The 139,676-nt window shown below is 47.3% G+C and overlaps 1 protein-coding gene and 2 long non-coding RNA genes across 6 annotated transcripts; 2 read left to right on the top strand and 1 right to left on the bottom strand.

Moving 5' to 3' along the window:
* Positions 1-18,203: 18,203 nt before the first annotated feature.
* On the top strand, positions 18,204-125,052 carry DCAF5 (DDB1 and CUL4 associated factor 5). Of its 4 annotated transcripts, none has more exons than XM_008271825.4 (9): positions 18,204-18,629; positions 51,424-51,567; positions 54,056-54,092; positions 55,012-55,151; positions 56,160-56,289; positions 79,312-79,525; positions 98,181-98,247; positions 113,102-113,229; positions 121,330-125,052. In XM_008271825.4, exons 1-9 carry the CDS (start codon positions 18,416-18,418, stop codon positions 123,094-123,096), a joined length of 2,841 nt encoding a protein of 946 aa, XP_008270047.1. In that variant the 5' UTR covers positions 18,204-18,415; the 3' UTR covers positions 123,097-125,052. The 4 variants fall into 4 exon arrangements, with proteins under 4 accessions (XP_008270047.1, XP_051682282.1, XP_069921246.1 ...); XM_051826322.2 differs by having other exon boundaries at positions 18,359-18,450; XM_070065145.1 differs by having other exon boundaries at positions 18,364-18,450; positions 55,015-55,151.
* On the top strand, positions 79,532-96,312 carry LOC127484648 (uncharacterized). Its single transcript, XR_007911780.2, has 2 exons — positions 79,532-86,780; positions 87,128-96,312. It is a non-coding gene; the product is annotated as an uncharacterized lncRNA (long non-coding RNA).
* Positions 104,807-119,211, bottom strand: LOC138847203 (uncharacterized). The gene is made up of 3 exons (XR_011384880.1): positions 119,059-119,211; positions 106,924-107,180; positions 104,807-105,459 (listed from the first exon to the last, which is right to left on the bottom strand). It is a non-coding gene; the product is annotated as an uncharacterized lncRNA (long non-coding RNA).
* Positions 125,053-139,676: the final 14,624 nt, after the last annotated feature.

Below are 139,676 nucleotides of genomic sequence, written 5' to 3'. Positions count from 1 at the left end.
CATATGGCTGCGGGGCTGGAACCGGTCCCACCTGCTTCTCTTCTGATGCAGCTCTCTGCCACGTGGGAGACCTGGAAGAAGCTCCTGGCTCCTGGCTCCTGGCTTTGGATTGACCCAGCTCCAGCCGTTGTGGCTATTTGGGGAGTGAACCAGTGGATGGAAGGCCTCTATGTCTTTCCCTCTCACTTTACCTCTCAAATAAATAAATACAATTAAAAATAAAAGAGCAGCTAGGTCTTGAACTGACACCTACAAGCGATGCCGGTGTTGCAGGCGCAGGCTTAACATACTACAGCACAGTGCCAGCCCCCATTCTTTTTCTTTAATTTTAAAACATTTTTGTGATTTTAAAAGTGTACATAATAAACTAGGACTTATATGAACATAATGTACAAATAATATGGGATGTATGTTTAAAAATGTTTCAAGAAGGGCTTCTGATAAAATGACCTAAAGAGTATTGACCAAACAGAAGTTCTTCAACTTGAACACCATTGACGTGTTGGGAGGCACAGGGCTTTGTTGCAGAGCTGTTGGGCAGCTTCCCAGGCCTCAGCCGCTAGATGCCAAAGCAGGGCCCTGCCCTTCCACACACAGTGTGACAATCAAAAAACCTCCACAGGCGGGCATTTGGCCCAACTGCATCCCGTATCAGAGTGCCTGGGTTTGCGTACTGGCTCTGCTTATGTTTCCAGCTTCCTCCAAATGTGCACCCTGGGAGGCAGCAGGTAAGGCTTAAATTTCTGGACCTGTACCACCCACATGGAAGACCTGGATTGAGTTCCTGGCTCCTGGCTTTGGCCTGGTCCAACTCTGGCTGTTGCAGGTATTTGGGGAGTGAACCAGCAGATGGGAGTTATCTGTTTTTTAAAATTAAAAAAAAAAAAAAAAAGGCTTTGGTAGAAAAATCCTTTTCAGTTTATAGTTCATTCTATATGTGAATGATTCGTGAATTTACCTTTAAGACTCTTTCCTTTAAGAGTAGAGTTTGTTACTTCACCTTCCACTGCTGTTTCAGACTGTTTTCTTTGACTTGTACTGAAAAGAGGGGAGGTTGAGCCTACAGCTAAGCTGCTGATTAAGATGCCCGCCTCCCACATCGGAGCGCCTGGTGAGTCCCAACTCCAGCTCCTGACTCCAGACCCTTAGGAGGCAGCAGGTGATGGCAAAAGTGATTGGGCCTCTGTCACACCTGTGGAGGACCTGGACTGCCTTCCCAAGCCCCCAGCTTTGGCCAGCTCCATCTGTTGTGGGCATTTAGGGAGTGAGCCAGTTGATGGGATCTCTTCCTCAAGTAAATAATGATAGAAAAGACAGAGAAGGGAAAGAGTAAGAAAAAGCCATGTTCTTTGTGATCCATGCCACTTACTCATCCTGCTCTTTTGCTCATCTCATCTGTATCTGTCACGTCATGTATATCACTTCTGTCACCCGCCCTGTTCAGTCCATTACTTCTCTCCACGAAAGTCCTGCCATCATCCTGGGTAAGAGTGACAGTGAAAAGATGACCCATGCATGAGTGGCCTCAGGGCTCATTTCCCTGACCCCCTAGACCCCTCTCCCTAATTCCATCTAAGGAGTCCACCCCTAGGCACCCCCTCTCCCTAAGCCCATCTAAGCAGTCCACCCCTAGGCACCCCCTCTCCCTAAGCCCATCTAAGCAGTCCACCCCTAGGCACCCCCTCTCCCTAACCCCATCTAAGCAGTCCACCCCAGCACTCCTTGGGCCCTGGCATCACCTGTAACTACCACCTCTAGAACCTCTCATCCACTTTTTTTTGGGGGGGGGGGGGGCTGCAAACTTCTCTCCTTCCAACTTGCTTGTGATGGCGTCTGGGAGGCTCTACCCCAAAATGTAGCACCTCTGGGTGTTGAATATAGTCAACGGAAGGAATTTGAGAGGATGACAAATCAGGGAGGTCACTTTAAAAAAAAGATTTATTTATTTGAAAGGCATAGTTGTTACAGAGAGGCAGGCAGAGAGAGAGAGAAAAGAGATGTCTTCTATCTGCTGGTTCGCTCCCCAGATGGCTACAATGGCTGGAGCTGCACTGATCTGAAGCCGGAAGCCAGGAGCTTCTTCCGGGTCTCCCATGTGGGTGCAGGGGCCCAAGGATGTGGGCCATCTTCTGCTGCTTTCCCAGGCCATAGCAGAGAGCTGGATCAGAAGTGGAGCAGCCAGGACTTGAACAGGCACCCATATTGGATGGTGTGCCGGCACTGCAGGTGGTGGCTTTTACCCACTACGCCACAGCACCAGCCTGCGGGAGGTCACTCTTAACTTTCTCCTGCTCTCTCCCCCAAGGCAAGTCCTTAAACCTAGAAAAGATTTCCTAACCTTCCCCTGAAGCAGGTCACCAGACCCTTATTAGAGAGGTGCCCTCCCCAATCCCAAGGAAATAAGCACCCTCAACTCTGAAGACCAAGGACACAGAGAGGAACCTGGATACACAGGTCTGGCTAAGCACCCTCTGGCCTTTTTTTATTTTAAAGATTTATTTTATTTTATTTTATTTGAAAGACAGAATTACAGAGAGAGAGGTCTTCCATCCACTGGTTCACTCCCCAGATGGCCGCAACAACCGGAGCTGAGCTGATCAGAAGCCAGGAGCCAGGAGCTTCTTCTGGGTCTCCCACATGGATGCAGGGGCCCAAGGATTTGGGCCATCCTCCACTGCTTTCCCAAGCCATAGCAGAGAGCTGGATCAGAAGAGGAGCAGCCGGGACTAGAACCAGCGCCCATATGGGATGCTGGCACTGCAGGCCAGGGCTTTAACCCACTGCGCCACAGTGCCACCATACCACTCCTCCCCCCGCCCCCCAGGCCTTGTGACTGTAAGATCACACTGCTTTTCCCGTTCGATGTGTCCACTACTATCCACTATTCACCAAACACAAAAGTAATCCAGTTTTATTGTGTCTTTGGGTCTTCATTTCCCTGTGTGTGCTTTTCTCTAATTAACCTGTTTTTTTGTTGTGGGCTTCAGCTTTGAACCAGGTAGTGGTGAGGAAAAGACATTTTTCCTCCCCTACATCCGTGACTTTCCTGGCCTCATCAGGACTGTCCTGCACTGACGCTCAGCAGCTTTCTCTCACTTCCTTTCTGATTTTCCTTCCGGATCTACTGAGACTGCATGGGCTAGGAGTTCACTATTTTGCCCACACCCTAAACTTCATTGTTGCTCAGAAGTTTTTTTTTTCCAACTTTATTCACCTAGAAACCTTCCAAACTAATGAACCTAATTATCTGTGTGACCCTGGTTATGGGTAGCTTATGTACTGTTCTAGAAAGCCACACAATAGGGCAGATTGGTTTCAAAGAAATTCCAAATGAACCCTGGCATTACCCACGTCAGATTATCCCACATTCCTGGTTTTCACTGTTACTCAAATCTTCCTGCTTTCGTCAGCCCCCCCCCCCAATCCCCACCTCCCATTTGCATCACACCCTAAGTTGGATGAACTTGCTCTCAGTCTTAACAGAGGAAATAGGAGCAACCACAGCACGTGCCCCATGCTCTCATCACCAGACATGCCGCCTCCTCTCCTCCTGCACCCGCCCGTCCTCCTTCACTCCTGCTTCAGTAGAGGGGCCATGCTCCCTCCAAAGCAGTGCCGTTGGATCCCGTCAGCCTGGCTTCTTAGAACTCCTCCCTGCAGATGCTAAGGTCTGCTCTCCTCTCCACTGTTTCAACTCTCTCCGCTGAATGCGGTTCCTTCTCACAGATTTTTGTTTATTTATTTCTTTATTTGGCGTAAATACAGAGAGAGAGATAGAGAGAGAGGAATAGACAAAGAGGTCTTCCACCCACAGATTTACTCCCCAGATGACCATAACAACCAGGGCTGGGCCAGCTGAAGCCAGGAGCCAGGACCTTCTTCCAAGTTTCCCAAGTAGGTGCAGGGGCTCATGCACTTGGTCCATCCTCCACTGCTTTCCCAGGTGCATGAGCAGGGAGCTGAATTGGAAGAGGAGCAGCGGGGACTCAAACTGGTGCCCACAGGGGATGCCAGTGCTGCGGTCAGCTGCTTGACCCACTGCACCACAGCACCGGCTCCTTTCAGTTTTTTCCTATCACCCCCCCCCCCCAGGCATCCTGTGCCTCTCCTCATTTGACTATCTGTGTTTCCTTCCATTCACTGTGCAATGGATTCCTCTCTGGGGTCCTTTGAGGAGCCTTGATTGAGCTCACCGATGCCTCATGGTGAGATTTTGGTGTCAACAAACATTTTGTTTGCTTATCTATTGGCGGAGGGGGGGGGGCATCCTACCCACTGTCCCACTCCCTAAGTGTCCACAGTGACCGGGGCTAGACCAGGCTGAAACCAGGAGCCAGGTAGAGCCAGGAGCTGGGAACTCAATCGGGGTCTCCAATGGGAGTGGCAGGACCCACATCCTTGGGCCATCATTTTTCTCCAGGGGTTGCATTAGCAGGAAGCTGGAGTCAGAGAGCCAGAGCTGGGAATCTGACTCATGCACTCCCCATGTGAGACGAGGGCATCCCAACCATCACCTGAATAGGTGGGCTAATTGCCCCTAAATCCAACACGTTTCAGTCATCATATTGACACTTCAGTCACAGTGGACACAACTGACCACTTCCTCGTGGAAGTATCCGTTTGCCTCAGCTTCCAGGACACAGCACTCTCTTGATTTTTTTTCTTGAACTTTTGGCCACTCCTGATGTCTTAGTGAGTGTATCCTCTTCTACCTAGACACTAGCCCTAGAGTACCCCCCAGAGCTCAGTCCTGGGCTTTCTGCTCACTTGATCCTTGCCCTGAATAGCCACATTCACGCCTGAGACCTCACCGACCACCTCCACATCCAAGACTCCAGCCTTGATCACGCATCTGCACTCAGGCTCCCTGGTAACTCTTCCCGGGCACAGCAGAGGCACCTGAAATTCAGCAGTATGTACAAAATGAGGCTTTTCCAAGAGTCCCAGTTTAGTGCAAATCAAAAACAGGCATTGCCCTGACATCTTGTTGTCTTGTCCCTCATCATCCACCCTCTCTAATCGATCACAAAATCTTCTTTTTTTTTTTTTCCCCATCTTAATTCTATCTGCTCTCCTACTCAACTGCTGGTCTTATCTAAGCTACTTCTCCCTGTGTTGCCACGAAAGCTTCCTGGTCACCTGCTCAAATCCACTCTTAGCGCTCTCCAATTCTGTCTTCTCAGTAGCCAAAATCATCCCATAAAATGTTTATCTGATCAAATAAGCTTCCCGTTAGAAACCTTTCACCGAATCCTAAGACTAAAATCCTTAACACAGCCAGACCCCTGCAGAATCGAGCAGTTCTCTAACTGTGTTCTCATCTGATGTCATGCGCCTGGTGGCTTTCTGTTAGCTTTCTTCCCCCAACAGGGCCTTTGCATGTGCTACTCCCTTTGAGAGCTGCACACCCTCCCCCTCCTCTCTCCATGCACTTTTCCTTGTTCATGCCTACTACTCTTTCAGATCACAACACCTTAATGTATCTAACAGGATTCTGTCTCTTTAATTTCTCATCATCACAGCTAATACTCAAGTCTAAGAGAGAACTTTAAAAAGGACATGAAAAAATGGAATTAAAAATATTAGCTTGGGGATGGTGCTGTGGCAAAGCAGATAAATCTGCCTCCTGCAGTGCCGGCATCTCATATGGGCGCCAGTTTGAGTCCTGGCTGCTCCACTTCTAATCTAGCTCTCTGTTATGGCCTGGGAAAGCAGTAGAAGATGGCCCAAGTCCTTGGGCCCCTGCACCCATGTGGGAGACCCAGAAGAAGCTCCTGGCTCCTGGCTTTGGATTGGCCCAGCTCTGGCCATTACAGCCATTTGAGAAGTGAACCGTAGATAGAAGACCTCTCTCTCTCTACCTCAGCCTCTCTGTAACTCTGCCTTTCAAATAAATTAATAAATCTTTAAAAAATATTAGCTTGACTTTATGCAAAATTGTTTTTCATAATACATGGAAATTATGCATTATGAAAAAACGGAACATTTAAAATTTTTAAAAAGATTTATTATTTATTTGAAAGGCAGAGTGACAGAGAGAAAAGGAGAGGTCTTCTATCCACTGATTCACTCCCGAAATGCCTACAACAGTCAGGGCTGGGCCAGGCAGAAACCGGGAGCCAGGAACTCCAACCAGGACTCCCCTGAGGGTGGCAGGTACACAAGTTCTTGGGCTGTCTTCTGCTGTGCATAGCCAGGATACAAATCAGCACTTTATGGGTTGTGAGCATCCCAAGTGGCAGCTTTGCACACTGTGCCGTGGTGCTTGCCCCTCAAAATTTTTTTGCACCAAAATAAACTCACAATTTAACTCCATTTTCTATGAACTTTTTAAAGGACACTCATACAAGCCAGGCACGGATCTAAGGGTTCTACCAAAAAGAATCACCTATTGGGCTGGTGCTGAGGGTTAAGCTGTGACACTGGCATCCCCTATCAGAGTGCAGGTTCAAGTCCTAGGTGTTCCACTTCCAAACCAGCTCCCTGCTAATGGCCTGGACAAAGCAGTGGAAGGTGGCCCAAGTGTTTGGATCCCTGCCACCTGCGTGAGAGACCTGGATGAAGCTCCTGGCTCCTGGCTTTGGCCTAGCTCAGCCCTGGGCATTGCTGCCACTTGGGGAGTACATCAGGAGTGGAAGATTCTCTCTCGCTGCCACTTGGGGAGTACATCAGGAGTGGAAGATTCTCTCTCTCTCTCTCTCTCTCTCTGTGTGTGTGTGTTGATGTGTGTGTCTCCCTCTCTTTCTGTAACTCTGCCTTTTAAATAAATAAATAAATCGTTAAAAATTTCATTTATTTGTGTCTGGCCTTTGTTCTAGTAGTTGAGATGCTGCCTGGGGTATCCGCATCTTCTGTCAGAGTGTCTAGTTCGAGTCCTGGTTCTGCACCCGATTCCAGCTTCCTGCCAAAGTGCACTCAGCGAGGCTCAAGTGCCGGGGTCCCTGGCATCCACCTGGGAGATCCAGATGGAATTCCCAATTCCCAGCTCCACTGGCTACTGCGGGCATTTGGGGAGCTTCCAGCGTTTGAAAACTTTCTGTCTACCTCTCATAATAAATAAATAAGCGTGTAAGTACATTTTTAGAAAAGCATTCATCATGGCAATCTTATTTAATGCAAAAACTGAAGCATCATGTATTTTTCTGTACCGCAACTGTTATTTTCCTTATCTGCAAAGTGGGATAATAACACTTTTTAGTTTCTTCATAGACAATATCTGTAAAGGACTTGGAATAGTGCCAGCCACATAGTAAGTGCTCCATGAATGTGAGCCATTGTATTATTGTGATCTGATATTTACTTATCTGACTCCTTTGATTAAAATCTGTCTCTGTCACTGTCCTATAATACCAAGAACACTGGTATTGCTCACTATTATGTCCTGTTGTTTCTCTTGCATAATTGCACATAGTATGTGTTTAGTAAATATTTCTTGTGGCCAGTGTTATTGTGTAGTGGGTTAAGCACCATATGGGCACTAGTTCGAGTCCTGGCTGCTCCACTTCTGATTCAGCTCCCTGCTAATACACCTAGGAAAGCAGCAGAAGATGGCCTAAGTACTTGGACCCCTGGTTTTGCTGGCTGCTGGCTTTGCCTCGCCCAGCCCTGGTCATTATGGTCATTTGGGGAGTGAACCAGTGGATGGAAGAGCTCTCTCTCTCTCTCTCTCTGTAACTCTTTTTTTCAAATAAATTTAAAACAATCAACACTTATTGAATGAATAAATGATAATTCATGTCTGCAGTATAATATGACATCTATTTGGTCTTTGTCTCTGGTTGCTAGCACTGAGCTCCTAAAGCCTTTACAAATTCTTTTTTTTTTTTTTAATATTTCTTTATTTGAACAGCAGAGTTACAGAGAGAAGGGGAGAGAAGAGAGAGGGATCTTCCATCTGCCAATTCACTCCACCAATGGTCAAAATGGCTGGAGCCGGGCTAGCAGAAGCCAAGAACCTGGAGCTCCATTCTGGTCTCCCAAGTGGGTGCAGAGGCCCAAGAACTTGAGCCATTTTCAGCTGCTTTCCCAGGCCATTACTAGGGAGCTGGTTCAGAAGTGGAGCAGGGGTTGGCATTGCGGTGTAATGGGTAAAGCTGCTGCCTGCGGTGCTGGAACCCATATGGGTGCTGGTTTGAGTCCAGCTGCTTTTTTTAAAGATTTATTTATTTGAGAGGCAAAGTTGCAGACAGAGAGAGGGAGAGACAGAGAGAGAGGTCCTCAATTCACTGGTTCACTCCTCAAAAGGCCACAAGGGCTGTAGCTGGGCCTGTCTGGAGCCAGGAGCCAGGAGCCAGGAACTTCTTCCAGGTCTCCCACACAGGTGCAGAGGCCTAAACATTTGGGCCATCTTCCACTGCTTTCCCAGGCCATTAGCAGGGGGCTGGATCAGAAGTAGAGCAGCAGGGACTTGAACCGGTACCCATATGAAATGCCAGCACCACAGGCCGAGGCTTAATCTACTGTGCCACAGCACTGGCCCGAAAAAATAAGTCTTTAAACAAAAAAAGTGGTGCTTATGACCTGGAACAGCACCCTATATGGAGTGCCAGTGTCATAGGCAATGCTTAACCTACTGTGGCACAATGCTAGCCCCAACATTTACAAATTACTGATTACTAAGTGTGTCCTCTGGCAGGGGCTGGGCCAGGCCAAAGCCAGAAGCGGGGAAGTCGGTTCAGGTCTCCCAGGTGGGTGGAAGGAACTCAATTATTTGACTCCATAACCTGTTGCCTCCCATAGGGTCTGCATTAACAGGAAGTTGGATTCAGGAGCTGGAGCTGGGACTCGCACCCAGCAGTGCAGAATGGGACACAGGCATCCTAACCAGCACCTTAACTGTTAGGCCAAACCCCTGCCCAGGAACATTAGCATTTTTAGTGATCAAGTATGGTGCTAGCTGTAAGCACAACAGGGTTTTCAGGAAAGGAAAGCTAATATGGCCTAGGTTTACTGGAGAAGGGGTTCACAAAGAGGAGGTCCTCAAAGGACGTGTAGGATTTGGATAGGTGAAGAGAAGGTGAAGACGGTGACGAGCAGGGTAAGCACAGAGGTACAGGGGGAAGACTGGGCCACCACCCCTCTTGGTGGGTGCATGGTGAAGAGTCAGGGGAAAGTTAATTCTAGGCAGACTTGAGCAAGGGTATTTCAGGAAGACTCATTCGCTCGGCAGCTAGAACCCAGTCACCTAACAACTGGAGCCACATAACGTGTGCCAGGAACTCTGCTTGATGCCCCAGGTTCAGTTGAGATCAAAACAGGTCATGAATGGTGAGCGGATATGACCAGCTGGTTTCTGAGATCCCGTGGGCTTTCCCACTTTGTGATTTAAATAATGATTAGCTCCTAGCAAGCTCACAGAGAGCCAGGTACACCCACTTAAGGGGCATCTGTAGTCAAGCATGCTGCTTCTATTTCCACTGGGAGCTCAGCACTGCACTCACAACCACATTTACAAATATATGCTGTGGTCAGTTCACATTTCAGGAGCTTCTCTTTGGTCATCACTGACCTATAAAAATAGTAGAAATTTACCTGTGTATTATAGAATATTTTTTATTTTCCTGGTGTGGCATCACCCATTTTTATTTTTTGAATGGTGTGTAGGATACTGAAGAGGGTCTATAAACGTTGTATATCTGGGGATTATCACTGGAAAGGAAATCTGCTTAAAGGACCTCATAACTGGTGCACTAAGTGCCCCTTCCTTCCTCCCTTCCTCCCTCCCTCCCTCTGTCCTCTTTCTCTCCTTTTATTTCTTCCTTTCCTTTCTCTTTTCCTTCCTTCCTTTTTTTCTTTTTAAAGATTTATTTATTTGAAAGTCCGAGTTACACAGAGAGAAGGAGAGGCAGAGAGAGAGAGAGAGAGTCTTCCATCCACTTGTTCACTCCCCAGTTGGCCACAATGGCCAGAGCTGCGAAGCCAAAAGCCCGCTGTGCCACAGTGCCGGCCCCCTTCCTTTTTTTCTTTCTCTCTCTCTCTCTCGTCTTCCCTCCCTCCTCCCTCTTTCTTTTTCCCTCACTCACTCTTTCTCTTTCTTTCTTCCTTTCTCTTTCTTTTCTTTATCTCTCACTTCCTCCCTCCCTCCCTCTCTTCCTTCCTCCCTCCCTTCCTTTTCTATGGCAGAAAACCAGAGAGAGACACGGAGATACCTCCCATCTGTTGATTCACTCCCCAAAGGTCTGCAAGAGCCAGGACTGGGCCAGGCCAAAGTGGGCGTTGCGAATTCAATTCAGATCTCCCACATGAGTGGTAGGGACCCAACTGCTTGAGGCATTACCTGCTGTATATTAGTAAGAAGCTGGAATAGGGAGCCACTCTGGGACTCAAATCCAGGAACACTGATAAGGGATGCAGGTATTCCAAGTGGTGTCTTAACTACTGTGCCAAATGCATGCCCCACTAACTCTTTTCAGTAGTTCCTTGTGGGGCTGGTGTTGTGGCCTAGTGGTAAGGCAGCCACGTTTGAGGCCAGCATCCCATGTGGGAACTGGTTGGGGTCCCTGCTGCTCCACTTCTGATGTAGCTCCCTGTTAATGTGCCTGGGAAAGAGGATGCCCCAAGTATTTGGGCCTCTGCACCCACATGGGAGACCCAGAAGATCCTGGCTCCTGACTTCAGATCGGCTCAGCTCCAACTGTTGTGGCCATTTGGGGAGGGAACAAGCAGATGGAAGGTATCTATCCCTGTCCCTCTCACTCTACAACTCTGCTTTCAAACAAATAATTTTAAAAAAAGATTTATTTATTTATTTGAAAGGCAGATTTACAGAGAGGCAGAGGCAGAGGTAGAGAGAGAGGGAGATCTTCTATCTGTTGGTTCACTTCCCAGATGGCTGCAACGGCTGGAGCTGCATCAATCCGAAGCCAGGAGCCAGGAGCTTCTTCCTGGTCTCCCATGCAGGTGCAGGGGCCCAAGGATCTGGGCCACATTCTACTGCTTTCCCAGGCCATAGTACAGAGCTGGATCGGAGGTGGAGCAGCTGGGACTCAAACTGGCACCCATATAGAATGCCGGCACTGCAGACGGTGGCTTTGTCCAATACGCCATGGCACCGGTCCCACAAATAAGTAAATCTTAAAAAAAAAAATAGCAATGACTAAATATCTAAAAGCTTTCCCTCTGATATTAGGAATAAGGCAAAATGCCTACTCTTACCACTTCCACTTGACCTTGTACTAGAGGTTCTAGCCAAGGCTTTAGGCAGAAAAAGAAATAGAAGGCATCCAGATTGAAAAAGGTAGAAGCAAAATTATTCCTATTAGTATGTGACATGATCTTGTTGGAGTATACAGAACATTTCAGGAATCCATAAAAAAAGATTAAGACTCGGCTCACTAGGCAAATCCTCCACCTGTGGCACTGGCACCCCGGGTTCTAATCCCAGTTGGGGCGCCGGATTCTGTCCCGGTTGCCCCTCTTCCAGGCCAGCTCTCTGCTGTGGCCAGGGAGTGCAGTGGAGGATGGCCCAGGTGCTTGGGCCCTGCACCCCATGGGAGACCAGGAGAAGCACCTGGCTCCTGCCATCAGATTGGCTCAATGCACCGGCCTCAACACGCTGGCCGTAGCAGCCACTTGAGGAGTGAACCAACGGAAAAAGGAAGACCTTTCTCTCTGTCTCTCTCTCTCTCACTAACTCTGCCTGTAAAAAAAAAAAAAAAAAAAAACAACAAAAAAAAACACTAATAAATGGGTTAAGCAGTTTTGTATGACGCAAGGTTAATATACAAAAAATATTGTATTTCTGGGGCTGACACTGTGGCGTAGGGGCTAAAGCCGCCATCTGCAGTGCTAGCATCCCACATGGGTGCTGGTTTGAGTCCCAGCTGCTCCACTTCTGATCCAGCTCTCTGCTATGGCCTGGGAAAGCAGCAGAAGATGGCCCAGGTCCTTGGACCCTTGCACCTGCATGGGAGACCCGAAGAGGCTCCTTGGCTCCTAGCTTTGGATCAGCACAGCACTAGCAATTGTAGTCATTTGAGGAGTAAACCAGTGGATGGAAGCCCTCTCTCTCTCTGCCTCTCTGTAACTCTGACTTTTAAATCAATCTATCTATCTATCTATCTATCTATCTATCTATCTATCTATCTATTGTATTTCTAAACTAGCAATTCAGTGGAGGAAAGAATCAGACTTTAAACAAATACTGTTGGGACAACTGGATGTCTGTGTACAAGAGTGAAACTGGACTTCCTACCTCACACTGTATGCAAAGATTAGCTCAAAATGGATCACAGACCTAAATGTAAGAGCTAAAATTAGGAATTGCTTAGGAATAAATCTTTGTGACCTTGGATTAGGCAGTGGTTTCTTAGATATGACCCCAAAAGCACAAGTGACAAAAGCAAAAAAATAGATAACTGGAGCTCATAAAAAATTAACAATACTTGGCCGGCGCCGCGGCTCACTAGGCTAATCCTCCGCCTTGCAGCGCCGGCACACCGGGTTCTAGTCCCGGTTGGGGCGCCGGATTCTGTCCCTGTTGCCCCTCTTCCAGGCCAGCTCTCTGCTATGGCCAGGGAGCGCAGTGGAGGATGGCCCAAGTACCTGGGCCCTGCACCCCATGGGAGACCAGGATAAGTACCTGGCTCCTGCCATCAGATCAGCGTGGTGCGCTGGCCGCAGCGCGCCGGCCGTGGCAGCCATTGGAGGGTGAACCAACGGAAAAGGAAGACCTTTCTCTCTGTCTCTCTCTCTCTCTCTCACACTGTCCACTCTGCCTATCAAAAAATAATAAAAAAAAATTAACAATACTTGTGCTTCAAAGACTGTAAACAAGAAAGTAAAAAGACAACCCACAGAATGAAGAAAAATATTTACGAATCATACTTCTGGTAATGAACTTGTATCTAGAATATGTCAAGAACTCTTACAACTCAGCAACAGAAAGACAAACAGCTCAATTCAAAATAGGCAAAGCATCTGGATAGACATTTTTCCAAATAAGAGATACAAATGGCTGGCAAGTGCAGGTAAAGATACTCAATACCACCAGCCACCAGGGAATTGCAAATCAAAACCATGATGAGAAACCACTTCCCCTACTAGTATGGCTATAATCAAAAGATGGAAAATAATAAGCATCAGTGTGGAAAAACTGGAACTCTCTTACATTGTCCATGGGAAAATAAAATGGCTAACTCCTATAAGAAACAGTTTGGCACTTTCTGGCAAAGTCAAACATGGAGTTACCATCTTACCCAGAAATCACCGTACTAAGAATATACCCAAGAGAAATAAAAACTTATGTCAGCACCAACACTTGTATACAAACGTCAACAGTGGGATTATTCACAGTAGCCAAAAAGTACAGACATCCCCAATGTTCATTGACTAATGAACAGATATACAAAATGTGATACATTCATAAAATGGTATATTACTTGTCTTAAAAAATGGAGTGCAGAGACATGTTGCATCATAGATGAACCTCAAAAACATTATGCTAAATGAAAGAAGCCATATACAAAGGACAGGTATTATATGATTCCATTCACATGAAATATCCAAATAAACAAGACTTTGGGCAAATTAATATTCACATGGAGCTCTTAATATACTAAAATTTAGTAAATGTTTGAGAAGGGGTTTCAGATTTTGAAAAAAATGACATTTCTAATGTTTGTGTATTTCCTCCGCATCTGGTCAGCTTTCAGAGACTTTTTACCCTGGAGCCAGCAGGGCACAGCAGGTTAAGTCGCTATTTGCAATGCCAGCATCCCATAGTAGGGCATGGGTCCTGCTCTGCTTCCCAAACAGCTCCCTGCTAATGCACCTGGGAAGCAGTGGAAGATGGCTTAAGTACTTGGGCCCCTGCTACCCAGGTGGGAGACCAGGTTGGAGTTCCTGGCTCCTGGCTTCATCCTGGTCCAGGCCTGGTTGTTGCAGCCATTAGGGAAGGTGAACCAACAGATAGAGGATCTCTCTTGTCTCTCCCTCCGACTTTCAAATAAATAAATAAATCTGTAAAAAATGCAAAGCTCATATTATCATTGAAGTTGATTAAATATTTGTGTTACACAGGCCTGCACAATATTAGCTTTTTGTTTCTATCATAAAATACCCAAGTCAGGCTAACTTTATTTAAAAAAAAAAAGTGGTTTATTTTGGCTTCTGGTTCTGGATTGCAATGTGCAAGGTCTAGAGGCCACACTGGACCGCGGTCTTCATGCTGGCAGGGTCCCAAGGCAGTGCAGAGCACCACACGGCAGGAGACAGAGTTCGTGTTAGCCTGCACCTCTGCAGTCTCCCCTCCCCTCCCTATACAGCCGCCAGGATTCAGTCATGGGGGGCTCCACCCTAATGACCCAATCTAACCATTCTCCAAAGGCCCCACTTCTGACACCATAGTCAGCTCATACCACTCACATAAGGCTGTGAGGTTTCAACTCCTGCCTGAGTTCAAGGGAACAAATCCTATTGCAACCACTGCAAATGTTCGTTCGCAAAAAACCACACATGGAAACTGCACTAAATTCTTAATAAAGGCAAATAGACTCCACAGGACCTGATCTTCTCAAGTAAGTTACCTTGTAGGCAGGGCTGCCAGACTCAGCAAGCAAAAATACAGAATGCTCAGTTCAATCTGAATTTCAGATAAACAACGGATATTTTAGTATAAGTATATCCCAAATACTACATAGAAACACTATACTAAAACACAGTTCATTGTTTATCTACGATTCACACGGAACTGGTGTGCTGTCTTTTTATCTGACAACTCTAATTACAAGAAAAGGTAGAGGCCGGCACCATGGCTCACTAGGCTAATCCTCAGCCTGCGGCGCCGGCACCCCAGGTTCTAGTCCCAGTTGGGGCGCCGGATTCTGTCCCAGTTGCTCCTCTTCCAGTCCAGCTCTCTGCTGTGGCCTGGGAGTGCAGTGGAGGATGGCCCAAGTGCTTGGGCCCTGCACACACATGGGAGACCAGGAGAAGCACCTGGCTCCTGGTTTCATATCGGCGCAGTGCGCCAGCCATAACGGCCATTTGGGAGGTGAACCAACGGAAAAGGAAGATCTCTCTGTCTCTCTCTCTAACTCTGTCAAAAAAAAAAAAAAAAAAAAAAAAAAAAAAAAAAAAGAATAGGTAGAGAGAGATTTTATTAATATCCCCCTACCCATTTAGAAAAAGCTGTCCAGACTAGGCGTAGGATACAAACAGGCCTGGTGGTCCCTATTTCTGCCCTGGTTGGTCACTGAACAGTTAAGGAAGTTCCCAGCAAAGCTGGCACATGACCAGATGTTGTCTATTTTTAGGCTGAGGTAAATGGGACAGTTTTTCCAGGGACTGGGGAAAAAAAGAGTCATATCTGAGGTTGTGGAGAGGTGTGCGTTTAAAAGGGGTGAAAAAGGCGTGTCCTGTATTTCGCGTGGTAACGGCCACTTCCAACATGTCATTACTGTGCTCATCTTCAACATCACAAGCAAATAAAGGTGGCTCTTCACTGGAAGGAGGCAGAGGGTCCCCTGTTCTTGAGTGTGTGGGTTGTGTATGCCAAGCGAAGGGACAGTGAGATGGGAGGCTGGGCGCACTGGAAGGAAGCAGAGATACTTCAATCTCAACACATCCAAAACTCAAATCCTTACCTTTGCCTCCAAATTCCTCCTCATTTCCCAAGGTCACTCCTGTATGCAGCAAGCAGTAAAGACACCACTAAGTGCCAGCACGCGCCATCTCTGGATACACCTGTGAGCAGAAGTGACATGGTCTCTGATCTCAGCAGAGTGGGGTCATCAAAATGATTATGTATTACGATATTGATGTTTGGTGCTATACATCTCTAATTAAACTGGCATACTACTGATTGTTATGGGGAGATTGCAATGAAAAAACATGACAAATTATTATTATTATAAAGTATCTATAGAATAAAAGTTTTTTTAAGAAAACAGTACACTTTTCTCTTACTTAGGAGAACAATATTCTGCTAAAACTCAATTTCTGGAGTTTGGTGAATTTTAAAGTTTAGCAATAGTTGTTACAACTCACATTTTCAAATTAAACATTTGAATACTTGTTAAGATTCATCTTATTAGGCCGGCGCCGCGGCTCACTAGGCTAATCCTCCGCCTAGCGGCGCCGGCACACCGGGTTCTAGTCCCGGTCGGGGCGCCGGATTCTGTCCCGGTTGCCCCTCTTCCAGGCCAGCCCTCTGCTGTGGCCCGGGAGTGCAGTGGAGGATGGCCCAGGTGCTTGGGCCCTGCATCCCATGGGAGACCAGACAAAGCACCTGGCTCCTGGCTCCTGCCATCGGATCAGCGCGGTGCGCCGGCCGCAGCGCGCCGGCCGCGGCGGCCATTGGAGGGTGAACCAACGGCAAAGGAAGACCTTTCTCTCTGTCTCTCTCTCTCTCACTGTCCACTCTGCCTGTCAAAAAAAAAAAAAAAAAAAAAAAAAAAGATTATTTAAAAAAAAAAAAAAGATTCATCTTATTGCTGGCGCTGTGGTATAGCCTGCAGTGCCAGCATCCCATATGGGCGCCGGTTCGAGTCCCAGTTGCTCCACTTCTGATCCAGCTCTCTGCCATGGCCTGAGAAAGCAGTAGATGGCCCAAGTCCTTGGGCCCCTGCACCCACGTGGGAGACCCAGAAGCTCCTGGCTGCTGGCTTCAGATTGGCCCAGCTCTGGCTGTTGTGGCCATCTGAGGAGTGAACCAGCAGATGGAAGACCTCTTTGTCTCTGACTCTCCTTCTCTCTCTGTGTAACTTTTTCAAATAAATAAATAATTTTTTAAAAAGTTTATATAAAAAAAATCATCTTATTACTGTTGTTTTACAAAAAAAAAAAAAAAAACCACAGCTGATCATTCTGCTTGACAGGTGACCCTCTTCCACGTGCAGCCCATCTCTCAGTGGTGGTTGTGCCCAGCTTGCTCCTGTGCGGCTCTGATCCATAGGGGACAGACTTCCTGCCACCCTGAATGGGCCAGACTGACCACCTGCCTGTTTCAGCAGCTTACTGCTATTTAATGACAGGCGACAGCGTCTCGAAAAAGTACTACCACGTATTAGGGCGCTTTCAACTGTGTCTGGTAGAATTCCAAAGCACCCGACACCCAGCTTCCTCAGCGGCATCAACTCTGTGACCCCCATCCTATGGGGGTGCAGCCACCTTGGGCCCCGGAAGCACTCATTGCTCCAACAGCCGGCGGCGCATTCAAGCCCTCTAGGCGCCTCCCGCCCTCGGGTTCACTCCACACATGCCCACAACAGCCCGCCATTTGGACCAGGCCAAAGCCAGCAGTTGAACCCCGACTAGGAGTCTCCCACGTGGCTGGCGGGGAGCCAACGACGGGAGCCGCCCCACTGCCGCCTCAGCTGTGAAGCCCTGGACGAAGCCCAGTCGGACCTCGCACCCAAGCCCAGGCCCTCGCTGCGGGGTGCGGCTGCACGAGTCTCTAGGCCGGAGCCTGCTTCATCGTTATCTCCCAGTGACGCGTCTTGGGTTACAAACGCGTCTGGAAGTACTTTCCGCTTCTCAGCACTTTCCTAACTCGGTTTTGGCACTTTTTTGGGTCACTTACGAACCCTCTCTTTCCCTCTTGTACTGCTCTGTTGTCACCCTAATAGTTTAGCCGCCCCACCCCTATTTTTTTTTTTTTTTTACGTGAAGGGACAATTAGAGAACTGAATTGGGGGGAAGAGGAGGGTGGCGCTAACAAGATTCCCAGGCCACGTCCCTCCGAGTGTCCAGTCCGAGGTCCGGGTTCTCGTTCCAGGGTGGCCTCCGGGGTGGGGGGCTTGGCTGAAGGAGGCGGCCCGGGCGCCCAGTGCCCGCAGCCCTGCCTCCACCCCCGTCCGCCCGGGCGCCGGGCCCGCAGGCAGCTCCTCACCCGCCGGCCGCGTGAGGGAGGGGAGCGGGCCCCGCAGCCCGGCGGCCACTCTGATTGTTACGCGCGAGCAACTTCCCGGAGCGCGGGGGCTGCGGGTGCCGCGGGGCCTCCGCCCAGCGCCACTCAGGTCCCGGCGCGGGAAGCAGCTGCGAAGGGACAGGCACAGCCGCCGCCCGCGGTCTCCAAGCAGCCGCCCGCGTTCTTCCGGCCGGCCCTCCGCCGCGGGGGCGGGACCGCCGCCCGCCGCCCGCCGCCCGCCGCCCGCGTTCTCCGGGTCCCCGCCGCCGGCGCCAGGGCCGCGCAGCGCACAAGCGCGACCGCAGCTGAGGATCAGCTGCTGGAGGAGGCGGGGAAGCGGAGGGAGGAGCTTCGGCGGGAAGGGGAGGGAGGCAGGCCGGCGGCTGTGAGGAAGCCGCGAACGCCACCGAGTGTAGTCTGCACACCTCGCTCGGGCTGCCATGGCTGGTTAAAGAACCATCCGGATCGCAGCGCGGGGGGAGGGCCGGGCGGGGGGAGAGCGGCGGCCGCGCGGGAGGCCGAGGGAGGGGCGGCGGCGCGAGCGGCGGCGGCGGCGGCGGCGGTTCCAGCATGAAGAGGAGAGCTGGCCTGGGGGGCAGCATGAGGTCAGTGGTGGGCTTCTTGTCCCAGCGGGGCTTGCATGGGGACCCCCTGCTCACTCAGGACTTTCAGAGGAGACGCCTGCGGGGCTGCAGAAACCTCTACAAGAAGGACCTCCTGGGCCACTTCGGCTGTGTCAATGCCATTGAATTCTCCAACAATGGAGGCCAGTGGCTGGTCTCAGGTAAATCAACCCCCTTCCCCTCCCCGCGCCTCCCGGCCCCCTCCCAACCTTCCCCCCTCCGCCCTCCCTCGCCACCCCCCTCCTGCCCTCCGCCCCCAGCCCCTCCCTTGTCAACCCCCACCCCTTCTGCGGTGGGGAGGTTTGGTGTCAAATTAAGACCATTGCAGGGGGAGGGCGGGCGGGCGGGAGGGGAAGGAGAGGATGTCTTCTATAAAAAAAGACCTAAAATGGTTGACAGGTCCCTAATTCGCTGCATCCCAAGTGCAAAGTGCTCTCTCCCGAGCCCTGCCCCCGAAAGTGTGGGTCGGGGAGGGGGCGAGGTTACCGCTCCACAAAGTTTGATGGCAAACTCTTCCTCCGCGTACTCGGAAAGGTGTGGAGGACACATTTTTGGGATCCGGAGCGGGAGGAGGCCGAGGCACGCCTGAGGCAAGCGCGGAGCTGGAGTCTCCGCCGCCGGTGTCAGGGAGAAGGGGGCTGCGGGGCCGGGCGGTGACAGGGCCGGACGCCGAGCGGCCGGGGGGCTGCGACCCCGGGGCTGGCGGGGTCGGCGGAGGGGAGGGAGGGGGCCGGCCGGCGGGTCGCTGGCTAGCCGCCCCCCTCGGCGCTGTTAGGGGCCCAGCTCCTTCCGTACTGGTGTGGCCTCTTCCGCGTCTTGTTTTTATTTTGGGTTCGGGAGTGGCGAGGGCTTGGAGGCTGGCGTCTGCCAGCGTGAACTTGAATGCGCAACTTGCGAGGCAGGGGGTAGGTGGGCGACCCCCGGGGGACTTCGTGGCTGGAGCTCGGCGCCCGCACCCGTTTCCCCTGCGGCTGCCGTTGCAGGTGGTCTCCGCGTCTCCCCCCTCCCGCCCAGCCGGGTCTGCTTGCCCCCGGGCTTCCCCTCCGGTGTGGGGAAAGTGGCGAAATCGAGGCCGGGGCTCCGGCCGGGCGGTGTAGGCCTCGCTCTCCCGGGGCTCCTAGCGACAGGCCGCTGAATCGATAGCCTATTGCTCCCGGGGAGGCCCCGGCCGGGCGGCGGCGACAGCTGCCCCGGGGGAGGTGCTCCTGCTGCGGGGGGGAGCGCTCGGCGCCGGCCCCCTGCTCCCTGGGGTCGCGGACCTGAGGCAAAGGGCAGGGGCGGCGGCTCCCCGAAACCCGGCCCGGGGGCGGAGGGCGAAGGCGGGTGGTCTGGCGTTCCCGCTCGCGGTGTGGCCTCCTCGGTCCCTCCCCCCAAATTGGGAGGGCTGGAGCGGGGGAGCCCGGGGCTGGACGTGGCGCCTGGCTTCACCCAGGTCGGCCCTCGGATGGCTTTCTAATTTGCGTCAGTGGGCAGCTGGCCAGAAACTTCTGGGATCATGGCATAGCATCCGTCTTCTTGGCGAGTTACAGTCGGAAGTGACACGGGGTGTACGGTCCAGTTTGGGGGTAGCAGAGACAGGCTCTGTGTGATCATTTCGTGATAAAGCTCCCGGGGTTTCTTCAGAACTGACCTGAGGGATTCCACCCTGGGCCGTTTTCTCTTCGGTTAGGTAGATTTTGGCCCTAGAAGGTCATCATTCCCTGGAGGGAATACCCGGCTTCAAGGCGGATCCCAAACAAAAGCTTCCTCCCCCGCGGTGCCACCGCAGGAAGTTTTTTATCCAATGAATTTCAAGGGCAGAAGTGGGAGAAGACCTCTTTAAAGAGTTCGCAGTTTTTCCCCTTAATACTTCTTGTGTACTCAGAATACTCCTGACTTCCTCCCGGAAGGATGGATTCCAAGAGAGGTGTTCCCAGACACAGGTAAAACCCACTGTTGGGAGGCAGGGAATGTGAGGGCCCCTACAGACAGCGGAACATCGTAAATAACCTACACATCGCCCAGTTTCACACACTTTAAAAACAGCTTTATTGAGATAAGATTTCCGTACCATAGGACTCGCCTCCTTAAAGTGAATACATGTTTGGAAAGCACTTAAAAAGCTCCCTCCACTCTCTACCAGTTACTGCTTCCTTGTGCAGGACCTACCCCATACCTTCAGTCAACTCCATTTTCCCTTGGTCTGGGTCGGTGGTCGGTTTCCTTGTGGAGAGGAGGGTCCTTCCCACAGGGCCGGTTCTGGCCAGCCTCCTCCCCTCCCAGGCCTGAGTTGCCCATCTCCATCAGTACTTCCTGGGTTTCAGCCTTTTTTGCCCCTTGCTCCTCCTCCCTGCCCCCACACTCCCAGTTCAGTTCTTCCTGTTTCCTTTTTATCTACTCCTGGCCTTGTTCTGAGCTCTCCAGGTTGGCTCACACAGACCTACTTGTTCTGGTTCCCTTCGCACTGAGTTTTGGGTAGAAGCCTTCCATTGTGAGTACAGCCTGCGTTAAGGGAAAGTTCCTCCTGTTTGCTTCAGATAAGGAAGCCTGCTTTGGGAGTCATAATACACCTTAACTTGTTAAGGTTAATTAATTTTTTTCTGGGAAATCCTTCAATAATCTTATCTGTCATTGTCCCTCATTAGCATTACATCTGAGGGAGGGGCACATTCGTGTTTTGAGGCTAATGCTGTCTGTCCTTAATAATTCACAGTAATCTCCTCAGACTCTGGCATGGTGGTGAGATTCCTTCCAGGCATTTGGTGTTGTTTTTGTGTCTTGTCTGGATTGGTTAAAGCCCTCAGAGAGCGGTGATTTAAATGATAGATTGTTCATAGTTTATTCATTACTTTCATTTCATAATTGTTCGGGCAGGCTCACATTTCTTGTAACTGACACATACCATTTGATAAAATTAACTTAGACCCAGGGTGCAAGTAATATTTCCATAACTCCTATGGCTGTATTACTTTAACCTTTTTCCAGAGCGCAGCGAGCCAGTCCATGTTAAGGGTAAACCAGAGAAAATCAGGCAGGAGAAAAGGCACTCTGCTGAGATTATGACAGCAACAAGTGGGACAAAGGTTGCTTGCCATTTTAAACCACTGAAATATTTTTACCTGAAAGGCGCTTTCCTTAGGCCTCACTGTGTTGTACAAGTGTGACCTTAGTCAAGTTAGGAAGCCTCGTGGGTTCTTGAGGAGCGCGTTGGGAATCTCACTGCCCACCTGAAGGGCTGTTGTGAGAAGTGCTTTAGGGAAAGTATAGGTTGGGTGCTGAACAGAGTAGGAGGCCTCTCTGAGAAAATGCTGACTTTGTGGTTTTCTTTCCCTTTTGTACATCCGACACCTGGTGTCATTAATAGCTGACATTTGTTCCTGCAGTTTGGGGAATGGGCTGTGCCAGTTGGGAAGAGGAGGCTCACTGGGTGTGGAAGGCCCGGGTACAGGGCCTTGACTTCACTGGAGCTGGAGGCTGCACCAGTCACAGGCTGTAGAATTTGGGTAAATCTCATCATTCATCTGTGAAATGAGCAGAACAGATTGCCCGACTTGCCTAACAGGGTGGCTGATGAGATGGTGTATGTGAGAGTGCTTTATAAACCACGTGGCTCTGAGTGGTCATTACATACAAGGAGCAGCCCAGGCTTAGTGATGATGGACTTATTGAAGGATATTCCAGTGTGTGACTCCTCCGGGGTAAAGAGAAGCGGCACTGGCTGTTGAAGTGCTGTTTGTGAGAGACCCTAACAGCAGCAAGAAGCCTATGTTACTGCACGCGTTTCTGGATTGTCTGGGTTTACCGTGGAGGTCTTTGGTTGCATCTAGTACTTTATATTATCTTCACCACCTCCTCTTCTACTTTCCCTTTTCCCTTGAATGGGGTCCTTTCTGTGTGTGCTATTTTCTTTGGGAAGAAGGTGAACATCTCTATGGGATCTGACTGGAAGACCAATCACAGCATGGTTCTCTGTGTATCTGCCTTGGATTATAACTCTGCCTTTAGCTTGTAAAGGGTTTGTGCAACCAGAATCTTAGCAGTAAACAACAGGAAAGATTCAGCTCTTTGGAGATGAGAGTTGCTATAATATTATTTGTCCTGAATTGAGATTTAAAGTATTGGACCCTTCGAACTGGCCGACTGGCAGCTTATAAGTATGAAGTTTTGAATTACAGAAAGATTATCATCTCTTTTTTGTGCCTATGACTAAATATAGGGAAAAAAACCCTGATTATATTTTCAAAGAGTTAATTAAGTAGGTGCTGTACAATGGGGAGAGGCATTTAAATGCTTGGTCATGATATTTGTATTTGGGGGATTAACTGTTCAGCTTATTTCTGTTCCACTTGGACTTCTGACCTTATTGATCATTAGGAGGGTCCATAGTTACAGAGAGGGAGATTATGGGTATGAACCCTGGAGTCAGACAGCCAGAGCTTGTCCCATCAGCTACTCAATAACTGACTTACCTTTGACAAATCACTTACCCTTTCTCTCTGTCTCTTTTTTTTAAAGACTTATTTGTTTATTTTAAAGAGTTACAGAGAGGGAGTGGCAGAGGCAGAGAAAGTCTTCCATCCAGTGGTTCATTCCCCAAATGGTCACATGGCCAGGGCTGGGACAGGCCAAAGCCTGGAGCCAGGAGCTTCTTCTGTGTCTCCTACGTGGTTGCAGGGTCCCAAGGACTGCAGCTGGGACTCCAGCTGGTGCCATATGGGAAACCGGCTTGCTGAAGGCTGTGGCTCTACCCACTATACCACCGTGTTGGCTGACTCTCAGCCTCTTTTTTTTTTTTTTTTTTTTTTAATTAATTTATATGAAAGGCAGAGTTACAGAGAGGCAGAGACAGAGAGCGCGAGAGATCTTCCATATGTTGATTCACTCCCCAGTTGGCCACAGTGGCTGGAGTGGTTCCGATCCGAAGCCAGGAGCCAGGAGCTTCCTTCAGGTCTCCCATGCAGGTGCAAGGGCCCAAGGACCTGAGCCGTCCTCCACTGCTTTCCCCAGCCATAGCAGAGAGCTGGATCGGAAGTGGAGCAGCTGGGACTGGTGCCCATATGGAATGCTGGCACTGCAGGTGGTGGTCCCACTCACCATGCCACAGGGCCGGCCCAGCGTTTCTGTCTGAGGACAGTAATACCTCACCGAGTTGTATTGAGGACTAAGTGAAATAGCACTTGGAAGGGTCTTAGCACAGGGCCTGGCTCAGCCTGTAGCTCTGGTTGCTGCTGCTGCTATAACCGTAATTGTTGTGTCACCGAACGTCAGGATAAACTTTTGGAGCTTGAGACCTTCAACATACAACATTTATTGTCTGTGGCACAGTACAATGGTGACAATCAAGAAGGTGAGCTGTAACATCAACCACAGTATTGTCATCATAGCATATTTTTAAGCATCAAGTAATAGCAATGATTATAACTATGCTTAATTTGTTAGTGGTCAGTTCCTGTTGCCTGGTCATTACTTACACCACATTTTACAGATTCAGTTTTTTGTAAATGAAATTAGTCTATAAGCACATTATCTACAGGTAAGGTGTTTGGCTTTAGCCAGTTAAAGTTTGACTTTATTAAAACTATTTAGATGGATTTCTTGGTGCAGTGGTTATCACATGAAATGTGGCCAGTGGTAAGGCAGATTTCTGTGACAAATTTTCTCAAAATACACATTTTGTCAAGGTGATCAGGGAATTGACTCCTGAATTTTTTTCCGGGATTTAAAAATAAGAAAGTACTGATAATCTGTTGCTGGGAAGGCACTAACGTTTATTCTTTGGTTTGTTAGTTCAACTAATAGTTGGGTGTATACTATTTATAAGTCAACAGCTATGAGAAGAATAGGGGTGATGAATCAGACATAAGTTATACTCCCAAGAAACTGACATTTTGGGAGTATTTGGTCTCACATGTAACAATGCCTGGTCCTTTAAAATTTTTTCTTTATGCTTTATGACACTTTAATAGACATTTGATTTTTTTCTGGTTTGCAGTATTTATTTATTTATTTAAAAGATTTATTTATTTATTGGAAAGGCAGAGTTACAGAGAGGCACAGGCAGAGAAAGGTCTTCCATCCACTGGTTCACTCCCCAGATGGTCACAACGGCCTGAGCTGCGCCGATCTGAAGCCAGGAGCCAGGAGTATAAGAGGTCTGTGGGTAAAGAAAGGAGGCCCATAGAGATGGTTTTGGGGGATTATGATAAATTATGGGGATTATGCCAGAAGGATAAAGTAGTGTGGATATTTATAGGTGTACATTATTTGTCCCACTTGTTCTTTAGTTAGCTAATTGATACCCATCAAAGTTTGGCAGATTTAGAATTATGCTGAAGTTTGTCACTTCTGCTTTAAAATAATCTAGTGAGGTTTAACTGATGGCCATCAGTCGCATCAGATATTGTTAACCCATCAAAAAGTTGTCTTGTGTTCATCAGTGGATTTGATTATAAAGTATGATTGGAATGATTTAGATCAGGGAGACTTTATTGACCAGTAAAACTTGGCTCAAATGGATACTGCCCTTGATATTCTAAGTTAAGAAGTGGGTACATTTGTCTTCCCATGTTGTGAATGAGGCAAAGAGAGCATGTTTATAAGAGTAGTAGTTGGGGCTGGGCTGTGGCATAGCAGGTAAAGCTGCTGTCTGCAGTGCCAGCATCCTATATGGGTGCTGGTTCGAGTCTTGGCTGTTCCTCTTCTGACCTAGCTCTCTGCAATGGCCTGAGAAAGTAGTGGAAGGTTGCCCAAGTCCTTGGGCCCCTGCTCTCATGTGTGAGACCCAGAAGAAGCTCCTGGCTCCTGGCTTCAACTCAGGCTATTACAGCCAATTGGGGAGTGAACCAGTGGATGGAAGACTCTCTCTCTCTGCCTCTCCTCTCTTTGTGTAACTCTTTCAAATACATAAATAAATAAACCTTTTTTAAAAAATTAAGAGCAACACTTTTTTTAAAAAAGATTTATTTATTTGAAATAATTAGAGAGAGGGAGAGAGATTGATCTTCAATCTGCTGGTTCACTTACCAGATGGCTGCAAGCTAGGAGTTAAGAGCTTCATCTGTGTCTCCTTTGTGAGTGGCAGGGATCCAAGCACTTGGGTCTTCTTCCACTGCTTTTCCTAGGCCATGAGCAGGGAGCTGGATCAGAAGTGGAGCAGCTGAGATATGAACTGGTGCCCATATGGTATGGTAGTGCTGTAGGCCACAGCTTTACCTACTGTGTCACCGTGCCAGCCCCTATAAGAGGACTTTCATTGCTAATAAAACATGGTGCTTAATTTTAGTGTTTTTATTTTTTTGGTGATTTTTAAGAAAGGAGAAAATAATTGATTTTCTTATTATTTTAGTCTGAATTTAGTTACTCAAGGGTGGAATTAAAGTCTTTTACAGTTAAAGGAACTAAAACCCTAATGCAGATGAGGGTTATGTAGGTTAAGAAGGAATCAATTGTTTTAAATTTTTGCTGCCTCACATAATTTTAAAAGTATTGGTTTTTTCTTTCTAATATAATAACTGAATATTAACCTTTTAGGATTAACCCTTAGATTATTGTGAGAAGATGAAATTCCATTTCTTTTCCACACAGTACTCTGACCTTTAAAATTTTTTAAGTTTTAATAATGAGGTTGCTGTTTGCTAAAGTTTGTGTATATATGCTGAATCTTTGTATTTAAATTTGATCTTTGAAAGAGAATTTAAATTTTTAAAGTTAATATTATTTTTATACATATTAGAAAAACTAACTAATGTGAATAAAAGTTTTGATGTATTTACTATATAAGGTGAGATTAAATTTAAAAAGGTAATTTGAAGATTTTTTTATTTTTTTTGAAAGAGAGAGAGGTATCCATTTGCAGTTTCACTCTCCAGATAGGCGCAACTGCCAGGGCTGGCCAGGCGTCGGGAACTCCATCCAGGTCTCAGATGGTTGGCAGGGGCTGAAGTACTTGGGCCATCTTCCACTGCTTCCCCAGGCACATTAACAGGAAGCTGGGTTGGAAGTAAGGCATCTGGGACTCGAACCAGTGCTCATATGGGGTGCTGGCGTCCCCCTAAAAAGGCAATTTAAAGAAAAATAATGGTAACGGTATTGTGCGGATGTGGCAGGAAATCAGGACTGATGGAAGCTGGGGGGCTATTGCATTAGGTAGCCCTTTGATATCTTCTTTCTTCCTCATGGAATCTGAGGGTGGAAGGATCTTCATTTTATGGAAAAGAGAACAGAGACCTTAAAAGGTGGCTTGCCCAGAGCTGCCTGCTTAGCCTGTGGCAGTCAAGGGTACTAAGTAGGGCTCGTTGCTCCCAGTCCAGTGCTGTTTAAAATTGCCTCTTTGTGTTTCTCTTTCTTTTTCTTTCTTAATGGGCAGGCCACCTTTTCTGGACTGCTTTTAAAGAATTGAAAGCTGAATATTAGCAATTTTTCAAAGACACGTATACCTCTAGTTGCTCCTCTTAAGTGATAAGTCGTATCTGTTTTTTGCTGTAAATAAAGTTAATGTGTTCTACTTAAGTATGTTTATTCAGTAAAAATATTTGTTGAATACACTTTATCTTTATGTGTCTCTCTTTACTCTTAATAATAACCATGAGAATTGCGCTTTCACATTTATTCAGCTTGTAGTGCATGCCAGGCCTTCTGCTGAGTGCTATGTCTGTCTGACTGTCACTTGGAACACAGTCCGTGTTCCCTGTAGTCTAGAAAGGCAAGGGGACTTGAAGACTGCTGGTTGTCATAACTGAGTGCTGAAGAATCGAGACAGGACATTGATAAATGATCATTGAGGGATCTGTGGCACAGAGACTGGCAAGGCATTTGTGGTAAATAGACGTTAGAATTCATTTTTGGTGGTGAGAAGGAAGTGAAATAGAATTCTAGGAATGAAAAAAAGATTTATATTAGCTTAGTCTTTTACCTTAGTCTTTGTAGAAAATTTGGTTCCAGTAAATGCTTCCCAAGTATTTGTTCTTTTCAGCTTTAAGAATTGTTAGTCACCACTGCCACTATGATATAAGCTTCTCAAGACTTAACTCTAATTATCTCACATCCTCTGCCAATCCCTCAAAAATCTACAGTATTCTCCAGTGCCGATTGAATTGAGTAGTAGTTTCTCCCAGTGGCTCACCCATGTTTAGCTGAGGTATTGCTGTTTATAAGAATAACTGTAACAACATAAATAGCTCATATCTGAGCATGACATTCACTTATTGGTTAATATCTGTGGTGTTTGATGGGCCAGACACGTGTACGTATATGATCACATCAAATGCTTACAAGAATATTTTCCAAGGTAGGAATAGAACTATTACCATTTATGCTTTAATACTGTTGTCTTTATATCGCATATGAGGAAACAGGCTCAGAGACAGGTGACTTGGGGAGACCTCCCGTGGTTTGTGGTGGAGCTGGGCTTCCAGGCTGAGTCTGCATTGCTCAGAGAATCTCAGCTAACTGCTCCACTGTATTTGCTTACAACATCTTCTCCTTTCATTCTCATCACTTGCTGCTATCATTCTGATACTTTGCTAATGACTTTCTCCCCCCTTTATGTGGGAATGGAGAGGGGATGGGGTTGAGGAGATGGAGCCAAGGGCTGGGTGCCGGTAAGCAGGGTCATGGTCACCACACTCACCCTCCGCACGACCTCCTTGGGTGCTAGAGATGGCCTCTCCTGGGTTTGGTCTTTGTAGTCTTCCAAAATCTTCTTCCTCACACTTTGTGTGTTCTCTCACTGCTTACATAAACCACGTTCCTCTCGTTCAACTCACATACCACAGTGTAGTTAGGAGCAGGCACACTCTGCCTACCAAGTTGATTCTGCTTATCTATTAGCCCAACTAAATGTACAGGCAAGGTATTAAGTATTTACCAGCCTGTAATTTGAGTTTGATATTTGCTGAGAGCATGCTGATTGAGTATAATTTGGCTGAAATTTGGTCAACAGAAATAGGTATCCTTCCTCATATAAATATACACGTGGAGGAAATACCTGTGCTTGGGGCATGGAGGAATAAAGCGCTTTGTGGAAGGAGGTGTGGACGTATAACTCAGGCTGAGTGCGCAGAGAGCACGGATAGAGTCATTTGGAAGCACTTTTCCCGAGACACGGTATCATAAAGGGCAGGGAGTGGGGAGGGCTCCTAGAACGGATGATAAACCCACCTAATCCTTGATATCTTGAATCACAGTGTTCTTGCAAGAAAAATTACTTCTGCACCAGCAACTTCACTTTGTTTCTGTGGAACAAAAGGGCATTTCATTTCCAGGATTGTTCACTGAGTGGATGAACAATTTGGGTGATATGTGGGTTTTGGTCCTGGACTTAGATAGATTGTTCTTCATCAGTTTTTTTTTTTAATTTAATATTTATTTTTCTTTATTTGAGAAGCAGAGAAAGAGAGGAAGGGAGGGAGGGAGGGAGAGTGAGGGAGAATGGGCGATTGAGCTCCTGTTCATTGATTCACTCCCAAAATATCCTCAATGACCAGGGCTGGGCCTAGCTGGAGCTAGGAGCTGGAAATGCAATGCAGGTCTCCCCCATGGGTGGCAAGAACCCAGTTACTTGAGCCATCACCCCCGTCCCAAGGGTCTGCATTAGCAGGAAGCTGGAGTCAGGAGCCAGAGCTGGGTGTAGAAACCATGCTCTTCATTTTGAGAAAACTGGTCTCTTAATGGCTAGACTAGATGCCCATTTCTTGGGCCGGCACTGTGGCATCAGCATCCCATAAGGGTATAGATTTGCATCTTGGCTGCTCCACTTTCAATTCATCTGGGAAAGCAGTGGAGGATGTACCAAGTCGCTGGGCCCCTGTTCCACTGGGAGACCCAGAGGAAGCTACTGGGTCCTGGCTTCGGGTTGGCCCAGGTCTGGCTGTTGTGGATTTTGGGGAGTGAACCAGTGGATGGAAGATCTCTTGCTCTCTCTCACTCTCTCTCTGTCTCCCTCTTTTTGTCTCCCTTTCTTTCTCTCGCTTGCTCGCTTGCTCTCTCTCTGTCTCTGTCTCTAACTCTGCCTTTCAAATAAATAAAAATAAATAACTAAATGAATGCCCATTCCTGCATCAGTTTTCTTTTTTGAGAGAGAGACAGAGAGAGACAGAGAGAAAGGTCTTCCTTCCGTTGGTTCACTCCCCAAATGGCTGCTATGGCCGGCACGCTGCGCTGATCTGAAGCCAGGAGCCAGGTGCTTCCTCCTGGTCTCCCATGCGGGTGCAGGGACCAAGGACTTGGGCCATCCTCCACTGCACTCCCGGGCCACAGCAGAGAGCTGTACTGGAAGAGGAGCAACCAGGACAGAACTGGCGCCCAAACTGGGACTAGAACCCGATGTGCTGGCGCCGCAGACGGAGGATTAGCCTAGAGAGCTGTGGTGCCGGCCAACATCAGTTTTCCTAAGTCAAGAATTTAGGGAAAGATTTGAGAGTAGTAGTTTGTCACTTTGGTTATCTTCATGTTCATAATTTCCTTGCCTTTGTAGTGTTTGTCAGTAACTCCTTTACTCTTTGCAGTGTTGCGTATCAGATTCTATCCTGTGCCTGTCAGGTGCAGAGCTGGTATTTGTTGGAGATCAAGTCCGTGTAGTACTGTTTTACCTCTCAGGGCCAATTTCAAGCTGGAAGTTATATTTCTTCGGACTGAGGTGTGTAGGAAGCAATAAGAGAATGGCATCTCAGGAAATGGACAGGGTTGTGATAGGTCCAGGTAGTGGAGAGGATGTAGGCAGAAAGGCTGATACCCATCCTCCCTTCTGCCTCTGCTGGGGTTCCTGCTGACTGATGATGTGAGATAAGATTTCTTTATAAGGTTCACAAGGTAACTTGAGGTTCTCTGCCTGCTGGAGTTTTTTATATATGTAGGTGATGGTATATTCTGGTATACTTGAGACTATCTAAAATTGCCCATTGATGAAATTGGAAAGTATTCCTTTCCTTCTTAAAAGAGTTTGTGGGGCCAGCATTGTGGCACTGTGGCTTATAGCCACCATTTGGGATACTGGCATCCCATATCAGATTGCCTCTTCAAATCCCTTATGCAGCTTCCTGCTAATGCCTCTGGAAAGACAGTGGAAGATGGCCCAAGTGCCTGGGTCATCCATGTGGGAGACCAAATAGAGTTAACTCCTAGTTTTGGCCTGGCCCAGCCCCAGTGGTTGTGGGCATTTGGGGAGTGAACCAGCCAATGAAAGCTCACTTTATCTCTTTTGCTCTTCCTTTCAAGTAAATAAATAAATAAATCTTTTTTTAAAAAAAAGTTTGGATGATATATAGATTTATTTATTTATTTGAAAGGTAGAGTTACAGAGATTTTCCATCTGCTGGTTCACTTGCCAAATGGCTGCAATGGCCGGAGCTGGGCCAATATGAAGTCAGGAGCCAGGAGTTCCATCTGGGTCTCCCACGTTGGCAGGGGCCCAAACACTTGGGCTACCTTCTGCTGCTTTCCCAGGCACATTAGCAGGGAGCTGGATCGCAGCTGGGGCTTGAACCGGTGCTCATATGGGATGCCTGCGCTGCATGTAGTGGCTTTGCCCGCTATGCCATAGCGCCGTCCCCTTGATAATATATTTTGTGGTCATGTACCTGTAATCATCTGATTTGTCTGGTACTCAAGTAAAACCAAAATCTTAATCTCTTAACTCCTCATAGTAACATCAAATGCCTCTGATGGAAAAGCCTTCATGCTTCCCTTCTCTCAACTTCGATATCAAAGCTGCCACCTCTGAGGTACCAGATAGAGCCAGAGAGGCAGAGTGGTTGACCGTTGTCCTCTTCTTGTCTTTTCATTAGGAAGGGGGGAGGGGGGAGGCTAAGACCGTTAAGAAAATGCCAGGTCCAGAAGTGATTAAATTACCCCTTTTCTGTATACATTCTTTTATAGTTTTGTTCTATTGTTCACTTGTTGTACTGTGTTATTTATTCACTTATTTATTTATTTGAAAGCAGAGCTGGGGCCAGTGATGTAGCCTAGCTGGTAAAGCTGCTGCCTGCAGTGCCGGCATCCCATATGGGCAACAGTTCAAGTCCCGGCTGCTCCACTTCCAATCCAGCTCTCTGCTACGGCCTGGAAAAGCAGTAGAAGATGGCCCAAGTGCTTGGGCCCCTGCACCCAGGTGGGAGACCTGGAAGAAGCCTCTGGGCCCTGGCCTTGGATTGGCGCAGCTCCAGCCGTTGCGGCTATCTGGGGAGTGAACCAGCGGATAGAAGACCTCTCTCTCTGCCTCTCCTCTCTCTGTGTAACTCTGACTTTCAAATAAATAATAAAATAAATCTAAAAAAAAAAAAGAGAGAGAGAGAGAGAGGGAGAGAGAGAGATTTTCCACCTGCTGGTTCACTACCCAAATGTCCACAATGGCCAGGGCTGGGTCAGGTCGAAGCCAGGAACCAGGAGCATCATCAGGTCTCCCACATGAATGCAGGGCCCAAGTATTTGGGCCATCTTCCACTGCTTTCCCAGGTGCACTAGCAGAGAGCTGGATCAGAAGTGGAGCAGCTGGAACCAGTGCCCTTGAGGGATGCCTGGCACTGCAGACGGCAGCAGACTCTGGGCCACGCCCCCATTGTTAATTTATAAGTTTTCCTGTGAGGGTCTAGCACTGAGGCACAGCGCGTTAATTCCATATGGGTGCCAGTTCAAATCCTGACTGCTCCACTTCCGATCCAGCTACCTGCTAATGTGCCTGGGAAAACAGTGGAGGATGGCCCTTGCTCCCATGTGGGAGACCTGGAAGAAGCTCCTGGCTTTTGGCTTCGACCTGGCCCCAGCCCTGGCCTTTGCCACATTTTGGGGATAAACCAGTAGAGGGAAGATCTTTCTGGCTCTCCTTTCTCTCTGTAATTCTGCCTTTGAAATGAATAAACAAATCTTAACAAGTCTTCCTGTGAATTGTTGCTCTAAGAGTTGGTTTTGAGGGAAGGCATTTTGAGGAATGATTCTCTATTCATTGACATTTTTCCCGCCTGAGGAGTTTTTAACCCAAAATAATAGGATAATTATGTATTACTACAGGCTTACTTTTGTGGTATGCCCATCCAACACCAGTAAATCTTGGTTCTCAAGTGTATACATGAGCACTGAGATTTCAGGAATTGTAGTTTTTTAGGTGGGTGACCTATTTCCTGTAGAATATCTTTCATGTTGTGGGATATCGTGCTTAAAGAAGTTTAAGAGATCTTGGTGTAGTTCTGATTTTACCATTCTTATGATTTTATGCTTCTGAAATTCTGCCTCTTTAGAATTACAGAATGTTATTTCTGGAAAGAGCTAATAATCATCTATTTGAAGTCTTTCATTTTTTTTTTTTTTAATTTGACAGGTAGAGTTATAGACAGTGAGAGAGAGACACACACAGAGAGAAAGGTCTTCCTTCCGTTGGTTCACTCCCCAAATGGCCACCATGGCCGGCGCTGTGCCGGAGGATTAGCCAAGTTAGCCATGGCACCGGCCCTGAAGTCTTTCATTTTATATACAGGTTGAGCATCCCTTATCCCTAGATCCAAAATCCGTGACGCTTTAAAATCAGAAACTTTTTTGAGTGCTGACATGATGCCACAAATGGAAAATTCCATGCCCGACTTCCACAATGGATCACACTGAAAGTATTTTATAAATTACCTTGAGGGTTGAGTGTTACGGTGCAGTGGCATGTAAGAGTGCCTGGTTTGAATCTCAGCTGCTCTGATTCTGATTAACTTCTGGGTAGTGTACATCCTGGGTGTTGGCTCAAGTCCCTGCCACCCACATGGGAGACCTGGATGGAGCTGCAGGCTCCTGGCTTTGGCCTGGCCCAGCCCTGGCTATTGCAGGCATTTGGAGAGTGAAATAGCAGATGGAAGATCTTTCTCTCTTTCTATATATATATCTCTATCTCTTGCTCTGCCTTTCAATAAATACATCTATTTTTTTTTTTTTTTGTAAAGATGTATTTATTTGAAAGGCGGAGTTACAGAGAGGCAGAGGTAGAGATTGAGAGAGGTCTTCCATTCCTTGGTTCACTCCCCAGATGGATACAGTGGCCGGAGCTGTACAGATCAGGAGCCAGGAGCTTCTTCCCTGTCTCCCACATGGGTGCAGGGGCCCAAGGACTTGAGCCATCTTCCACAGCTTTCCTAGGCAATAGCAGAGAGCTGAATCGGAAGTGGAGCAGTGGGGATTCAAACTGGCGCCCATGTGGGATGCCAGCACTGCAGGTGGTGCTCTACTCTCCACGCCACAGCGCCACCCCCTCAAATAAATACATCTTAAACAACAACAACAACAAAAAACAACAACCAAATATTCCAGAATCCAAAAATTTTAAAAAATGGAGTCCTAAACACTTTGGGTCCCAGGGATTTTGGATAAAAGCTACTCAACTTGTATAAGGAAACAAAGGAACAAAGAGGGATTTGCCCAGGGACTCACTGGTAAGTAGTCTAACCAGGATTAAAATCTCTGTCTTTTGAACTGTTCCTTTAACAGGGAGTCATAATAGGTTCTGCGTTTTAAAGGACTTTACTCAAATAAAAGTGTTCAACTATTTAAATGACTTGCTTTGCCCAGAACATTCTGTCTGTAGTTTCATTGTCCCTGAATCTGATTGTTTTGGTTAAATTCGTGGCGCCCATTATTTTACAGAAGAGCAAGTAGGAGGCAGACTGTCGCTCTGTCTCCAGTTTTGATCGTTAGCCTCTGAGCTACATATACTTCCTTACTTGGAAAGCCTTTGTTTTTTTCTAAGAACATTACTCAGGGTTTCTTTGTAAATCCTGACGCCTGTCAAAATCTTGGTGTATAACTTCCCCCATTCCAAATTTTCCTTCAAGTCTTCTAGTACGTAAATTCTAGTTGTGTCTCTTGTGATGTTACTTGGGGTCACGTGACTGATTAGCACTCAGAGGATTGTGGTATATCTTTTTGTATAACTGGCTTGGCCGTGTTTGATGGCCTGGTGCAGATCAGCTGCTGTAGGTTGCTGCAGCCTGTACTCTGCCTTAGACACGCTGGCAAGAAACCACTGAATTGTCGGTGTTTAAGCAGTGTTTAATTTAGTGTCAGTAAACATCTCTGTTTATACCTGCTTATGGGTAGGTGGTATAGAAGACCTGCCTAAAAGGACTGTGGAAGTACTGGGGCCTGCATTGACTTAGTCTTTTCAGAATTGCCCAAGAAGAGAAAACAAAGCAGTGTTGTAGTTGGTTGTTAATTATGCCTTTTTTTTTTTTTTAAAGATTTATTTTTTGAAAGACTAAGTTACAGAAAGGCAGAGGCAGAGGGAGAGAGAGGTCTTCCATTCGATGGTTCACTCCCCAGATGGCCGCAACGGCTGGAGCTGCGCCGATCCGGAGCTAGGAGCCAGGAGCTTCTTCTGGGTCTGCCATGTGGGTGCAGTGGCCCAAGGACTTGGGCCATCTTCCACTGCTTTCCCAGGCCACAGCAGAGAGCTGGATCGGAAGTGGAGCAGCCAGGATTCAAACTAGCACCCATAGGGGATGTTAAATTGCTGCTTGTGATGCTTGCATCCCATATGGGAATGCCGCTTTGAGTCCTGGCTGCTCCACTTCAATCCAGCTTCCTGGTAATGTTCTTGGAATGGTAGCAGAAGATTGTCCAAGTGTCTGGACCCCTGCCACCCATGTGGGAGACCCAGATGGAGTTCCTGACTCCTGACTTTGACCTGGCCCAGTTCTGGTAGTTATGACCATTTAGTGAGTGTATCAGTGGATGGAAGACTTCTCTTTTTCTCTCTCTCTGTCACTCTGCCTTTCAAATGCATAAATAAATAAATATTTATTTATTTGAAAGGCAGAGTGATAGATATCTTCCATCTACTGGTTCACTTCCCAGATAGCCACAATGGTCAGTGCTGGGCCAGGCTGAAGTCAGGAGCCAGAAGCTTCATCTGGGTCTCCCACATGGGTGGCAGGGGTCCAAACGCTTGGGCCATATTCTGTTGCTTTTCCCAGGCCATTAGCTGGTAGCTAAATTGGAAGTGAGGCAGCCAGGACACAAACTGGCGCCAGTATTGCACCAATATGGGATGCCAGTGTTGCAATCTCTTGCTTTACCTGCTACTCCACAATGCCAGGCTCTAAATCTTAACAACAATGATAGTCACAGGGATGGGTGTTGTGGTGCAGCAGGTTGATTAAACGCTTGTGACTCTCGCAGTGAAGGTTTGAGTCCTGGCTGCTCTGCTTTCCTTCTAGCTCCCTGCTGATCACCCGGGAAGGCAGGAGACGGCTCAGGTACTTGGGCCCCTGCCACCCACGTGGGAGATCTGGATGGAGTTCCAGGCTCCTGGCTTCGGCCTGGTCCTGGCCATTGTGACCATTTGGGGAGTGAATCAGCGCAAGGAAGATCTGTCTCTCTCTCTCTGTTTCTCCCTTCCTTTGTTAACCTGCCTTTCTAATAAATAAATACATCTTTTTTAAAAAGACTACATCATGACTATTGCCAAGCATTATTTTTTCAGTTCAGTCAGTATGTGATAATGGTATTACTGTAGAAGTTTCTTATCCTCGTAGCTGATTCATGGTGGCTTTACCGTGAGGCTGAATGTTTTCTGCTGTGTATGGCCATTTGGTAGTTTTCCTTTCAGCTGATTGCCGTGGGCTGATTAGGTTGCAGCTTTCTTTGTTAAAATGGTCACATTCTCCTAATACCTTCTGAGATTATTACCTAGTAACGCTGTTTGCCTTTGAGTGTGCGTCAAATCTTGGCCCCAGATTAGAGACCTTCTCTCTTAAGGAGGTAGTAAAGATGCCTGGTCACCTGTTCTCCAAAATTTTAGCAATTTCAGCCCATTGTTTTGACCTCTGTTGTATATAAGGGCTTTCACTTAACTGTCACTTAACACTTGTTTCTAAGTTGACTCCCCTGAAAACAGTATTTGGAAGGAAGCTATATTACTAAAACATATATGTCATGGTTTTTTTATGCTGCATTTTTCCCCCTAATACACTTTATTTATTTTTTAAGATTTATTTATTTGAAAAACAGTTACAGAGAGAGGTAGAGACAGAGAGGAGGTCTTCCATCTGCTGGTTCACTCCCCAATTGGCCTCAACAGGTGGAGCTGCACCGATCCAAAGCCAGGAAACTGGAGCTTCTTTGGGGTCTCCCATGCGAGTGCATGGGCCCAAGCAATTGGGCCGTCTTCTACTGCTTTCCCAGGCTGCAGTAGAGAGCTGAATCGGAATTGGAGCATCCGGGACTCAAACTGGCACCCATATGGGATGCTGACACTGCAGGTGGTGGTAGCTTTACCTGCTATGCCACAGTGCCAGTTCTGTTGCTTTTCTTTTTTTTAATGTTTCACATATTTATTATTGAACCAACCTGTTAGTGTAGGGCATAGAAATAAAGAGACAGTCACATCCCCAATTAAAATTGTCCAGCTATCCAGACAACTGTGAGGTTTTCAGCTTGATACAGTTAAGATGGTAGTGGCCTTGATACACAATAAGTATGTGTGCCGTCTCAAGCGCATTTCCTCATAGACCCAGCTTGGTTTTTCTTCAGTGTCTCGTCTTGGAGTTGGGCCTGTTTTTACCACCAGTTTTCTTTGAAATCCATTGGGAAATTAGGCAATTTTGTTTTTGATCTGGAATCTCTTGATTCTTACAGTATTGTGAAAAGACATGGTGAAGAAGAGAGGCAGGCACGGTCACCACGGGGCTTTGGTGTTCTCTGTTTCAGTTGTGGAGAACATCTGACCCTGGGCCGCTGCAGAAGGCCTGCAAAATCATTTGGTCTGGTCCTGCTGAGGCATCCGCAGCTGGGACTCAAAATTCAACAGACCTATAGCTGGTGAATTTTTAAGTTGATAATTGTGTGTGGCCTGAAATGATGTTAATAATATCCAAATGGTCCTTGGCAGAAAAAAGGTTCCCCACCACTATTCATGTAATGTATCCAAGCTAGGAGCCCAGGCAAGTCAGTAACTTCTGGCATCTTTAAAATGGCGATAATGTTTCTGGCCTAGTTACCTAATGGGAAATACGAAAGAATGATAAGAAGGGTGGTGGGTAAAGACAGGGTGTCAGCAGAAGTGAATGCTTGGGATCCCTCTCACCTCTCCTCATCTCTCCACCTCCCTGCACATGCATCCCCCCTCCTGTGGCTTAGGAAGTGCCATTAGACAGCAGCCTTACTTACCCATGGGCCAAATGCAGCCTGCCTTAAGCCTGCAAAAATCAGGTTGCTGGCTTCTCTTGAAAGATTCAGTCCTGGCAACGTTGAAACTGCATGCCTCAATGGCAGTGACGACTAGAGCTGAGTAGTGGCTTGTTCTTTTAAAAAAGGCTGCTTATTCTCCAGTCTGCCCTTAATCTGGCTTCATTGCCTGGCCCCTGTTATATTTAAGACGCTGGATTGCATTGTGGTAGAGCATGGTCTCTGCAACCAGATCACTTGAATTTGGATCCAAACTCCCACTTAGAGTAGCTATGCGTCTTCATATTCTGTAGCTTTTTTGTGGTTTCATCTGGATAATAAGGGTAACAATACCTACTTCATGGGGTTGTTAAGAGGATTAGAAGGGCCACTGCATGTAAAACCCTCAGGATAGTCCTTGGCTCAGAGTAAGTTTAGCTGGCGTTAACTATTGTTGTTTGAGTTCAAATAGTGTAATAATTAGCTAACATTTATCTAGCTCTTAATGTGTCTCAGGCAGTGGGCCAGGTTTTTTAGATCTGTCTCATTAATTCCAACAATAATACAATGAAATAGGTAGATTTTCTCAGTTTTACAAATGGGAAGACTGCAATTTAGAGAGGTTAAGTAACATGCCCAAAGGTAGTTATTTCAAGTGCTAGCAACACTGAGTGTTGAACTGTGTGCCTGTGTGCTAAGCTGGTTGAATTCTGTGCTGTGCTGCCCCATATCCACTAAGGTGGATCAAATTGCAGAGATGGCAGGCCTGGGTAGATAGATTAGTGTCTGTAAGTGATTTGAGGAGAGAAGGCGTATAAGAAAGAGCTCCCCAGGTTATATATGCTGTTAGTTCTTCAGGTGGTCACATGCCCAGTTAGTGGGGATGATCTGCAGATCATTTTGAGTGGAGTGACAGCAGAACAGCAATAATTGAGTTCCAGAGTAGGTAAATATAAAGTAACACATGAAGAAAAATAACTCGATTTGCTTCTAGAATTAGGAGAGCCCTTATTGAATATAGTTCTTACTTAGTTGATGGTTAAGAAGGCCAGCAAACAGTTGGCACCTATTAGGATGACTATATCAAAAAACCAGAAAGCAACAATGAGAATATGGAGAGATTGGAACTCTTGTGCTTTGCTGATGGGAATATAAAACAGTACAACCACTGTGGAAAACGACAGTATGGCAGTTTCTCAAAAAACTAAATAGAATTACCAATAATTTCACTGATCCAATAATTTCACTTCTGTATATGTACTCATAGTAATTGAAAGAAAGAGGCCAGCGCCATGGCTCACTAGGCTAATCTTCCGCCTTGCGGCGCCAGCACACCGGGTTCTAGTCCCGGTCGGGGTGCCGGATTCTGTCCCGGTTGCCCCTCTTCCAGGCCAGCTCTCTGCTTCCAGGCCTGGGAGTGCAGTGGAGGATGGCCCAAGTGCTTGGGCCCTGCACCCCACGGGAGACCAGGATAAGTACCTGGCTTCTGCCTTCGGATCAGCGCGGTGCGCCGGCCGCAGCGCGCTGGCCGCGGCGTCCATTGGAGGGTGAACCAATGGCAAAGGAAGACCTTTCTCTCTGTCTCTCTCTCTCTCACTGTCCACTCTGCCTGTCAAAAAAAAAATTAAAAAAAAAAAAAAAAACTTACACAGATATTTGTACTCATGTTCCAAACAGTGTTATTCACAGTAGCCAAAAGGTGGAAGCAAATCAAGTATCCATCAGTGGATGAATGCAAAAACAAAATGTCATCCTGTATATACAGTAGAATATTATTCAGCTTCTAAGAGGAGTGCAATTCTGACACATGCTATGACATAGATGAACCTTGAAGATACTGTGCTACGTGTAATAAGCCAGTCACAAGAAGACAAATATTGCATATGATTTCACTTACTTGGAGCCTATGAGGTACCTTGAGTAGTGAAATGTGGAGAAACAGATGGTGTTTATAAAGGAAGAATGGTGATTGTCAGGGTTATGGGGAATGAATACTGGGTATAGAATTTGTGTTTGGAGAGATGAAAACATGCACAACAATGTGGAAATGTTTTTAAGATTTTATTTGAGAGTTAGAGTTACAGACAGTGAGAGGGAGAGACAGAAAGGTCTTCTGTCTGCTGCTTCACTCCCCAAATGGCCATATTGGCCAGAGCTGCACAGATTTGAAGCCAGGAGCCAAGAGCTTCTTCCGGGCCTCCCACGTGGGTGCAGGGGTCCAAGGACTTGGGCCATCTTCTACTGCTACCCCAGGCCATAGCAGAGAGCTAGATTGGAAGAGGGGCAGCCAGGACTACATATGGGAATGCCAGCGCCGCAGGTAGAAGATTAACCTACTGTGCCATGGGGCCGGCTCCTTGAAAATTTTTTTAAAAATATTTTTTTAAAGCCAGTCATTAAATGGGGACAAAAATGCAAAATACTTTTCTTCCCAGTATACAAATATAAAAATCCTTAGGAATTGTGGGTGGTGTTCTGGCCTCTGGGTGTTGGTAGAATGGGTACAGCTTATTTTTAGTCTCTGGGCCCAGCCCCTTGGACCGTCAGCAAGTCAGTTTGTCTTTGTGATCCTTTTCTAGAAAAGCAGTCTGCATAATTCTTAACTCACAAATGAGGATTAAATGAGATGTGTGTGTATGAAATGAACTTCAATACAAATGTCAATGATTTCTAGACTCAGCCTGCATGTCTCAGAAGATATGTCTCACATATCTTGTTTTTATTTTTATTGATTTATTTTTAAAAGATTTATTTATTTATTTGAAAGTCAGTTATACAGAGAGAGGCAGAGAGAAAGGTCTTCCATCCACTGGTTCACTCCCCAATTGGCCACAACAGCCGGAGCTGCACTGATCCAAAGCCAGGAGCCAGGAGCATCTTCTAGGTCTCCCACGTGGGTGCAGTGGCCCAAGGACTTGGGCCATCTTCCACTGCTTTACCAGGCCAAAGCAGAGAGCTGGATCGGAAGAGGGATTAGAACTGGTACCCATATGGGATGCTGGCACTTCAGGCCAGGACATTAACCCGCTGTGCCACAGCTTCAGCCCTTATTTATTTATTTATTTATTAAGATTTTATTTGTTTACTTGAGAGTCAGAGTTGCAGAGGCAGAGAGAGAGGTCTTCTATCTGCTGTTTCACTCCCTAGATGGCTGCACCAGCAGAAGCTGTGCCAATCTGAAGCCAGGAGCCAGGAGCTTCTTGGGCCATCCTCTACTGCCTTCCCAGGTCATAGTAGAGAACTGGATTAGAAGTGGAGTAGCCAGGACATGAATTGGCGTCCATATGGGATGCTGGCACTGCAGGTGGCGTCTTTACCCTCTACGCCACAGTGCTGGCCAATTTTTTTTTTTTTTTTTTTTTTAAGATTTATTTATTTGAAAGGTAGGGAAAAAAAAAAAAAAAAAAGAAAGGTAGAGTTACAAAGAGAGAGAGATCTTCCATCTGCTGGTTCACTCCCCAGATGGCCACGACGTCCAGAGCTGGGCCTATCAGGATCCAGGAGCTTCTTCTGGGTCTCCCATGTGGGTGCTTGGGCCATCTTCAGCCGCTTTCCCAGTGCATTAGCAGGGAGCTGGATTGGAAGTGGAGCAGCCGGGACTCAAAAACTGATACCCATATGGGATGCTGGTGCTGCAGACGGCGCTTTACGTGCTACACCACAGCACCTGTCCCTGATCATATTATTTTTAATTTGACAAATTAGTGATATTTAAAAAAAAAAAACTATTTATTTGAAAGGCAAAGTTAGAGAAAGGCACAGAGAGAGAGAGAGGGAGAGAGAGAGTGATCTGCTATCTTCTGGTTCACTCCCCAAATGACTCCAGTTGGGCACCATGCCAAACCTAGGACCCTGGGAATCCATCCAAGTCTCTCACATGGGTGCAGGGCTCAAGGACTTCAGCTGTCCTCTGCTACTTTCCCAGGCATAATAGCAGGTACCTGGCTCGAAGTGGAGCATCTGGGACTCGAACCCACAGTCATGTGGGATGCTGACATTACAGGCGGCGGGCTTAACTCACTGCTCCACAATGCCAGACCTGAATTAGTGATTTTAGTGCAAAATGAAATTATCCCTTCATAATCAGAATTGCAGTAGCTATATTCTCTTGGATTCTCAGATGAGTTGAATTTAAGCAATAATTTGTGAGGAAACTAGGTACAGAAGGCTTGGTCTCTGCTTGTGCCTTGGGTGGCACTGGCACCAAGCAGAAAGGCCACCTTCCTGAGAGCTCTCTGTGCTCTTCTTCAAATGCCCTCAGAGGCCAGAGCTGGTCTCCTCTTCTGAGGCTGACCCTGGATGCACTTAACTGCCAGCCTCACAGAACTGGGACTGTTTGCAAGTCAGCAGTCTCTCTGTGTGCAAATACACAATTGACCTCTGCCTTGTTTTAATTGACGAGGTGATTCAAAGAGACAGGAGAACCGTGGAACTTTCACCCACCCCTTGCTTCCCCAGCCTGCCTTTGCTTTGTGGGATCAGAGGTCTGGGCTCAGCTGTTCTGCTCCCTCTGCTGGCTTTAGAGCAGCCCAGCAGTTCAGATTACACTTCAGTTTGTGCCCATTGAGATTTTTACCAACACCGGATCTTTGCACAGGCCTCTCAGTACCTTCCCTAAGGAAATGGGAGGGAGAGCATGAGGGAAAGGGAGAACCCTGCCACAGTAGTAATTATTGCCTCAGCGATTCTTGGGCTCTTACATTGTGATAGGTACCAAGCACACATCATTTGAATGATCTGGAGGCACTCAACAACATAGCCATGCATTTTGAATTCCTAAGCATTTGACAAAGTTAAATCAACCTATAAATGCCTAGAATGATAATGCTGTCTGAGTAACTGGGGAAGACCTTAGACCAAGAATGGTTATAACATTGAGTACAAAGGTACAGATACCCTGTTTTTAATAGAACTTTTCCCCCTCCTTGCTCCTCTAATTTAAGTGAGATTGTGCTGCCTGGCATGGGTCTGTGAATAAACATAGAGGTGCCCTCAGTTATATTTCTTTGCCATGACTATCCCAGTCCTTCATAAAGTCTTTTTTTTTTTTTTTTTTTTGACAGGAAGAGTGGACAGTGAGAGAGAGAGACAGAGAGAAAGGTCTTCCTTTGCCGTTGGTTCACCCTCCAATGGCCACCGCGGCCGGCGCACCGCGCTGATCCGATGGCAGGAGCCAGGTACTTCTCCTGGTCTCCCGTGGGGTGCAGGGCCCAAGCACTTGGGCCATCCTCCACTGCACTCCCAGGCCTGGAAGCAGAGAGCTGGCCTGGAAGAGGGGCAACCGGGACAGAATCCGGCACCCCGACCGGGACTAGAACCCGGTGTGCCGGTGCCGCAAGGCGGAGGATTAGCCTAGTGAGCCGCGGCGCCGGCTTCTTCATAAAGTCTTATTTTCTTAAATTTTTTTTCCTATCATGAACAGTTTTTACAAGTCCAAAATTTTTATTATGGAAATGTTCATGCATAGAACAGTAAGGTATACACAGGAACGGCAATTGTCCAATCTTAAAAATCAACTATTCCCCTACCATCTTTTTCTCCCAGGAATTTTTAAAGGAAATTCTAACATAGACCATTTCACCTACCTCAGTATGCATCCCTTCCTGTTAAAGACTTTCTTCTTTTTTGACAAAACCACAGTGTGACTATTTATACCTGAGACATAAAATGAAATATTTGAACATAAAGTAGAGAGATACCAATTGGATTTGACAGAATGTTGATAATTTGGTAAATTTACATCCCATTTATTACTTTTTTAGTTTTTGTCTTTAGAGCAGGTTTAGTTTGTCAACATAATTTAGAGGAAGTACAGAGATGTCCCCACACCTACGTAGTCCCCACACCTACGTAGCCTTCCCCACTATCAGCATCCTCCACCTGGATGATATTTTTGTCACAATGATGAGAATATATTGACACACCATAATCACCTAGAGTCCATGGTTTACATGAGGGCCTATTCATGGTCTTGTATAATCCATCGAATTTGGACAAATGTATAATGATATGTATATATCATTTATGTTGTTTGGAGGATTTTTACTGCTCTAAAAACCCATTGTGCTGTGCCTCTTCAATTTCCCAAAACCTTGACAACAACTGAACTTTCTATGGTCTCTGAAGTTTTCCTCAAAAATAATGTTATATTGTTAGAATCATATAAAATGTATGAAAGCCTTTTTTTTTTTTTTTTTTTTGACAGGCAGAGTGGACAGTGAGAGAGAAAGACATAGAGAAAGGTCTTCCTTTGCAGTTGGTTCACCCTCCAATGGCCACCGCAGCCGGTGCGCTGCGGCCTGCGCACTGCGCTGATTCGATGGCAGGAGCCAGATACTTATCCTGGTCTCCCATGGGGTGCAGGGCCCAAGCACTTGGGCCATCCTCCACTGCACTCCCTGGCCACAGCAGAGAGCTGGCCTGGAAGAGGGGCAACTGGGACAGAATCCGGCGCCCCGACCGGGACTAGAACCCGGTGTGCCGGTGCCGCAAGGCGGAGGATTAGCCTAGTGAGCCGTGGCACCGGAGAAAGCCTTTTTGAATTGACTTTTTTTTTTCACTTAGTAATATACATTTAAAGTTCGCCATGTCTCATGCCTTGAGAGTTGCTTTTTTTTTTTTTAAAGCACTGAGCAATACTATTTCTGAAGGACATCCTGATGTTTCCAAGTTTTGGCAATTATGAATAAAGCTACTATAAACATCCACCTGCAAATCTTTATATGGAAATGAGTTTTCAACTATTTTGGGTAAATACTAAGGAGCATGATTGGTGGATCAAATAGTAAGAGTATGTTTAGTTTTGTAAGAAACTGCCAAACTTTCAGATTGGCTGTACTGTCTTGCACTCTCATGGGAGTGCTTGTTGTTCTACATCTTTGTCATCATCTGATGTCTTTGTTCCAGATTTTGGCCATCTTAATACATGTGTGGTGATTGTGTGTGTGTGTGTGTGTGTGTGTGTGTTTTAAGATTTTATTAATTTATTTGAGAGGCAGAGTTACAGACAGAGAGAGGGAGAGACAGAGAGGAAGTTACAGACAGAGAGGGAGAGACAGAGAGGAAGGTCTTCTATCCGCTGGTTCACTCCCCAAGGGGCTGCAGCGGCCAGAGCTGAACCCATCAGGAGCCAGGAGCTTCTTCTGGATCTCCTACGTGGGTGCAGAGGCCCAAACACTTGGGCCATCTTCTGCTGCTTTCCCAGGCTGTAAGCAGAAAGCTGGATCAGAAGAGGAGAGCCAGGGATTGAACTGGCACCCACATGGGTTGCCGGCACCACAGGCGAAGGCTTAGCCTACTATGTATGCCACAGCACCAGCCCCAATATCTTGTTTTAATTTGTGTATTCCTGATGACATATGATGTGGTACATCTTTACATATCCTTGTTTGCCATCTTTATATCTTCTTTGGTATAAGGTATTTAAAAGTTGTTTTTGTTTCTCTCTCTCTCACTCTGTTCTTCCCTCCCTCTATGCCTTTTTTCCTTTGCCTCCATCCATCCCTTTCTTTCTTCCCTTTTTTTTTTTTTTTTTTTTTTTTTTTTTTTGACAGGCAGAGTGGACAGTGAGAGAGAGAGACAGAGAGAAAGGTCTTCCTTTGCCGTTGGTTCACCCTCCAATGGCCGCCGCGGCCGGCGCGCTGCGGCCGGCGCACCGCACCGATCCGATGGCAGGAGCCAGGTGCTTCTCCTGGTCTCCCATGCAGGTGCAGGGACCAAGTACTTGGGCCATCCTCCACTGCACTCCCTGGCCTGGAAGCAGAGAGCTGGCCTGGAAGAGGGGCAACCGGGACAGAATCCGGCGCCCCGACCGGGACTAGAACCCGGTGTGCCGGCGCCGCAAGGTGGAGGATTAGCCTAGTGAGCCGCGGCGCTGGCCCTCTTTTATAAATGTGTATTCATAAATAATATAGATAATATATAGTAATGTTTTATATATTTTAAAATGTAATTAGGTGTTATGTAAATTTTATCCCTTTCATTTACTTCTGAAACTTACTTTTATTACTTACCACTAGATTTTCAAGATTTTTTTCGTGTTGGAACATATCTCTGATTTAACTACCTTGTGATGTTCTATTATGTTTAGATTTTGTTTGTATTTGTATGACAAAGGGATTTACCTATTCCTAAATTGATAGATATTTATGTTGCTTACAGTTTTCTTTTGACATTTTTTGTTTTTAAAAGATTCATTTATTTATTTGAAAGGCAGAGTTACAGAGAGGGAAAGGCAGAGAGAAAGAGAAGTCTTCCAACTGCTGATTCACTCCCCAGGTGCCTGCAATGGCTGGGGCTGGGCCAGACCAAAGCAAGGAGGCAGGAGCTTCTGGGTCTCCCACCTTGGTGCAGGGGCCCAAGCACTTGGGCCCTCTTCCACTGCTTTCCCAAGAGCATTAGCAAGGAGCTGGATTGGAAGTGGAGCAACCGGGACATGAACCGGCACCCATATAGGATGCTAGCACTGCAGGTAGTGGCCAACCCATTACACCACAGTGCCAGCCCCTCTTTTGATGCTGTGAACATTCTTATGTGTTTCCTCGTGCCACTTTGTGAAAATGTGTCTAAATTATAATTTGCATTTTCCTGATTACTGTAGTTTCAGATCTTCTATAATATCTGTTTGCTGTGAGCTGTCACATCCTTTGCCTCTTTTCCCTTTGGAGTTTTAAAAATTGTTGGTGGAAATTCTTTGTATATTGTAGATAGTAAGCCAGAACCAGTTCTGTGCTTTGCTAAGAATGCTTGTAATTCCAGACAACCCTATCCTGGTTTCAGTTGACTCCAGTTTAATCTACTAATAATTTTACTCATGTGCTTCCTTATGTTGTTCTTCCATAAACATTTTTTGAGTTATGTTACTGATGCAGAGAATTAGTTCTTCACCTATGAATTGCTTCGTCAGTTATGGTTCGTTTTTTGTTCTGTATGGTTGGCAATAGAGTAATGGTTATGAGTGGGAGCTGTAGAGTTTTAACTACTTGCTTTTGAATCTAAGCTCATCTGTACTTGCTGTATCATCTTCGTAACTTATTAACTCTTGTACTTGGCTTTATAAAACCTTTGGGGATGAAAGAGCCATTATGATCTTCATTTTTTATTTGACGAATCTGAGGCTCAGGGAGGTTAGATTAGAAACATGAGCTAGTAGAAGAAAGATATGGACCTCTTTAAAAAATGTTTTTCTTTTATTTGAGAGACAGAGGGAGAAAGAGAGCGCATGCAGGAGGGAGCGCTCTCATCTACTGGTTCACTCCTCGAATGTCCAGGATGGCTGGGCTGGGCCATGCCCAAACCAGATGGTGGGAACTCAGTAGAGGTCGTCCACGTGAGTGGTGGAAACCTAGTTAGCTGAGGCATCACCACTGCTGCCGGGTTCCGACTGCATGCAGCTGTAATCGGGAGCTGGGACTGTGCATCAGGCCCAGGTACTGCGGTGATGTGGGTCCTGGGCACATGAACTGTGCCTTAACCATAGGCCAAATGCACACCCATGTGGGCCTTCTTAATTTCCACTTAAAAAACGTTTATTCTTATTTATTTGAAAGAGTAAAAGAGAAACACCTTCCATTCACTGTTTATTCCGCAAATGGCTACAATAGCCGGGACTGGGTCAGGTTAAAGCCAGGAGCATGGAGATCCATCCAGGTCTCCCACATGGGTGGTAGGAACTCAAGTACTTGAGCTGTCGTTTGCTGCCTCCTGGGATGGACGTTAGCTGGAAACTGGATCAGATACAGAGTAGTCAGGACTTAAGCCAGGTAGTCTGATGTGGGTGTCCCGAGTGGTGGCTTAACTTGCTGCACCACAGTGCCTGCCCCTATTTTCCCACTTTTGATAGAGACCTGGGTATAGAGAAATAGTTTTCTAATGTAAAAAAAAAAATACAGTAGGGGCTGGTATTGTGGAGCAGTGGGTAAAGCCACTGCCTGTGACACCGGCATCCCAGATGGCTTCTGTTCATGTCCTGGGTGCTCCACTTCTGATCCAGTTCCCTGCTAATGACATGGGGAAATCAGTGGAAGATGACCCAAGTGTTTGGGCCCCTGCCACCCGTGTGTGAGACCTGGATGAAGCTCTTGACTCTTGGCTTCCATCTGGCCCAGTACCAACTGTTGTGGCCATCTGGGTAATGAACCAGTGGATCAAAGATTTTCTCTGTCTTATCTCTCTCCCTCTCTATCTATCCCTCTCTCTGTGTAACTGTGACTTTTCAAAATAAATAAATAAATCCTTAAAAAATACAGTTGCGAAAACATTGTTAAGTCCTGACTCGTTGCCTCCAAGTGGAGACTAGAGAACTGAAACGCCATGCCATGTCTAAATCTATCAGCAGGACGAAAAGCCCTTTGTGTCGTTTTCATTAATAAAACAGAAACCTAAATCACTATTTTCATTTCCTTAACTTGATGTTTTATAAAGTGGTGAGTTTTTATGAGATACAGAATTTAGAGACCCTCCAAGGCCAGAGAACTCAGTTGGAATCATAAACACAGAACACTGTGGGCTGCACTTCAGGGATTGTTCTAGTAGATAATGAAATATTTTGGAGGACACAGAGCTTGGTTTTGAGCAATGATGGAAGAACGGAGGAACTCATGAAATAAAGGAACTCAAGGTGCAAAGATCAGTTTTTCAGGATAGGGTTCTGGGTAAAATAAGTATGATTTGGCTACTGTATCTTTTAATTTTTATTATAAAGAAATATGTTTATGGCAGAAAATCTAGCAGTACAGAAGTGAGTAAAAATTAAAAGTTTTTCAACAACATATACCCAAAATAATTGAAGTAGGGGCTCAGACAGATATTTTGCACTCATGTTTTTAACAGTGTTATTTAAAATAGCCAAAAGATGATCCAAATGCCGATTGCTTGATGAATGAGTAAATAAAACATAGATTAAAAATATATCTATACAACAGAGTATTGTTTGGCCTTACAAAGAAATGAAATTTTTACATGCGCTACAACACTGATGAACCTTGAAGACATTATGCGAAGTCAGACCCAAAAGGAGAAATATTGTATGAGGCCAGCGCTGTGGCATAGTGGATAAAGCCACCACCTGCAGTGCTGGCATCCCATATGGGCGCCGGTTCGAGTCCCAGCTGCTTCACTTCCGATCCAGCTCTCTGCTATGGCCTGGGAAAGCAGTAGAAGATGGCCCAAGTGCTTGGGCCCCTGCACCTGAATGGGAACCCAGAAGAAGCTCCTGGCTCCTGACTTTGGATCAGTGCAACTGTAGCCATTGTAGCCGACTGGGGAGTGAACCAGTGGATGGAAGACCTCTTTCTCTCTTTCTGTCTCTCCTCTCTCTGTGTAACTCTTTCAAATAAATAAATAAATCTTTTTAATAAAAAACAGGAGGACCAAAATTAAAAAAAGAAGAAATGCTGTATGATTCCACTTACACGAGGCACCTGGAGAGTTAAATTCATAAAGACAGAAGGCAGAACAGTGATTTTTACCATGGGCTTGCAGGAATTGTTGGTTATAGGGTTTCAGCTTGGGGTGACAAAAATGTTTTGGAGATGGGTAGTAGTTATGTATGGCAACATAAATATAGACTTAATGCCATTGAATTGTACACTTAAAATGGTTAAAGTGGTGAAGTTCATGTTATATATATTTTACCACAATAAGACAAGTCTTCTAGTGCCAGCCTTACAATTATGATAGGTTTTATAAACACCTTCTGTTAAAGCCATCTAGGTATGACTGCAGATACGAGCATAAATATGCAAACATAAACATTCATTCAGTACCTACTCTTTGGGACATCCGTTTAGGTACTGGGATTCCACAGTAAGCAAAACCAGTAAGAGTCCTGCTGTCAATGGAGTGTTTTGTTTTTTGAATTTTATTTTTTTATTTGAAAGGTAGAGTTACAGACTGTGAGAGGGAGAGACAGAAAGAAAGGTCTTCTGACCGCTGGTTCACTCCCCAAATGGCTGCAACTGCTGGAGCTGCACCGATCCGAAGCCAGGAGCCAGGAGCTTCTTCCTGCTCTCTCATGCTGGTGCAGGGGCTCAAGGACTTGGGCCATCTTCCACTGCTTTCCCAGGCCATAGCAGAGAGCTGGGTGGGAGAACAAGCAGCCGGGACTAGAACCGGCACCCATATGGGATGCTGGCGCCACAGGCAGAGGATTAACCTACTGCACCACAGTGTCGGCCCCAATGGAGCGTTTTAAAATTTGTTTTACATAGGGTCCAGGTCTGTGCAACGGCAGGGTAAGCTGCCTCCTGCAGTGCTGGTGTTCCATATTGGAGTGCTAGCTTAAGTCTTGGCTGCTCTGCTTCCAGTCCAGTTCCCTGCTAATGGCTGGAAAAAAAAGCAGAAGATGGCCCAAGTGTTTGGGTACCTGCTACCCATGTGGGAGACCTGGATGAAGCTTCTGGTTCCTGGCTTCAGCCTGACTTGGTCTTGGCCACTGGGGCTATCTGGGGAGTGGACCAGTGGATTGAAGATCTCTATCTCTCTGTAACTCTGACTTTCAAATAAATTAATAAATTAAAAAAAAAAAAGGGAGCCAGAGAGAAAGCCAAATGGGCCCACTTCGTGATGTGGCTGGTAACGCTGCTACATGCAGCACTGGCATCTGATATTGAAGTGCCGTTCTGAATCCTACCACTTGCTTCCAGTCTCAGCCCTGGCTGTGTGGGCTGTCAATCAGTGGGTGGAGGATCTTTGTCTCTCTCTCTCTGTCTCTTCTTCATTGTCACTTTGACTTTCATGTAAATAAATCTTAAAAAAAAAAATATATATATATATATAAAGTAAAACAAAAAACTCATCTACCCTCTACTTCTTTTTCTTTCTTTAAAAATTTATTTATTTTATTTCAAAGAGTTACAGAGAGAGAGGGAGAGACAGAGATCGATCTTCTGTCCCACTGGTTCACTCTCCAGTTGACCGTAATGGCCAGGCCTGAGTCAGGCCAAAGCCAGAAGCCAGGAACTTAATCTGGGTCTCCCACATGGGTGACAGGGTCCCAAACACTTGGGCCATTTTCTGCTTTTTTTTGGGTCAGAAGTGGAGCAGCTGGGACATGAAGTGGTGCCTATATGGGATGCTGGTGTTGCAGACAGTGGCTTTCCCCACAACACCACAGCGCCGGCCCCCCTTCTGCCTCTCTTCTAATCATATTCCCTGTAGGTAGTAACCGTTGTTAGTGGTCGGCTTGTCCTTCCAGACTCTTTAAAGGCATCTGCAAATATAAAGAATTTATGAAGAATTTTTCACTACTGGGAACTGATTCTCACGGTGTAATATTGCTCGTTTAATTCAGACTGTTGAGAGCAGCAGAGGTAGGAGCTGGGCTGAGCTTCTTGTCTAGCGCCTGCTACTGTGAAAGGCAGGCAGTTCCCTGGTTGTCATTTATCAGTGTTCTGTAGATGATGATCGCACGGAGGAGGTTGCTTTGAAAACTCGTATCTAAAAATATTTTACTTTAGAATTCTTTGGTTGTGAGCAGTAGAAATCAACTCAAGTTCTGTTAGACGAAACAGGACTTCAGTGACAGATTCTAGATAGGAAAGGAAGAGATGTAAACAACAAGGTCTCTGAGAAGATAGGAAGAGGATGGATTTGGGAGTCTGTCCGTGCTCATCCCTTCTAATCTCTGTGTATCTCTTTAAGCTTCAGTTCCTGGGAGAGAGTGAGTAACCTACAGAGGGATCTTGGGCCTGCTTAGGCACAAGTGAGGAGGGATTGGGTTTATGTGCCTGTTAGTCTTAGGGAGTTGAGGAAGTACGGTTTTAGAAAGGAAGGGATTGGTGGCTGGTAAAATCAAGTGTCAGCCTTGTGCTGTCGCCTGTTTTAACCGAGATTCTTACCCCTCTCCAGGAGGAGACGACCGCCGGGTCCTGCTATGGCATATGGAACAAGCCATCCACTCCAGGGTCAAGCCCATCCAGCTCAAAGGAGAGCACCACTCCAACATTTTTTGCCTGGCTTTCAACAGTGGGAACACCAAAGTGTTCTCTGGAGGTGAGAAGAGGGGGAATTCTGCCTTGGGAAGTTCACTGTGGTTGGGATTCTAAAGAACGGAATGCTAAAAGGACTCCTAATTTTACTTCCAGTATCTCATTGAGGTGAATTGTAGAATTACTGGGTCCCAGGAGTTGTCTGCTTTGTGTTATAGCAATTCAGACACGTGCATTAGGTTCCTGTTCCTGCTGCTGCTGCTCCTATTCCTCCTCCTCCTCTCCCTCTGTGTCAGAAAACTTTTCACATAGCAACCTAGTACTCAGAAATACATCAGCACACATATTTAAAATGATACTTAACTTTATGTGGTATACTCTGATGTTATTTTAAAATTCTGTTCTATTTCCCTGTGACTGAAATTGCTGACATGACCTCTGGCTGGCTTCTGTTTGTAATACAATGTGTTAGGAATAATTAGAACGCCTGGTGTCCAAGCCAACCTCTTGGTGACGGCTTGAGCTATAGATTTCCCACTGGGTATCTCCCTGTTTTCCAAAAGCAATTTAAATAATGGATCCACAGCCGAGATTATTAGTCCTTCCCTGCCCCAAAATTTCTTGTTACCCTTTGGATTCCCTTCCTCACTTACTACCACTCACTCAATTCTAGCAAATGTCTTCGGAAAGTTCATAGAGAATGCATATTATGGAAAAACTATGCACAAATTTCAAAGTTTTTGTTAACAAAAGAAGCTCATCTTATTAACATTTTCCACAAACTTTTTGAGGTACCCTTTAGAAGCTGATAGGTTTCACTTCAGAAACTGCTGACAGTTTATTGTTTCCAGTTTACAGAGATGGCCTTCCGTGCGTCCTCCCTGTGGTGATGTGGACGTCGTCCTCTCTCCTGCCTCCTTTCATTCACACACCAGCCAGTCACCCAGCCCTGTCACCTATCCTGAAAGCATCCCTGTTGAACCTTCAGTTTCTGTTTTCTTGCTGTGCTGATTGTTCTGATTCAGGTTCTCATCCTTGGCCTTGAGAGCCGCAGTGATTTCTGCTGTTAGATTGTAACCCTCCTTCCATGGAAGTTTTCCTTTAAAAATAAAGACTCCAGCCCACTAAACCCCCTGCCCTCTGACGGGTATGGGCTGCACTATTTTGCTCTCGTGCTTTTTTGCTCATGCTATTCTGTCTTAACTCTCTAGTCCCCACTAGTTTGCTGAAACCTCCTGTTGGCAAACGTTTTCAGTTGTTTCTCATGTAGTTACTTTCTGCCGTGAAGGAAACAAGTGTCCCTATAACTGGGTCATGTCACTGCAGCAAGTGAAAGGTCATGTCACTTGTTATTACTTATTTGAGCAGTTGGACTGTGAATACTTCAAAGACCTGGCAGAATCTTATTCTTCTCATATCCTAGCCATCAACACTGTACGTGATACCTAGGAGGCATTAGTATGGGTTTCTTGATTTAGTTGGTATATACCCACAATAGAATTTATAGCCAGAGTTTGGTTTAAGGTGACTTGGGGCCGGCGCCGCGGCTCACTAGGCCAATCCTCCGCCTTGCGGCACCGGCACACCGGGTTCTAGTCCCAGTGGGGATGCCGGTTCTGTCCCGGTTGCCCCTCTTGCAAGCCAGCTCTCTGCTGTGGCCAGGGAGTGCAGTGGAGGATGGCCCAAGTGCTTGGGCCCTGCACCCCATGGGAGACCAGGATAAGTACCTGGCTCCTGCCATTGGATCAGCGCGGTGCGCCGGCCGCAGCGCACTGGCCATTGGAGGGTGAACCAACGGCAAAGGAAGACCTTTCTCTCTGTCTCTGTCTCTCTCTCTCACTGTCCACTCTACCTGTCAAAAAAAAAAAAAAAAAAAAAAGATGACTTGGTCGATATTTTTGCTGCTTCTTTTGCGTTGTATTTAAATGACTGTAGGTTGTATGTTTAAGCATAGAATACGTTTTTGTTTTTCATGTTCAGGTTTCAATTGTTTTGCTATATAAATCATTTGAAGACAGGACTATACATAGCATGAATGTAATATGTGTAGGTCCGTTGGCGGAATAGTAGAAATGCAAGAGAACAAGTTGTAGATTAAAACCTTTTCCATTATTTGGAATCACACAGTCATCAAATATTAATACTATAATAGACAAGGGGAATGACAACAGTAGCAAACATTTACTCATATTTGGGGCTTATTAACTGCCCTGCCCTATTCTGAATGCCTTCGCACATGTGCTCTTAAAGTCACAATCTCCCTGAGAGGTAGGTGTAGTTTCTGTCCCTATTTTAAAGATAAACACAACTGATCTGACAATTAATAAATGTTTGTGGGGAAGGGAGGGAAATTGGCTTGGATGAGTGAATTAATTTGCCCATGATCATGTGGTACTGTTTCTTAATAGCCAAAGCTTTTTTGTCTTGCCCTGGATACTACATCTTAAGAACTGTTATTATACCTAGTTGCTATTATTTTTTTTAAATTCTCTATCAATGTGGACAGGGATCATCTTGCAGAATCATTAAATGTCTGCTTTTTCCATTTATAGGAAATGACGAACAAGTTATCCTCCATGATGTTGAAAGGTAAATAGATTGTTTTGTGTAGGTGAATGACTCAGTTTTTCATATGAAAAAAAGGCAGATATCTCTTTAGACTAAAATAGTTTTCACTTTTAAGGAAAATGACGTGAAATCAGATGCTTTTTTCTGAAAAAAAAAAAAAGTTTTCTGTGATAGTTGTGAAATTTTTGATTTAACAGATAAAAGTGGAGAGGAAGCAGTGTTATGGTGTAGCTGGTTAGGCCACTGCTTACAACACTGGCATCCAGAGTGCTGGTTTGAGTCCTGGCCGTTCTGCTTCCAATCCAGCTCCTTTTAATGTGCCTGGGAAAGCAATGGAAGATGGCCCAAGTGTGTGCTTGGGCCCCTGCCACCTATGTGGCAAACCTGGACGGAGGTCTGGGCCCCTGGCTTCACCCTGGACCAGCCCAGCAGTTGTTCCCATTTGGGAAGTGAACCAGTGGATAGAAGATCTCTCTTTCTCTGTTACTCTGCCTTTCAAATTAATTCATTAATTTATTTTTTAAAATAAAGTTGTTATGAGATTACCTCTTAGTTAGGAGAGCCTTTCTCACACCTGCCATCATGCTTTAAAGCTTTTCCTTGCTTTTTGGAAATCAACCAGCATCCCCACATCTGTATTCAAGCAGATATATTCTGCAATAAGTAAAAATACAGAACTTACCTATTGAGTCACTTTTAAATATGCTATTTAATATGGAAATTATCATGAAATCTATAAACAATCTCTTTAGTAGTGCCCTTTTGTTTTTTTTCTACTTCCAAGTTAAACACCTAATTTTTAGAAAATGTGACGTCCTTTGGGTTGAGAGACATTGACTTTCTGCCTGAAATGAGAGCGACTGTACCCTTGGTGGTGGAGGGTATGGGCTCTGTACTGTGTGTGTGTGTGCCTGTGTTTCTCTCTCACTCTGTCTCTCAGCAGTGAGACCTTGGACGTGTTTGCTCATGAAGATGCAGTGTATGGCTTGTCGGTGAGCCCAGTAAATGACAACATTTTTGCCAGCTCCTCAGACGATGGCCGAGTTCTCATTTGGGACATCCGGGAATCTCCCCATGGAGGTAGGTCATTGTGTAAAAGCCTGTTGGATTGTGTTGGATAGTTTGATGTCAAGGTCATTGCAGTTCCCTTTATAGCATGAGTATCTGAGTGTGAACGATTTCAAGGGAGGGGAGGACATGAGACGCCTGTGTGGGGGCACAGGTGTGTGTCTTTGAAGCCATCCATTTCTCAGTGGTCAGAGGTCTCCAGTCTCCCATGAATCCCCACAAACACTTGCACCCTGGTGTTTACCAGCCCTGAGGAGAGAATGTGGAGGGCCACCGAGGGCGAGCTCTGTGTGTGGTGCTGAGTGGCACTGTGCATTCTAGTTCTAGGCTTGGTATTTTGTTTAAAGAGCCACGGACCTCACTTTACCTGTTTGGAGGATCTTCACATGATGGCAGGAACACTCTGTTTAAGGGGAACTCCCTGTGTGTCTCCTCCAAATGTGCTCTCTGTGCCTCTGATGTATAAAACGAAGAGCTTGGTTTTTAGTGTTTCTCCAGAGTTCTTCAGGAAATGAATCTTCAGCCCATTTCCTGCGGAGACATTTCTCTCTGGAACTCTTGTCTTCAAAGGCCCCTTCCTCCAGGGGCCCCTACATGTAGTCTTGTAATGGTGCCTGTGTACATAGAGTTACTGTTCAGCCTGCTTTGTCTGGCAGCATCTGGATCTTTTTATTTTTCTATATTTTAAGTACTTAACATGTTGGGCTGTGCTCCTAGGCTTATTAGAAGCTGGTTCTGAGGGCCAGCCAGGTAAGCTAGCAGCAGGCCTGTGAATGCTGTACTGTGTGTGAAATCATGAGCTGAGAAGTGCTGTTACTCCAGTAGCTTCCACAGAAACATGTCCTCCTAGGTAGCAAAGGGATTCGTCCCCGACCTGGCACCTGCTGATTGACACAAAGGCAGGCAGACATTCTAGGTGAAATCGATTAGAAGCTAGCTAGATGAAAGAGAAGTTCAAGTATTAGGCACCCGCCCAAAGGTGCCTGGAACTAACGGATCATCCATAATTTCTCTTCACAGAGCCCTTCTGCCTGGCAAACTATCCATCAGCCTTTCACAGTGTCATGTTCAACCCTGTAGAGCCCAGGTTATTGGCGACAGCCAATTCGAAAGAAGGAGTGGGACTCTGGGATATTCGAAAACCTCAGAGGTGAGCCCCCTTTTGATGCACGAGGTGTTGCAGCTTCCCCGCCTCTGCTGTCAGGTGTGTGGCCAGCCAGCACGTGTGGTGAGAACCTGTTTGGCAGTGGGTCTCCTCTCATGCGCTGGTGTCTCTGAAGCTGGGAGAGGCTGTTCCGAAGCAGCAGGCAGCGTGAGAATCAGCACTCTTTGCTGGGCAGGTCCGGACTGTAGCCAGGGCCAGTCCTGGGCAGGCGGTGAAGGAGTGAGAGCCTCCCTTCGGTCCTGCCCATGTTCCCCAGGTGCACAGGAACTGTGGCCTGCGGTGAAGAGGGATGGGCCAGATGCATTGCTGCTGAGCCAGGGCTGCTGAACTCAGGCTGGAGGGCGTCTCTGCGCGAGCTTGAGGACTGTGAAGCCCCCAGACTATATGAAAATTACCTAGTGTGTGTTTGTGTAAATGCATTTTCCTGAGACAGAGTTTATTTGCTTTTCCCAGTTTCTCTAAAGGATCAGTGATGACAGTAACAAAAGGTTAAGCCCCAGTGCACTGTGGTGTTAAGGTCCTAACACGTTTTTCCTTCTGTTTGCATTCCTGAAAGGGAACACTCAGGACAGTCCTGAGCTGATGGCACCAATCGGGATTTCAGGCGTCACTGAAGGGGATGGGGATGAGGTGGAGGAGCATGGGAAGCACTGTTGTGTTCTTTGACGCCCGTGGGACAGATGACCTTTCTACACTGCCTGCACTGTTGCAGCCAGCTCCTGGAAATTGTACCTGCAAGTGACTCCCCACTTTGTAAAGCCATCTTGCAGGAGGAATATTATGGGAAGTTAGTGAGTTTATCACTTATTTCATGGTCCTCAGATGAAAGGAATGGTTGAACAAAGAAGATTTTTGTTTTTAGTCCTAGCTGATCCTCTCTGCAGAAGTCAGTGGGTCGGAACTGTTGCGGTAGGTCTGTGCAGCCCAGAGGGATGTCCCTCCTGAGGCCTGAGACATTTGTCCCTGAGGATTGCTGCTGGCCTCCTGGTTCTGTACGCACTGGCCGTTGCTCCTCCGTACTGTTGCAGTACCTGCAGCTGCAGGGCCCCTAAGGCGCCTCCGCACGGTGCTGTGGAGGCTGCTGTCTGCCGGGAGGATGGTGGCCTGCGTGCAGCCACAGTGTCCTCTGTCCTTTCGGGCTCTTCAGAGACAACTGTGCTGCCTCATCCATGTCATACAATGCAGAGTTTGGAGTACACCAGCCTTCTGCCACCATATTCTGCCCCCTACTTACAACCGTGGTGAATAGTTGGCAACGGAAGTGAGACACCAAGCTATTTCTCCTCAGGCAAAAGCCTGAGTAATTCATGCTGTCAGCAGAGAGAGAGACAGACAGACAGAGAGAGAGATCTTCCATCTGCTGGTTCCCTCCCTAAATGCCTGCGATAGCTGGGACTGGGGCCAGGTCAAGACCAGGAGCTGAAAACTCCATCCAGGTCTCCCAGAGTTCCCACAGGGGGCGGCAGAGTCCCAAGCACTTGGGCCATCAAGTGGTGCCTCTCAGACACATTAGAGGGAGACGGATTGGAAGCAGTGGCGGGACTCGAGCCCTGGCAGTCTGATATGGAATGTGGTTTCTCAAGTGGCTACTTAGCCTGTTAGGCTGCTTGCCTTCCCCTTGACTTTTTTCAGTTAATCGTGTCTTAGCGCTCTTTGAATGTTAGCATTTACAGGTCTAGCTCATTCTTTTAGTGGCTATGTGATATTCCAACAACCAGGACTGCTTGTGTTTGACCATAATAAATAATGCTGCTTCCTGGTTACACATCTGTCTTGGCCCAATTTTGCAAAAATGTCTTTAGAGAATTGCTTGCATCCAGAGGTGTGTGTTGGGGCCAGTGTTCTGGCACAGTGGGTACGCTGCCACTGGGGACACCTGTATTTCATATTGGTCTGCCTGTTCGAGTCCTGATTACTCCACTTCCAGTCCAGCCCCTGATAATACTAGGGTGCAGCAGGGTGATGCTCAGGCACTTGAATCCCTCCCTGCCTCCCATATGAGAGACTTGGATGGGGTTCTTGGCTTCTGGCTTTGGCCTGGCCCAGCCCTAACTTTTGTGGCTTTTTGGAAAGTGAACCAGTAGAGGAAAGACCTTCTCTCTCTCTCTTTCACTACATTTCAAATGAATGAATGAATAGATCTTTTTAAAACAATGAAGTGCATGTTTTTAGGTTTCAATTAAAAAAGTGTTTGGGCATCCACACCAAAGGCTGTGCTGACTTTCAAACCCCTGCACTGGGTTTGAGACTACATGCTTCTCCAGACCCCACAACATGGAAACTGTTGCTCATCTTGTCTTGTTTTGATTTCTTCTGCAGTTATATGGTTTCTTTGGCAACCTATAGTTTTCAAAGCCCATATGGGATAAAAATCATCTAATAAGACTAATTGGCAGTCTTGACTGATTTTTTTTTTTTTTTGAAATGAAAGGAGCACAGTGCCATGGGGTCTAGGACGCTTGTGCCTGTTTATTTAAACTCTTCTAAGATTCTTTGAGGTGTTTTGGGTGTGTGGCAGAGAAAGGACATGAAATATTCTTGAAATACATCTTAACTTTGCATCCACTAGAGTTTGGGGATGGCTTACAGATCTTTTCTGCTTGAATTTCCTCAGTATGACTTGGTGTGGGGGAGGGAGAGAGGGCCTTTTGTCTTTTCCATGTAGGCTTAATTATGCTGAATCGCAACAGATAATTCGTCTCTTGAGCACAGCTGCCTAGAAACCCTGACCCAGATCCTAGGGCAATTCTGAGTCCCTTGGGAGGACAAGCCTGGAACAAGGTTGGGAGTTATTTAAAGTCTTCTAGGGGATTTGTGCACCCCTTATAATTGCAGGTACAATTGTGTGTGCTGTGCTGTCTCAGTGGGCACATGTGTAGCATTTTCTAGGGATGAGAGAGCTTTACCAGGTTCTTGTAAAGACCCTTGACCTCAAAGGAGAAGAATTGCTCAGTGTTCTGAAGATTCTAGGTTCAGAGCCTGTCGTGGCTCCTTTCCAGGTCCCAAAGCATGGGCATGTGGGAAAATGCCGAGCCCACTCAGAAGGGCCACTGACCGGCCTGCTGGAAACAGATGCTGGCTCCTGGGAGCAATGAGGGGGCCTCAGACTGAACACCTTTTCATTCCTGGGCGTCACTGAATGCTGCAGTGGTTCTCTGGCCCACCCCCAGCCTGAGCTGTACCTCTACTTCAGCTTGGTAGCCTGTGGATGGGTGAGCAGAGTCGCTGCTCAGGATAAACTGTCATCTCTGGAAAGGATTTTAGTTATCGTCTTACCTGACTTCCTCATTATACAAGATAAACAAAGAGCCTGGGCTGGTGCTGTGGCATGGCGGGTTAAGCCGCTGCCTGTGATGCCGGCATCCCATCTGGGCAATGGTTCAAGTCCCAGCTGTTCCAATTCCCATCCAGCTTCTTGCTAAATGTGCCTGGGAAAGCAGCAGAAGATGACCCTAGAGTGCTTGGGCACCTGCACCTACATGGGATGCAGCTCCTGGATCCTGGCTTCAGTCTGGACCAGCCCTGGCCTTTTGTGGCCATTTAGGGAATGAACCCACAGATGGAAGATCTCTCTGTCTCTGTCTGTTGCTCGTTCTTCCTGTAACTCTGCTTTTCAAATAAAATAAATAAATCTTAATATAATAATAATAATAATAATAAATGTGCTCAGCAGGGTCAGGGGAGGCTGAAAAGAGCTTGAGCATTTGGAGTGTAGCATCTGCAGCCACACTTCTGGGCACAGTAGCCATGTGGCTTTTTTTTTTTTTTTTTTTTTTTGACAGGCAGAGTGGACAGTGAGATAGACAGAGAGAAAGGTCTTCCTTTGCCGTTGGTTCATCCTCCAGTGGCTGCTGCGGCCGGCGCACAGTGCTGATCAGAAGGCAAGAGCCAGGTGCTTCTCCTGGTCTCCCATGGGGTGCAGGGCCCAAGGACTTGGGCCATCCTCCACTGCACTCCCTGGCCACAGCAGAGAGCTGGCCTGGAAGAGGGGTAACCGGGACAGAATCTGGTGCCCCGACCGGGACTAGAACCCGGTGTGCCGGGACCACAGGCGGAGGATTAGCCTATTGAGCCATGGCGCCGGCCCATGTGGTCTTTTTTAAAAAAACATTTTTTATTTATTTGAAAGACAGAATCACAGGGAGAGAGAGAGAGGTATTCCATCTACCAGTTCACTCTCCAAATGGCTGCAACAGCTGGAGCTGAGCTGACTCGAAGCCAAGAGCCAGGAGCTTCTTCTGGGTTTCCCATCTGAGTGCAGGGGCCCAATGAACTTGGCCATCGTCTGCTGCTTTCCCGGGTGAGCAAGTAGGGAGCTGGATCTGAAGTGGAGCAGCCAGGACTCAAACCTGCATCCACACAGGATGCTGACACTGCAAGCTGAGGCTTTAACCCTCTGCATCACAGCGCAGGCCCTGCCATGTGGTCTTTTTTTTTTTTTTTTTTTTTTTTTTTAAGATTTATTTATTTATTTGAAAGGCAGAGTTACAGAGAAGCAGAGGCAGAGAGAGAGAAGTCTTCCATGCACTGATTCACTCCCCAGATGACAGCAGTGGCCAAAAGCTGGGCCGATCTGAAGCCAGGAGCCGATTCCAGGTCTCCCATGTGGGTGCAGGGGTCCAAGGACTTGGGCCATCTTCTACTGCTTTCTCAGGCCATAGGAGAGAGTTGGATCGGAAGTGGAGCAGCCGGGACTCGAACTGGCACCCATATGGGATGCCGGCACTGCAGGTGGTGGCTTTATCTGTTAGGTCACAGCACCGGCCCTGCCACGTGGTCCTGAGCAGATTGTTTCACCTCTCAGTGCCTCGTGATAGCTAACATTAAACATTACACACCAGGGGCAATGACAAGTATATGAGTAATTACTGTGGTTAATCCTAAGACAACCTTAGGAAATGGGTTCTATTGCTCTTATTTTAAGGAAGTCAAAGTACAGAGAAGCAAGATAAAGTGTGTGTGTGTGTGTGTGTGTGTGTGTGTTCCCTTTTGTCTGAATTGAATAGGCTTCCTATTTCATCTTTGTCTTCTTGCAGTAGAAGTCACAATTCCTGTCAAAGCTTTCAATACAGGCTTGTCCAGCTCCACAGTCTGAGTACTTTCCTCTGTGTAGCCCTAGAAGTTAATCCTCTCTTAACTGTCAAAGACTCAGCTTCTGTTTACATGCTGACTTGCCAAGTTTCTTGCTTTTCTAACCCTGAAACCTGCATGCGCTCTTTATTTTGCTGCAAAGCTTTAGAACAGAGACTGTAAACTAACTATCCAAATTCAACCACAAAGTAGGCCAAATTCAACCACAAAGGTATTTTGTTTGGTCTATATGATGTGTTTTTGGAAAATTACACAGAAGCAAATTGCAATTTCTAACGTCTCTTGAAAAAGTCAGAAGATCTGATACCACTGGATCTTTCTTAAGCGGCAACAGTCAAGCAAAATGAGCCATGGGTTCCTCTTTAAACCTGTGTGATACATGAAGGGGCCCACCATCACTCTGCTTGATTTTTTTTTTTTTTTAAGATTTATTTATTTGAAAGGCAGAGTTACAGAGACAGAGGGAAAGACAAAGTGAGAGATCGTCCATCTACTGGTTCACTCCCAAGTGACTGCACTGACTGGGCTGGGCCAGGCCAAAGCCAGGAGCAGGGAATTCCATCTAGGTCTCCCACATTGGTGGCAGGGGCCCAAGTACTTGGTCTGTCTTCCACTGCCTTCGCAGGCGTATTAGCAGGGAGCTGGATTGGAAGTGGCACAAGCAGGACTAGAACCGGCACTCATATGGGATGTGGTGTCACAGGCTCTGGCCCAACCCATTGTACTACAGGGCAGGCACTTCACCTTGACATTTTTTAATACATTGCTTGTCTGGCCCTGGGAACACTGGGGTTGGAAAGGTGTGCTTTAGAGATGTGGTGCTGAGTCAGCCATCAGGAAGGGACACTTGGCCACAGGAGTGGTTAGGAGAGAAAACTCACACATGCAGCAATACATTGCATATTGAAAGTTTCGTTTCTTTCACTTAGATTATTTCTGCTGATGTCTTTCACAACCAGCCTCCTTTGTCACTGTCAACATCCTATGTAGCCTTGCTTGGACTGTGGTAGTGGCCCCAGGAGCAGTGTTCAAAACCGAGCTCCCCTGATGAGCGTCCAGGGAATTTCGGAACAGCCAGGTTTCCCCTGCTGTCACTGCCCGTCTCCCTCACCCTTTTCATTGCCTGTGTTAGCTGTCTGCTGATTCACCACCTCTCTTGTAATCTCTTTAGTTTCTGTCAGGAACCGTTAGCTCTGTGACAGCTGGTGGTGTCTTGCTTTGACAAGGATAATAAAGAGAAGAGTTCTTTGCTGTTCAGTAATAAAATCTGGCAAGCCAGGAATCTCAATAAACACTTCCCTTTCAGATGGTGCTTTCACAGGGGTGTAGTTGGGTAGTGGATGGGAATTCCTACCACGAGAGGAAATAGTTCCTGGGACCTCGTCTGGCCTTGGGGACCTCTAGGTCAAATGTCTGTTCTTTGAGGCCTTGAAAGCCCTGCTTCTGTGGACGCTGCGTTAAATGTAACTCCTTGTCCCTGACCGAGGCAGACCACCTCTGCCATACTGCGTCTGCGGGCTCCTCGAACCGTGAAGGAAGAAGAGAGCTCGGGGCTTCAGCACCGCGGCTGGAAAAGGCCCTGGTGCTCCCGCGCGTGCTGAAACAGCGAGGCTCCCTGCCCTTGGCCTGCTTCCTTCCAGAACGCAAGGCCATCGGGCTAAAGGGTTCCTGAATTCTTTTTTTTCCTTAAGATTTATTTATTTATTTGAAAGTCAGAGAAAAGGAGAAGCAGAGAGCGAGAGAGAAATTTTCCATCTGCTGGTTCGCTCTCCAGTTGGCTGCAACGACCAGAGCTGCGCCGATCTGAGGCAGGGGCCAGGAGCTTCTTCTAGGTCTCCCACGCAGGTGCAGGGGCCCAAGCACATGGGCCATCTTCCACCGCTTTTCCAGGTCATAGCAGAGAGCTGGATCAGAAGTGGAGCGGCCGGGATTCGAACTGGCACCCATATGGGATACTGGCACTGCAGGCAGCGGCTTAACCCGCAATACCACAGCGCTGGCCCCATCCTGAAGTTCTTAAGCAGTGCTCAACATCAGTATATATGAAAGAAAGAAATGGTAAATTGGATTTCATTAAAATGAAGAATTTCTGGCATGGGGATTGTGGCGCAGCAAGTTTGAGCCCCTGCTTGGGACACTCACCTCCCATATCAGAGTGCTGGTTCTAGTCTCAGCTTCTTTGCCTCTGATTCAGCTTCCTATCAGTGTACTTGGGTCCTTGCCACCCATGGGGGGGACCCAGGTGGAGTTCCTGGCTCTTGACTTCATCCTGGCCCAGCATGGCTGTTGCAGACATTTGGGGAGTGAACCAGTAGATGGAAGCTCATTCCATCTCTGCCTCTCTTTCCTCTCTCCCTCCCTCCCTTCCTGAATAGGTGGCACATAATTTTAGACCTCACTTTTGCCCTTCCCCTCCCCAGGAGTTTGAGTGGCTTCTTGTTATCTGTGTCCATCTCCGTATCTCCAGAGTCTACAGTGTGGGACGCTGCTCTTACCTTCCTCCCCCGCACACGGAGAGGAGGACTCCTCTCTCCGTGACCTTCCTTACCTAGTTAAAATCAAATGGCAGCACAAGAAGAGCTTCCCTGCCGCATACTGAAGGCCTCCTTGGCTCGTGTCTGCAGCACCAGCAGTTGGGCGCAGAGCAGGCGTGGAGTGGATGAGAGGACCAGGCCTCTCCATTCAGCATCTCTGGAAAGTGCTTATGCAGCACTCACGTTGAGTGTCTCAGTTGCTGCTTTTGCCGTCACCAGATCACCAGTTATCGTTTTAATATGACTGTTTTCTCTCTGGCTAAGCCTTGTTGGGTCTTCCCAACAGTGATGCCTTCCTCATGTCCAGGACCTACTTCTCAGACAGAAGGCTCCTGTGCTGATCTGCACTACTAACTGTGGAATTTTAAGGGCAGGGCCGTGTTTCACTTGTCTTCCCTGTGTAGTGCCCAGCACAGTGCGTGGATTGTTACAGAAACAGTGAATATTGGAATGAATGTGTAGTGTTATATGCATCTCAAAATAGTGTGTTTTCTTTTCTTTTTTTTTTTTTTTGACAGGCAGAGTGGACAGTGAGAGAGACAGAGAGAAAGGTCTTCCTTTGCCGTTGGTTCACCCTCCAATGGCCACCGTGGCCGGCGCACTGCGACCGGCACACCGTGCTGATCCGATGGCAGTAGCCAGGTGCTTCTCCTGGTCTCCCATGGGGTGCAGGGCCCAAGCACTTGGGCCATCCTCCACTGCACTCCCTGGCCACAGCAGAGAGCTGGCCTGGAAGAGGGGCATCCAGGACAGAATCCGGCGCCCTGACCGGTACTAGAACCCGGTGTGCCGGCGCCACAAGGCAATAGTGTGTTTTCAAAACTAAATTTCTATAGTATTTATAGGCCTGCTGATCTATGAGTTTAATGGCATGGATCAAAATGTTCTGTCTAAGGAATAAAAGGAAACATAAGGGTTCTTGCTGGGCTTTGAAAGCCTCTTGTCAGTTAGGTACCTGGGAGAGAGCCAGGGATTCTGTGGGGTTGCTTTCTGGCTTTAGGCCACAAGGTGGCGCTGTAGAGTCAGTTTTGCCCTCTGGACCCAAGGTCCCTGGTGTCTCGTGGAGCTGATGTTTGCAGACCCTGGGAGAGAGCCGCTTCCTGGAGCCCATACCCGGAGGCTGAACTGTTGGTCTGGGGTGGGACCTTTGAACCTGCCCGTTCTTGTGTATTTTTTTCCACTTAAAAAATACTTATTTTTGTGCTTAGTATGTGTCTCTAAATGGTCCTAGCTGTGTCCCTCCCTCACAGCACCTCGTCTTAGCTCAGACTTCTCACTGTTGGGATTGCTTGAGGGACAGTTCAAACATTGAAGTGTTCCGCAGTTGTCTGCTATTCCATTTAGGCATTCTGGTCGCTGTTGTTGGCTGACACATGCCTGGAACACACGGCTGTTATTGTTCTCTCCCAGGACCCTGAGCTGCCGATTCTGCCCGCAATGTGCTCGGCTTTCTCCCTTCTTAATTTTGACATACCGAATGCCTTCTCTGTGCTAAAGCACACACATCCCTGAACTTCTGGAAAATCACTCACACTAATTTTCCCTCCGGTTTCATTTCATTTTTGAGATCTTTCTCTTTTTCGAGATCAGCTCAGTTCTGACTTCAGTCTTTTAGCCCTCCATACCATCTCCTGGGTGAGCTCAGCACAGCCCCGCGCTGGTGATCTCGCGTTGAATGGCCAGATTTGATTCCCCACTGAGTTACCCTCTCACTCAGTTCCGGACCTGCTGCCAACAGTGGGGCCTCCGTGCTAGCTGTGCCTGCCCGGTGGTTTCTCTCTTCACTCAAGGTCATCTCCTCGCAGGGCCCTCCCCTTTCTGTCTTAGCTGAAACGGCACGCGCATCGGCCATTTTTAAATGAATACCCCAGGCGATTTGGCAGATTGGCTTGTTTTCAAGGTGGAGACTGTGGGTATTCAGAGAGGGCTGTACTAAATTTGCTACCAAGTTCTCTTGGACCAGGATCTTTGGGCTTTAGGCCAGAGCTTCCCCATGTCACTCATTTTCCCCAAATGCGCATGTCCTCGGTTACACCAAAGGTCTGGGGCCGCGTGGGGAACGGGTGGGGCTCTGGCGCTTTGTGCCGTCCCATGCCCTTCCTCTGATACTCCCCAGCTCCAGGTTTCGAGAGCGGGTGATGTGAAACCCTAACTCAGCTGGGCTTTCTTATCTTAAAGCCAAATGTTGACTTTTAAAAGCAATTTATGGTAAAAAAATTTCCAAATATATATAAAAGTAGAATATTAAAATGAACTCCACTTTACCATCACCCAGCTTCAGTAACAGTCAACCCAGGGGCAATCTTGTTTGATTTATTCATTTGTAACCCTCCTTCCTAATTAACTTAAGTCAATTTTCATATTAGCATTAAACCATTTCTTTTGTAAATAATCTGTGTCTAAAAGATCATTCTTTTTTAAAAGTTGTAGTAGAATTCACATAACATAAAAGTAAGCATTTAAAATTATTTTATTATTTGAAAGGCAGAGAGAGACAGACTTCTCATCCACTGGCTCGCTCCTCAGATGCCTGCAACAGCCGGGACTGGGCCAGGCTGAAGCTGGGAGCTGGGAGCCCATAGGGTTCTCCCGTGTGGGTGGCAGGACCACGTAGGGCACCACCTGATCCCCCAGGGTACACATTGGCAGGACGCCAGCATCAAGAACAGAGCTAGGACTGGAACACAGGCATTCTGGTAGGGGATGCAGGCGTCCCAAATGGTATCTTCATCACTGTACACATGTGCGCCCTAGCAGTTTAAAGTGAGCAGTTCAGTGGCCTGCCATGGGTTCAGAGTGTTACACACCACCATTCTGTCTCGTTCCAGAACTTGTCACATCTGCAGATAAAACCCATGCCCATTCAACAGTCCTCCTCAGAGTGCTTCTCCCCACGCTCCAACCCCTCACTACCACTGACTGGGGTTTTGTTTCTGTGGGTTTACCTATTTTGGTTATTTCGTACAACGTGTGACAGTTTGTCTGGCTTCAATCACTTTGCATAAAGGGCATGATCCATCCATGTTGTAGCATGTATATGAGTACATCGTTCCCTTTTATGGCTGAGTAATAGCCTCTTGTATGTGTGCACACGTGTTTATCTGTTCGTTCACTGATGGGCATTAATTTGTTAATAAGTGTTGAAGGGCCTGTATTTGTAAGTAGGAGTGAAATTGCTGCTTCCTGTGATTAACTCTACGTGTTTAGTTGCTACAGTTGGTTTTTATGAATCAATATCCAAATAAGAGTCATAGAGAACAGTTGGTTGAGATGGTGTCCATGTCTCTTTTGGTGTGCAGGTTCTCCTGCCTGTCATTCTTTTCCTCACAATTTATTGAAGAAAATAGATTATTTGTCCTATGGAATGTCTTACATTTTAGCTTATGCTGATTGTATGCACTGTCATTTAGCTGTCCCTCTGACCGTGGTTTCTCCTGTAAATTGGTATTTGATCCAGAGGCTTTTTTTAATGATTACAGCAATACTTCATAGATGATATTGGGTACATTGTCATGTGTGTTGTGCTACATAGATGATGTTCTGTGCGTAACAAAGCTAGAGTTTCTAGTTATCCCTCCTTCGGTTCTAGAGTACTTCGACAAACTCCTTTGTTTACTTTTTTAAAATACAAATCATGCTGGTGAAGATGTGGAGCAGTTGATGGCTCGCATGTTGCTGGTGGATCATGTATAAGGGCACAGCCACTCTGGAAAAGTTTGGTAGTTCCTTTATAAGTGAAAGATGAATTTGCCGTGTGACCCTGCAGTTGCATTTTGGGCATTTGTCTAAGAGAGGTGAACATTTTGTCTTCTTACACAGACTTGTTCATAGCAGCCCCCAAACCAGAAACTACCATGGGCCCCTCAGTGACAACTAGTCAGACTTTGGAGCATTCATACCATAGAATGCTATTCAGTGTTTTAAAAAAAGGGCGTGAACTATTGATGTTGCAATAACTTGGATGAACTTCAGAGAAATTTTGCTGAGTGATAAAAGACGCTCTCGAAAGGATACGTGCTGTTGTGATTGTTTCATTTTCGTGAAATAATGTAATTATAGAGATGAGGACAGATTAGTGGTTTCCAGGAGTTAGAGCAGAGGAAGGGAGCTGAGGGAGGCTTGTGGTGACTGGTGGTGCTCCAAAGAAGTATCTTACTCAGGATGGTAGTTCCACGAAGCTGCAGATGTGGTGTGACTACAGAGAGCCGTATACCCACAGGCCGATGGGCGCCTCTGTGAGTATAAAATCTGATTCAGCTATTTGGGTTGTACCCATGTAAAGTTCCTGGTTTTGATCATTTCTCATTGTTGTACAATTTGGTAGCCTTGGAAGATGCTGGGTGAAGGTGCATTTTTTTTTTTATCTTCCTCTCAGTCTAAAATTACGAAGGAAAAAACTTCATGGAAATGCATGTTATCTTTTAATTCCATTTTTCCATGAGTGTTTTGAAATTCTCTTGTATTTCTTTCTTTCTCTTTTTTTGACAGATAGAGTTAGACAGTGAGAGAGAGAGACAGAAAGGTCTTCCTTCCGTTGGTTCACCCCCCAAATGGCTGCCAGGGCCGGAGCTATGCCGATCCGAAGCCAGAAGCCAGGTACTTCTTCCTGGTCTCTAATGCAGGTGTAGGTGCCCAAGCACTTGGGTCATCCTCCACTGCCTTCCCGGGCCACAGCACAGAGCTGGACTGGAAGAGGGGCAACTGGGGCTAGACTCAGCGCCCATATAAGATGCCGGCGCCGCAGGTGGAGGATTAACCAAGTGAGCCATGGCGCCGGCCCGAAATTCTCTTGTATTTCAAAATAAAAAGTTAAATACATGCAAGTACATAATAATATTCTTTTTTTTTTAAAAAAAAAGATTTATTTATTTATTTGAAAGGCAGAGAGAGAGGTCTTCCATCCGATGGTTCACTCCCCAGTTGGCTGTATCAGCTGGAGCTGCGTCGATCCGAAGCCAGGAGCCAGCAGCTTCTTCTGAGTCTCCCAAGTGGCTGCAGGGACCCAAGGACTTGGGCCATCTTCTATGGTTTTCCCAGCCATAGCAGAGAGCTGGATCAGAAGTGGAGCAGCCGGGACTCAACCAGTTCCTGTATGGGATGCCTGCACTGCAGGCGGCAGCTTTACCAGCTGTGCCACAGCGCTGGCCTCATAATGCTCTTTAAAAAAAAAAAATAACTGTCAAGTCTAGTACCCGAACACCCCTCTGGCTGTCTCTTCCTTTGCCCCCTTCTATGGAGGTAATGATTGTTAGGAGTTTATTGTATGTAAACTTTTTCTTGGCTTTTATACACTTACACACATCTCATAGAAAATAGATGATGCTTCTATATGTAAGTTTTTCACACAAATGCTACACTACTAATAATTGTCCCACAACTTGACTTTTTGCTCGTTGGTGTGTGTTGGAAATTTATCTGTATTTTTTTTTTTTTTTTTTTTTTTTACAGGCAGAGTGGACAGGGAGAGAGACAGAGAGAAAGGTCTTCCTTTGCCGTTGGTTCACCCTCCAATGGCTGCTGCGGCCGGCGCGCTGCGGCCGGCGCACCGCGCTAATCCGATGGCAGGAGCCAGGAGCCAGGTGCTTTTCCTGGTCTCCCATGGGGTGCAGGGCCCAAGCACCTGGGCCATCCTCCACTGCACTCCCTGGCCACAGCAGAGGGCTGGCCTGGAAGAGGGGCAACTGGGACAGAATCCGGCGCCCCAACCGGGACTAGAACCCGGTGTGCCGGCGCCGCAAGGCGGAGGATTAGCCTAGTGAGCTGCGGCGCCGGCAATTTATCTGTATGTTAACCTAAGCAGACTTAATTTGTCTCTTGTCAGCTAAGAATTTGAGTCAACTCTGACTTTCCGTTAAGAGTCAGCTGAGGTTTTTCTTTTTTTTTTTTAAGGTTTTTTTGTTTGTTTGTTTGTTTGTTTTTGAGAGGTAGCATTACAGACAGTGAGACAAGAGACAGAAAGGTCTTCTGTCCATTGGTTCACTCCCCTCAACAGCCAGAGCTGCGCTGATGTGAAGCCAGGAGCCAGGTGCTTCTTCCTGGTCACCCATGTGCATGCAGGGGCCCAAGGACTTGGGCCATCCTCCACTGCTTTCCCAGGCCACAGCAGAGAGCTGGATCAGAAGAGGAGCAGCCAGGACTTGAACTTGTGCTCATGGGATGCTGGTGCCGCAGGCAGAGGACCAACCTACTGCGCCACGGCGCCGGCCCCGAGGTTGTTCTTGCTGGAAGTCTGTTGTGACCTCTCCCACTCCTGTCTCCCCAGTGGGGGGGTTCTCCTACAGCGTCACAGCACATCCTCCCTACTGCAGCAGCTGCACTTTCCAGAGGGAAACTCGCCTGTCTTGTCCCTAATTAGTCATTATGCGTATTCATCTTTTATTTTTTTTTTTCCCAAAGTGAATTTTTATTCAAAAGACGGGGACACAGAGCGGCAGAGACAGAAACAGAATGAGCTCCCACTTGCTGGTTCACTCCCCAGATGCGGCAATGGCCAAGGCGGAGTCTGGGCAAACCTGAGAGCTGGGCACTCAGCCCAGGTCTCCCGTGTGGATGGCCAGCACCCAACCACCTGAGCCATCACTGCTGCCTCCCAGGCATCAGCAGGAGCTGGAATGGGGGCTGGGGCTGGGGTGAGAGCCCAGGCACCCTGATGTGGGATGCAGACATCTTAACCACTAGGCCGAACACCTGGCTCCCACACGTCTGGCTGATGAGAGCCGGCCCTGAGCCAGACGCACTGGGTCCTCGTACAGGAGGGCTGTGGCTGCCCCGTCTTGTCTCATCTTTGAATCATGTGTCTGGCACAGCACCTGGGGTAGTGAGCAGGGATATGCACGTGTGAATAAGTGACCAATGGCTCAGATGAATCTTTTGGACCTTGATGCTTGCAATCCGATGCTGTTCTCTTTGTTGGGTGGAATAATCCATTTCCACCATGTAGTCTGTGAAATCTGATCAAACTAAGAAGCAGAAAAAACTTGCCCTGTTTCCACTGTTTAATGTGTGTGGTTGGTGCCAAGTAACAATCCCTCAGGACCCTGGTCTCCTCCAGTGTGAAACTGGAATGTGACTCCCTCTTCTACTCTGTAGGATTACATTGAAGATTATATAATACAGAATATGTTAAAGCATACTGGAAATGAATAAATTGCTTAACTTCTTTAAGGGTATCTATTTTGATATAATTACTCAGTGAATTCTTTATAGTTTGAACTTTTTATTTTGTGATCACAGGTTTGACCACTTAAATTTTATCTGTTGCAAGTCACAAAGCTTAGAATGGGATTTCTTTTTCTTTTTTTTTTTTTTTAAGATTTATTTATTTATTTGAAATCAGAGTTACACAGAGAGGAGAGGCAGAGAGACAGAGAGGTCTTCCATCTACTGGTTCACTCCCCAATTGGCCTCAACGGCCAGAGTTATTCCGATCTGAAGCCAGGATCCAGGAGCTTCTTCCGGGTCTCCCACGCAGGTGCAGGAACCCAAGGGCTTGGGCCATCTTCCACTGCTTTCCCAGGCTGTAGCAGAGAGCTGGATCAGAAGCAGAGCAGCCCAGACTTGAACCGTCACCCATATGGGATGCCGGCACTGCAGGTGGCAGCTTTACCCACTACACCACAGCACCAGCCATTGTTTTAAACTATGATTGGAAAGGGCAGGTATTTGGTACCTACAGATTTATTACACTGGTCACTTTCTGAAATCACATGAATCTATTTTCTTTTTAACTTGTAATTGTAAAACAATTAGTAATTTTCCTTTTGAACTTCTTTTCTGCGAGTAACAGAAACTTGCTTTGAGAGACAGGATATAATTAAAATATGTGAATACCTGTTAAATTCATCCTTCTTGTTGGCCACTTACAAGATTAGCAGATGGCGGATGAATTTAACTCTAAAAGGATGGTGGTGTCACGTAAAGAGGAGGAGACCCAAGTGATCATTGCTAAAGCATTTTACTTTCTGGGCCGTAGTTCTGTGTGATGAAAGAGGATTTTGAATCATGATCTACAAGCCTCCTGCTTCCCGTTTCTGATTTTATGTTGCTGTGCTACTTGCCTCTCAGGATTAGGTTTCCAGGGGCTGGCATTGTGGTGAAACACGTTAAACCGCCTCCTGCATTGTGGCATCCCATAGGGCACCTTTTCAAGTCCTGGCTACACCACTTCTGATCCAGCTCCCTGCTAATCTCTTGGGAAAGCAGTGGAGGATGGCCCAAGTGCTTGGGCCTCTGCCAACCATGTGGGAGAGTCAAAAGAAGTTCCTGGCTTCTACTGTCCCAGCCCTGGCTGTTGTGGCTTTTTCAGGGGGTGAACCAGGAGATGGAAGATCTCTCTCTCTCTCTCTCTCTCTCTCTGTCTCTCTGTCTCTCCTTCTCTGTCAGTAACTCTGCCTTTCATATAACTAAACAAATCTTTTTTTTTTTTTTTTTTAAGATTTATTTGTTTATTTTAAAGTCAGAGTTACACAGAGGAGAGGCAGAGAGAGAAAGGTCTTCCGTCCGATGGTTCACTCCCCAGACGGCTGCAATGGCCAGAGCTGTGCCGATTCGAAGCCAGGAGCCAGGAGCTTCCTCCGGGTCTCCCACAAGGGTGCAGAGGCCCAAGGACTTGGGCCCTCCTCCACTGCTTTCCCAGGCCATAGCAGAGAGCTGGATTGGAATGGCTCATATGGGATGCTGGCGCTTCGGGCCAGGGTGTTAACCCACTGCACCACAGCGCCGGCCCCTAAACAAATCTTTAAATAAAAAAAAATCAGGGTTGTCAGGGGCCTCGTTGGTATTACAAGGATTGGGTGTTGACTCTGGTTGAAATGGGGAGCCACTGGAGGGTTTCAGCAAAGGAGCAGGGTGGTCAGATTCCTGCTTCCGCACCCGTCTGGCTGCTTCGTCCAGCATGAACTGAAACATCGGCCATGATGGAAACAAGGAGACAGGCAGAAAGCTCTTTCAATAATCGAGTGTATCATGAAGTCCTTTTAGGTATTTATTAAATTCTAAAAATACAGAATAGAAAAGCAGAGCAATGCGTTTAGCAAGTGGTAGGTATAGTAATGGATTTATGCTGGATATTGGGATGGAATATAAAACACTGTTACTGTTGTAATGTTGAACGGGCGAGTGTGAAGGCACATGAGTCAAGGGGCAAGTATTGGGGCACATTAGTTAAGCTGCTATTGGAGACACCCACATCCCGTATGGGAATGCCTGCATTCCAATTCTGGAAGAGACAGAGAGAGACAATCTTTCAGTTGCTGGTTCACTACCCAAATGAGGACGTTCGTGTTGGTGGGCTCTAGAGGACCTTGTGGGCACCGTCAGGTAGCATCAGATACACTACTTAACTTAAATGGCTGGCCGGATGGAGATCTAGGTTCAGAGTCTGATTTGGGAAGCTTTTTCAGTTTCATTTATTGTGCCCTACATGATATTCCCAGTCACTCCTCGAGAACAGCCCTGGCTTGTTCTCTTCTGTTCCAAGGCCTTAACCTTAGCCAACTACTGTAAAAATGTATTCTTTTTACTCCACCAAAGCAATGAAGGAGTCCAACTGAGGTTTGCTTTTTGTTTGCTTTGTTTTGTTTTATTTTTGAGATAAGGGTGTGAGGGAGGAGATTGTTCCTTTAAAAAAAGCAAAACACAGGAGACTATACAGTGAAGAATGTTTTCTTGATGTTCTGAGATGCCCTTGCTTTTCACACTCGGTCTTTTCCATGCTAAACCTTGGAGCACCCCAACTCCGTTCTTGCGGCACGTCTTCGGTTGAAGTTAGACTGGGAATAGATGTGTTCCTTTTATTTTTCTTACAGGAATGATTTTATTCAAATGTACTCTAACTTATTTTGGTAGTCCTTTCACGATACTTGGAGGAGTCTGGATGGTGGTGATTGTGTTAGCAAGGTTAGCATCTGAGGGTGAGTGAGCATTTGGCCTAGTTGGAGTGTGGGGTAAGATGCCTGTGCCCCACATTCAAGTACTGGTTCAGTTCCCAGCTCTGCTCCTGACTCCAGCTTCCTGCTAATGCAGACCCTAGGAGACCGCGTTGATGGCTCAAATAATTGGGTCCTTACCACCACGTGGGAGACTGGATTGAGTTTCTGGGCCTCCTGCTTTGTCCCTGTCCAGCCCCCGCTGACTCAGGCATCGGAGAGTGAACTGACAAATGGGAGCTCTCTCTTTCACACTCTCTCTCTGCTTCTCAAATAAATAAATAGCTTTTGTTAAAAAAAAAAAAGTTGGCACTCAGAAAGCAAGTTAAGATTGAGGCATTTTTGCATATAAGCACTCTCAGCTCTTCCCAAGGAGGTGAGAGGTTTCTTCTCCTTCAGAGACTACGTTATGGATAGGGAAAAATACCAGGCGTTGTTGGTGGAGTGGAACTCTGATCCCGAGTCCTTCCTGCTGACAGCTGTGCGGCTGCAAAGGGCACTGCATGCTGTGGCTGACTCTTCTTGAGCTTCTGTTAATCTCTTTTCCACTTTCCTTTAAAAAAAAAAATAAAGATGTACTTATTTATTTTAAAGTCAGAGTTATGGAGAGAAGGATCTTCTGTCTGATGGTTCACTCCCCAGATGGCCGCCACAGCCAGTGCTGGGCCCAGGAGCTTCCTCCAGGTCTCCCATGAGGGAGCACTTGGGCCATCTTCCGACACTTTTCCCAGGCCATTAGCGGGGAGCTGGATCAGAAGTGGAGCAGCTGGGATGCAAACCAGTGTCCATATGGGTTGCTGGCATTGCAAGCAGCAGCTTTACCCACTATACCACAGCACCGGCCCTATCTCTTCCACTTTATTTCTTCCCTCCTCCCAAATTCCAGAATAAAATCATGTTTCTCAAAGTGAGGTTTGAAAATCACCTGCACCAGAATTAACTGGGGTTGCTTGTTAAATTCAGATACCTTGGGCCTACTTCCCAGATTGAATTAGAATATCTGGGGGTGGATCCTGAGAATCTACATTTTTAAAAAGTCCTAGATGATATCTCATGCACATTACACTTCAAACCACAAAGTACAGAATCTTTGATATTATCTTTGTATCTTGACTGTGAGGACAAACTGCTTCTGTCCCTGGCAAACTAGATCATTATTACCAGAAGGGGCCCTGCAGGACCCTGGCTAAAAGAAAATCAGTTAATGTTGTGCACTGCCTGTATTTCAGGTGTCATTCCACCCCTCTGGACAGAATTGAGTCTTACACCTAAACATGAAATCTTTGGTGCTAGTAGCTGCTGTTATTTTGCCAGCACCCCTGGCATCCTGGGAGCAAGATTTCCATGCACCTTCTTTGTGTGAGAGGTCGAATTTCCTTGTCCAGAAACATAGGCAAAAGAAAAGTGACCATCCTGGAGCCTACAAACAGACCCATGTCAGTGGACCTGAGTCGGGATGGAATGAGCCCTTGGGTCTGTTAGGAGTGGACTCCTCTGCAGGTGTGACTAGAATGGGCAGAGGAGGTTCTGCCGACAGATGGAAAGGTGTTTGCCACTCGAGGTGCCAGCTTTTCTGTCAGGGATGCCTGAGTTGCCGCAAGCCCCTGCTGCTGTGGCTGGGCTGGCCAAGTTTCTCTCTGTTGAGTCTGGTTCCCATTTCCCACCAGTCAGTCCTACGGATGCTGGTTTATTTGCATACTTCACGCTGACCTTAGATTGAAAGCCTCTCATTCATTGTTTTTGAGCTCAGTGTTTAGATAGCACCACCTGCCTCTGCCAGCCAGGTCACCTGGTAAAGGAAGCGTCTGGGCTCTGACAGCCCTGTCATCCATTCTGTGTATGTGAAGAAGTGCGGCCCGTGTTTAGGGCCATTCTAAGAACATTTCTCTATAGGAATGCCCGACTTCTTGATGTCTAGAGTTCCAGGATGGTTTTCTAAATCTTTTTCTTTCTTCTCATTGTAATCATAAGACAGTTAAAGGCTGTTTTGTGCAAGGCTTGTTTTTACACATTGCTGCAGGACCAGAACTTTCTTCCCCTTCCTGGGAAGGCTGCATGTGGTGGGAGTCACACAGGACTGACTGTGGCTGGTGCCCGGTTTTGATGACCAAGCTAGGTTGGTGCTGCTCTGCACTGGGGCTCGGGGCTGTTTCTTCCTTGGGATATCTCCTTTCTTGTCCCTTTAGTCTTCCCCCATCACTCCCTTGCCAAAAGAAGAAAGAAAGAAAATGTTGCTGTTCAGTATTAAATCTCTTTTGGTAACCTCTGGCTCTTTAATTTTTCACTTGGATAAAATGCTATTAAAACTGCTTCCTTAAAAACATCTCAGATAAATGTGCCAGATTCTGATGCAGGTATCTTGAAGCCATTTCCAGCCCATTGATTTTCTTGAGTCTATAAACTTTTTTTCTCCGATACTGCTGGAGTCATGTCCATTCCATGACACAGCGTCTGTGTGAGGCTGCGTGTAATTGGGTTCTGATGAGGCACCAGTTTCTGTGGAATCATCTCACGTTAAACCCCAGACACGAAACAGAACTTGCTTATGACTTAGGGTAGGCAATGAACAGTCATCTCTCTGTGATATGATAGAGAGTAAACCAGCAGATTTCTGCCTTTTAAATAAAATAGTAAAATTAACAGTTATTTAGAATCATACTGTGTGACTTTTTAAAACATATTAGGAACATTATGAAACTACAGAAGTGGATTAGGTGAACTAGAAAAGACCACTCCTTAGTGAGGCTAGATGAAATTAAATGTATTATCTCAATGAAATTAAAAATCTAACAAAATAAATGGCATCATTTCTTAAAAAAAAAAAAGGTTTATTTATTTATTTGAAAGTCAGAGTTACACAGAGGAGAGGCAGAAAGAGAGAGAAGTCCTGCATCTGATAGTTCACTTCCCAAATGGCTGCAATGGCCAGAGCTATGCTGATCCAAAGCCAGGAGCTAGGAGTTTTTTCTGGGTCTCCCACATGGGTGCAGGGGCCCAAGGACTAGGGCCATCTTCCACCACTTTCCCAGGCCATAGCAGAGAGCTGGATCAGAAGTGGAGCAGCCGGGATAAGAACCGGTGTCCATATGGGATACCAGCACTTCAGGCCTGGGCGTTAACCTGCTGTACCACAGCACTGGCCCCCATGTCTTATTTTTTTTAAAGATGTATTTATTTGTTTGAAAAGCAAAGTTACAGAGACAGAGGGAGTGGCAGAGAGAGAGGATTTCAATCTGCTCATTCATTCCCCAGTTGGGTGCAGTGGTCGGAACTGGGTTGATCCGAAACCAGGATCCAGGAGCTTCTTCCAGGTCTCCCATGTGGGTACAGAGACCCAAGGACTTGGACCATCCTCCACTGCTTTCCCAGGCCATAGCAGAGAGCTGGATTTTTTTTTTTTTTTTTTTTTTTTTTTTTTTGCCACAGAGTCTTGGCTTTCCATGCCTGAAATGCTCTCACAGGCCTTTCAGCAGACCAGGAAGCCTCAAGGGTTGATTCTGAGGTCAGAGTGTTACTTACTGCGGAAGTCATTCTAGGAGTCTGCTGTGAGGACTGCTTCTCTCCTTTTTAATTCTATTATTATTACCAGGCACTTGATGTTATTTATATGATCACTTTTACACCTAGACCTATCTATGTGTTGACTTTAACATCTAATACTATCATTTTAACAGTTAAGATGGCATTTATACCACCAATTTTAATGGGTTTGGAGTCCTATGACAAGTTTTTAGGCTGTACCCTTAGAACTAAGAATCAACTGCAAATCTTGTTCTCAAACTACGCTCTATATGTTGTATGTATGTGGGTGCAAACTGTTGAAATCTGTGCTTAGCATGGAATTGGTCCTCTGTATATAAAATCAAACTAAAAATAAACCATAATGAAGAAGGAGATGGGAGAGGGAGAGGGAGATGGGATGGAATCGGGGTGGGAGAGTTTATTGGGGGAAGAACCACTATATTCTTAAAGTTGTATCTATGAAAAAATGCATTCATTAAATAAAAACTTAAAGAAATTAAATGTATTAACCAAAGTATATTTCAAAGTTAAATACAAACTTGAGTTAAGGTCAATTTTAACTTGAGTTAAAATTGTTAAATGGAAATAAGTCATCTCCCTTTTTCAAATGTAACACTGCTATGCATTTAAATTTAAAAATTAGCTTTAATATCTACTGTCTACTTAAACCATGTGGAATATAAAAATTGTGAATATGCTTGTGGGGGCTGGCATCATGGGACAGCAGGCTAAGCCACTGCCTGCGATGCTGCTATCCAATGTGGGTACCTGTTTAAATCCCAGCTGCTCTACTTCCGATCCAGCTCCCTGCTAACGGCCTGGGAAAGCAACGGAGGATGACCCAAGTGATTGGGCCCCTGCCACCCATGTAAGCTCCTGGCTCCTGGTTTAGCCCAGCCTAGCCCTGGCCATTGTAGCCATTTGGGGAGCAAACCATTGGGTGGAAGGTCTTTCTCTCCCTCTCTGTAACTCTGCCTTTCAAATTAAAAAAAAAAAAAAAAAAAAAAAAAAACACAAACTATTGCAGTGAATATGGAAGGCAGGAAGGAAACTGGCCTAATTAGAGTCATAGTGCATACTAGGAAACAATGAAAATAAAGATATGGAGGGACAGGCATTTAACAAATAAACATTTGTTATGCTTAAGTACTAAAATGACTGTTACTGCAAAAATATCCAGAATAAACAAAGTGTTATTTTGCTGATGGTTATTGTATCTCTAATACAAAGGATAAACAAACTGCCTGAATACTATCCATGGTTTGCCTGTCAGAGTGGACTCTGAGGCCAGTGCTGTGGCCCAGTGGGTTAAAACCCTGGCCTGCGGCACTGGCATCCCATATGGGCACTGGTTTAAGTCCTGGTTGCTCCACTTCCAATCCAGCTCCCTGCTAATGTGCCTGAGATAGCAGCAGAGATCAACCCAAATCCTTGGGCCCCAGCACCCACGTGGAAGACCTAGAAGAAGCTCCTGGTTTTGTGGGCATTTAGAAAGTGAACCAGCGGATGGAAGATTTTTTCTCTCTCTGTATCTACACCTCTATGTAACTTTGTCTTTCAAATAAATAAAATAAATCTTTAAATAAGAAAGAGTGGACAGGACTCAGATCCCAGGGTCTTGATGAGCTGTGCCATCTACTTGAGTAAACAAAGTAACAAATAATATGTCTTTTTTTTTTTTTTTTCAAGATATTTTTGTTATTTTCTTGTAAATTTAAATGTAGTTCACTTTTTAGAGATTGAAAAGGGGGGCTGACAATTTAAGGAACTTACTTAATGTGGCCAGGAGGCATTCCTACCCACGTCATTACCCCTTTGCTACAACTGAGGTATGTAAGCCTGAAAGGTCCAGGACACTGGAAGAAACAAATCCATGTGTTTTCTGCTGTGGTCTGGCAGCCCCAAGCCTGATCCCTGTGCTTTCTGCCCCTCAGTTCTCTCCTGCGCTATGGTGGCAACCTGTCCCTCCAGAGTGCCATGAGTGTGCGATTCAACAGCAATGGGACCCAGCTCCTGGCCCTGAGGCGTCGGCTGCCCCCTGTGCTCTATGACATCCACTCCCGCCTGCCCGTGTTCCAGTTTGACAATCAGGGTTACTTTAACTCGTGCACCATGAAGAGCTGCTGCTTTGCAGGAGACCGTGACCAGGTGAGTGCTCTGCCTGCTGTATCCTGCATCCTTCACGTGCTCTCCTCTCTGACTGTTTCCATACTGGCCTGCCTTCTCAGTGGGTATCTGGGGACCTTTTGGCTTAAAAGTGAGTTTGTTCTTCGAAGCTGACACCGGGTGAATGTGAGGCACACGTGATAACCAGAGGCTGGCCAGTGTGGTTTTAAGGAACCTGACTCTGCCACGTTTATGAACAGATTTTGATTCCGAGAGCGTGTCATTTCAAAAGAGAGGAGGAAGTCCATGGAAAATTAGCATGCCAGCAAGACATTTTTGGGTGTGTCAGTAAAACCCAAAGTTGAATAAATGCCCTAGGTACCATCCAGGAGACATGCATCTTAATCCTAAGGGGCATCTTGGAATGGCAACTTTTTCTTGACTGAAATGGGTTGAGCAGTTATATTGAGAGAGAACCAGATGCTAACTCTGGCCAGCATCACAACTGGGATTGGAGAGCCCGGAGGTAAGTTTGCAGCCTTTTCTCTGATGTACACTCAGAACTGCCCATTTTAAAACATACTTGGCATTCTTGCACCTATCTTCTTAGCGAAGGAATTTCTGAAGTGGATGTTGGTGACCGGTCTGAGTAATTGAGCTGACTAAAGGCAAATATAAAGATTGACCAAATCAACAAATAGAATTTTTTTCTTCTTGAGCATAACAAGTCTTAATTAAAAAAAAAAAAATGTTATCAGGGCTGGTGCTGTGGCTTAGCCCATAAAGCTCCTGCCTCTGACCTGACATCCCATGTGGGTGCCGGTTCAAGCCCCAGCTGTTCCACAAATGATCCAGCTACCTGCTAATGGCCTGGGAAAAGCAGTGGGAGATGGCCCAAATATTTGGGGCCCTGCTACCCACATGGGAGACCTGGAAGAAGTTCCTGGCTTCAGCCTGGCCCAGTGCTGGCTGTTGTGACCATCTGGGGAGTGAACCACCAGATAGAAGGTCTCTCCCTCTTTCTCTGTAACTGTTTCAAAATATATAAGTAAAATCATCTTTTCTAAAAAAAGTTATTTCAAAGGCAGAGAGCGAGCGAGAGAGCACACTCCCATCTGCTGTCTCACTTCCCAATGGCCAGGATGGGGCCAGACTAAAGCTGGGAGCTGGGACCTTAACCCAAGTCTACCCCATGGATGGCAGAGACCCAGCTACTTGAACCATCTCCTTTGCCTCCCAGGGTCTGTGTTAGCAGGAAGCTGGAGTCAGGAGTAGAGCTGGGCGTCAGACCTCCCCTCTCTGATGAGAGACTTAGGCATTCTAACTGGTGTCGGGACCACTAGCTCCCTGTGCACTCCCAGCACAACAGACCTTTACATCTACATCGGAAAAGAGAAAACCTTAGTCTCTTACTAATGCTTAAGTTTTCTTATATCTTTGGACCTATCAAATGTGTCAAGTTGTGACATATAATTTTTACAGGCTGTACTCCACCTCTTTAGAGTTATTTTGGGGCCTAATACATAAAAGGAACAATTCTTTGGGAATCTGCCAACACCATATTTTTGAAGGAAGCTAGGATTTCTTTCTTTCTTTCTGTCTGTCTGTCTTTCTTTCTGTCTTTCTTTCTTTCTGTCTTTCTTTCTGTCTTTCTTTCTTTCTGCCTGTAGACTGAGGTTGCTAGAGGCTCCCTAAATGTTGTAGTTTAAGCATTGGCATATGTAGTAGGAACAGGATAAATACTAGTTAGAACTTAGCTGCATATACAAAGGTAAGAATATCCCTTTAAGTTTTCCAAGCTAGGAATTTCCCCTTTTATAAATAGAGACTGTATCTAAATTCAGAACTTATACTGAAGTTAAAATCCTAGGGCTTACTGAGCTGAGATTCACACTGCCGACCACTAGGTGGCCTCAGTTACATATTCATGAGCCATGTCTAAGAGACCACATAGTACCTGAGTGACTTTTTAAAAACATTTTTATTTATTTGTTTTCAATTTATTCGAAAGAGAGACACACAGAGAGACGGACACAGAGAGATCTTCCATCTGCTTGTTCACTTCCCAAATGCCTGCAATAGCCAGGGCTGGTCTAGGCCAAAGCCAGGAGCCTGGTGCTTTTTCTTGGTCTCCCACACGGGTGTCAGTGATACAAGTACTTGAGCCATCAGCTGCTGCCTCCCAGGGTGCACATTAGCAGGAAACTGGAATGGAAGCAGAGCAGCCAGGACTCAAATCTGACATTCCCAAATGAGGTGTGGGTACTCCAAGCAGCATGTTAACCACTGCACCAAGCGCCTTTCCAATGACTTGGTTTTAATTTTCATGTATGCTGCTTCAGGCCCTTTGTTTCTTGAGTGGGAAGAAGTAGTTTCTGGAGAATATCAGATTTACAAGAGAGCAGATAACTGCCTGTTACATGGAATGATTGGTTTAGCTTCATTTGGCTGTGGAAATGGGAACCAAGGCCCTCCTCACCACCCCTCTTTCTTATTTTTTCCTTTCCTCTTTCTATTGATTTGCTACCCTCTTTCAACCTCTTATGCATGTGATTCATAGTTCATGAGTAATAAGGAACATACAGTAAATGTAGTGGTCTTTTTGGCTTTATTGCCAGAAACACAGGGGTTGAGGGACAAGTGAAAGAAGTCAGGGAAATGGGTGTTCCTTCAGGTTGTGGATGGGAGCCTGAGCTTCATTGCACAGAGTGCCTGGAAGACGCCAAACAAAGGTCTCTAGCCAAAATGCCTGCACCTAGACCACGTTCCTTAGCCTTAGCACCACTCACATTTTGGCTGGATGACCCCGTGTCGTGTGGGACTTTCCTGTGCATTGTTGGTTGGTCAGCAGCTTCCCTGGCGCCACTAGATGCCAGGAATATCCTCAGTTGTCCTGTGGACAACCAAAAAAGTCTCCAGAAATGGCCGAATGTCCCCTGAGGGGAAACGTGTCCCAGGTAGAAGGTGTCTGATCTCAGTTGTCGTTACCCATTTTGCCCAGAAGCACCGGGGCAAGTATTGCCACAGGCAGGACCACACAAGGTGTTTTGTATTGGTCCTGTGTATGAACATTGAAGATGAAGTGATTTTTGTCTTTAATGTTATACATAATGATAAAAATATTGAGTGGCTTGATTTTCTCTATTCATATTTGACCAACTTATTATTTGTGGTTTTTGTCCTATGGGAGGAGTTTATGGGCATTATATTCTCTCTGACATACCACACTGCATTTTTCTTGGAATAAGTGGTTTTGGATGAAGGAGGATCAGTTATTAAGTCTTTTTTTTTGGGGGGGGGGGGACAGGCAGCGTGTACAGTGAGAGAGAGACAGAGAGAAAGGTCTTCTTTTTGCCGTTGGTTCACCCTCCAATGGCCGCCGCGGCCAGCGCGCTGTGGCCGGCGTATCGTGCTGATCCGAAGCCAGGAGCCAGGTGCTTCTCCTGGTCTCCCATGTGGGTGCAGGGCCCAAGCACTTGGGCCATCCTCCACTGCACTCCTGGGCTATAGCAGAGGGCTGGCCTGGAAGAGGGGCAACCAGGACAGAGTCCGGCGCCCCAACCGGGACTAGAACCCTGTGTGCTAGTGCCGCAAGGCGGAGGATTAGCCTATTGAGCCGCGGCGCCGGCCAGTTATTAAGTCTTAAAAGTCTGTTCTTAGTCCCCAGATGGATTATCATAGGCATATAATGTAGGGAATAGGAATTCAGAGATTTCTGTATATTTGTTTGTATGTTTTTCATTCCTTGGGGACTAAGAAATGTAGCTAAACTCATCATTGTCTTGTATCCAAATGCTGGCATGCAGTGAGAACACAATATTTATTGAAGTGAATCTTGAATACTTCAGTCAATGTATGGTATTAAGCTCCCTGGGCTTAAGGCATCTCTAACTGTAAATTAGGGTAGATACATATCATTTTTCCTACAGAAATTCCAGGGGGCTTTAGTGAGATGAATTAAATAATGGATTTACAGTGAAAGTAATCTAGTGGGCTTATGGCTTTTAAGTGTTAATACAAGAGGCCAGCCCTGTACATGTCCCAGCCCTGGAACATGTCTCTTAAAGGTGATTTACAGGCTGTGACTGCACACACAGGGCTAGAGCAGCAGCTACCACAGTCACAGTATGATCTGCAGAACTGGCATGTTGTATTCTCCGGTCTAGACAAGATCTTTTTGCCTGTTTCAAATTCCAGAGCCTACCCTTTCCTTATATTGATCATTATGTTTGACCTTGTTCCTGGGTGCCCTGAGAACTCCCCCAGCCTGAGACTGTGCTCTGGAACTCTTCATTTAGTCATAGCTTGGGTAACCATCCCAGAGAGGAATCTGAGAATTTCCATAATAGGAATGAACAAGGACAAGAAAAGCAGTCAGGGATCCTATCTATGCGAGACAAGTCTTCTGGCTTTTAATTACGATGAGATTAGTCAGTCCACACAAATGGACCTCGATACTGTGCCAGAGAGCCTGTACTTTTTTAAGATTATTCTAGGCTCAATAGGTAATTCATTAGCCTCAAAATGAAATTAACATTTCAAGGAATTGGATTCAGGGAATGAAGTGTGAAATATGCTAAGCCCAATTTGTGTCTTCCCCATGCTCATTGCCACCTTTGTAGATGAGTTCTAATTACAAGAGTATTAAAGATCATTTTGTACAAAGCTGACAAAAACCAGACAAAACTGAAACTAAGAAAGGCTAGTTTAGGCAAGTCACAAAATATACAACCTGCGCCAGAATGGAACCCAAATTTCTAGGCTCTCAGTATAAATATTTCATTTCACTCTATAAATGTTCATAACTTGATGCTAATAGGAACAAGACAGGCAGTGACAGTCAATGAATTGGGCTGAGAGTAACAATAGGAAGTGATGGGAACTGTGGTTAATTGGAAAAACCGATGTCCCATCTAAAAGGGCGGCTTCTGTTGAGTTCCAGCCCATTGTTGCCATGTGGGCCTTAGGTGGCCGGGGCCTTTGGTTTTTTTCAAGGCAACGTAGATTTTTTATGTGATGTCTCATGATTTTTAGTTATGCAACAAACCATACTTCACTGTATGAATGAAATAAATCTGCGCACCATACCTATTCTCAACAGCCACTAGTTTGAAACCTCTTTGTTTCTTTCAGCAGGATATTTTTTCTCCTGTTTGGTTCCATGGTCTGTGGGCCACTAAGTTGTGGATGAGTGGAGACAGATCCCTTCCTCCTGGCCCCTGCTGAGCTCCTTCTAACCTTGTGCCCATCCCCTCGATGCAGATGCTTTGCTGAGCACCTGCTGCGCCCCGGATGCTGTGGGAGACACTTTCTCATGATCTTGCCAGACAGTCCCCTCTCTGAGACTTTTATTCATTTTGTATGTACCATATGGCTTGTTTATTTCTAGTGTAATATTTTAATTGTTTGATTTTAATAACTCCTTCCATGAGATCAGATGATAGAATGACATCACTTTGGCTGGGTACCAATGGAAACAATTAGCTCCACTAAAGACTTCCGTGTTTTTTTTTTTTTTTAAGCCGGCCCACCTTCTGTTCTTACCTTATACTGAGGAATGTTACAGTAGAACCACATTCCTCTGGAGGCTGCCGGAAGCCCAGGCTCTCCCCCTTGCTTCTGCATTGTACTTGGAGTTTGGCTTTGTTCTCTCCTTGAAGCCTGCCTGCCTACATCGTGCCTTCTTACTTCTACACACTCCTCTGTGCCTTCAGTGAGCCAGGCTCTTAGCAGGGTTAAAAAAGAATGCCAGTGTTTCACCTGCTAGCTCTTCTGGGACACACTTGGAGGACAGCACTGGCTCTTGTCCCCACTCTTTTACAATTCCTTAAATGGCTCTTGTCCTAGGTTGTGAGTCCAGCGGAGTGTGTCAGCCTTCTGGGAAAAAAGTCTTTCAAGCTAACAGGCATGTGTGCCTGGAAATGGATAGCCTGGTCATTTGCAGATCTTCTCTGTGCCTGGCCTGCATAGCTCCTACATCTTCCTGAAAGAGAGATGGGGTGGGCAGAAAGTGTAATCAAGTTTCCCTAAGAAGCCTGAGCACTGGTGGTCCTGAGCAATGCAGTCTTACACAGGTTCTTCTTTTGAACTTGATAAATGGCAAGAACCGCCCCCTCCCCAAATTGTGATAATAAAAGCATCCTATCCCATTCCCTGGAGAAAAGAGCTGACTTGTACCTTGTGAATCCAATAAAATGGCTTGAATGCATGGCCTGGCCCCAGACATTACATCAGCACTCAGCCTCTCTGTGTTGATGTTATGTGGGTATAGCAGAGGTACAGGAATGCACCAGTAAGTGCTCTCCAGACGCGAACAACACCCAGTAAAGGTGTAGCTTTGCTCATCAAAGAACTCCGTGCCACCCTGATTAAGACCACCGGGGGTCTAGCACTCCATGTGTTCTTCCTGGTCTGAAATACAGATAGATACACCCACGCACACACATACTTTTTTTAAAGGAATAGATTTCTTTATTATTTTTTATTTTCATTTTATTTGAAAGAAAAACAGAAAAGAACAGAAAGAGAGAGAGAAAGAGAGCTCTATCCACTAATTCACTCCCTCCAAATACCTGCAACAGCCAGGGCCCAGCCAGGCTGACGTCGGGAGCACAGTATTCAGTTTGGGTCTCCCGCAGGTAAGGGAGCCATCACCTGCTGCCTCCCAGGATGCGTATTAGTAGGAAGCTGGATAAGAAACAAAGTAGCCAGGACTCGAACAGGTACTCTCATATGGGAATGGGGCAACTTGAAACCACTGTGCCACACACACCAACTCCAGATACACTTTTTTTTTTATGGTGAAAAAACATATCTAGAATTAGCCAGACTCAGTTTAGGTGATGCCAGTTTTGTTGGCAACATCCAAAGCATCATAGTCAGGAGCCCGTCAAACATGCCTCCTTCTCTTGGTCAGGTCTGACCAGAGTATTGACCTTGCTGGGACATCGCCCTTGGCCACGTCAGTGTGTAGAGTTCCTTCACAGGCTGTTTGATCTGGTGCTCGCTGGCCTTGACATCCACTTGGAACTCAAGTGTGATGTTGTCTTCTGTGTTCTTCACAGCAGACAGTGGTCAGGGGGAGCTTGTTGATGGCACAGTGGTCAAGCTTGTTTTGCCTGGGGGCACTGTTCCCAGGAGGCCTAGTGTCTGGGCCGACAGAAAGTAGATGTGCGGATCCTTGTTTCAATTGTGGCTGTGGACACCTTTCAGCATGAGGCCTTTGCGTTCTCTTTGGCTTTAGGAAGGGCAGGAGCTTTCTGCTTTGCCTTTGGTGCCATCTTGGTGAAAATTCCAGGTACACTTTTTTTTTTTTTTTTTTGACAGGCAGAGTGGACAGTGAGAGAGAGAGACAGAGAGAAAGGTCTTCCTTTGCCGTTGGTTCACCCTCCAATGGCCGCCGCGGCCGGCGCACCGCGCTGATCCGATGGCAGGAGCCAGGAGCCAGGTGCTTTTCCTGGTCTCCCATGGGGTGCAGGGCCCAAGCACCTGGGCCATCCTCCACTGCACTCCCTGGCCACAGCAGAGGGCTGGCCTGGAAGAGGGGCAACCGGTACAGAATCCGGCGCCCCGACCGGGACTAGAACCCGGTGTGCCGGCGCCGCTAGGCAGAGGATTAGCCTAGTGAGCCGCGGCGCCGGCCAGGTACACTTTTAATGGGAGGAATATTCAGCTCTCTTGGATTCTTGGATTCCATACTTTGTTGTTACTGGTTTTTGTTGTTGTTGTTGTGGTTATTGTTTTTTTTTGGTTGGGCAGAGGGAGTTGTCTCCTTGCCTTTCTTTTATATCTTAAAACTTTGGTCCTTTAAAAACTTTTTTTTTTTAATTCTCTGATGTATTTTCTTTTCTTTTCTTTTTTTTTTTTTATTTGACAGAGACAGAGGGACAGAGAGAAAGGTCTTCCTTCTGTTGGTTCACCCCCCAAATGGCTGCCACGGCCCGAGCTACACTGATCCAAGCCAGGAGCCAGGTGCTTCTCCTGGTCTCCCATGCGGGTGCAGGCACCCAAGCACTTGGGCCATCCTCCACTGCCTTCCTGGGCCACAGCAGAGAGCTGGACTGGAAGAGGAGTAACCGGGACTAGAACCCGGTGGCCATATGGGATGCTGGCACCGCAGGCAGAGGATTAACCAAGTGAACCACAGCGCCAGCCCCTCTCTGATGTATTTTCTTTTCTTTTCTTTTCTTTTTTTTTTTTTTTTAAGATATATTTATTTATTTGAAAGTCAGAGTTATAAAGAGAAGCCAAGAGATTCCTCTGGGTCTGCCACACGGGTGCAGGGGCCAAGGGTTTGGGCCATCATCTACTGCTTTCCCAGGCTGTAGCAGAGAGCTGGATTGGAAGTGGAGCAGCTGGGTCTCAAATCAGCACCCATATGGGATGCCAGCACTGCAGGCAGTGGCTTTATCCGCTATGCCACAGCGCCAGCCCTGGTCCTTTAACTTCAGAAGCATTTTGCTATCCACTGTCATACCTGAATGCTCCCAGTGACTTTGGTTGTATGTAGTTGAGCAGATTTCATCACCGTGTGAAACTGAAGCCCACAGTAGTTTGAAATTACAGATTGAGTTGTTAGCTGAACCAAGACAGGACTTAGTCTCTTTCTTCCAATGGCACCCTCTTCCTCATAGTCACACTGCCACCTGTGGTACAGGAACTGAGTCATGATGCTATGGTCTTCCACAGACTGATGAGGAAGAGCTAAATGTAGATGTGTGGTGGAGGAATTCCTTGTATGCAAAATTTTAGGAGATTTTTATTTTATAAAGAGAAGGTAGACTAAAAATACCTCATTAAATCAGCCATTTTAAACTCTTTGTGAATCCTAGACCTCCGAAAATCTAAAAGCTATGCATACTCATCTCAGAAAAATGCATTTGGGACTGGCATTGTGACACAGTGGATTTAAACAACCATTTGCAAAGCCAGCATCCCACATCAGATGCAGTGAATCTCCGCTGCTCCACTTCTGATCCAGCTCCTTTCTGATACCTAGGAAGCAGCAAAAGATGGCCCAAGTACTTGGACCCCTGCTATCCACATGGGGGAGCTGAATGAAGTTCCAGGCTACTGGCTTCCACCTGGATAGTCCTGGCCATTTTGGCCTTTGGGGAGTGAACCAACAGGTGGAAGATCTCTCTGTCTGTCATCCTTTCAAATATATAAATAAATCTTTAAAAAATGCACATAGCCACATAATTTTGTATAAAATGATAAGGGATTTATGGGACTCCTGAAACCTAGAAATTCAGGTATTACCAATCCAGGGTTAAGATCATCTTTGAGTCCATTTACTGATGCTGTTTAGAACTTAGAAAAATTAACAGGTTTTGCAGTGTCTGCGAGTAGGACTTCTATATTTGGTCTGGTTGATAATTGTGGAGCTGTAAAAGAACACTAGACAACCTAGATTTCTTCTTAGGAACAAGTGGGATTGATGTGATCTGTTGACATGATATGACAGTTATCCTTGAATGCATAGTTCCTGCCTGGGAATCTGGGCCCCATTAGGGAATCCCAGGTAGATAGCAATGAAAAGGACCAGAATATAACCTTTCCTACCTTACCTGCCCTATTGGCCTCCTTAGACATTTAACTTTCAGTAACTCTGGCTTTTTTTTTTTTTTTTTTTTTTTTTTTAAGATTTATTTATTTAAAAAGCAGAGAGAAAGATCAGATGCTGGCACAGCAAGTGGAGGCTTACACATATTGCTCCTCAGTGCCGGCCCCAACTGTTCCCCTGTGCGGGTGTCTTCCAATTTTAGAGAAAAAGGAAGCTCGTGTTCACCCCTCAGACTGTTTGGAGCTTTGCTTGACTGAAAGCTTACAAACATACTCACCTGTGGACTGCAGGGAGCAATGCCTTCTGCCCTCTTCCCAATTCTCACATACAATGAGCAAGGCTCAGAAAGGGGAGATTGAATGATGGACGCCTTTTGGTTGGTGGCCACCTATTTTGCATAGGCTTCCAAAAGGTTTTGCCAAATAAAGATTCATCTTTAAGTAATACAGGTACTTTGTTACAGGCAGCTGCTGGACAAAATTTCTTTGCTACTGGTTATTTGACTTATTAGCTGCTTTTATGAATATTTTTATTAATAGAATTTTCCTACTTAAACACTAAAGATTGGTTATTAAAGGATTCTCAGATCCTAATGGAGCTGAAATGGTAAATGGGCAAAAGAAACAAGAATATTGTGACCTCACATGCACAAATAGGAATAATTTAATCTAGGGCCATGCATATTTGTATGCTTGTATTGGAAGCCAATGGAATTCTATTTCTCCTACCATAAATAAGTCCTTTTGCAAAGAACATGTGCTGTAACTGCTTTGAATGGTATTCGTGGCAGGCAGAGTGTAAATGAGATGATCAAAAGTGTATTATATGCCGATTAGCAAGCGTCTTTCTGGAGAGCAGACCACAAGGTGGTTCAGTCGTGTTGTCTTCCCTTCTGACATGAGATGGGGAGCGGAGAATGAGAGCGGTGTTTGACTTGAGTGTTAAAATGGCAGTCTCTCTGCTGTTGCTGATGGCTAGAGAGCCTTCTGGTTTCTCTGTCCTAGTCAATACAGTTAATTAGACAGGCATCGCCATTTACTGGAGAATAAAATTAATCAATTACCATGGAAGCAGCCTTTGGAAAGAGCTGTGTAAGTTGATCAGTACTCAGTGAATAGCCACTGATTGATGTGTTTCCTTCTCCATCAGCAGATGTTGGGGAATCAAATGCTGTGCGGGACCTGCACACACACACTCTGTTGAGAAAGCCGTGAGAGGTTTTTCTGTTAGCAAAGGGCCCAGGCAGATGCTGGGTTATTCTTGGATTATTTCATGTGGATGGCTTGTCTTTCTGCTTTCCAGAACTTTTTCTTCTTTTTAACTTGGCTTTTTGGGGATGGGACATTTTTTGTTTATATTTATATTTGAAACCCTATTAGATCTTAGAAGATAAATGGCTGCGAGTTATCTGATTCCAAATCAGTCCTTTCTTTAATTTGTTTAACCATTAAGATTTAAGTAAAGGTATTAAATGATTTTTTCCATGAAAGTTTCTATTTTTTTCCATGAAGTTTCTATTTCCATGAAAGTTTTGCTGCGGCCAGCCATGTTTAGATCCTTTTTTTGAAACTTCAAGTCACTAAAAATTTCTTAAGACTTGGGTGACTCTACAAGGGAGGACTATTTAAAGGCATGGCCATCTCTGGGTATTCGGCTAGCAAAACATCTTATAAATAGAAAAAGATTTTTTTAGAGAATATGTGTAATTTAAGAGATGGAAAAGAGGGCAGAATTTCTTGGCGGGGTTGCTGGGCATTGTAGTAGTACCAGAGAATATGGAGTATAATGTAAGTGGCTTGTTTTCTGTAAAGGTTAATGAAGGGACACAGGAAATGTTGGCAAATGAGACCATGGCAGAGCACTATTGTGCTCTTTTCTTCAGTGTTAGAGGTGGCAGTCACGGTGGGATTCCTTCTGTGTTGAGAAAGAGCAGTTGCTGATCTGTCCTCATCCTCGAGCAAGTTAATGCCTCCATACTTTGAGCAGGTTAGATACAGTCCTGCCATGCACTGTGTCTGGGCTGCGTTCAGGTCATATACGGGTTGCCCTTTTACCCCAGTATGAATAAACAGAGGCATGGGTCTGACTGTGGCCAGCTGTTAACCCTTGTGGACAGTTGAGAAGAATTATGGAACAACTCATGCTCATTTTTGCAATGCTATCATCTCTCTTAAAAAACAAACAAATTAAGTTCCACTCTCTGATCTGCAGTAGTCTATGTGTCTTATTCTACTTCCCCTTCAACTCAGCATTTTGGGAAATGGGGCCTTGTTGCTTAGATAACAGAGTACTTAAAACATTCTTTTCCCTCCTTTGGAGTCCTGAGTCCTTCCCGACTCTCCTTAGAAGGATACAAGGTAAAGACTCACATGAAGTGAGTTTTTAGTTTGTGGTTTACTCTGCTGACTATTTAGAACGAGGCAAAATAAAAACTTATAAAAGGCAATGAATTCTTCATATTCATGTCCTTTCTTGGCCACAAAATAACCTCTACCTTATCTTGTTTCTGCCTTTCTAAAACTGAGGAGTAAGCTTAAGTTTTTTTCAAAGTGGTGCTTTTTTTTTTTCTTATTTATTTACTTATTTGAGAGAAAGAGAACACACACTTCCATCCACTAGTTTACTCCCCAAATGCCCACAGTGGCTCGGGCTGGGCATTTGTCTCCCACAGTAGTGGCAGGGACCCAAGTACTTGAGCCATCACCTGCTGCCTCCCAGGGTGCACATTCACAGGAAGCTGGACTCAGAACAGAGCTGGAACTAAAACCCAGGCACGCTAATAAGGGACCCAGGTGCCCAACCTTGTCTTCATAGCTAGGCCAAATGCCCAACCACCAGTGGAGTTTTAAATGTGAATGCTGGTCCTGAAGTCCTACCTCACAAAAGGAAATGAGACATGTTAAGCAGAGGTATTTGTGGTAACCATTTTTTCTGTTGTTTCTGTAGCTTGCCTATTCATAGCCAGAGGCCCCCAGTCAGCTCCATTCCCAAAACACCAGAATCGCTGGGCAGGAATGCACAGATGCTATTTGAAACTAGATATATCGAGGTAGAAAGGAAAAGAGAGAGAGAGAGAGAAACCTACGCTTCTAGTTTCACTACTTGAGTTAAAGTTCAATTTTATGGTAAATTCAAATAATTGTGTTTCATAAATTATTATACATTTTGGGTCTATTTGGTTTTATTGGCATTGGCCTTTTGGTCTCTGGTGTTTTTTGTTGATTTTTCCTTGGATCCTGCAGCAAATATTTGTGATTGGCCCACCAAGACTTGCAGTGTCCTGCTGGTCCTCTTGATAACTCACCATCCTGCCCAAGTCCAGGAGGCAGTGACTCTGGCAATACAGCTTTATTTATTTATAAGATTTATTTATTTTTTATTTTATTTTATTTGAAAGGGTGACAGAGATCTCCCATACAGAGGCCCACTCTCCAATGGCTGCAACAGCTGGAACTGGGCTAGGCTGAAGCTGGGAGCTTAGAACTCCATCAGAGCCTTCTGTACCCGGTGGCAGAGGCCCAAGTACATGGGCCATCTTTTGCTGCTTTCCCAGGTGTATTAGCAGGGAGTTGGCTGGGAAGTGGAGCAGCTGGGACCCAAACTAGTGCTCTGATAAATGATACAGGCATCACAGGCAGCAGCTTAACTCACTGTGCCAGAAAACCAGCCCCTGCAACAGAGGTTTAGAAGAATCTTTCCAACTGCTCTGATAATCTCAAGTGTATCCTTGGACCCAACCCACTTGAACTAGTCTCTGTTTCCACATAGCCTTAAAAGGGGGCAGCAGGTTAAGCCACCTCCTGCGGTGCTGGCATTCCATTTGGGTGATGGTCTGCAGTCCTGACTGCTACACTTCTGATCCAGCTCTCTGCTAATGGCCTGGGAAGGGCAGTGGAGGATGGCACAAGAGCTTGGACCCCTACCACCTATGTAGGAGATGCAGAGGAAGCCCCTGGCTCCTGGCAAAGGCCTGGCCCAGCCCTGGCCACTGGGGCCATTTGGGGAGTGAACCAGCAGATGGAAGACCTCTCTCTCTCTCTCCCTCTCCCTCTCCTCTCTCTATGTAACTCTGACTTTCAAATAAATAAATAAATCTTAAAAAGAGGAAGAAGACAAAGGAAGTTAATAGCTACCTTGTATTTTCAAATAGCACAGCACTCTGTTCTCCCTTCTGGAACACCTTTTTCCCGGACATCCGCATAACCTGCTCCTTCATTTCCTCCTGGACTTTGCTCAAAATGCCATTTCATCAGAGGGGCCTTCTCTGACCACCGTATCAAAAGCAGAAACCAACCATTGGCCCTCCCTCACCAGTACTCTGTGTATGCCCTAACCTACTGTTTCATTATTTTCTTTAGCACTTACCATCACTAGGTACATACACACACACACACACACACACACACACAAACTTTCTTTTTTAAACTTTTTGACCCTCAGGAACTTCAGAACATTGGAATAAGTAGAATTAAAGGATTATTTTGGTACAAAGAAAATTTTAAATCTATGCATATGTGACATTTTTTAAAAGTCATAGAAAGTATGCATTATTGAAAAAACTATGGATTTCAAAAAATTTTTTACACCAAAATAAACTTAACCTTCGATTCTATTTATCCACAAACTTTATTTTATTTTATTTTAAGATTCATTTACTTGAAAGGCAGAATGACAGAAAGATCTTTCATCTGCTGGTTTCACTCCCCAGATGGCCACAATAGCTGGGACTGGGCCAGGCTGAAACCAGGAACCAGGAGCTTCATCTGGGTCTCCCACGTGGGTAACAGGAACCCAAACATTTGGGCCATCTTCTGCTGCTTTCCCCATGCCACTGACAGGGAGCTGGACCCAGAAGTGGAGCAGCCGGAACTCAAGCTGGCGCCCATATGGGAAGCCAGCATCATAGCAGCGGCTCTACCTGCTGCACCATAACTCCGGTCCCATTTTTTTTAAAGTACCTCATATGCATCTAATTTCTTTTCCCACCATGTGGAATGTAAGCTTCGTGAGGACAAGGACAGTTTCTTGGTCAGCTCTGCATTCCCTTCCCTGGAACACTGCCCGCCTCTTAGCAGACATTCAGTAAATATTTGTTTAATGAATAAAGAATGAACTCCTTTTTATTTCAGTCTCAAAGTCAGCAGTGTCCCAGGCAGCCAGATTTTAATGTTGGACGAGGTCCAGCAGACAAGCATGAAATGAAATGCCATAAATGAATTCCTTAGAGGTGCTCTGTGGTTCCGGTGTGTGTGAATACTTAAAAACAGCTGGCTAGACGTCAGTGGGTCAGGACCCCTCTCCTTGGCAATCCCCCGGGGCTGCTCCCTTGTCAGGGCGTGGAAGAGCAGTTCTAAGAGAAAGAGAGCAGGAGTGGCCCTTAGGCCTGCCCTAGAGGAAGGCTTGCATTCTACGCATGTTCTGCATAGTTACCAGCTGTCCCATCCATTCCAGTGGGCTGGACTCCGGAGTTTTCTTCCTTCTAAGGCAGGCTCTGAGTCAGCATTCTGCGCGGAGTCTCCTTTTCCTTTTTCATGTCTTCGCCCCAGCGCACAGCTGAGCAAGTTGGGAAGCACTGATCCTTCACAATGAGTGAAACCTCTGAGAAGCTCGGCTGCGGGAGTGCTCTTTTTTAATATGTATTTTTGTTTGTTGAGCTTGTAGAGGTGGGAGGGGAGCAGGCATGTCTCGGGCATTCTCCATGAAGTCGATAGCCTCTTGTAAATGCAAAGCGTGATGAGCCATTGAGGAAGAAACAAATTGTAGATTGTACATTTGATCTGTCCCCCTCCCTCTTTGTCTTACTTTGCATTCAAGTAGTTGATTCAGAAATGCAGAAAACAATAGCAGAGGAGGAGAGAAGTGAGGGGGAGAGAGGAGAGTGATGGAGGAGCTGGCTTCGGCCTCAGGTGATAGAGTTTGATCCTGTAGGGTGGGGAAAGGATATGGAGGATACACATCTGAGTTACTGTTCTGGGGAGGAGGAAACATGGATACTGATGTAGCAATCCCTCCAGTCCTTGGTTGAGGGCTGCTCCTGTGGTGGGTTCACTCCCAGAGCAGCCTGCAGGCAAACATGTGGACACTGGCAGCTGGAGATCAGGCAAAGCATCCCCAAAGCAGTGAGGCCTGAGGAACACGGGCAGAACACCAAAGAGAAAGCTGCGCCGTGCTTCCTGTTTCTGCTGTGTTGTAGACTCCGTGAATGCCACTGTTTGGCTTTTGTGCCTTCCATCCCTTCACCTTTTAAACCACATCTTTCCTTAAGGTTGGCTCAGTGCTCAAATCTTGATGTGTCTGTGAATCACTAGCCGCCTTATTTCTCATGAAGACACCTAGCAATTTCGACTTCACAGACTGGTACCTGTGTTGTATTTTCTAATAGATGTATGCTTCTTGGGAAACCCAGGTTTTACCTTCCACATCTCTGTAAGCACCGAGTGCCTGACATGTAAGTTCTCCATCAGTGTGTAATGAATAAGCCTTTCCCCATAACCCTGTGGGTTATTTTGTGAAACAGGCTTGGGCTCCTGAATACGAGCTGCGTAACTTTAGCCAGAGTATCTTTCGTGGGCTCCAGGAAGTGACAGGGGGGCCTCTAAAGTCAGGACAAAGAGGGAGAATTTTTAAGAAACATTCCTGAAGTGTAAAGACGAACAGTGGTCTATGTTCACTTTGTTGTGCAGCCATTATTGCCAGCATCCATTTCCAGCACCTTCTCAACATTTCAGACTCAAATTCTGTATCACTACATAATAACTCCTTGTTGCTTCGCCTTGCAAGCCCTGACAACCAGGTTCTAGATTATTTCTGTGCTCTGACTACTCTAGGTACTGCTAGGTTGGTTTCTGTCGCTACTGTTAAGGAAAGTTTATATTTGAATTGTAACAGGAATGAGATGAATAAATGTCCTTGTCTTGAGCATTCTGTGTAGTCATTTTTCAGGTCACTTAGGCTGGCAGCATAGGGACGCTCAGGTCTGATTTGGCTCCCACCCGTTCCTTCATGGAGTAGTTGAATAATATTAAATAAGCCTCCTGGAAGAACCAGTCTAGTTCTCATTCTGCAGATGAGAAACTGAGCCTGCTGCTTTTTCCACTGTGCCCTGGGCAGTCACCTCGCCCTTAGGGAGAGCATTTGCTTTACTTCTATATCTGCCTGCCTTTGCCTCTTTCCTCCTGTTCCAAGTGATTTGAACTAAGCTGATTTTTGAAAGACTTGCAAAGTATTTAGTAAAATATAAGGGCACTCACAATCCTTAGAAAAATCGAACTAAAAGACAAGTTTAGGGGCTGGTGCTGTGGTGTATGGTTGAAGCTGCCATTCCATATGGAATCCCATATGGGCACAGATTCAAGTCCCGACTGCCCCCACTTCCAGTCCATCTCCCTGCTGCTGTGCCTAAGAAGGCAGCGGAGGATGGCCTAAATCCTTGGGCCTCTGCACATATGTTGGAGACCCAGATGAAGCTTCTGGCTCCTGGCTTTGGATTGGCCCATTTCTAACCATCACGGCCATTTAGGGAGTGAACCAAGAGAAGATTTCTCTCTGTCTCTCTATTCCCCCACCCCCACCCCGTAACTCTGCCTTTCAAATAAATAAATAGATTTTTTTAAAAGATAAGTTGATTTTGGTACAAAAATGTTTTGAAATCCATTTGTATTTTTTTTCATAATACACATTTTCCACGAACCTTTTGGATGTTAGGCATGAGATTGTAGGTATGCTGGACTTAACACTTTTTTAGAATTGTTCATAGTATCATTTTCAAGTTAAATTTTTTGGAAGTGTAGGCTTTTCTTTTTGTAGGAAAATAAGCAGATGGAACAAAAAGGGAGTAATCCTGACCTCAATTTAAAGTAAAACACTTTTGTTAATCTTCAGAAATCAATGAGCTCTTAGTGTGTTCACTTGTTGCTGTTAGATGGTGTTAGACAGTGCTTTTATGAGTCCAAATTAAGAGTAGATCTGGCTTCGTGTCCTCCCTTTAGAGATCAAGCAATTTGAAGTCGCCACATAAAGGAAGATTGCTTATGTCCTTGGCACTAGCTCGTGGCTGGGTTGGCAGTGGTTTCCTGCTCAAAGATGAGAGTTGGCAGCAGGAAGTTGAGGATGCTTAGCCTTGTGTGAAGGTGTCTGAGAAGCCCCTAGTTCTTACTTTCCACTCTAAATTAAAAAAAAAAAAATTACAACTGAGTGGCATTAAGGACATTCACAACCACCATCTATCTCTAGTACTTTTTCATCAAATTTGAACTCAATGAATAATAACTCCATCCTCCTTTCTCCCGAGCCTCCCACAGCCACTGTTCTACTTTCTGCCTCTATGAATTTCACTACTCTTACGTAGTGTAGGAGTACGTATACTCTTACGTATACTCTGTATAATGTCCTTAGGTTCTTCCATGTTGTAACAAACATATGGCAGGGTTTCTTTCCTTTAAAGACTGAATAATATTCCAGTGTATGTGTTATCACATTTTGTGTTGATGGACATTTGTATTTGTGGTCCTTACGAACAATACTGTAGTAAACGTGGGTGTATTGCTGAGTTTTAGAGTCTGTGCTTTCAGTTCTTGGATGTATACCCTAGGATCGGAATTGCTGGATCAGAGGGCGTCAGACGAGTTTTCCACGGGGACTACACAGGGCTGGTACATTCCTACCAGCAGTGCACAGAGCTCCGTTTTCTCCACATCCTCACCAATGCTTGTTTGTGTTCTTTGGCAGTAGCCATCCTGATACGTGTGAAGTGACATTTCATTGTGGTTTTAATTTACACTTCTCTAATTATTAGTGATATCGAATTGTTTTCCCTGTACTTTTTGACTATTTATATGTCTTCTTTTGGGAAACGTCTGTTCAAGTCTTTTGCTCATTTTTCAATTTGGTTATTTTTTTTTGAGTTTTATCCAACTCAACAAATTTTGGTTGTATTTTTAGCAGATATTTGCTCTGTGGTGTCCCTTATATGTATATGCCCATCTGTCTTGTTTATCTGTTTCTTTGTATGTCTCTCTGCATGGCTACATATGTAAGTCTGTATATGTTTGTGTTATATACAGTTATCATATATAATTGGATAATTATGTCCTCAGTATAAAAGTAATAATAAGAGTATATTTGTCCCAACAGTATATCCTCTCAGGCTCTGATGACTTCAACCTGTACATGTGGAGAATCCCTGCAGATCCAGAAGCAGGTGAGTGTCGCCACAGAGTGAACCCTTCTGTTGTGGCTCTATTGACTTTTGGTGTGTGCTGTGCCCTGAGATCACACATCTGTAACAACACAGGAAGATATTTCTCTCTCTCTTTTTTTTTAAGATGTATTTATCTATTTGAAAGTTAGAGTTATGCAGAGAGAGAGAGAGAGAGAGAGAGAGAGGTCTTCCATCCGCTGGCCCACTCCCCAACTGGCTGCAAAGGCCAGAACTGTGCTGATCAGTTTGTCAGAAAGTGACCAAAGGAAATTTTAAAATAAAAATTAGGGTCAAGTATTTGATTGTGAATACCCACACCCCATATCAGACTGACTCTGTTAAAATCCTGAGGCTCTGCTCATTTGCAGCTTCCTGCAAATGTGCACCCTGGGAGGCAACAGTTAATGGCTCAAGTACTTGGGTCCCTGCCACTCATGTAAGAGGCCCAGAATGAGTTCCCAGTTCCTAAATTGGGTCTGGTCTACCCCTGGCTGTTGCAGGCATTTGGGGAGTGAACCAATGGATAGGAGTTTCTCTCTCTCTCTCTCTCTGCCCGTCTTTTAAATAAAATAAATACATAAATAAAAATTTTAAAATTAGAAGCCAGATTTTAACTGTCTCTCAAAGATACCCTATTCTGATATAAACAGTGCTTAAATTTTTTTCCTCCTGAAACTTTTGGTAGGCCTCATGGATCTTTGTGTTTTTTTTATTTCCTCTCTCTTCCTGTTTCACACCTGAAATATTTCTGTCTTCTTTTATGTGCTTTTCTTTCATTATCCATCTCTATGTTCCTGCTCATTACTCTACAAACAGTTGTTAGGGCCTCCTCTTGTCCTCTGGCCTCCCTGGTGATGTTAACCTCCCTGGTGATGGCGTTCTTTGTTGATGGATAGGTATGTTCCCTGGAGCTTTGCCGAGCCCAGATGTCAAAAAAAATGAGAGGTGTTTCTGCATTTACTCTAGATATATTCTGAGAAGAGCCTGTACTTCCCATAAATTTGGATCTAAGCCATCTGAACTTCCAAACAGCATGGACCGTTCTTCATTCTTGATAACAGTGTCTTCACGGGCTCAGTGAGCATTACCTGCTGGGGAGAAAAATGGCTGTCCTTTATGTTTAGAGACGGCTCAGTGCAGCCAGCTGCTCCAGGTGATTCGTGACTTCAAACTGGAAAATGGCCATTAGGAAAATAATAGAGCACTGTGCCAAGTGTATTACACAAATCTGCCTATTGCTCAGAGTTTAGGGGAAGCTTTCAACTTTGCCTGTTGCTGAATTAACAGTATTGTTAAACATCTGCCTTTCAAAACCTGGTGAAGTCCATTTTCAGCTTAACTATCCAGTTGCTGTGGTCTGGTTGCCAACAAGTTGGGAAAAGGCTTTTCCTGTTCTAGTATTTGAAAGCGTAAGTGAAGCAGTTACCTCTGAAGCACAGCCTATGGGATGGCAGCGGTCTACGGAATGAAAGAGATGTTCTAGCTGGAGGTCATTCTGGATTAACTCTCCAGCCCCTGTGCGTCCTAGATTGATTAGCTGAGAAATGATCTTTGGCCTTAACTGTATCATTTACCTGATCTTGGAAAGCTTTTAATTAAGTCAGTGTGACTTTCAAAAAGAAAGTGATTAATCCCCTCCCATCCCCTCCCATCCCCTTTCCCCCTAGACGAAGACCATTCTCTCAAACCTTTTTCATGTGTGTATACAGAAAGAATGGAAAAGAGTTGGCAGTAATGTTTTAGGGTTTTCTTTTTTCCCTCTCCTTGCTAATTTTGGTACTGACTTAGAGTATGGACCACCTAGTTTACCAGGGCTACTTACTATAATAAAATACTACAGGGTGAGCAGCTTAAACAAGAGAAGTGCGCTTTCCCACGGCTCTGGAAGCTAGAAGTCCGATTAAATCTCCAGCAGCTTTCTTTCCTCCGGAGCCTCTCCTTGCCTTGCAGATGTCTGCCTCCTCGCTGTGTCCTCACTGTTCTCTGTAAGCGTGCATCCCCAGTATCCCTTCCTCTTCTTAACACTCATGGCCACTCCTGCATGCTCTCTGGAGATAGTGCCCGCAAGTCTGTGTAGTAGTTCCTCAGAGAAATGATGTCAGTTTCTTTGCTGTACTGACTTCCCTCTGAATTTGTTTGATCTCCTATTTAAGGATTAACTGAATAAATTCAGCCAAAGTAGTCTGACGAGGCCAGTGGAAAATCCTGGGCTTCTTGATTCCATCACATAAGCTGTTCTGGAGGCCACAGAACCCATGATCTGCTTATGCCCAGGCTTGGCTAGAAGCCCCATCGTTTCCACAGGGGCTGTGGTCTAACCTGGGTCCCTCGCCTTTACTTTACACTTGGGTTTCTTTGCACACAAGGAGAGTTGTGTTGGGTTCCTTAACTGGTAGTCGAGGAGTCTGTTTTCTCTGAATCACTCTTCAGCGTTACATCATCAGTCACAGCAAGTCTGTTTGATCAGCATCTTGCTCTGCATATAACTAAAGCAATTTATTTTCTTGAAATGTTTGTTTATTTTCATCTACTTGAAAGACAGGACTAGAGATAGAGAAAAAGAGATTGTCCATTCATTGGTTCATTCCCCCAATAGCCAGGGTTGGGCCAGCTGAAGTTAGGAGCCAGGAGCTACAACTATGTCTCCTATTTGGGTAGAAGGAACCTAAACACATAAGCCATCATCTGCTGCCTCCCGGGTTTATTAGCGGGAAGCTGGATCAGGAGAGGAGGAGCTGATGTTTGCACCAGCACTCCAGCACAGGACGCAGCGACCCTAGCTGCAGCTTCACTTGCTGCACTGCAGCGCCTGCCTGAGCCTCGCCTGTCTGGGGACAGCTTTCCCGCCTCTGTTCTGCCAGAACCACCCACTTTCTTTTTTCCCCCTTTGTTGATGAATCTTTCCATTTCCTTTCTATTCTTCCTTCTTGTTCTTTTTTCTCTACTTCTACTATTTTTTATAGTTAAATACTTCTCATAATTTTATGAAATTTCTTTTTTCCTCCTTTCCTATTCTATAATTAAATACTTCTTTTTTTCAAAGTTATACATGTATACAATTTTAAATCAATATAGATCTTGTTTTTTTTTTTTAAAGAAAAAACACATGATTGTATCATATCTCTCCCTATAATGTGCTAATAATATTACTGAATTCTCAACTTTGTATGTTTTGATTGACTTTCTACTATTAAAATCAGTCAATTTCCAAAAAGAGGCATCTTCAATCTCCTAGTTAGAGGGCATTTTGCCTGCACTTAAGCTGAGGCTCTAAGAATTAAATAAAGGAATCTGATGTACATATTTTTATTAAACCTCTCCACCAGCTGTTCTCATGTCCCCAGTCTGAGACTTCTTTTTTATTTATTTTTATATTTATTTATTTAAAAAGATTTCATTTTATTGTTTGACCCAATCTGAAACTTTTTTAAGTCAACTGCACTTGGCAACTCCCAGGCCTCTACTTGTGTCGGGAAAGGGCACTCAGGGGAGTGTGATGGTTCATTGTTCTTTCACCGTGTTTTGGATACACTGCTTTTAGCCCACTTTTCAACTGGCTTCAGGAATACTTAGCACCTCTCATTTTTATATGGGATATCTGTATTTTTAAATATTGGCAGTTAATTCACAGATAAAAAAAAAAAAAGACCAAAAAGGTTCTGCCATCCAAAGATGTATCCCTTGGGTTCCAGGTGTGAATGCTTGGATGCAGAAATCCTGTTAGGAGGCCTCTCATCCAGTCTCTTGCCTTGCTGGCTTACACAGGGCCCTTACATGCTCTCTCACTGTGCAGACTTTTTGAATACAAGACACTAAGGCAAGCTACACAGGGAAGCCGACTTGCTGTTCTATACCTTCATGTCATAGTCAAAACTTGACTTTCGATGACAAGCAGTCAGCACTTATTGAATGCCTGCTGTGTGCTTTTCCGTATGTGCCAAATGCTGAGAGAACCGGATGGAGATCCGTGCTGAGTGTGGGCCAAAGGCAAGGGCATGTTGCTCTCCATTGTCCTGCTTGGAAACTGCCAGTTTCTCTTAATGCTGTACAAACTCCGCACAGATGAAAGTTATTTACTGTGTGAAAGTATACTGACTTAATGAATTGGCTGCACAAGTCACAGACTTCCTAGTGAACTGAGATTGTTTTAAGATGTAAGACCTGTGTTTGCCAGAAAACTTGCTACGTGGCAAGATCAGGTCCACTTTTTTTAGTTGATGTCAAATAATAACTTGTTTCTGGAAATCACTTTAAAAATCAGAAGAAGGAATGAACTATGAATTTTGCTGTGTTAGAAAAAAACCCATCAGAATATTTTACACTGCTGAAGTAGGTAGGAAGGGTATCTGTTTTAATGTGCTGATGCTAAAGATAAAATAAGTAGACCAATAGTTACATTAGAAAGCCCAACTGGAATAGTGGAAGGAACGTCAGGCTTAGAATCATACCTGGGTTCAAGGCCAGTGCTGCCATCAGATGACTTGTAGGCAAATAGTGTAACACTAGTTGTCGAAGCCTAAGTTCTTCTGCAAAATACTTCCACCCTGCCTTATATCGTGTGATTATTTAATAGTCTCAGAAGCTTTCTGAAAGCTGTGTGCCTACAAACGTAAAACAGTGTTTTTGCTGTATATAAGGGTACTTCAAAAAAATGTGACAAATGGAGTTGAAAGATAAGTTTATCTTGGCAGAAAAATTTTAAGATCCATGAGTAGTTTTTTTTCATAATGCATATTTTCTGTGAACTTTTTGAAGACCCCATTGTGTATGTATTTAAAAAATAACTTTTTCTTTCAATTTATTTGAGACACTATGTGAGAGAGAAAGAGAGAGAGAACGTGTGCTGTCTCATCTGTTGGTTCACTCTCCAAGTGCCCTTGATGGCCAAGGGCTGTACCAGGCTGAAACTGGAAACTGGGAACTCAATCCAGATCTCCCATGTAGGTGATAGGAACCCAATAACTTGAGCCATCACCACTGCCTCCCAAGGAGTCCATTAGCAGGAAGCTGGAGTCTGGAGCCAGAGCCGAAATTTGAAGATACTCCAGTGTGGGATGCAGGAGTGACTGCTAGAGGCCAAACGCCTACCCCTCAAAAATATTTTTATGCCAAAACAAACTATAAATTCACCTTTTAATCCCTTTCCCATAAAGTTTTTTTATATCTTCTTGTACAGTAAGATCAGTATATATGGGGCTGGCACTGTGGCGTAGAGGGTAAAGCCACTGCCTGTATCGCCAGCATCCCATATGGGCACTAGTTCAAGTCCCGGTTGCTCCACTTCCAATTCAGCTCTCTGCTAATGCACCAGGAAAGCAGCAGAGGATAGTTAAGTACTTGGCCCCTGCTCCCTTTTGGGTGACTCAGAAGAAACTCCTTGTACCTAGCTCCTAGCTCTGGGCTCCTGGCTTCAGCCTGGCCAAGCCCTGGCTGTTGGTGGCCATTTGGGGAGTGAACCAGTGGATGGAAGATCGATCTCTCTGTCTCTGCGTCTGTCTCTCTCTGCCTCTGTCTCTCTCTGCCTCTGTCTCTCTCTCTGTAACCTTTTCAAATAAAAAAGTAAATCTTAAAAAAAAAAAAAAAAAGGAAGAAGTACTTAGAATAACTGGCTTCTTTGTACAAACACTGCTGCCTATGGATCTGAGTTTTACTGACAGTATCTGGCTTTTCTCATCTCTCAGGTTGTTTTGTGGCCCCCAGAAGGTAACCACTCTCTCCCTGTATTGTCAGTGTCCTTGATTGTACTTCTCTTTATGCATTGAAACTTGAAGACTGTCTGGTCACTAGACCATTTGTAAATCCTAAGTGATTGCTTGGGTACCTCTTTTAAATGTGCCAGAAAGAGGAATAGCTCCTTGCCCTCATAGTAGCAGTAAACTTTTTTTTTTTTTTTTTTTTTTAAGATTTCTGTTATTTATTTGAAAGGCAGAGTGACAGAGAGAGGGAGACACAGAGGGATGAAAGAGATCTTCCATCTGCTGGTTCACTCCCCAAATGGCTGTGATGGCTAGGGCTGGGCCAAGCTGAAGCCAGTAACCTGGAACTCCATCTGGGTCTTCAACATCAGCAGGGGCCCAAGAACTTGGGCCATTTTCCACTGCTTTCTCAGGCACATTAGCAGGGAACTGGATTAGAAGCAGAGCTGGAAAAACGTGCCATGGGACTCCAAATCCCATTAAGTTGGCAGGTACCAATGCCACCTTACTAGCTAAAGTGATCAGTTTAAGTTCATAACTGATCATAAAGATAGGAATAAGTGTCAAAGGGATCACATAAATAAGACCAAGTGTCTGCTAATAATAATTGATAGAATTAAAAAGGAGAAAACGATCCAACATGGGAAGCAGGCCACACAGCAGACTCATAGAATGGCAAATGCCCTAAAAAGCACTCTGACCTCAGAATCAGCCCTTAAGGCATTTGGATCTGGCTAAAAAGCCCGTGAGAGCATTTCAGGCATGGAAAGCCAAGGCACTGTGGCAAAAAATGACCTACATGAAAGATCTCTGAGTAAGATCCCAGTGGAAAGAAGGAACCATCAAAGAAGGAGGTACCTTTCTCTGACGGGAGGAAAGAACTTCCACTTTGATTATGGCCCTAACTAAATACTGACGGAATATGTGGACTCAAGAGGCTTCCATAACCTTGGCAGCTCATGACAAGAGCCTTGAGTGATCACTGATGTCATAAATAAGAGTGTCAAAATCTTTATTTAGTATAGAGTTGATCTTCTGTATATAAAAATAATTGAAAGTGAATCTTAATGAAGAATGGGATGGGAGAGGGAGTAAGAGATGGCATGGTGTGGGGGTGGGAGGGCAGGTATGGGGGAAAGAAATGCTGTAATTCAAAAGTTGTACCTATGAAATTTATATTTATTAAATGAAAGCTTTCTGTTAAAAAAAAGCAGCAGCAGCAGAGCTGGGGCTCCAGTGGCACTTCAGTATAGGATGCTTGCATCACAGGCGGTGTTAACCCACTGCAGCACAACACGGGCCCCAGTAGTAAGCTCTTAATTCAGCGAGGCATGAGGAATGAAATAGATTGTCTTAACAGCTACTTATTAAACCTCATTTTAGCAGATTATTGTCTTCTCCTTCAGTCTGTTGCAAGCTTGTTACTTCAGCTTGTTCACTTGTGTTGTCTTTAGGTAAGACATTTGGCAAAACTCAGAACCATCAAAAGATGAACATTTTCTTGTCTTCAAAGAACCTGAAATATAACAGAGATGAGAAAAGGGACTTGCATGTGCAATATAACACACACACACACTCTCAGTTTTAAAGTGGATTCCAGGCTGATGTAAGAGATAATTAAGGAGAGCTTGAAGAGATTTCAGGAGATTGGTAAAGTTTTCATAGAATTAACATTTCAAAGACCCTGAAAGATAGGATTTCAGCCCCCTTATTTCTGTGTTGCCACTACACTAAAAATGATATAAAAGAGATGTCTGAAACTGGTGCCAGGAAGCCGGAGAAAGAGAAACACTTGGATAATATATGGGTTGGGAGATGGAGCCCACAACTGGAGAGTTCTTTTTCCTGTGTATTTTTATTCCAGCTATACATTCACATCTTTTTATTCATTTATCAAATATCTATTGAAAAGTGTGTTCTAGGCACTGCTGTAGAGACTTAGTATAGCAGAGACCGGCCCAGCCACTATGGAGCTTCTACGCTAGCAGGGGAGAGACGTGGAGCAATAGACACGTCTTATTGTACGTGTAAAGGTAGAAGCGGGTCTAGCAGAGCCAAGTAAGGAGGATAGGAGGTGGTGGGGGTGAGGGTCAGGGAATGCAACTTAAATAGGATGCTCAGTATAAGCCTCACTGAAAAACCGTTGGTATTGACAGAGCCTTGTAGAAACCTGGGATAAGAACATTTTAGGGAGAGCCAGTATGAACTTCCTGAAGTAAGAGTTTACCTGCTGTGTTTGATAAGTAGCAGGGAAGCCAACACGTTGAGACAGAGTGAAGGAGTGGGGAAAACAGCAGAAGGGAAATCTAAGTTATATGGGGCAGGGAGCATTCGGTCCTGAAGCTCCTACTGTAAAGTGCGCAGTCATTAGAGACTATTGGTCAGAGGAGTGACATGATCTGACCTGTTTTAAAAGGATCTGTCTGTCTGCCAAGCTGAGGATGGCTGATGGGAGTGGGGCTGCCAAGGATAGTGATGGGAATAACCAGTAGAAGTGTTTCATAATACAGGGGAGTGGTGGTGACATGAACCAAGGGAGTAGGAGTTGGATTCCAGATATATTTTGAAGGTAAACCATTGGGATTTCCTGAAGATGGCCAAAGAGCTGGGTGGGATGGTAGTTAGTTTCAGATGTCTCTTAAATGTCTAGTAGAGATGCTGAATAAATAGTTCACATTTCTTGGTTCTAGAGAAGGGTAGACTGGGCATAACATTCCAAGCTTTGATAGCATGTAGATAGTAATTAAAGCATAAGATCACCCGGCAAGAATAGCTAGTCAGGGGCAGGGTGCTCAGGACTGAGCCCTACGGCATTCCGATGTTTAGAAGTCAAGGTGAAGTACCAAAAGGGAGAGAGGGAGTACAGTGTAATGGGAGGAACACCAAGAGAGGTGTTGGTTTTTTTTTTAAGGTTTATTTATTTATTTGAAAGTCAGAGTTACACAGAGAGAAGAGAGGCAGAGAGAGAGAGAGGTCTTACATCCACTGGTTCACTCCACAATTTGCCACAATGGCTGGAGCTGTGCCAATCCAAAGCCAGGAGCTTCTTCCGGGTCTCCCACGTGGGTGCAGGGGCCCAAAGACTTGGACCATCTTTTACTGCTTTCCCAGGCCATAGCAGGGAGCTGGATTGGAAGTGGAGCAGCCGGGGCTCAAACAAGCACCCACATGGGATGCCAGCACTTCAGGCCAGGGTGTTAACCCACTGTGCCACAGTGCCGGCCCCGAAAGTTGTTTCTGCAAGAAAGCAAATGAAGGAAGGTGTCAGAGAGGAGACAACTGTGTCAAATCTTAAAGACTGAATCAACCACTGGCTTCTTTGGTGAATATCATGTTATCCATGCTAAATTTTTCCAAGCCCAATTCTTAATGTTTTATGAAAGGACTAAGTAATTATAGACATTTGCTATCTATTATATAATTTCAATAACTATTGTTACTTGATTTTTCAACTTTTTCTCTCTTTTTAAAGATTTATTTATTTGGAAGGCAGAATTACAGAGGGCCAGAGGCAGAGAGGGAGAGAGAAGTCTTCCATCCGCTGGTTCACTCCCCAAATGGCCGTAACATCCGGACCTGGGCTGATCCAAAGCCAGGAGCCAGGAGCTTCTTCCAGGTCTCCCACACAGGTGCAGGGGCCCAAGCACTTGGGCCATCCTCTACTGCTTTCCCAGGCCATAACAGAGAGCTGGATCAGAAGTGGAGCAGCCAGGACTAGAACCAGCACCTATATGGGATGCTGGCACTGTAGGCAGTGGCTTTTACCTGCTATGCCACAGCACCGTCTACATCAACTCTTTCTCTTTAAAGTAGTACTGCCTCTTCTAAGTATTTGCTCACAGTCTTGCCAGTATATTTTGTGGGATGTTTTTATATGAAAGGCAGAGTTACAGAGAAAGTGGGAGGAGGAGACAGAGAGATATCTTCCATCCACCGGTTTATACCCCAGTTGGCCACAACAGCTGGGGTTGGGCCAGGCTGAAGCGAGGAGCCTGGAACTCCATCTAGGCCTCCCACATAGGCATATGGATTCCAGGGATCCAAGAACTTAGGCCATCCTCCACTGCTTCCCCGGGTGCATTAGCAGGGAGCAAGATCCAAAGTGGAACAACTGGGACTTGAACCGGCTCTTAAATGGGATACTGGTGCCCCATGTGGTGATTTAACCTACTGCACCACAATACTGGGCCCTGCAGAATTTTTTTGATACCCTAGTCTAGAGCTGCCAGATGAGGTTTTTCCATGAAGTGCTGAATACCAAAAATCTATCCCTTGGGGCCAGCACTATGGCATAGAAGATTAAGCCATCACTTGCAGTGCCTGCATCCCATATGGTGTTGGTTTGAGTCCCTGCTGTTTCACTTCCAATATAGCTCCCTGATAATGCACCTGGGAAAGCAGCAGAAGATGATCCAAGTCCTTGGGCCCCTGCCAACCAGATGGGAGACCTGGAAGAAGCTCCTGACTCCTGGCTTCAGCCTGGCTCATCCAGGGCTATTGTGGCCAATTCGGGGAGTGAACTAGCAGATGGAAGATTACTCTTTCTCTCTCTGCTTTTCAAATAAATCTTTTAAAACAAAACAAAAACTTGTCCCTTAACCTGAATATAGAGACTTTGAATACTGCTCTTAACAGTGTTCTTCAGTGATTTCCGTTTAACAGTTGTTTGTCAGGACCTTCGTGTATGTGTGGCTGTGTTCTTATCATCTTGGATGTCAACATTTGAATCTTGGAGGGTCACGGTTGTTGCTGTCTTCTTGAGAGCCAGTGCTTTATTGCTTGGTAATGCAAATGTTGTCTCCTGTTTTCTTGGTTTCCTGTCTGTGTCATTGCCTTCCAGTCAGCTGGTCTCTTGTCCTTGTCCTGGTTCCTCACTGCTGCTTTCGCCCTTTGCTTTGCCTAATCTCAGCATTTTCCAGGACTTCTTCCTGGTCTCACAGAGGTGTTTGTCCCACAGGTAAGTTAATGGGTTACCGAGAGAGGAGAAAAATCCCAAGACTCTGGCTCTGTGTTTGGGGTTGATTTCAGTGCAGTCCACTGAGATGTCCTGTTGTATAGTCCCAAGTGCCATTGAGAACCACTTCCTGGCATGATTGATAGGTTGCTGCTGGCCTGAGGCATCCGGAAATCCTGAGCAGACTGCATTTAGCTTTTTGAGCCAAAAGCATAGTCATTCTTGGAGGGCTTTGTGTAGTGAATGAAATTGGCAAGTAAGAAGTGACTGAAGTTGACTAGAAATGTGAGTTGTGTTCTGACCTTTAGGAGATTAAACCCCTGGCTGCATGTCATGAAAAGAAGAACCTAAGTGGAGAAGGAGAGGGAGAGGGAAAATTAGGACCTTCAGGCTCAGCTCCTTGTCTTCCCTGGAGCTCATACTGGGCCTTGGTCTCTTAGGAAGGTCTTTAGCTAAGTGCTTTCTGAGTTTCCTGGGATCCTGGGGTCATCTGAGGAGTGAGTCACTGATGCTGGAATTCTAGGAGATGAACTGCTCTAGTTTTCTGAGGTCTTACAATAGAACAGGTAAGGGGATTTACATAGCCTTCTGTATCTCCCTAGCACCTCTTCTAAAACAAAGATAGATGAGAAATTTTGACTTCCAAGTGAAGCCTACAAAGAAGTGTCAGCATTTTCGGGGCAGACGGCCCAGAGACACGACTGTTGGCTTGCACAGAGCTGTATAGACAGTAGTAGCTCAAGGATGAGTCATAGCCTTTTTCCTGGGAATGTGCTGTTTTATTCATTGGTACCATTGCTAATGAGTATGTGGTGACTCAGCTCAACACACAAGGAGTAAGAGGTCCTCACCCACAGCCCTAGAGAGAGCCCTGAAAGGAGATTATGTAAATCAGATATTTCTTGGGAAAAAAATATCCCCTGCCTAATCCTTTCCAGTTGGTCCTGCTGTTGACCAGCAGCCTGTGTGGTGGAGGACAGGATACTGATACCAGCATCTTAATTTTAGCCATTTCAGATTAAAGCAGAAGCTATCTGGTTTACACAGATCTTCATGGCTAATAAAAATGTGTTCTCAAAAAGTCACTGTAGCGAAGCTCTGTAGCAACAGCTGTGTCCAATCATCTGAACCTGGAAACCAGGAAAGAGCTGATAGAGAACTTCCCTGAAGCCCATTCACTGCCATGCTTCTGTGTACACAGCCTTGTTACCTCAACAGATGGCACAATATTTCTTTCTATACCTGTCTGCACCATCAATCTCTTGTCTCTATTGCCTTAGTCCTCTTTTTCTGACTTCCTAGGTACCAGTTTGGGTGGGAAGAAGGAGAAAAAACCTTATATTAAAATTGCTGCCAAGAAGAGGAGTCAGATGAGGTCACAGTTCAGTGGAGGAGTAATGGAAACAGTCTTCCGTGGTCTGAATTTGTAGGCATTGATACCCTTCAATTATTCTTTGGATCTGAAAGTTATTATAATTGTATTCCAAGTAACATTTGACAGAAAGATTGGTTTGCTTGATAATACTAGTGATGTGGTAGCTGATTGTTTTTAAGATATGAAACCTTCTATTGGTTCTCCTGATGTTACTTATTGTTACTCCTGGAACACTAGTCATTCAGTATGTACTTACTGTATACCTGCTATATTTTATGCATTGCCACTACCCACCCCACCGCCACTCCAGGTATGCCAGTGTAAATAAAGCAAATCAAGTTCTATAAAGTTTGTGCTCAGCACACCATTGGAAGGAGTTAACCCCATCCATAGCCCCTTTAACTGAGGAATTCAAAAGTAAACCAACCAACCTATTTGGTAGAAGCCAGAAAGATTTAGAGATCGGTTTTAGGCTTTGGACTCCATTCCTATTCAAATCCTGATACAACTTGAAGCTTATTAGGCATTGTAGCCAGACTGGTTCAAAACCTGATTCTGATGTTCACTGGCTGCATGACCAGGGATAAAGCACGTAAATTCTCTGAGTCACTTAAAAAAAACTTTTTTTTGGAAGCACTGGGATTAAGAGAGATTGGTACTAGGTTTAGCTCAGCTTCTTTGCTAGTGACTACATTGAGAGAGAAGGAGTAGGAATAGGATGTTAGAAAAGCATAATTCAGAGGAGACTATGCACAGGAATGCTGCTTGTCAAATCAACTTCATCTGGAAAAGAAATAAACCCTAAAGAACACCTTGAGTGTGGTTGAGATCCCTCCATGGGTCAACTATTTTAGGTTCCTTAGATTCTCTCCTCCTAATTCTCTCAAGTTTATTTTTTTATTTTGGCTAGGCCCAGGTCACCTGCCCTCACCCCACTGCACCCTGGGAACACAGTGCACTCAGATTAAGGTTCCCACTGAAGCCATTCACCTCAGTGCTTTCCTGATCCTGGTCTCCATTAAAAACCTGCCAGTCCTATACCCTAGTCACTCTCTGATGTGTTTTAAATAGTTTTAAATATGCTGTCCGTCCTGGACAATTTAAATATTAATAAAGACAAGTATGGGAAAAAATTTAGGCAAGGGACGTTTTGTTACCCACCAGATAGAGTAAGTACCTGGGATCTGGCTAAATTGGTACCACCAAGGAGCAGGTCAGTGCAGTTCCGAAACCTTTAGTGATGATAGAGATGTATGTGGGGCCGGTGCTGTGGCACAGTGTTAAAGCCCAGCTGCAGCGCCAGCATCCCATGTGGGTGCTGGTTCAAGTCCCAGCTCCTCTACTTCTGGTCCAGCTCTCTGCTAATGTGCCTGGGAAAGCGGCAGAGGACGGCCAGGTCCTTGGGCCCCTGCACCCACATGAGAGACCCAGAAGAAGCTCCTTGTTCCTGGCTTCAGATTGGCTCAGCCCCCAGCCACTGCAGCCATTTGGAGAGTGAACTAGCAGATGGAAGGCCTCTCTATATATCTCTGTCTTTCAAATAAATAAAATAAATCGTTATTTAAAAAGAGAGATGTATGCAGGGTTCGTAGACAATGTGATTAGGAGAAAAATATACATGGATTTCAAAAATTTCTTGCACCAAACTAACCATCTTTGAATTCCATTTTCTCGTGAAGGTTTTGGAGTATACTTATTTACTTGACGATATATATACATATACCCTTATATGTGGCAATAAAGAGGGATATCTTCTTGCTGTGCCAGGGACCCAAGTGATTCTGGGGAAAGTAGGCTGTAGTCATTGTCCCACATGGAGACACGAACACTGTTGAGAATGAAAGTTTGAGCAGGGTGGGTTGGGAGTCGGATGGGGGCATGTGGAGCAGGAACTGTGCTGCATGACGCCGTGTGCCCCAGGGTGCCGTGATTCCCTGATTAAGTAGCCGAGCCTCATCTGTGTCGGGGGGCAGCACCCTCTGCCTGTTGGCCAGGGCCCAAGTTGTTGATGAAGTGGCTACAGGTGACCATTCCCAGTAGAGAAGAATCTCGAGTTTACCCCAGACTTATAAATGACAGCATCTTTGTCTGTGTTGTTCTAAGTTCCAGGCCTCTGGTACTCTTGTCACTCACCGAAGAGGACAGCCTACAGGATGGTCCTTTCCCGCAGTGGCCACTTTAATCCGTATTTGATGTTTTTAAAGCCCATCCCCAAAGTCAGGTTCTTAATACTTGGGCCCTGCTTATTATGAAGGCGATCCAAGTCTTGACCATTAGTTTTGCCTGCCATAGAGGGCAAGAGGTGGATTCCCTCCATTCTTTTCCCAGAGGGGTTTGTTTTGTTTTTCTGCTATCTTCATCATAAAACTTGAGGACAAGTGGTTCAAAGACTTTTTGTGAATGCTTTTCAGTCATGATGTGCCTCTGGCTCTGCATGTCCCTGGCTCAGCCGCCTACCTACTCCCAAGCAATTCTGTCGCATTTTGCTTGTGATTGGCCTTTTCCAAGGGAGCACTTTGCTTCTAACTTGGAGATCAAAAATCTAAGAAATGTTTTAAGTGCCCGTGGTTTCACTGACAATGGACTTGTAGCAGGTGGGTGAGGGCAGTGCTCACAGGCTACGCAGAGGCTCTTGGGATGAGCACGTGTGCTGACAGGTGTCCCGTCCCTCTTTCCATGACAACTTTATCTGTAAGATGCCGCGTTCTGCTGCTGGTGTAGTTAATGAGAAACCTCGGCTCCCATGCCAGCTGTTCATCTGCCATAACTGGAACCTGTTTACTTTCATCCATTTCATTGTTTGATTTTTGTTTCCTTCTGTCTTCCCAGGTGGCATTGGTAGGGTGGTCAACGGAGCCTTCATGGTGCTGAAAGGGCATCGGTCTATTGTTAACCAGGTTCGCTTTAATCCCCACACCTACATGATCTGCTCTTCCGGTGTAGAAAAGATTATCAAGGTGAGGCATCTTCCCTTTCTGTCCTTTTAGAGAAATTACTATAATTCCTGTTAGAGGAAACCAGAATGATGTATATAGGGCCCAATAGTTAAACATGCTTAAAGGCCTTCAAAACTCAATAATTTTGACATATTGCAAAATATTGGAAAGTTTACACTAAAAAGTGATTTAAAACTTTATTTTTAGAACCTTTTTTAATGTTTATTTATTTTCATGTATTTGGAAGGCAGATCAAAAGGGAGTGGGAGAGAGAAAAACAAAGAGTAAGAGATGTCTTCCATCCACTGGTTTATTCTCCAAGGTGCCTGCAACAGGCTAGGCCAAAGCCAGGAGCCAGGAACTCTACCGGTCTCCCACATAGGTGGCAAGGGCCCAGCTGCCTCCCAGGGTACACTCGCAGGAAGCTGGATTGGAAGCAGTGACAGGACTCAAACCAGAACCCTGCTATGGGATGAGCACATCCCAAACAGTGGTTTAACCCACTGTACCATAATACCTGCCCAGAAGCATTTTAAAGCTAGTCACTAGGCTTTGACAGTATCTTGTAGACACTCACAGGCCATTACATTTTCGGTGACCTTTTTATTTTTTTTAATTTCCTTATTTATTTATTTATTTGAAAGGCAGAGTGGCAAAGAGAGCTAGTTCAGTCCCCAATTGCCTGCAATAGCCAGGACTGAGCCAGTAAGAAGCCAGGAGCTAGAAATTCCAGCCAGGTCTCCCTCATGGATAGCAGAACCCAGGTACTTGGGCCATCACTGCTGCCTTGCAGGCACATCAGCAGGAAGCTGAAAGAGGAGCAGCCAGGACTTGAACTATGCACTCTGATATGGGATGTGGGTATCTCAGCATTTCAAGTGGTAGCTTAACCTGCTGTGCCATGACACCTGTCCCCAGCCTTTGATTTTGTGTATGATCAGTTCTTCATTCCTAACTCTCTGAAAGTTAGGAAAGCCACCATCTTCTCACTCATTCAGCATGCGTTTTTTGCATTCATTGCTGTCCTAATATGGCCCAGGTATAATTAAGTGTTTGTCAGAACTATAACCCTAAATTATCTGAGGGTCTATCAAACAGCTTGTGGTTCTGATTGAGGCTACTCGGGTGTGAATACTAAATACTTAAGTCAGTTGCTTTTTGGGTGAATGAACTCATTTCTGCTGAGCAGTATTGTTATAGCTGCAATGGATAGACCCAGACAGGCCCATGTTTACAAAAGGATAGCTCACTGCCCACCATTCCCATTCCCATTGCAAGAAACCCTTTCTTCACATGTGAGGAAGTGAGGGTTAAGGGCCAATGATGAATTCTTAAGGATAGATGATATTCTCCCCAAACATTAAAATTCCCCAATTTTTTTCCTTTTCATTTATTAAAATATTTGAAAGGCAGAGCAAGAGAGAGAGGGAGAGACAGACATCTTCCATCCTCTGGTTCACTCGCCAAATGGCTGCAATGGCCAGGGGTGGGCCAGGCCAAAGCCAGAAACCAAAAGCTTCTTACAGGTCTCCCACATGACTGACAGGGACCCAAGCACTTGGGGCCATCTTTTTGCTGCCTTTCCAGGCACATTGACTGGAAGTTGGATTGGAAGCGGAGCAGCCAGGCCTCAAAAGGCACTCTGATACGTATGCCAGAGTCGCCAGCAGCAGCTTAACTCACTGTACCACAACTCTTAAATGTCTTAAAATGACATATTGAGGGGCCAGCGCTGTAACACAGCAGGTTTATGCCCTGGCCTGAAGCGCCGGCATCCCATATGGACGCCAGTTTGAGACCCGGCTGCTCCACTTCCCATCCAGCTCTCTGCTATGGCCTGGGAAAGCAATAAAAGATGGCCCAAGTCCTTGGATCCCTGCACCCATGTGGGAGATGCAGAGGAAGCTCCTGGCTCCTGGCTTTGGATCGGTGCAGCTCCGGCCATTGCGGCCAATTGGGAAGTGAACCAGCGGATGGAAGACACACCCCCACCCCCCACCCCCACCGCCTCTCCTCTCTCTGTGTAACTCTGACTTTCGAATAAATAAATCTTTTTTAAAAATAAAAGATAAGGACAATTTAAAATTAAATGACATATTGGGGCCGGTGCTGTGGCTCACTAGGTTAATCCTCTGCCTGTGGTACCAGGTTCTAGTCCCAGTTGCTCCTCTTCCAGTCCAGCTCTCTGCTGTGGCTTGGAAAGGCAGTGGAGGATGACCCAAGTGCTTGGGCCTTGTACCCGCATGGGAGACCAGGAGGAAACACCTGGCTTTGGATCGGCGTAGAACGCCAGCCATAGCGGCCATTTGGGAGGTGAACCAGCAGAAAAAAGAAAGACCTTTCTCTCTGTCTCTCTCACTGTCTAAGTCTGCCTGTCAAATAAAAAAAAAAAAAAAAAAAAATGACATATTGAAAACCTGAGAAAGGTTTCAAAGAAAAAGTAAAAATTGATTTTGTGACGAATTAGTAATTTTTTCTTTTGTTCTTTTTCACTATTCAGAATTAAATGAAGTTGTATTTGATGGCAGAGGGAAGCTATCAGAAATGTACTGTTGGTGTGTGGGTCGATATTTTCATTTGACTTTAGCCTAGCTTCCATTGTTTGGGCTTTTTCTGTTGTTCCTGTGGGTCAAGGCTGAATTTCATGGCTGCACATGTTTCCCCAGAGGGCTAGAATGAGAATTGCAGACCATTTTTTGCCAACATTTTCTTTTTACAGATTATATTTATTTATTTTTTAAAAGATTTATTTATTTATTTGAAAGAGTTACATAGAGGCAGAGGCAGAGAGAGAGAGAGATCTTCCATCTGCTGGTTCACTCCCCACATGGCGGCAACAGCCAGAGCTGGGCCGATCCAAAGCCGGGAGCTGGGAGCTTCCTCTGGGTCTCCCACTTGGGTGCAGGGGCCCAAGCACTTGGGCCATCTTCTACTGCTTTCCCAAGCCATAGCAGAGAGCTGGATGGGAAGTGGAGCAGCCGGGTCTCGAACCGGCATCCATATGGGATGCCGGCACTGCAGGCAGTGGCTTTACCCACTATGCCATCGCGCCGGCCCCTACAGAGGATATTTAAATGATAAATTAACTAAGGTCTCACAGTTAACTAGTGGTAAAGCTAAGCTAGAGCCCTGACCTTGGTCTTCCCAGTGTCCCACCATGTCTGCCATGCCAGTGCCCCTGCTGGACATGAGCGTCTCAGGTCCATCACTTGGGCAGTCACTGAAATGGCCCTTTGCCTTGCGTTGCTTTTCCTTCTCCCTTGGCCTCTGACTCATGGGTTGGCACTGTAACGTGTCCTCTCGGGGCCTGCTGACGTCATCCTCTCTGTGGGAGCTGTCTGCTTAGGCATCTCCTTTAGAAGAGAAAGCCCTGCTTGGCCATGCACTCAGGGATGCTTCTGGGCTAAATCTCCCCAATTATTGTTTAGGCAACTGAAGTCTTTACCCTAAAGGTCATAAGTTGGAAACTAGCCAGGTTCTCAGAGGAGAAAGAGAAGAAAATGTTTTCCCTGTGAGGTTATCCAGACTGAACTATGAGCTCACTGCTTGCAGGTTCCCATGGGATCTGAATCCTGCCCCACCAGGAGGCATATTTAGCCACTTGAAACCTGGAGTCTATACAAATGACCATAGTGACAGGCAAGGCGAAAAGCTCTGGCATGCTTCGCTTTGCTCTCAGTGCCATCCTCCAAGAATGTGCTCTCCTGGGAATGGTGTGGGGGTAAAGCATTTCAGGAAGGGAGGTGGGAAATGGATGAGACCGAGCGCGATGCTGGCCTCTTCTGTCTGCTGTGTGCCAGGCTTTGTGTCCAGAAGCAGCAAAGCCCAGGACGTGTTTAGAAAATCCACATGTTTGGCCAAAGTGAAAAGAACCAGAAGGGAAGACAAAGATACACGCTGGAAAGGGGAGCTGGAGATAGGCCCAGAGGGTCTTGGAAGCTGGACTAGGAAGTAGGGAAGCCCTTGGGTAGCAATCTAGTACCTTATCTGTGCAGTTTTTCTCAGTCGATGGACAATTTTCTAACTTCCTTATAACGAGGGCTGGCTTTGTGGCATAGAGGGTTAAGCTGCCACCTGCAGTGTCAGCATTCTCCGCCCAAGGTGCCAGCATCACATATGGGTGCAGGTGCAAGTCCTGGCTGCTCCACTTCCCATCCAGCTCCCTGCTGATGCATCTGGGATAGCAGTAGAAGATGCCCCAAGTCCTTGGGCCTCTGCACCCAGGTAGGAGACCCAGAAGAAGCTCCTGGCTCCTGGCTTTGGCCTGGCCCCAGCCCTGGCTGTTGTGGCCATTAGGAGGAGAGAATCAGCAGATAAAAGATTCTCTCTCTCTCTCTCTGGCTCTCTCACTCTCGTTCTACCTCTCCTCTCTCTCTGTTACTCTGCCTTTCAAATAAATATTTAAATAACAACCAGCAGGAAGAGGGTTGGGAGCCACAGGTATGCTGTGGTCACCTGTGTGGCTCAAACACCTATCACTTAATTGCTCCCCATTTTGCTAACTTTTGAACAAGAATTGAACTGCATCCTTTTTCTCACACCCCCTGGGGCTAAACGTTCTGCTGGGCTTGGAGAGAAAGCTGTCCTTCCTTCCTTTTGCTTTTCTTATGAACCTTGTTGCCCACGAGGAGGCATGTCTAGTCACGCTCAGCACGTAACAGGAAGTTGTTTTCATTGCTTCACTTCTGAGTTGCTGATTTTCAGAATAAAGGAATGAATAATTTCCCAAGTGCAATTGCTGTTTTAAGGATGAGGACCAAGGTAATAGGAACAGTCAGTACTTCTGGTGTCAGGGTCTCTGTGAGCGTAGGTCTAAAACTTTCTGGTTGGAACCAGCACTGTGGTGTAGCAGATAAAGCCAGCACCTACAGCACTGGCATCCATATGGGCACTGGTTTAAGTCCTGGCTGCTCCACTTCTAGTCCAGCTCCCTGCTAATGCACCTGGGAAAGCAGCAGAGAATGGCCCAAGTTCTTAAGCTCTAGCACCCATGTGGGAAACCTGGGTGAAGCTCCTGGCTCCTGGCTTCAGCCTGGCACAGCTTTGGACCCATTGCAGCTGTTTAAGGAGTGAACCTATAGATGGAAGTTGCCTCTCCGTGTGTCACTGCCTTTCAAATAAATCTTTAAAAAAAAAAAAAGCCTCTGGTTGAGTTATTGAGAAAGCACCACATGTGTTAGTGCTTTGGGCGGGGTGGTATATAGGCTGTCATTTCATCATTCTCATTCTGCAAGTGACAGACAGGGACTTGTTTTTTTTTTAAGATTTATTTATTTGAGAGGCAAAGTTACAGATAGAGAAATGGAGAGACAGAGAGGCCTGCCACCTACTGATTTTCCCCCCAAATGGCTGCAATGGCAAAAGCTGGGCCGATGTGAAACCAGGAGCCAGGAGCTTCTCCTGGGTCTCCCATGTGAGTGCAGGGGCCCAGGTACTTGAGCCACCTTCTACTGCTTTCCCAGGCCATAGCAGAGAGCTGGATCAGAAGTGAAGCAGCCCATATGTGATGCTGGCACCGCAGGTGGAGGCTTAACCTACTTTTCCATAGTACCAGCCCTAGACAGGGACTTTGAAGGGTGCAGTGATTTGCACAGGGCTGTGACGGGTGATGGACCTGGGGCTGCCACCTGCTCTGTCTGCTCCTGCAGCTTTGTACTTCCAGTCATTGAAGAGCGCAGATTTTGCCTGGGATCCAGTGTCGGATGAGACTCATCTAATTAGCTCTTTCGCCGAGGGAGCTGAGCTTCACCCCAGGTCACCAGCCAGCTAGGAATTGAGTGGGAACCACACTCAGCCCTGCCTCTCCACCGTCTGTTCCATTACTCCAGTCTTCAGGAATGAGCACCCTACCTCAGCCCAGTGCATTCCAGAGCCCGATGAAAGCTGACTTTCCCTGTTGCGATCCTCATTCCTCAAGTGGCAGTGTGGGAGGCTGGGTGGAGAGCGATCGAGCAGTCTTCAAAGTAGCTCTGAGCAGTTAGCAGCGTCTCACCACAAAGTCTGAGTCTCTGTGAAATACAAGTAGATCTGTCTTCATATTAAAGAGTGCAGTTAATAACATTTTACTAGTTTTAAACGTGGAGATGAAAGATTTGTTCAGAATTAAGAATAAAGTCCGAAAATGCCCAAGGGCTTTGCCTTTTTGGATCCCTCAACTTCTCTGAGCCACCGAACTCTTATTCCTTCAGACATCTATTTGCAGAGAGAGTCATTTGTAGTTTGAGTCTTGTGTTGGAGACCATGTCTCAGTGTTTCCCAAACACTGAGTCTCACAAAGAATTTGAGAATCCCTTTAGACAAACCTTTTATTTGCTGCTAACTATATTCCAGTGTTTCTGAAAAGGTGGCCCACCTACTTACTCACATCTCGAGTGCTTGTCAAAAATGCATAGTCAAGACAGGCATTTGGCACAGTGGTTAAGATGCCACTTGGAATGCCTGCATCCCTAGTGGTCCTGCCTGAATTTAGTCCTGGCTCCACTTGGAATTCCAGCTTCCTGCTAATACACACCCTGGGAGGCAGCAGGTGATGACTCAAGTACTTGGGTCCCTGCCACCTATGTGGGAAACCCAGATGGAGTTTGGGCTTCTGGTTTTGGTGGATTGGCCCACACTCACTTGTTGTGGGCATTTGGGGAGCAAAGCAGCGACTGGCAGATCTCTGACTCTTTCTGCCTTTCAAATAAGTTAAAAATAGATTTTTTGAAATGTTTTTAATGCACAGTCCTGGTACCTATCTAAGACTTACTAAGTCAGCTCTTGGCAGTCAGTCAGCACTGTAATTAGCCATTGTTCACCACCAGAATGTGGGAACCATTGTCTCCAACTCTGCAGGGTGAGACTAGGACACTGGAGAGGGAAGAGATCCGAGCAGTTGTGGGCGGGGAGTAACCTGAAGGAGTGACTCTGAGCTGGGAATAGTGGGGAGAAGCTGACTAGAAGGTCTCTTCAGCCCCTTTGACCTGGGGTACTTGAAAGAGCCACCTCCTCCAGGCATCACCTGGTAAAGCATGGCAGGCATGAGCCTCAGGGAAGTTCTCACAAGGAGGTGAATCTGCCCTCAGATACCTTTGGGAAAACAATGTCTCTGTCTTGGAGGAAGAAGAGGAGTGAAGGCCATTGTTTTCTGTTGGGTGCCATCTAAAGATAGACACCAGCCTGTCAGGCAGGCAGATCGCCTGGAAGTGCATGGAGTTGCCATGGCTACAGGCTGATGTAACTGAGACTCTCTGCTGCTCAGGACCAGCCTGGCACTCAGGTGGAGCTGATCGGTCTCATCTGCCATGACAGCTTAATTACCCTGAGCTTGGTTTTTGCATAACTTATCCAACTTATAAAGTTACGCCTTTGAATCAGGCCTGTGTTGAAGCGTTAGTTCTGCTGCTTTTTAGCTATGACCAAGGAGTAGAGGATGTCAAGGGCTGCAGTCACCACTCCAGGGACCATGTGTCTTACCTGTTCCCTCAGCTAACAGAGGAGCTGTGGAGCCAGCCAGGTACTCCCTGGTTAAGAGAAAGCAGTTCCCTGGGTAGCTGATGCTTGTATCCGCAGTATAGGCCCTTGGCTATTCTTATCACACTCCAGCAAGCAACTCCCATTAGTTAAAAATAGCAGTGTTGCAGTTGGGGGAAGTGGAGCTATAGGCTCAATATTAACTGTCACAGAGCACTGACTGCGGGTCTGTTTCCACCTCTCAGTGCACAGCCTCAGTCTGGTGGAAGTTTCTGACACTGTGGCCGATACCTTAAAGTCTTCCCCATCCCCTGAGGTTATGATCAATGGTGTCTGAACTGCTAAGAGAGGAGCTGGAGGGGAGGGAGCGTGTGGGGAGCCAGCCTGTGACCATCCTGGGCCTGGGGATGGGACTCTGGGATTCTGGCAGGAGGCTAAGACCATGTCCTAGACCACACTTTGTCCCTGCATCCGCCTCTGGAAGCCTCGGTTCTCCTGTGCAGCTCACATGATCCAGTCTTGGAAAGAATGTATTTTTAACAGCTGGTTGCCATCCTGGCTCAGCAGCAGGCAGGGTCTGGGAAGCTCGGCCTGGGCGCTCTACGTCACCATTAGCTGTAGGCTGCTTTCCCACCGTCCTCACTGCTGCTCTCTTCACCTTCCCTGCAGATCTGGAGCCCGTACAAGCAGCCGGGATGTACTGGAGACCTCGACGGTCGGATCGAGGATGACTCCCGCTGCCTCTACACCCACGAAGAGTACATCAGCCTCGTGCTGAACAGCGGGAGCGGCCTGTCGCATGACTATGCCAACCAGTCGGTCCAGGAGGACCCCCGCATGATGGCCTTCTTTGACTCCCTGGTGCGCCGAGAGATTGAGGGCTGGAGCTCCGACTCTGACAGCGACCTCAGCGAGAGCACCATCCTCCAGCTGCACGCCGGCGTCAGCGAGCGCTCAGGCTATACTGACTCCGAGTCCTCAGCCTCACTGCCCCGCTCCCCGCCCCCCACCGTGGACGAGTCTGCCGACAGCGCCTTCCACCTGGGGCCCCTGCGGGTCACCACCACAAACACGGTGGCATCCACTCCGCCGACGCCCACATGTGAGGATGCAGCCTCTCGCCAGCAGCGCCTGTCAGCCCTGCGGCGCTACCAGGACAAGCGCCTGCTGGCCCTCTCCAATGAGTCTGACTCTGAAGAGAACGCCTGTGAGGTGGAACTGGACACGGATCTCTTTCCCCGGCCCCGGTCACCCAGCCCCGAAGACGAGTCCAGCAGCTCCAGTAGCTCCAGCAGCTCGGAGGACGAGGAGGAGCTGAATGAGCGCCGCACCTCCACCCGGCAGCGGAATGCCATGCGGCGCCGGCAGAAGACGCCCAGGGAGGAGAGGCCCGGGGCCCCCGGCAAGCCTGCCAACACCTACATTGGAGAAGATAACTACGACTACCCCCAGATCAAGGTGGACGACCTGTCGTCCTCCCCTGCCTCTTCCCCCGAGCGGGATGCCAGCACCCTAGAGATCCAGCAGAGCCGCACCTCCCCAACTTCCGATGTGGAGTCGGTCGAGCGAAAGATTTACAAAGCTTACAAGTGGCTCCGCTACTCCTACATCTCCTACTCCAATAACAAAGACGGAGAGTCGTCCCTCGGGATGGGGGAGGCCGAAGAAGGGCGAGCAGGAACCAGCCACAAAGACAACCCAGCCCCCTCCTCGAGTAAGGACGCCTGTCTGCCCTCAGCCCTGGCCCCGAGGAACCAGGACCTGCCCCCTGAAGGCTGCAGCAGGGACGCCTATAAAGAAGGGACTTCGAGAAATCCCAGCAGTGGCCCAGGCCAGGAGCATGGCAACCGCCCGTGTGCAGATGCGCAGGAGGGCGCCTCGCAGGACGCTAGCAGCGCTGGTTCTCTAGAACATTCTTTTGAAACCAAGAAGCTCAACGGAAAGGCCCTTAGCAAGGCCCTGAGCAGCCGGGCCGAGGAGCCGCCCTCTCCTCCTGTCCCCAAGGCATCTGGCTCCACTCTCAACAGTGGGTCTGGCGGCTGTCCCAGGACCCAGTCTGATGACAGTGAGGAGAGGGGTCTCGACACCATCTGTGCCAACCACAACAATGGACGCTTGCACCCCCGCCCCCCTCACCCCCACAACAATGGGCAGAACTCTGGGGAGCTGGAGGCGGTGACCTGCTCTTCCCCAGGACATTCAGACGCTGACCATGATAACTCGTCCCTGGCAGGGACACTCGTACACAAAGATTGTTGCGGGTCTGAAATGGCCTGCGAGACCCCCAGTGCTGGAACGAGAGAGGACCCCACTGACCCCGCAGCCACAGACAGCGGCAGGGCTGTTCACGGCCACAGTGGCCTGAAAAGGCACCGAGTGGAGTTGGAAGATGCAGATTCAGAGAATTCCTCCTCAGAGAAGAAATTAAAAACATGATAAATACAAAGGGAAAACAAAAAGCTACAAAAAGTAGCCTTATTAAAAAAAAATTCTTGTTTAGTGAACACAGAGGAAAGGAAAAAAGTATTAAAGGCACATAAAACCAGGGCCTGAAATTTTGTGTCTGATGCTGCTCCCTTCTCTTCAACATTCTACACTGGGTCTGAGTGTCTAGCTGGCCACTGGCTTGTGCTTTGTTAAAAAAGGCAGAGGGGGGCGGGAAACCCAGGTGACTCCTTCCTAGTGAGATTTGCACATAGTGTACCTGTGCAGGTGGATGGACCTGTTCCTGTGCGTGTGCGCGCTGGCACGTGTGAGCTCAGTGCCCCGTGAGACCTTCCTTTAGGCGTCCTCCGAGAGGGACCTGCGGGTCTGCAGTTTTTGCCATTCCACGCTGTTGACGTGCCGCAGGTGTTCTGTCTTAGCACAGTGAGTGCCTGTGAAGGCCAGCTGTGCTGCCAGGGAGTTGTGGAAGGATGTGCAAAGGATGGAGAGGAGAGGCGAGGAGACCTGGCCCGCAGCCCATGGGCTGTGTTGGAGAGAAAGGCATGGCTCCTTTGTTAAGGAAGACTTCCGTGTTTTCTCTAAGTAACACATCTCCATTGAGCATTTAATGCGGACACACTACAAACAGCATGTTTAATGCTGATGAGAGGTTAGCGCTTAAGGTCAGATTCAAGAAAGTAAAGATCCCTGGTCAGGTTCGCTGCACAAAATTGAGCCATGCTGCAGCATGTACTGTATGGAGGGCATCAAATAGGACTAGTTGTGGATAACACGCTTTAACCAGTTAGGTGCTAGTTGCTAAGAGGCTCTCAGGAGGCCAGCAGGTGCTTCCTTGGCTCCGTGTGATGGAGTCTAGGCTTATTGGAAGAGGGGGAAAGACAGCTCTCAAGAGCTTTTGTGCTGAGACACTGCAGTGGGTGTTATGAAGAGTGTAGTGAAGACAGCATGTGCTACTGTATCCATTTCATTCAACCCAGCACCATTGGTCAGAGCTGTTGGGACTGGCGTCTTCCCTCGGGCTAGCGGGGACGAGAGGCGGCGGTATCCTGGCTGGATGTTGCTGGGCAGTCAGCATCGCTAAGTAACAAGAGGCTCTTACCGAGCTGGTCTGTTAGGAGGCAGAGGGGATGAGGAGAGGAGTCTCTGGCTTGAGACTCCTGGCTTCCAGAAGAGACCATTTGATGGAGGCAGATAAAGGTGAAGAGGGGGAGAAGCCAAGAGACGCAGCATTGCGGTGGTGGTTGTAGTCAGTTGCCAGTGAAGGGTTGTGCAAGATAAGAAGACCTAGGAATGACCAGATAGCTTGTCAGCATAGATGTCTGAAAGGGTGAAACCCTGGTGCAAAATGACGGAGAGGGAAAGAAGAACAGGGCAACTTCTTGAGCACAAAGATGCCAGATATCCATGAGTGTAGCTGGGATTGGCATAGGGAGATCCTGGTGCGAGGCTGTGGTGTCCCCAGTGGCCCAGCCTGCCTTTTAGGTAAGGCTCAGCCCTGGCGGGACTGGGACCTAGGCGGGCAGCCTGTCGAGGCTGGAGATTTGGAGGAAATCAGGCGCTGGGCGAGGGGTTACTTACACAACGAAGGTGGTCTGTGGAAGCCACAAGGAGACAGGAGACATCTTGCTCAGCTTTACAGAAGGGAAGATGTGCCTGGTATGTGTGCTGCGGCTGGGGTGTGACAATGCTGTTTGAGGAGAAGGCGGCAGAGTGTGATAGCAGTGAGGGTGTGGACAACTAACAGTGAACTCCTCCCAGGGAACGGGAAAGTGATTCTGTAACCAACGGTAGAATTACTTTTGGATTTGTAATGAAGATGGTTCTATGATTTGTCTTTGACTATTCACAGATAATTGTAAATTCTGGTTTTATAAGCCCAAGTCATTTTACATTTGCTTTTCCAAGATGTATTAAATTGGAATTTTTAACCCTTTATACACAAGAAAAGTTATAATCACTCACTGTGTGTTTCTCTTCCCCTCCGCAGTCAGTACACCTAGCCCCTGTTTTATTTCCTTTAAATCCCATCAGGTAGCCTCTTCTGACTGTGCTAAGGACCATCCTTACCTCCTCCTGGAGCAAAGGAGTAAAGCTCCCTGGAGAAGGAGCTGTCCGGTTACAGTTCCCAAGTGCAGAACTCGAGTTCAGTGGCTAGCTTCAGAAGCCAAGAGAGGTCCCTTTCAGCGAGAACACCTTCCATGGTTAGGAGAGACTCCCTTAGCAGCCCGGGGTCAGCTCACCAGGAGGGAGGCCCCGCAGGACCCCCAGGGACCGGCTGAGGAATGCGTGTTTCTGTCACCAGCCACCTGTGATTCCAGAGACCTTGTGCCTGCGGCTGTGGTCCTCGGAGCCTGGCAGGCTCCACCCCCAGGCTCCTTCTAGTAGGCTGGGTGTAGTTCATCTCCAGACTCTACCACGTTGAGTGTTTTCACCCACAGTGCAGATGGCACCGCGCAGAGTAAGAGCTCCCAGGATGTGGGAGCACCTCTGTTTCGCCCTGCATCCTGTGCATAAATGTTCTGTGGCAAGCCCGGATCCGGGGAACCGTTCCTCTCCGCTTTGTCTTCCACACGGTTTTGTGAGTGATTCTCAAGGACGGCAGATACAGGAGTTCCCTGAGTCATCAGCTCGGGGCAGCTGAAGTTTGCCGCTGAGCTCAGCTAAACAAGCCGGGCATCTCTTGTCCGTCTGCAAGGTGCCTTCCTCTGCCGAGGCCTTACTCCTCACCAGCCCCGCCCTGCCAGCCGGCAGAACTCCTTCTTCCCTGTGTATATGCAAATAAACCTGTTACTCGCTTCTCACGCCTTCCTCTTCTCTTCCAGGGAAGACTTGGTTGCCTAGACACCCCTCCTCCTTGCATTGTTTCCCGTTTTAATTCTTGCCTTGAGGAACCTTGGTTCAAAGCCATGCTGAAGACAGAAGACACAGGCTGCTACGCCACATCCCCGACAGCGCTTGCTGTCACTTCTGGGGGTTGGACAAAGGCCATCCTGGACAGCGGAGTGTAGGGTAGGAGCCATGTCTGCTTGGTCTCCTGCCCAGGCTTACCCATCACAAACACCACCACCCCCAACACACACACACACACACACAAACACACACGATGTTTTCCGATGATTCCAAATATGCAGTTGTTTTTCCTGCCCCATCTCAGGTATGAATTAAATACTTTTTTCTTCAAAAAAGCAAAACTCATATTCTGCCTCCTCCACTGAGATTTCTTGCCAAGCAAAAACTCCCATCAGGCAAGTGGGCGCTTCCACAGGGAGGCTGTCCCCTCAGCGGGGTGACACGTCAGGGTCGAAGCCCCAGGTGGGAAGCAGGGCTCCGGGGGCAGCAGCAGCAGGGTGGCTGGTGGCGGTTCACACGGCTGTGTGCCAGCCCCTGCTCAGCTGACCTTGAGCTCATGCTAGGATGAAATCAAGAGACTTCAAAATCACTTGAATTTCTTATAAAAAGAGTGCTTCTCACGTGCACTAGAAGAGAGCACGCAGGAAGGTCCCATCCATTGCATCCTGGCTGGTTTCATGGTCCGTGCACGGGTGGGAAGGTGCTTCCCAGGACGGACACTCAGAGGCCAAGCTCTGACTTGCCAGGGACAGGCAGGGGTTCCCAGATCCCGTTCACAACAGCGTCTGCTTGTGGCTGTGCACAAGGCTCTTGCCAGTGCTCATCCATGAGACGGTCACATCGTTGGGAAATGGGGCATTACTGAAGTTGGGAGATAACTCCTTTCTGGGGTCCAAAGTTACAAGCTCGTGGGCTGTTCCAGCTGAGGTGCAGAATGCTACCTTAGACAAGGGCTGCCTCTGCGTCTGCTACGCCTGCGAAAACCAGGGAGAGAAGGCTAGCCAGATGCTGACCCAGAATCCCTAGGCATTAAAGAAGTTCTTGTGGGCTAGGGAAGCTGGGAGGGAAGGGTTCAAGCAGACTCCCAGTGGCAAGAATGACACGGGAGGTGGGCTCATCGGCTTCCTGGGCCCACAGAAGCAGCGTTCAACACGCCACTGCACCGGTCTCCAAGACACTCGGTCACTAGGACTCAAAAAAATCCTCAAGTATGAGCCTTAGTAATAATGGAGGTTGGTTTGGGAATGTTCTTGGCAGACGCCGTTGTTAGAAGGTATAAACACCACGGGTGGGCTGGGGGCTGTTGTCTGATGAACACCAGCAGGCTTACACACGCACCTGAGACAGGTGAGTGAGGGTGGGGGTTGCTGACCACCGCAGGCCTTCATGGGCCAGCAATCTCCCTGCTGGACTGCCCACACACACTGGCTAGTGACAATACTTGGGGCCTCTGCCACCTCTTTTTTTCCTTATTTTGTTCCACAGTAGTGTTTTCTTTGTTGTTGTGTTTTTTGTTTTTGTTTTTGTTTTTGTTTGTTTGTTTGTTTGTTTTAAGATTTATTTATTTGAAAGAGTTACAACAGAGAGAGAAGGAGAGGCAAAGAGGTCTTCCATCCGCTAGTCCACTCTCCAGTTGGCTGCAACAGCTGGAGCTGTGCCGATCTGAAGCCAGGAGCTTCTTCCGGGTCTCCCACATGGGTGCAGGAGCCCAAGGACTTGGGCCATCTTCTACTGCTTTCCCAGGCCATAGCAGAGAGCTGGATCGGAAGTGGAGCAGCCGGGACTTGAACCGGCACCCATATGGGATGTGGACACTGCAGGCAGCAACTTTACCTGCTATGCCACAGCACCGGCCCCTCAGTGTTTTCTAACCTCTCTAGCCTTACCAAGACCCCACCTTAAAAGTTAAGGCTAACTGCTCTTATCTCTCCATGACATTGATCTAGCAAAGACAAGCGCATTCTGTCCTGGTTCTTCAATGGAACACCTGCGTTAGCCTCGGGGAAAACACCCAGGCCCCTGGGGACCATGAAATGGAAGTCCCTCTTCAGTTTAAAATCTCGTTCCTTCCATTCCAGCTCCTGGGGGGTCATCCCACTCACGAGTTCTTATTCCTGCAGTAACTGTTCTGCCCTCCAGAACCAGTTGGGGGCCAAAGTCCTTGGCAAGTGCACAGCTGCTCGGAGCCTCGTCGTCCTCTGTGACATGTGGACGTGCCCTCCGCAGCACCTCTGCGTTGGAGGGTTTGAGCACACCAGGGCCAGGCGTTTTGGCAAAGCAGGCAGAGCCGCCACTTGGAACATCTGCATCCAATGTTGGAGTGCCTGACTTGTCTCAGCCACTCTGATTCTGAGTCAGCTTCCCGTTAGTGTACCCGGGAGGCAGTGGGTGATGGCCCAAGTACTTGGGTTCTTGCCAACCACATGGGAGACCCCCTGATGGGGTTCCTGGCTCCCAGCTTCAGTCTCGCATAGTCCTGGATGTTGTGGCCATTTGAGGAGTGATACAGTGGATAGAAGATAACCCTCTCCCTCTTCATCACTCTACTTTTCAAATAAATATGTTTTAAAATATCAAGCATATATAGGCATAGATGCTTATTTATTGATACAATAGAAATAGAAGATATCTGTATATAATAATTATACAATAAACTATGTTTTCACAGCTTAGCACATTGGTACTTAGCACAGAAGTGTTTGCCACCATTAGCATATCTTCTCTTTTTTGCTCTCTGTTGCTGGGTGATAGCGATGTGCACACCCCACTGAAGGTGGTTTTGGATGAAACATAAGGATGCATAAGGAATATAAGAAAGCAAATTCTGCAGGGAAAGAGTTTACTGTTTATCAGCAAGTCGTAATCCGAAAACAGGAGAATAAATTATTCTGATTGTAGGAAACCAGACTACAGCTGTGTTGGGGGACTTTAGCACCAACTGTATTTTAGGAAGCCAAGGGTCCGGGAGCTGGGAACTTAAAGGAGCCAGGCGTGGCCGACAGAGGCATGGTACCCTCGCTTTGTGACAGCAGATCTGCAGGCGGTGGCCAGTTCTGTTCAACTGCTGTGTGAATATGGTGGTGCTGGAGGTGACCCGGGCCCCAGAAGCTGGGGCAGCACGCTGCTCTCCGGCCTCTGGAGCTGAAATTCTGCCATCCGGCAGGGGGCCAGCCCTAAGAGAATCCGGAAAGTGAGAGGCTGTGGGTGAGCTCTGTGTCTATGCCAAAGACAGTTTTGACTGGATGGTGCCATGCAGCCCTCTGTGTGCGTGTGTGTGTGTAATATTCTATAACATCTAATTCAAGAGGAAACTAAGCCGCACAAAACCCTCTGGGAAGTCCGACTAGGCCGAGGAGAAGGCTCTGGGCTGAGCTCCAGCCCCCTGGGCCCTGGGGACAGATCTGGACCAGGGAGCCCAACGCACCAGTGTGGCACTCAGAGTGGGCAGGCAGAGAAACACAAGGGAGAATTCGAATGGCAATGAAACTAGACTTGGGGCGGGAAGCGTCTTTCAAATAAGACACATCTGCCACAGGAGGCGCCTGCACGCAGCCCGGGAGGTGTGGAGGAAGCAAGGCCTGCACAAGCATCCTGGAGCCTGTCACGCAGGATTGGGCATGGCCGGCTGCAGGGACCCAGCGCCTCGCTGCAGGGAGGCAGGGGCCTGGCGGGGCTCTGTGCTCGCCTCGTGTCTTGCTGCGGTTCCAGACTGGGAGAAACACCCTAACCTCCCCGGGGACACCAGCTGGGACGTGCACCAGTGGCGAGGGCCTGGAAATGTGTATCAGGAGGCTGGGAGAGGGGTGTCGCACCTTTGGCAAAGCAAGGACTGGGTCCCGCCGAGCTTGGCCGCGGGCCACCCTCCCCCTCACCTCTCCCGGGCACTGATGCCTCTAGGGTGTGTGTGCTGATGTTTCAGCCTCTGGGTGACAAAGCTAGCACTTGAATGACTTCCAGAGAAGAGCAATAGACATTTCGGAGAGAAGAGACAGAAGGGGTCAGAGGGTGAGACGGGTGTTCTCTGGGTTGCAGGCATGTAGCGGCTAAGAGGGGAGGAAAGGGACCCTTCAAGCTGTCAGCACCCTGGGGCTGGAAGGCGAAAGGACACGTTTCTAATGGGTTCTGCCCCTTTGGCAGGGCCCAAGAAGGCTGGCTCAGATCCTCCGGGTTCCTGGAAGATCTTTTTTTCCCTAAATGAGCTGTGCTAAGGCGGCTTGCAGCTCGCAGCTCTTAGCTTTATCCCAGTTTTCAATGAACCTGCTCCGAAAGCTTTGCTCCTTGAGCAGCCCCCTAGGGGCAGGGGCAGCCAAGTTTAGCTTTCGTGGGGAGGGTGAGTGGGCAGCTGGCCCTGCCTCTGCCTCCCTCCAGGTCCGGGGACTGTGGGGGTGAGAATTGGCACAAAGCCAATCGTGTCCAAATCCTCCAGCTCCTCCAGCTTGCTCTTCAGTGGAGAGACCCCGGAGGTGGCACAGGCTTGGGCCCCAGTGAAGCTGGGTGCTCGGCATGGCTCTCAGGAGGCTGATGGAGCCTGGAGGGACCCACTCCCTGATCTGGGGTCCAGGAGACAACCTCACACCCCCCGAAGCCCAGCAGGTACACTTGAGGTGGCCCTGAGGAGTGGGGTTTGCACCTCCTGCCTGCTAAACTCAGTGCTGTTTATCCACTTTTTCTCCCAGGTCAATGTGCAGGAAGTGCAGACTTCAGGAGCTGGTAAGTCCATGGGGGCCACTGGGAAGGGCAGGCGGGAGGGGCTCAGGGTTGGCCGGGCTGGTCCTGATGCCCGTGCACTGGACCACAAGGCCAGCTGGCCTCCAGGACCGCCCACAAAAAAGGTCAAGCTTCGAGGATAAGCTGGAGTTGTCTGGGCTGCTGCCTAAGAGGTCAAGCTATAGGCACATTCAGGATTCAAGACTATCAGCCCACTTGTGTCACACGGGGTCATTTGGACTTTGGGTTCTAGTTGGCATTGGCTCCGTGGTTGCTAATCCAGTGATGGGCAAGGCTTTGGCTCTTCAGCCCTGGGTGCCTCTGCGGCCGGGGGCAAGGCCTTGCCAGGCAGGAAGGCGCTGTCTCCGGCCAGGCCCTTACCGAGACCACCCGGCTGCACAACAGGTGACGACCTGCGTGAGTCCTGGAATTCCTGGTGCCCGGGCTCCACCTTCCTCACACTCCGGGATTGCCACCTTCAAAATCCAGAGCAACAGGGAGCTTCCGAGCTCCTGTGTAGGCCCTGAGGGTGGGCCTGCCCTGTGGGCTTCTGCACTCATCCCCACTGGGGTCCACGGGTGGGGGAGGGGCAGGGGACCTCTGAGAGTTGGGGGAGGCACGAGCTTCTCAGCCAGCAGGTCCCCTTCCTCTCCCTCGTCCCCTCCCTGTGCCCGTGCTGAGCACACGGCAGGCTCTCTGCCTGGAGCTCACCCATTCCCCACCCAGTCTCCCTTTCTCATGACGCACCCCCTCTCCCCAGCAGCCTCGCTCAGGAACCCAGGCTGCGTGCACAGGGAAAGCCCGGACCCCTGCCGTGCCCGCGGTCGCCAGGCCTTTCTTGCTGCCGGTCTTCGGTGTGGCTCCAGGGCTCAGGAGGCATCAGCTGCCCTGGCTCCCCCAGGGCCTCTGCTATTCAAACCTCCTCCCGGGCGATCGCGGTGGGCCCCTCTGGAGGGCAGCTCTGAGAGCGGCTTCTGCGCCACAGCTGCCCCCGGCTCTCTGTGCCCCTTCTTGCCCGTCTGTGGGCACGGATCCCCGGCGCCTGCTCCCCCTCAGTGCCGGCGGAGAGGGAACTAACCAGCGCGTCCCGGCTCTGCGTCACTTCCCGATCTCTGCGGCCCCTTCTGGTGCCCGCGAAGCCCCTGCCCCAACGATGGGGTGGAGATGGGGAGTCAGGGAGGGTGCTGGGTGGAAAGTGGGGGTCCTGCTTGGCAGGGGTAGTAGAAAGGTGTGGCCTCTAAGGCCAGAAAGACAGGCAGTCTCTGCACTGGGACGGGAGCCCAGGCACCCCAGTCTGTCACACACGAGTGCAGGTGAGCGTCCCTTGCAGTGTGGTTGTGGGCAGTCGTGAGAATAAATATGAGGCGTCTTCCCAAAGGTCATGGGAAATGCACTATGCATGGATTTCCAATTTCTTGCACCAAAATAAATGCAGCTTTTAAAAAAATGTTTATTTTTCATCTACTTGAAAGGCAGAGCAACAGAGAGAGGAAAAGAGACCGATCTTCCATCATCTAGTTCATTCTCTAAATGCCTGCAACAGCCAGGACAGAGCCAGGAGCTGCATCTGGGTCCCCCATGTGGGTTCCAGGGACCCAAGTGCTTGAGCCATCACTGCCGCCTCTCAGGCTGTGCATTAGCAGGAAGCTGGATGGAGAGCCGAGCAACTGGGACTCAAAGCAGCACCCCGAGGATGCATACAGGCCTCCCGCGTGCGGCTTAGCCTGCTGCACCGCAGCCCGCCCCAGAATGCATTTTTCTATTCCATTTCCCACGGACGTTTTGGAGCACCCTTGTGTCAAGCACCTAGCGTGACGCCCGGCATGTGGGAGGCACCGGACATAAAGAGCTTACAGCGATTGCCGTTATAACCATGTCTTCCTTCAGGTCCGGGAACCTGTTCGCCTATGGCTCCAGCAGCCATAACGATCCTGGGAAGCCAAGTGCTGGAGGTAGGGGAAGGCAGTCCTCCTGATCCATTCCTGCTCAGCAGTTACGGGGACATAAATGCAAATGAAGCAGTGTTGTGAAATGCAGGCTTCCCTTTCTGTCCCAAGTACTTCCCAGTAAAGCCAGCCACAGAAGCTGCTCCCCAGAGCCAGGCTCTGAAAACCAGAAGCTGCTGAGGGGAACCAAGTAGCAGCAGCTGGAGGCCACCCCAGGCACTCACAGCCGTGGCTTTCCCTGCCAGTGGCTGCCTGAGACTGTGCAGGCACCGCCTGCTCGCTCCCAGCCTCGGTCTGCCAGCAGGTGTAAGAAGAGCTGGTTGAGGCTGGTGCTATGGCTCAGCAGGTTAAAGCCCTGGCCTGCAGCACCAGCATCCCACATGGGCAGCAGATCAAGTCCCGGCCGCTCCACTTCCAATCCAGCTCTCTGTTGTGGCCTGGGAAGTCAGCGGAAGATGGCTCGACTACTTGGGCCCCTGCCCCCGCGTGGGAGACCTGGAAGAAGCTCCTGGCTCCTGGCTTCAGGTTGGCTCAGCTCCAGCCATTGCAGCCAATTGAGGAGTGAAAGAGCTGCTGGAAGACCTCTCTCTCTCTCTCTCTCTCTCTGTCTCTACCTCTCCTGTAACTCTGTCTTTCAAATAAATAAAATAAATCTTAAAAAAAAGGAGAAGCTGGTTATGAGAAAGCCAAACTTAGGAAACCAAAACGAGGACAAAGGGACTCACATGGCACACACATGGGTTCAGTGCCACCGCCCATCTGCTGCATAAAAAGAGGTCCCAGTGGGTGTAGGGATATAGGCTAAGCTCTGAGTGAGTCCTTTAGGGGCTGGCATTGTGGCACTGAGGGTTTAAGCCACCTGCAACCATCAGGATCCCATAGGGGTGCACTGGTTCGAGTCCCAGTGCTCTGCTTCCAATCCAGCGCCCTGCTAATGCACCTGGGAAGGCAGTGGCCCCTGCCACCCACATGGGAGACCCACATGAGGTTCCTGGCTCCTAGCTTCACTCTGGCCCAGCCCTGGCTGTTGTGGCCAGCTGGGGAGTGAAGCAGCAGCAGATGGAAGCTTTCTCTCTCTCTCTCTCTCTCTCTCTCTCTCTCTCTCTCCCTCTCCCTCCCTCCCTCCCTCCCTCCCTCTCTGTCTCTCCCTCCCTCTCTCTATGACTCTGCCTTTAAAATAAATACAGAGGAGCCACCCGTCTGCAGTGGAGCCACAGTGTGCTGATGTCACCGTGACCCCGAGCTTTGCTGAGGTGGCCGACAGCCCCCAGAACTGGAACTTTCTTCAGGGAGGAGCTGTCTCAGGCTCCTTTCTCCGTAAGGCTTTTCCTGTGTGTCAGAAGTCCGAGCCCCCAGGGAATCCCTGGAGTTCTCCCTTCCTGATGATGCTGGTGCCAGGGAGGGAGTCAGGGACTGCAGCACCTCCTCCCCAGCTCAACACACAGAGGTGGGCGTTAGAGGTCAGAGGTCCTTGCTCCCCAAAAACAAAGGCAACTCCTTGGGGTTGTCTCCCTTTCGAAACTTTAATCCACGGGGGATAAAGAACCCCCTCGCTGGGTGAGAGCGGAATGCGCAGAGGGAAGCCACGTCCCGGAAACAGAGTGACGTGAGACCGCCAAGGACGGGGAGTGTGCCTCTGCCCCCACTGTGCCCTGGCGCTCTGCCGCCTGGGTGTCGAGCGTGCGTCAGCGACTGCTTCTGCGTGGGAGAGGGAGAGAAGCCATCCCATCTCCTCCTGTGCCCCCAGTCCTGCTGCCCACCAGCCAGGGGAAGCCTGGTCACAAACCAGCCCTCCTCCGAGCCAGTCCATTCCTGGCCTAGACCCTCTCGTCCAGGTCCCAAAGGGTGGCCACTGGGGGTGTCTGTGTGGTGGCAGGAGTCCATCCTGGTGTGAGAGTGGGATTGTAAACTGTTGTGGCTGCCACCTCTCCGCCCCAGGCGCCACACTGCAGGTGCGAGAATAATCAGGTGTCCTCAAGGCACCATGAGGGTCCCGACGATGACGGTGCTGCGTGAGGAGCGTAAAACAAAAACTAAAACACACTGTGCACGTATGCATACGCCCCAAAGAGGAATGCCCATTCCTGTTAAAAATTATTTTATTTTTAAGGGTGTATTTGTTTATTTGAAAGGCAAGCTTACAGAGAGAGACAGAGAGACAGAAAGAGAGCTTCTATCTGCTGGTTTGCTCCCCAATGCCTGCGACAGTCAGAGCTGGGCCAGAACAAAGCCAGGAGCCGGGGGCTTTCATCAAGTCTCCAACATGGGTGCAAGGACCCAAAGACCTGGACCAGCTTCTGCTGCCTTGCCAGGCACACTAGCAGGGAGCTGGATTGGAAGCGGAGCAGCTGGGACTATAACAGACACTCTGATGTGGGATGCTGATCCTGCAAGAGGGCCCTTAACCCTCCTCCTCACTGCACCACAATGCCAGCCCTGGAATACACATGTTTCATCAACACATAAAACAGGACTCACATTCTGGACACTGGCGATGTCACTCATTCACTCGTGTGTGAAGAGGATGGGGAGGAACACACAACAGAGCAAGAGGAAGAGGATCAGCTAGGATACTGCAAACGGTTGTGATTCAAGAGACCCAGGCAGTGGAAAGGACTGATGAACGGATGAATGACACGGGATGTCCCATGGGATGTCTTTCGGCCGTGGGAAGGAATGAAGTACTGATTCATGCTGCAATGTTGTGGACCTGGAAAGCATTATGCCCAGTGAAAGAAGCCAGGCACACAAGCCTGCATATTGTGTGATTCCCTTTATATGAAATGTCCAAGCCGGCGCTGCGGCTCACTAGACTAATCCTCCACCTGCAGTGCCGGCACACCGGGTTCTAGTCCCGGTCGGGGCGCCGGATTCTGTCCCGGTTGCCCCTCTTCCAGGCCAGCTCTCTGCTGTGACCAGGGAGTGCAGTGGAGGATGGCCCAAGTGCTTGGGCCCTGCACCCCATGGGAGACCAGGAGAAGCACCTGGCTCCTGCCATCAGATCAGCATGGTGCGCCGGCTGCAGCGCGCCGGCCGTGGCGGCCATTGGAGGGTGAACCAACAGCAAAAGGAAGACCTTTCTCTCTGTCTCTCTCTCTCTCACTGTCCACTCTGCCTGTCACAAAGAAAAAAAAAAAAAAAGAAAAGAAATGTCCAGAACAGGCAAATCTACAGAGATAGGAAGTAGATTAGGTTTGTCCCGGATAGGGAGAAGTATTGGGAGTGAGGGGAATGGGGGTGACTGCTAATGGATTTGGGGTTCCTTTTTGGGGAGATGAAAATCTATTAAACATATAGCCATGGTTGTAAACTCAGTAAATGTACTAAAAACCATTGAACTGTACGTTGTATATGGGTGAATTTTATGGTATACAAATTGTATTTCAATAAAGACTTTTAAAAGAAAAACTTAAGGGCAGGCGTTTGGTGGAGCTTACATTCCACACTGAATTGCCTGGGTTTCAGTCCCAAATCTGCTTCCGATTCCAGGTTCCTGCCCCCACTGGGAGGCAGCGGTGATGGCTCCAGCACTTGGGTTCCTGGATTCAGTTCCGGTTCCCAGCTTCTGCCCCGGCCCAGTCCCAGCCATTGTGGGCATTTGGGGGGTCAACCAGCAAATGAGATTCTCCCTCTCTCTTTCTCTGCCTCTCAAATTAATTAATTAATATTTTTTAAAAAACTGAGCAAGGGAGGGTGCTCATGTGGGTGGCCTCTGGGTGCTTCCTCTTTGTGCTTCTGGTTTCATATGGGAACTGAGTGAGGTTCACCTACCTTAACCCTGCCCCCGGCCATTGCCCTCACAGGAGGTGCCCTTGCTTCTGCCCCGTCGGGCATGGAAACCCAGCACTGGCCAAGGGCTCCCGGGAGCTGCCTCAAAGCTGACTCCAAAGAAGGGTGGACAGGCTACCTCCCCTCCTGGCTCCCAGACCACCTCCTCCACTTCCTAAAAATGCTGGCCACCAGGCTGCCTTGACAGGGACACCCAGGGCCCGGGGTGTTCTGTTACCTCTCCGTGTGCGTTTCCTGCCTCGGTTTTTCTCTCCGGAAGGTGGGCATAAAATAAAGCAGAACAGTTTCCATAGTAAATGCTGTAACTCATGTGGGAACACCCATCAGTGTACTGTATACAGACAGTGCCTGGGGAGTGTGGTTCCCCAAAACACAGCACGCTCCCCCAAACAGCAAACCAAAATACAGACGCAGGCTTGAACGTGGAGAAACTGCCAGAAGGGTCCAGGGAAGTCATGATCCTCCCCCCCCTCCACCCCGCAATTCTTTATTTTCAGGCTGAGACAGGAAAAGAGCGCCTATCTGCTTGCGCACTCTCCAAACGCTTGCAACAGCCTGGGCTGGGCCAGGCGGAAGCTGGGAGCTGGAAACTCAAGTCAGGTCTTCCGGGTGGGTGTCAGGAACCCAGTTACTGGACCCCATCTCTGTTGCCTCCCTGGAAGCTGGAGTCGGAGCCGGAGCCGGGTACCGAGCCCAAATTTTCCAATGTGGGACGCAGGCATTTTACCTGCTAGGTTAAATCCCCACCCCCCACCCGAGTCATAATCTTAATTGAGATCCCATGTGCCTGACACGTTGGCTGCCGGGAAGCCAAGATGAAGAAAATGGTCTTGTGAGTCAGCTGTCTGGGCTGCAAGTGATGGAGACCCAGTTTCAACTGCGCAGCTGCACGGGGAAGCTGGTGTCTCCCCAGCCGGGCAGATTTGCAGGAACTTGCTCTGCCCTCCCCGGCACCCTCCTCTGGGGCCTGGGAAAATTCCTGCCACTCTCAGTGGGACGTGAGAGGGGGCATCGTCTCCCAGAGCCCCCGGCTCCGTTCCTGTGGGAACGGGAGTGGGCGTGGCCAGTGGAACTGCCCATCACCATCACGCATCTCAGCTTTAAGGAGCCTGGACGAAGTGAGCGGTCACCTGCGGCTGCCGCGGCCGCTCGGAGCTCCGTGGCTGCGCGGCCTCGTCTTCCCCTCTGCTGCCCTCAGGGCTCTGCTCTGTCCCGGGCTGGCATGGAGGCAGCCACCACCCCTAGTCAGGGCCTCAGGCTGCCTCGTTCTACGCCCCCTACACACATTGGCGGGGGGTGGCACGGCAGGAAGAGGGTCCACTCTGTCTGGACCACCGTGGGCAGCACTTCGCCTTCCGGGCCTCTCGCGGCTGTGAGTGGAGAGGCGAGGCCTCGGCCGGCAGTGCTTCGGTCAGCCGGAGCCAGCCGGGAAGACCAGAGCTGGCCTTGCAATGGCAGAGGGCGGGTGCACTTTGAGGACAGGGACCCAGCAGCTGCCTTGGGGTCAGAAATCTGGGCTGAAGACTTCCTGAGGTTCAACATCTAGTGTAAGGCAAGTCCCAGCCGAGCCCTCAGAAGCCTTGGCTACCGTCCAGTTGGCTGCTGCGGCGGCGGCTGGGGCGCGCTAGAAGGCTCGCATGGGAAGGTGCAAACGGGGGCTGCTGCCATCGTGGCGGGAGTGGGAATGGGAATGGGAATGGCCCCACTGACCAAGGGCCGGCCCAGCCTCTGCAGGGACCGCCTGGGGATGGGCCCCTGGCCGGGCAGGGCTGGGCTGGCCCTGTCCACGCTCCGGGGTTTGTCATTTCCTGTGAGAGGCTCTGGCTTCCCGTCTGCTCTCTCCTCCTCCCTGCCCATGCCCAGGCTGCACCACGGCACAAGCCAGAGCTGCTAATTGTGTTAGCTCACTTTCCTCCCTGGCCCTGCCCTCCCTGTAATCGGATTTCCAAGGGGTGGGGGGCAGGCAAGGCCCAGGCTCAGGAAGAAGCCCGGCCCCCTCCCTTGCGTCCGCTGGGCCTGCTAATTCGATAGAGCTCCTCGCTGAGCTTGCCCAGAAGCCCATTAGGCACAGATCTCATCTGCGTCCCGCGGCCCTGGCCAGGGAGCGCTCTGCGGTCTCAGCCCAGAGGAAATTCAGCCTCCAATTCAGTTTCTGCCAAAGGAAGTCAAGTGTCCCGTATACTAAGCAGCCGGTGACTGAGCACCTACCACGTGCCACACCTGGTGCCGGCGCTTCATAGCCGATCTTATCACCCTGGGGAGCCCAGGTGCAGGGCCTGGGGCTGATCACCCAGGGCTGTGGCACAAGGCGCTCCTGGCATTTGAACGGATTTGCCCTTGGACATGAGGGCTGTGATCCAGGTGACTTCCTGGGGGAGCACCAGGGGGCCACTGCAGAGCTCAGCCCAGCCACCCCACCCTGCGCGCCAACAGCTGCCTGCGGGTCCCCCACGCGGAAGCTCAGCGAGCAAGGCTCAGGCAGTGCGTGTGGCAGGGCAGAGAGGGGCAGCTCTGCTCATCTGTCAGCTCTGACCTTGGACGAGGAAACTGAACTCTGAGCCAGGCTTCCTCCTCTGGAAGTCGGGGCTGATGCGATCCGTGCTGCAGGGCTCTGGTGAGAACTCTGCAGGATCTGTACCCAAGTCTCTGCTCCACTGTGGGAGGCCAGACTCACGAACCGACCCCCTGCTCTTTCATTTTTCCCAGAGCCTGAGCCACCTCTGTGTCTGGCTGTCACCCACCCTCACTCTTGACTTCCTTCCCAGGAATCCCAAAGAGCTCCAGGCCTGGCTTCCCCAGGCCTGCTGCCCTGCCTTGCTCAAGTCTGTCTGAAGGTCACCTCTTCCGGGAGGGCTTCCCTGCCCACTTGGTCTGAATTAGCCAGCCCCACCCTGACTGCCCACCCGCTCCGCCGGTGTCACACACGCCACTGCATGACGGTTGTTTTGTTTTTGAGAACGTGCGCTCACTCCATGGGGAATGAACCAGGCACCATTCTGTGCTGAGAACAGAACCAGGCCTGGTGTGTACTCAACACCTGCTGCTTAAACCAAGGAGCCTGTCCTCTTTATTAGTTTCTAGATAATGTTTAATTTCAGTTGTAATTTCCTTTCCTCCCTGTGGGTTAGGTGTGTTTAGTGTGTTTGTTAATTTCTATATGATTACAGCTTGGGGGATTATTTTCTTGTCTGACTTTATTGGATCAGGATCGGAGAGTGTAGCCCATAGAACCTGCACAGCTGGCCCTCTGAGTCCACTAGGCCTGCACCATCAGCCAAT

The sequence above is a fragment of the Oryctolagus cuniculus genome, chromosome 20 (genome assembly GCF_964237555.1).
Source record: "Oryctolagus cuniculus chromosome 20, mOryCun1.1, whole genome shotgun sequence".
NCBI classification, from domain to species: Eukaryota; Metazoa; Chordata; class Mammalia; order Lagomorpha; family Leporidae; genus Oryctolagus; species Oryctolagus cuniculus.
This window is presented reverse-complemented; position numbering and strand designations above follow the sequence as displayed.

Excerpts from the sequence above, each read along its gene's own strand:
- DCAF5 (XM_008271825.4), top strand. The coding sequence starts at position 18,416 with ATGAAGAGGAGAGCTGGCCTGGGGGGCAGCATGAGGTCAGTGGTGGGC. Across the intron at positions 54,093-55,011 it reads ATCCTCCATGATGTTGAAAG|CAGTGAGACCTTGGACGTGT; the intron begins GTAAATAGATTG and ends TCTGTCTCTCAG. Across the intron at positions 56,290-79,311 it reads GATATTCGAAAACCTCAGAG|TTCTCTCCTGCGCTATGGTG; the intron begins GTGAGCCCCCTT and ends TCTGCCCCTCAG.